Raw genomic sequence first — 144179 nt, 5'->3', positions numbered from 1 at the left:
ACATTTCTCCAGTTTTGATGTCACTACACTGGTTACCTGTGTCATTCAGAATTGACTTTAAAATTCTGCTTATGGTTTATAAAGCCTTAAATAATCTCGCCCCATCTTATATATCGGAATGTCTGACGTCTTATATTCCAAATCGTAACCTCAGATCCTCAAATGAGTGTCTCCTTAGAATTCCAAGAGCAAAACTTAAAAGAAGTGGTGAGGCGGCCTTCTGCTGTTATGCACCTAAAATCTGGAATAGCCTGCCAATAGGAATTCGCCAGGCTAATACAGTGGAGCACTTTAAAAAACTGCTGAAAACACATTATTTTAACATGGCCTTCTCATAACTTCACTGTAATTTAAATCCTGATACTCTGTATATCCAATTCATTATAATAACTATTCATGGTGGCTCTAAAATCTGTACTAACCCCTACTCTCTCTTCTGTTTCCTTTTCCGGTGTCCTTTTGGTGGTGGCTTGTGCCACCACCATCTACTCAAAGCACCATGATATTCCAACAATGATGGATGGATTAAAAGCCAGAAGTCTGTATGACCATCAGCATCAAGTGACTCCGTGAGCACCCTAACTACAAAGAGGACTATTTCATTTATGTTAGGTAGAATGCCCAGAGGGGACTGGGTGGTCTCGTGGTCTGGAACCCCTACAGATTTTATTTTTTTCTCCAGCCTCTGGAGTTTTTTTTTTGTTTTTTCTGTCCACCCTGGCCATCGGACCTTACTCTTTTTCTATGTTAACTAATGTTGTCTTATTTTAATTTCTTATTTTGTCTTTTATTTTTCTTTTCTTCATTATGTAAAGCACTTTGAGCTACTTTTTGTATGAAAATGTGCTATATAAATAAATGTTGTTGTTGTTGTTTAGCAGTGTGGTCATGATAAAAGGCCCTCAAAATGGAGTGAAATATAAATATGACAGGTAAAAAAAAAAAAAGATCCCTGTTCAATACTGAGGCATTACAAAATGCTTCTGCTTAGATTAACCTCATAAGAAAACACAAAATAAAAGAACTGAACTCTTCGCTACTTTTGAATGCCTTTATTGTCATTGCATGTAAACATACAATGAAATTTACTGTCTCTCTTAAAAAAAAACTATACATCATACACTCAACTTTTGCCCACATAAGCACACATTCAAAAAATAAGTTAGTTAAGTAATAAGGTGCTTATGCAGTTATTACACAACAACAACAACAACATTTATTTATATAGCACATTTTCATCATGGTGCTTTGGGTAGATGGTGGTGGCGCACGCCACCACCAACAGGACACCGGAAAAGGAAACAGAAGAGAGAGTAGGGGTTAGTACAGATTTTGAATGAATAGTTATTATAATGAATTGGATATACAGAGTATCAGGATTAAATTACAGTGAAGTTATGAAAAGGCCATGTTAAAATAATGTGTTTTCAGCAGTTTTTTTAAAGTGCTCCACTGTATTAGCCTGGCGAATTCCTACTGGCAGGCTATTCCAGATTTTAGGTGCATAACACAATAGTAACTTAATGATATTGATAAAGGATGTAAATTTAGTTCTTTTATGGCTGTTGGATAAAAACTATTCCATAATCTGGAAGTACGGTTCTTCAAGACTAATACCTCTGTGTGAAGCTGCTCTGTCTGCTGTTGCACAAATCCATACCAGGTTATTATATAGTATATCAGTATGCTTTCTACTGAGCAGTGATAGAAAGACTCCAGTAACTTTATAGAGAAGTTGTTCTTCCTTAAAATTCTGAGGAAGTAAAGTCTTCCTGACCAGAGCCGTATTTACAGTCCACTTAAGATCATCACTTATGTAAATGCCCAAAAACTTGAAGCTAGTGACCATCTTCACTTCCTCTCCCCTTATACTTACTCAATTTAGAGGATCAAAATGTGGTCTTATTTTTTTATTTTATTGACAAATCTATTTGTGTAACAGCCAATATTTCTCATTTTACAATACCGTCTGGAAACCAATATGGAAATATCTGCAGCAAACTCACATCTCTACTTGTATATAATTTCAAAAATCAACATCTATTTAAGGGCAAGGGCATAAAGAGACATTTACATATTGGATATCTTATCCATTTGTTTTCTATTGCATTTCCATTCCAATTCAGAGAAAAGCCAAGCAAAATGACACCTTTTATTGGCTAACTAGAAAGATTACAATATGCAAGCTTTCGAGGCAACTCAGACCCCTTCTTCAGGCAAGATGTAATCATCTTGATTACATCTTGCCTGAAGAAGGGGCCTGATTTGCCTCGAAAGCTTGCATATTGTAATCTTTCTAGTTAGCCAATAAAAGGTGTCATTTTGCTTGGCTTTTCTCTACATTCATAATGGCTAACACGGTACAACACCCTAGTACTACATTCCAATTCAGAATTTTCTGGACAGCCACATCTATTTAAACTTAATACATAAAGAGAAATTAAGATGATTATCAATATTAGATTGGTGTGATCTGCCTTATCTGTGTATCGTCTTTGTTGATGTGTTCCGTTGTCATTTGCCTATCGTGGTAAGTTAGTTATTTTGAATAATAAAGATAATACTGTAGAGGTTTTGAGGTAGCAGAGTAATACATTTCATGGTGGCGGAGAGTGTTGATATTTTGTATACTGATTAGACCATGCAAGAATTTCACTCTCCTCTATACATGTGACCTTATGGACCTGTAAACCAACATTCATGGTCACTTAAGTTGCATTCATGTGCTAGGAGATGCTGCTTGTGACATCACACATCCTTACTTTCTTATACTCTCATGCATTTTCTTTCTGCACCATAAGAAAAATAAGAGGTCTTTGTTCATTTGCTAATCAATCCACAGAAAAAGCAATTCAAGGTTATAGGTCTAATTTTTTCATGAAAATAAAAAGCAAAGGACATGTACTAAGGAGATATCACATTACTCCACATACAATGTAACTGCCAAATGAGATTTCTCACTGAGTTGAATGTTTTACTATTATTATATACTAGCCGTCCCCCGCAGTTTCACCCGCATAGAAGTGAAACAGGACAGCAAGGCGGACCCTGCCCTGCTCCCTACTCCTGACATCTAGCTTCCCCCTCCCATTCCGCAGCCTCTGTCTCAGATTAGTTTGAATATATCACTCCTGTAAGCAAACTGATTCTTACCACGATGACAGAAGTTGCAAAATCAACCGGAATGTTCATGCAAATTCTAGAAAAAAGCCTGATCTAAATCCATTAAGTAGTTTTCTGGTTCGCTAGCTAAGCAGATGTAAGATGTGTCCTGAGGTTGGCACGTGAGTGAAGAGGGCCACCCCCCTTTCCTCAGCCCACTGCGTCTCTCTCAGATTCACACAAATAAATCGGTACCGCATGTGAACTATGATACTTAGTGTGATTAGAGAGGTCACAAAATCAACAGGAACGTTCAAGCAAATTATAGGAGAAAAACCCAATCTAAATCTGTTAATTAGTTCTCTCGTAAAAAGCGGACAAACAGACAGACAGATGTTGGATTTTATATACAGGGTGAGTCAAAATTATATTAATATTTGAATGGCGGAAACAGTTTATTCACAAAACATACTTATGTGCAAGATGATTTACAGGAATGTCTCAACCTGTTCGCCATCATGTTCAATACATGTACCATATGTGGCACATTATTTGTCAACAAAAGTTGTATAGAAGTATATAAATAGCAGTACCATCAGTGTTAACATAATTTTGACTCACTCTGTATATAGAGATTATGAAATCAGGTAGTACTAGTGTTATGTCACAGCTCTGCAAATTTTGGAAAGATAAGTTATCTCCACATTCCACTGGGAGCTACCTAACTTGAAAGGCTGCACACATAAAATTCCCCACTGGAACATTTACATTGTCTATATTTCCCATAGCACGTTAGTGGTGGGGAATGAATAGGCAGCTTCGCAGTGCTTTGATGTGTACTGTGACATTTGCAAAAAAAAAGTTCAAATGGAAAAACATAATTTAAATGAGATTAAAATATGGGCTGTCTATATATGTCAGTATCCACTGCAATGGACTCCCCACAGTCAGCGTAGTGTAATGGTTAAAAGTGTAATGTATCTAATGATCTTGAAAGTCATCTCGGATAAAGAGATTAGACAAATACAACAATGCAATAGAGCCAGCGTAAGTAGACTCTGGATTAGATTTGTGAGTTATAAAGTGAGTGGATAGAGAAGCTGATTTACATTATTTACTTAATTAAACCTTTAATGAAAAACACATTTTGCAAATATACTGATTTTGAAAGTTAAATGGAAGCCAAGCTAACAAAAGAGAGAATTAACTTTGAAAAAATATGATATAATTAAAACATCTAAACTCTTACACAGCTATTAGAAGTACAGAAAGATAAAGAGCCAAAACAAGTTTGTTTATTGCACATAAATGACTTCCAGATGACATATAACCCTTTCTTAAACAAAAGTAAATGCAAGTATAGCAATTATCTCATTTCCAGATTGTATTTTATTACATGCAATTTTCAATTAGAACTTTCAATAAAATTCAATGATGCATGAAAGTTTCTTTAAAAATTTGGAACAGATGTAGAGCTGCAGTCTGGGTACTAGAAACCTAATTAACTCAAGCTTTAATCTTTAAAAATGGGCTATTTTGATGCTACTGATCACACAGATAGATGTTTTGGCAGTGACCCAGTCTAATAACAGAAGGAAGCCAGGAATCTGCCTGGTCATGGTCACCTTATGGAACATCCCAACTCAGAATAATATAGTAAATATAATAAACAGCCTGCTGCAGGTTTTATTTTTTTCTGACAGATGTCACAAATCGGCACTCTTTCCTTTTGACAGTAATGATTTTAAAAAAATATGTCAAAGATAAAAAGTATTATTTACTTATTTGGCTATGACATTTCAGAGATACAATTGATTAGATTTCTTTGGTTTTTCTAATTGGAGCACAGGCATGTAAAGTGACTTGCTCATGGTCACCACTATGCCACACTACCGGCCTAAAAACCAAACACTCATCCAGTCCAAGGTTGTAGAGGACTGATGCCTATCCCTGCAACACTGAAAGTAAAGCAGGAGGCAACCCTGTATTATCTGCTTGTTCACTGCACTGCCCATTTACACTCATTCATATTGGGACAATGTAGAGCTTCCAATTAACTTTACAGACACAAACATCTTTGAGACACAGAAAGAAAACTGGAGTGTGGCCAGTGAAAAAAAACAAGAAAAATGTGCCAACTCAGCATTAACAGTGCCCAGACCGGAATTCAACCCCAGGAGTCTGGATGCTGAAGAAGCAGACCAGACTTTGCTGCATATGATCACTTAACAATTATCTTATACACTCCTAAGCTTGCTAATTTTACATTTTTTTTTTTATTTACTTAATGAAGGTGGCACGGTGGCGCAATAGTAGTGCTGTTGCCTCGCAGTAAGGAGACCTGGGTTCGCTTCCCAGGTCCTTCTTGCGTGGAGTTTGCATGTTCTGCCCATGTCTGCGTGGGTGGATGTCCCTGGTGTGTGCTTGGTGTGTGGGGGTGTGTGTGTGTGCCCTGCGGTGGGCTGGCGCCCTGCCCGGAATTTGTTCATGCCTTGCGCCCTGTGTTGGCTCCAGCAGACCCCCATGACCCTGTGTTAGGATATAGTGGGTTGGAAAATGGATGGATGAATGGTTTTACTTAATGGATAGCCTTATCCAAACAAACTTACAAAGTACAAGTTACAAATTGCTACCACCCCCTCAGAATTAACAGCACTCAGGTACAGAGAGTCAACAGTTTTAGATAACTCAGAGTCCACATAACAGAGGATCTGACCTGGTCCAAGCACATGGGCACCTTGATGAAGGAGGCACGACAAAATTTTTAACATCTCAGTGGCCTCAGGGATTTCAGGCTGCCCTCCCAGCTACTAAAGAACTTCCACATATCCACCATTAAAAGTTCAGAGAAACACTATTGCTCTCTGAAAACCATTTCAGAGAAACTGAGGGGTGCTTTTTTCTAGAGTCCATGAGCCGCTTGAATAAGGAAAGTGTCTAGAACTACATTATGCCCTATCATTAACTCTCTTACATTAAGTTACTGAGTTTAGTTAATTATTTATTATATATTAAATAATTCGATTGATGATTGTTATTGATATTTATAAAGTCATGTATTATTGTTATTGCCCTTTCATATTCTTCTGATGCAGATGCACAGTCATTGGAGTTTAGCAATTAAGCATTTCACTACAAATTGTACCGTATGTATAATTTGTATGTAACAAATAAAATTCAATTTGTTTTGATTTGAATTATTAAGTGAATAACTCTAGGTCCTGCGGTGGGTTGACACCCTGCCCGGGATTGGTTCCTGCCTTGTGCCCTGTGTTGGCTGGGATTGGCTCCAGCAGACCCCCGTGACCCTGTGTTCGGATTCAGCGGGTTGGAAAATGGATGGATGGATGGATTCAACATCTCATGACTTTTTGCATGTAGAATACTCAATTCATACCAATTTGTTTGTGTAATATTTCATACTGAGCTGTGATGTGTGTTCAAAGGTATTGCCATAATACAATAACAAAAAGAGTTAAACTCTACATCATTTATGAAAACTTAAATTAGTTTAAATACAGTAAAACAGAACAAAATGATTAGCACAAACAAATCATGACAATGAAAGTCCATTAATATTATACAGTAATTGAGATATACACCATGCAATGCAAATTATTTAGTATTCCTGTTAATGAAGCACTGGCAGTTTAAATGACTGACTCTGAGACACACAGCCTGTAATGGAAACTGAAACTGCCACCTTTTATTTTAAATAGTGCTATTCTGCAGGAACATTGCAATACATGTAGATGGTACAGTAAAATTTCTACATTGTGGCTCTGAAGTCGAAGCACTAAGTGTGAGTCAATGACTGAAACTGAACCCGTGATTTTGTGCTTTATAGGCTGTGCCATATTGAAATGTGAAAGAGTAGCTTTTAAAAGCAGCCACCTGCATTTCAAGACCATTCATGCGGGAAACATATGGATGATCAGTATACAAAGAAGTTTTTGAGAAGTGGACAAATAACCAAAATACTAATTTGTACTGAATGCATGTGACATGCATACTGAACCTAAATTAACAATGCAGACATTATATTCTATTAATGAATGTGGATTGAGTAGCATTATAACAAGTATTACCTAATCTAAAATTTGTTTGTGTAATATACTCCGATTCAAAATTTCCAACTGACAGTCCACACTCCACAGCATTATTTTCTTTTAACCTGTGGCGTCACGTCACTGTGCTCATATTTGTATGTGTATTGTGTCACTGCTAGCAGCTGCAGGCACTTCCCAGTCTTATTGTCTTTCCCAAGCATGCTGAGATTGGTAACGGCTATCCAGTAGCACGGACAAGTAGGGTCTCTAAGATTTTAAAAATGAAATAGTATGGCAATTTAATCAAAATAATGCCTTAGCTGAATCAGACTGTACATAGTCTAGACAATTCAGGTACAAACCCAAATTAATTGCTATACTTGCCAAAGAAAAAAAAATTGCTTCCACTCCCCTAAGTTTGAGACCATTTAAATGGCAACATAGACAGTTACTGCAGATGTGACTAGGTTTACAAAATGTAAAACATAAAAAAGAAAGCTCTTACTGAGTTTGAAATCATCTGTTGTGTGCCCGATATTTTTTATTGAACGGACTGGATTAAGGAGCTTATCTTTTTTTTATAATACTCATTTTTTTTCTTTTTTATGACATCCTAAAATTCAGACAAAGAAGGTCATCTCTGTTAAAAGATTAAGCCATTTATCACTGGGGCCCTGAATACAGCTTTGAATTTAACTGATTGGATACATAAAAGTCACCTTGAAGTAGGAAGATCCCTCATTTGGAAAACCAATCAGTTGTGTTACTATAACTGATTACTATCTCGTACACAAAGAGGAATGAACAAAGGAAGAAACACAAAGTAAAAACAAACAAAACCAGCTCCTCTTGGCTTCCCCATATTAGTTTCAAGCCCTCTCTGCCAGGTGAGGTGGTTTGTCAACATGACTGCCATAAAATAATACATCCATCACTCCTTTTTCACCTCCCTTCTCTCTAATCCGGTGTATCCTTTTCCCATCAGTTGGGCCTTTGCCTCATATTCACTGTGTCACTGTCCTGAGGTGACTCTATGCTTCTTCTCAGGTTCATTTTAGGCCAAGACTGGAATTACTTCTGAAACCAGAGGTAGGTCTAGAAATATGCTGTATGGACAAAGTCTACACAATTGCTATATGTAATTAAAAATATGGAATATTTTGGTAGATACTAGCATAATGTACTTATTTTTTTAAATTATAAAAGTACGAGGTACATACATGTGTCAATTTGAAATGTGCATACAGGTGCCTCTTATTCATGAAAATGCATGTTAAAGCTCTGCTATTCAAACAGATTCAATATCAGATATTCACTTCTATTGAACTAATAAAACTACCATACCTTTCTCACTCTGTCAAGCCACCTCTGCCACTACCAAGCAAACACAGCTTTTTCTGGTCTTCTGTTCCTGTCTGCACCAACTCATCAAAGTGAATCACACATAACTTTGGGCAATATTCTTATTAAGGGGTAGTCTCACTTATTACACACAGTACACATACATATCCATACTCAAAAACGTTTTGTGATTGAACGTTTTACATTTAGATGTTTTTGTAGGTGTCCAATAATTTTTAGCACACTGTTAAAAGCAGTTCTTTTCAAAATCTATACCACAAGAAGAATTTAATTTAGAATACCAGGTCAACATGCACATCACAAACATGTCTGTAAAGTCTAGGGACAACAACAAAGCCATACTGCCTTCTGCAGACACCTGAGACCACTCACTGGAACTCATTCATCTTACGATAGTATAGTACTCAGATGGTGTCAATTTACCTATTGCTTTTGTGAAATGACCAGCTTTTTAACAGCCAGCATCAGCAGATAGAGATTATTTTGGGAACACTTGGCTCATTTGATTTCAGCTCATTTTAAATTTCATTAGCAGGCCAGAGTGACAATGATATACTAAACAAGAGACTGTCACATGCTTGCTTGGCATGAGCGGATATTAATAATACATGTGCACTCGGCACTGGTTCAGTAACATGCTCTTAGCAGTGCTTTCCACCATAACATCCATTCAGCTGATGGCAGTTGCTTATTGATGCTATAAATAGAATGGTCAGGTTTCACGTTTCTTCATTTCACTCAGTTACACATCAGAGAGGTCACCATATATCTTTTTTTCCCCCCAATAAAAAGATTTTACAATGCATATATTTTCACAAGTAAATGAATTGGTGGAATGAGAATACAGCTTTGGTCTGTTAAAACGTTAAATATTAATGCAGAGTAAAAGATCTGCACTCTTCTTTTTAAACAAATAAAGTAAGAAATAAAAAAACTCAATGTCAAGTAAATTATGCTGTTCAAAATAATACAATGAAATTAAATTATGACTATGAGCCTCATTTGTTGAATCAGTTATATAATATCCAGAAGCTTTGAAAAAGCACAATGGAAGATGAAAGCTGGAACAAATATTCAGGGAACTCAGTACGCATTTAAGATCTCCCACACATGCTGTGACAAGGATCCACATGTCACCGATAACAGAAGCACGAACTGCTCAGGGTGCAGTTGATCTTCTTTAGCTCAGCTGATTAGGTCAACTGGGTGTCCACTCCATAGTAATACTATGAATGTGACAACTGATATTTGATCCCTTTCAGGGTAAAAAACGTGGAAGGTACTAGGAGGAAACTGATTTTAGTTACAATAGAATTAGAAATGAGATACCCATACACCCCAAGAACTTAAGCAAAAAAAAAAACTAAATTATGAGCCTATTAAGGTGTTATGATCACACTTGTTCTCACAGACAACAAAATTTCCAACACCATTGTACAGTCGGACCTCACATTAGGTTGATCTTGTGTATGCTCCACACTGGGGTTTTGAAGGAATGGTGGTTGTAATATGGTCCCAGTGGGTGTACACACAAACTTGATTTAGTTTGCTGTAGTATCAAAAATTGGATATTATTTGTCAGCAAAAACATCTTTGATGTGAAAACCTGTTTCAGCACAGGGACATCACCTGCTAAACATATGGCAGTGACACCAATACTGAGTTAATGTGCTATGAAATGTTCAGAGTTACCATTTATTAAGTCGTATTTTCAGCACAGGGACATCACCTGCTATGTGAATTTCCCATTGGGATTAATAAAGTATCTATCTATCTATCTAAACATATAGCAGTGACACCAATACTGAGTTAACGTGCTATGAAATGTTCAGAGTTACCATTTATTAAGTCTTATTTTCCCACTTCAATGAGTTCATATGAATTTCCTCTTAAGGGAGAAGGGCTTCTCAGTCCACACAAAAGGCAATTTAGGATTTGCTCTAATTGTTCTGCATCACTCCAAATACAATGTGAGCACAAAAATTACATTCCTGACTGAATGTTTTTTTTTTTTTGTTCTTTATTTCATCTTTTTTGGCAATAACGGGGATTCAAACTGAAAACCTTCTGGATATCAGCGCAGATCCTTAGCCTCAGAGCCACCATGAATGAGGCAAGAGGTCAACGTTACTTCAAGTCAGCTAATTTGGGTAACATTGTGTTATCTGAATTGTCCTACTGTGAGCTTCAACGTTAGAGAACATTCATATGAAATTTCCCACTGAGACGCTTGCATTTCCCATCTGTGTTATAGCACACAAACACAGAATAACTGCCAGAGCTACAGCAGATCTCCTTTTGCTCACCTGCTGAGGTGACTTGTTAGGTCACTTACAATACATTAGTATTTTATGTGGATTTTGCATATTTTCCACACATCTGCAAGGGGTTATTTCTAGGTTCTCCAGTTCCCCCTTCACTTTGACTAAGCTGCACTTCTGTCCACAAAACAAATTTGCATCATTAGCAAAAACATTTGAGTTAATGGCACTGGAATCATTTAAACAGAAACAAACCAGAACACAGGCAAGGGTCGCTCTATTGTGCAATGTTACAACAGGGGCTTGACAAGAATCAAAGTCATGAGGGAAATGGATATAGAAAACTGAAATGCATAAGCTTTTACTCACTAATTCTTTGCTAGAACCAGATTTTTTATTTCAAATTGCATCTAATGCTGCCAGCACAGGCACCTGATTCACGTAACCCTGAAAGAGGATTAAGAAGGTTAGCTAAAATAGATGGACAAGTGATATTGGCGTGCCAAATACAGAAAATACAAGAAACAGAACTGCCATACAAGATGTCCTTAAACGTATACTGTATGAGGGATTGACATGGAAGCCTGTAACTGTGCAATGTTTCAATATTTCATGTACACTGGTGCATATTATTAATTCATTCATTTTCTTGAACCACATTCTCACTTCTCATGATTGCAGTAACACTAGAGTATATTTTGGTAGGAACTTCCTGGGATCACTGGACATAAACCAAAGCTGTTCAGAAATGGCAGTCAGTGGGACAACACGTGTTTAGTAGGCAGCATGGATCCATAGCGGTTTATGGAATGGACTGCAAATCACAAGGCATCACATTCAAACCCCACCACAGACTCTGCTTGACTGTGAAGAAATCACTTAACTTGCCGAAGTTTAAATTCTATAAATACTAAAATAATTATACTGAAACAATCATACTAAGCACCTTGACTTTTACTTTACTTTACTTTTTGAATAAAAACCTCCCCTGATTAACTAAGCCAATGTCAAATTACATGACCTTTTGCCATGGGGCAAGCCAGATTTGTAAACTGCAATCGCTGATCTCATCGTAGCACCATGTCATATTACATGACAGAAAATTGCATGTCTCAAGTCACATTTACTGACCAAACACCGAACTTCCAGCACAGTCATGCTCGGCCCTTTTACTGACAGCCAATAGTGTGCTACATGATGGAACACATGCTGTATGAAGTGTTAACAACTGCAGTGGGTTCAGCAGCAATCTCTACCCTAGTTTTTCTTATTTCAGTTCTCTTATGATATGTAAAATACAAGACATTAGACAGACAAGCTTCTCTTCTGTTTGTGAGGTTCATAGCCCCCATGATGCCTGACAGAGCTGATGGTGTACTGACGCTGTGTGAAGGTTTAATAGCTGTGGTGCATTCAGCCACAGTCTTGGCCCTCCATTTTTTTTTCCATTGTGTTTAGTACATAAAATATTAGACAGACAAGTTTCTCTTCTATGTACAAGGTTCAAGATATGCAGGTTTGTAATATCTCGTCGCTACATTCTAGGCATTGTACTGCTGACTAAACTCTCATTGGTTCTCAAGTATTGCTAAACAGCCCACCTCTCTGACTAAAGTGAAAAACAATCCTCTAGTCTAAGTAGTTAGGTATGTCACATTAGACGATTGATTTCACAGGAGCTTGCCGCCGCTGACTGCCACTGACTGGCTAAGATTATGTAAATAAAAGCTACAATTGAAAATTGGTGGAAAAGTCATCTAATATGACATGGGCTTAAAGATTCCATGAAACTGAAACATTGTGAATAACATGCAAGTCCCATCTGAAATCCCTGTCTGAAATCAAAGAAGATGAGGTGGCAACACGGCCTACACTAATCTGAAAACACCACTCAAAAAGGCACAACTCTCATCAGGTGTTGATCACTGTTTAATATGAAAGATGCAGCTCTCAAATGATGCAGTAATAAAAAAAACACACTAAATCCCATTCAAAATCAGTCCCCCAAGGACATGTATGTATTAATAGAAAACTAATTTGTTTTCAAATAGTGGCCAGCCTAAATGAGTAAGTTCAAATTTAATCTCTGCAATAAGCCACTGTTTTCAATTCAGCTCACTATAATACATTAAGCACGCTGCAAAGGTCCCAGCCCAGCTGCTGCCTTATGCAGCCAAACAAAAGGCAAACACACTAACATCAGAGCTAAGCTGTGCAGGATAACAATATTTTCTGCAGTGCTATTATAAACACTACAATTGCCACCCCAAATCCATTGTAGGAGCCTTAACAATGCTGGCTAACGTCTATCCCCACACCCAAACAAACCCTCCTTCTCCCCCCACTGCCACCATGACCATCTGTTCATCACAACGGCAAACAACTGCTAGAAATGACATTCAGCTTGACCCGAAATTGTAAAATCTCACTCCCCTTCTGTTCAGTTGATACCACCATATAACCAGAAATTGTCATGTGCCTTTTACAGTGACTTTGTGCTCCTGCTGATTGTGAGAAAAAAAATGAATAAGCCAGGCACTCAGAGAAATTAAAATTGGATTTTGTCAGTAAGTGGTGGGCTTTGTATGTAAAAGACACAAATTACTGTTTTTTATACTTTATTAAATATCTCCTTGATACTGAAAGACAAATGACACCATAATCAAAATATTTTTGAATCTCATTTATTACTTGCTTAATGTGTATTCACAGAGCACATTCACAGAGTCTGGCGTTTGAGATGCAGGACTGAATCTCATAAAATCACTTAGGTGCTAAGTGGATGTGAATGAGCTTTATAATTTGTCTGGGCTTCAATTTTAAATATAAAAATTTCGTAACAAGTTAACAATTGACAGGAATGTATATCTAATTTTTTCCCTTGATTTGGCTACCTGTATTATCATGAAAAGCCGAATTTACACTGACAAACCATGTGTATACAAATCAGGAACATATCAAGATATACCAAAGTCATATCATTTCAGACATAACACTTTGAGTGAGTTCACTATGAGTCAATACTGAACAAAATTAAAACACATTTTATTTATACAAAGGTGCCTTTCTAAGCACTCAAGGACAACGAATAAACAATACATAAAAAGCACATTATAAACAGAACTAAAACTATCAGAAAATACAGAACATATAAGAAGTTAAAACCAAACAAAGCCATTGTAATCATAGAGAAAAAAGCCATTTTGAACAGATGGGTTTTAAGTTTACATTTGAAAGCTGAGAATGATTCAGTATTTCTAAGCCCAGTAGGCAATGAGTTCCAGAGCTTGGGAGCAGAACGGCTGAATACTCTGCTCCCAATGATGGTTTAGATGAACGAGAGGGACGGTCAGATTGATGGAGGAAGAGGATCTAAGGTTACAGGAGGGAATGGCATCATGAAGAAGGTCAGGCAGGTATGGAGGGAGGTTATGAATGGCATTAAACGTTAACAGAAGAATTTTAAAATCACTTTGAAACTTAATCGGGAGCCAATGAAGCTGTTAAAAGACCAGAGTAATGTGGTGAATAGACGGGGATTGAGTAATGATGCGAGCAGCAGAATTCTGGCCTAGCTGAAGCTTATGGAGAAATTTATTAGAGACCAAGGAGGAGGGAATTGCAATAGTCTAGAAGAGAAGTGACAAGACTGTGAACGATTGCAGTGGTATGGGGAGTGAGGGAGGGGTGGATGCGATTAATATTATGTAGGTGGAAGTAGGAAGACTGGGTGATATTATTAATGGGAGATTGGAAAGACAGAATACTATCAAGAATGACACCCAGACTCTTGACCCGAGGTGAAGGGGAAACAAAGGAGCTATAAATAACAAGTGAAAGATTATTGGCTTTGGATAATGTTGATTTCGTACCAATGATGAGAACTTCAGTTTTGTCACTGTTTAATTTAAGAAAATTTGAAGAAAACTAGGATTTAATTTTAGCAATGCAGTCAATAAGCGAAGATGGTGGAAAAGAAGAGGTGGGTTTACTAGCAAGGTAGAGCTGTGTGTCCTCAGCATAACAGTGGAAATTAATGTTATATTTACGAAAGATATTGCCAAGGGGAAGAAAGTAAATAATAAAAAGAAGAAGTAACAGCGGTGGGCTGGGATGTGAAAGTTTTAAGCTGAATGAACTGAGTGCGGCCTGAGAGGTAGGATCTGAAACAATTTAGTGGATTGTGGGTAATACCAATCAAGGATAATCTATTAAGGAGAGCGGTTTGACAAATAGTATCAAAGGCCGCACTCAGGTCAAGGAGTGGAGGTCGCTGGGAGTTAGACCAGAAGAAGTTAATTCCTTTGAAGGTGTCCACTCGGAATCTCCGGCGGGAACCATGATGGATGTATCTCCGATGAGGGAGAAATATGATGCCCTGTTCGAAGTGTGGCACAGACTGGTGGAGACGCAGTCGAAGAAGCTCAGCAGCTGAGTATTGGAGCAGGCCCTTTGCAGGTTGGATAGCGAGCGACAGAAAAGACCAAACAAACATAAACCAGATGAAAATCCTACCAGACCACATTGTAGGTGGGGCCACAAAAAAAAAACAGGTAAGTTTCGAAATGGGGTTAGGCTAAAACTAGTCCACACACAGCCATACAAAGCCACACTGAGATATCAACAATATCACCAGCAAAATCACCAGTCTTAGCTAAAAATCATCAGTCTAGTTACCGGCAAGCAGCGGTAACCAGCCCCGCCAGCGTTCACTCAAACCGGAAGTCTCAAAAGGAGCTGGCAAAACACCAATAGCAGACCAAATCCAAAGGTCTGGTGTCTTGTCTTCATTAAAGACTGTCTCTAACTGCCTGCTGATGAATGAGGACAAGACTGATAGATTGATGGCGTTCAGTAGTTTTCCATCCCACATTTTGATACCCTGTTCATAGGCACTAACAGCAGCAGTGGAAAACTAAAACAGCCTTTTGTAGGAGGTGTTTCTGTCACACTACTTTAAGTTTCCTCAATAGAAGTTTACAATTGTTTTACCTTATATCTTTGCACAATACTTGACAGAACTTGTTTACAAATGCTATTGTTTTTTTTCCATTGCAGTATTTGACAAAACTTTGGATTTTTACACTATAGTACAGTATGTTAGGTTTTTGTTCTTGCTTGTATGCTGCACAATTTACCTTACAGCAGAGCAGTTTACGTTTATCCACACTATAATGTTCAAGCCCTGTATTTCAATTATGATTACTATTTTATTCCCTTTCAATTAATATCTTGTTTACATTAAAGTTAAGTATCTGTTTAAAATAATCATGGGATGACATAGGCGCTGCCGAGAGTGGCAGCCTTTTCAGCAGCTCCGTGTACGACTTTATTTTTCTACCTTTTTTTTCTCTTTTTTATTTTTTATTGATCACTCCTATCACTTTCTTTTATGTAGATTCATTCCCTGGACACTTTTACTTTTATAACGTGGACATGGATTTTTACATGCCGAGACTCGTCTTTTCAAGTAGTCAACTTCAAGAGCTGAGAACAAATGCCAGTGTCGGTGTGGTTCCCTATTTAAGAAGGCGGTATCGTGGCAGCAGAGCCGGCACTAAGCTAAAAATGAAGCAGCTTGCAAGAAAGTGGCGTTTTAAGCCTTCGGTGCCTTCTGTGATCCTGGGAAATGTGAAATCAATATCAAATAAGATCGACGAACTGGATGCGTTGGTGAAAAATGTCAGGACCTACAGAGAATGCAGTTTGTTGTGTTTTTGCGAAACGTGGCTAACTACCACCATCCCAGATGGTAACGTGGAGCTACCCGGGTTTAGCACAGTTAGAGCGGACAGAGACGCAAATACCTGCAGGAAGCACAAAGGAGGAGTTGTAGCTCTCTATGTCAATACAAGGTGGTGTAACTCTGGACATGTAAACATCAAAATCTCCACTTGCTGCAAGGACATCGAACTGTTGGCCGTAAGTCTGCGTCATTGTTGTTATTGTATACACCCCTCCTTGGGCAGACGTGGAGATAGCGAGTGACATCATCCATTCTACTGTTGCTAAGTTACAAACACAGCACCCTGAGGCGCTTGCGCTAATTGCTGGAGATTTTAACCATGTGACGCTGGACAAAACATTACCTACCTTCTCCCAGTATGTGGATTGTAACACTCGGGGAAATAAGACTATTGATTTACTGTATGCAAATGTTAAAGACGCATACAACGCCACCCCGCTGCCTGCGCCTGGGAAAGCAGATCATAACCTGGTTCTGCTTCAGCCTCACTACTAACCAAGAGTGAGGGAGCTACCTACAACCACACGCTCATTCAGGAAGTGGTCCCCTGAAGCAGAGCAGGCTCTGAGAGACTGCTTTGGAACTACGGACTGGGATATCCTGCAGGGGTCACAGAGTGAGAACATTGAGGAGGTTGTTGACTGCACTACTGACTACATCAACTTCTGTATGGACATTGTAGTTCCAGTAAGAACAGTACGCTGCTATGCTAACAACAAACCATGGATTACAAGTGACATCAACGGCCTTTTGAACCAGAAGAAAAGGGCCTTTAAAAGCGGTGATCAGCATGAGCTCAAGTGCATGCAGAAGGAACTCTGAGTCCAGCTCAGGGCGGCGAAGGAGCAGTACAGGAGAAAGCTGGAGCAGAAGTTGCAGAAAAACAGCATGAAGGAAGTGTGGGATAGGATGAAGATCATCACTGGCTGCAGCTCGAAGCGGGGTGCCACCATCGAGAGAGACGTGAAGAGAGCAAAGCAAATGAACAATTTCTTTAACAGGTTTGACCACCCTAACCCACTCTCACCTCGGAGTACTGCACCCTCCACCCATCCTTCTGCTGATACCAGCATAGGAGAGAGTTTACCCCAACCCACAATTACAGCAGCGCAGGTGAGCAGAGAGCTGAGGAAATTTCGTGCCAGCAAAGCAGCGGGTCCAGATGGAGTATCGCCACGACTGCTGAAGGCCTGTGCACTGGAGCTGGGGAGTCCTCTACAGCGCATCTTCAATCTGAGCCTGGAACGGGGGAGAGTCCCGAGGCTTTGGAAAATATCTTGTATCACCCCAGTCCCACAGGTATCACGTCCTAGTGAGCTGAACGACTTTCAGCCTGTCGCTCTGACGTCACATGTGATGAAGACCATGGAGCGGCTGCTGCTTCACCACCTGAGGCCACAGGTATGCCACACCCTCGACCCTCTGCAGTTCGCATACCAGGAGAAGGATGCCGTCATCTATATGCTACACTGATCCCTCTCCCACTTGGACAGAGGCAGTGGTGCTGCAAGAATTATGTTTCTGGACTTCTCTAGCGCCTTCAACACCATCCAACCTCTGCTCCTTAGGGACAAGCTGACAGAGATGGGACTAGATTCATACCTGGTGGCATGGATCGTGGACTATCTTACAAACAGACCTTAGTATGTGCGTCTCGGGAACTGCAGGTCTGACATTGTGGTCAGCAACACAGGAGCACCGCAGGGGACTGTACTTTCTCAGGTCCTGTTCAGCCTATATACATCGGACTTCCAATACAACTCGGAGTCCTGCCATGTGCAAAAGTTCGCTGACGACACTGCTATCGTGGGCTGCATCAGGAGTGGGCAGGAGGAGGAGTATAGGAACCTCATCAAGGACTTTGTTAAATGGTGCGTCTCAAACCACCTACACCTGAACACCAGCAAAACCAAGGAGCTGGTGGTGGATTTTAGGAGGCCCAGGCCCCTCCTGGACCCTGTGAACATCAGAGGTGACTGTGTGCAGAGGGTACAGACCTATAAATACCTGGGAGTGCAGCTGTATGATAAATTTCATAAACAGGTGTGTCCAATCATGAGAAAAGGTATTTAAGGTGGTCAATTGCAAGTTGTGCTTCCCTTTGACTCTCCTCTGAAGAGTGACAGCTTGGGATCCTCAAAGCAACTCTCAAAAGATCTGAAAACAAAGATTGTTCAGTGTCATGGTTTAGGGGAAGGCTACAAAAAGCTATCTCAGAGGTTTATTAAACTGTCAGTTTCAACTGTAAGGAATGTAATCAGGAAATGGAAGGCCACAGGCACAGTTGCTGTTAAACCCAGGTCTGGCAGGCCAAGAAAAATACAGGAGTGGCATATGCGCAGGATTGTGAGAATGGTTACAGACAACCCACAGATCACCTCCAAAGACCTAAAAGAACATCTTGCTGCAGATGGTGTATCTGTACATCATTCTACAATTCAGCACAATTTGCACAAAGAAAATCTGTATGGCAGGGTGATAAGAAAGAAGCCCTTTCTGCACTCGGGCCACAAACAGAGTCGCTTGTTGTATTCAAATGCTCATTTAGACAAGCCAGATTCATTTTGGAAGAAAGTGCTTTGGACTGATAGAACAATAATTGAGTTATTTGGTCATAACAAAAAGCACTTTGCATGGCGGAAGAAGAACACCGCATTCCAAGAAAAAACACCTGCTATCTACTGTCAAATTTGGTGGAGGGTCCATCATGACACTTGGAATAAGCTACCAAGTAATGTAGTAGACAGTAAGACGCTGGGGACTTTCAAAATTCGACTTGATGTTTTTTTGGAAGAAATGAGATAGGACTGGCAAGCTTTGTTGGTCTGAATGGCCTGTTCTCGTCTAGAGTGTTCTAATGCTGTGGGGCTCTGTGGCTAGTTCAGGGACTGGGGCCCTTGTTAAAGTTGAGGGCCGGATGAATTCAACCCAATATCAACAAATTCTTCAGGATAATGTTCAAGCATCAGTCACAAAGTTGAAGTTACGCAGGGGTTGGATATTCCAACAAGACAATGACCCAAAACACAGTTCGAAATCTACAAAGGCATTCATGCAGAGGGAGAAGTACAATGTTCTGGAATGGCTGTCACAGTCCCCTGACTTGAATATCATCGAAAATCTATGGGATGATTTGAAGCAAGCTGTCCATGCTCGGCAGCCATCAAATTGAACTGAATTCGAAAGATTTTGTATGGAAGAATGGTCAAAAATACCTCCATCCAGAATCCAGACACTCATCAAAGGCTATAGGAGGCGTCTAGAGGCTGTTATATTTGCAAAAGGAGGCTCAGCTAAGTATTGATGTAATATCTCTGTTGGGGTGTCCAAATTTATGCACCCATCTAATTTTGTTATGATGCATATTGCATATTTTCTGTTAATCCAATAAACTTAATGTCACTACTGAAATAGTACTGTTTCCATAAGGCATGTCATATATTAAAAGGAAGTTGCTACTTTGAAAGCTCAGCCAATGATAAACAAAAATCCAAAGAATTAAGAGGGGTTCCCAAACTTTTTCATATGACTGTATCTACTAAGATTGGCTGGATTATGAAGATATATCATTTTACACATCTAAAACCTGCACATACTCATAAAAAGAGCATCAAATCAGATCTGTTATTGCAATGAACATCAGCCACATCAGCCTACTAATAGCGCATCTACAGTCGAACAGTGGATTCAATTTATCATTCCAAGGACTTGAAATTGCTGCTACTGTGGTGCTGTGCTAAAAATAGCAACGAATGCTACTGCATGCTTCTGTGCTTGGCTTGATTTAGTAATTAAATCAGAGCACATACTCTGTCTGAGTGCAATGATAAACTCATGCCCAGAGGCATAGATTTCCACAGGAAATCTCCCTGCGTCAAAGCTGGATTGGTTTTAAAACCTACCATCATCCTAAAGGATGTAAATAACTGGAAAAGAGGTTTCCCCGTAAAGATCTCTGTCACATTAATGCGTAATCAGCTCCATAACGCAAAGACATTATCAGCAGCCTGACAGGCACTTAATGTCAATGATTCACTCGGCAGCCACCGGCTAAAGGTGGTGGCAACAACTGTTTATGTATCAATAGAAGTGCAGATTAAGAAATAGTGTGTGACAGGCAGATTGTCTGTAAATCTTTGCAATAAAAAAAAAACAAAACTTTCATTCTTTTTCCAGATGAATTACAGTATAACTTTGCATAGCGAGGAATATTAAATACACACAAACATACAGTACACACAAGTGTTTGTTCATTTACGATAGTGGATGTTCTGCACTGTTATTCTCAAAATGACCCTACACAGTAAAGCAAGATCTTCCCTGTGTCAGCTCTTTAAGGATGCTAGTTGTTGAAGTATTTTGTTTCTTCACTGGTGTTTATCTACATGCAGCTCCCACAGCATCTTCCTTCTAGTCCTCTACTAAGTACCTCTACTACTCTACTAAGTAAGGATTTGTATAGTATGGATGAAGGATAGTGTACCAGTGCTTTGTCTAGGTCTATTTGTACAGATTGTGTTAACTCTGCCGATAGATTTCAGTTCAAATGAAGCTGTTTTTATTCAAGTCATTAATGTCACTGTGTGTCAAGAAAGCTAAACTCTAATATAATCTCATATATACAGATTAAAAAATGACTAGTTTAAAAATCAATGAATCTACTATACAACCCACTTAATCTACTGTAGCTCACACTCAATAAAGCTTATGCCTACTCAAGCAACATAGGGCCACAAAGTGGTAATCATCTCTCTATGACTCACCAGTCCATTGTAAGGAACACTCACCCATACTAGGAATTTAAAGTGTTCTATTAAACTTATTTATGTTTTTGTGATATATGTAAAGAATGTGGAGTAAAAAAAACACCAATATATTGGGAGAATTTGAATACTTCACATACAGTAACAGGGCATGGAATTCAGGAAAAATTCAGGAAAAACCGGAAGGCACAGACGCAGGTACACGGCGATGGACCCAGGAGACATAGTGCGCAGGCGCCTACAGCCTGCGTCTCATAAACCGCAAGCGACGTGTGATCCACCGCGAACGAAGGAGTTACGGCTCAAAAACGAAAGAGCTCAACTAACGTAAATAAGACATGAAGCAACAACGCGCCCATAGCTAACGACTAATGACACAGCCACACAGAAAAGAGGATTGTGCACTGCACCCCAGAGTCAAACGTAAGACACTACGGGGTCCGCAAAGGTCCACAAAGATAGTACGGAAGGCGCGAGAAACTCCGAAAGGCGCATGCGCCTACAACGCGCTTCTGAACTAAACGTCCACACTACACAGCATGGTCCGGGTAATAAGAATAAACGAACTCTCCGTATTAAACGTACGGCATCCTCACACGTCCAAACCATATAGCATATGTGAATCACATTACAGTGATGCATTATTAACAGTACAACCACAGAAAACGCTCCGTATTAACAGTAAGTGCAATTATCCATATTACTAATGGTAGACAACGGATAACTAATGGAGTCACGGTCACGGCTCCAAAACAATCCAGCTCAACTAACGGAGCTACAAAAGCGAGCCCGCATGGATAAAAACAATAGACTAAGGCACCTACAACGCATGTCTGAAACCGCAGAAGCAAAACTGTCTCGGCTCCAAAACCAAACAGCTCGACTAACGGAGCTACAAAAACAAGCCCGCATGGACAAATACAATGTACATAGACGCCTACAACATGCGTCTGAAACTGCGGAAGCAAAGCAGGCACGGGTTCAAAACGAAAGATCACAACTGACGGAGATACAAAAACGAGCCCGCCTGGATAGAATCAATGAACGCAGGCGCCTACAACGCACGTCCGAAATGCCGCAAGCAAAGCAGGCATGGCTCCAAAAAGAAAGAGCTCGACTAATGGGGCTACAAAAACGAGCCCGCCAGGATAAAACAAATAAACGCAGGCGCCTACAACGCACTTCTCAAACAACGCAAAGCGAGCCCGCCTGAATACAATTAATGAACGTAGGCGCCTACAACGCGCCTCTCAAACAGAGGAGTCAATAGATAAACGGCAAAGAAAGGAACGACAGACGGCCGCTAAACAATTCCGCCAATTAGCTGACAACGCATTCTGTAATGAGTCCACTATTAGTGAACATTCATTAGGATTAATGAATATACGTCCTTTGTTCGTCATCTACTCCTTTACACTCCAATATATCTCATACATTCATCAATGTATTTCGGGTTACCCAACACCGGGGGAAGGTGAGCGAAGCGAGCAGGGGGTGGAGCCCCCTTGTAACCATCTAAAACCAGAAAATCCAATTCATACTTGATTCTGAGCTGTGTCTTTCATACTGTATATACCGTGTGAAGGAATAAAAAAAAAAGAGGATTCCTCTGTGCCGTCAAGTCACCTGTAGTCCAGTAACTGGCATCATCATCTTCCAGTTTAGACCCATCCTTTAAATTTCTGGCTATTTAAATGTTCACAATTCAGGCAAGAGGGCTCTAGGCCAGATTAAAAGGTTTAAAGTGAAAGGGGATCCCATAGTGTCAGAATGTATTATAGACTGGCTTAGTGAAAATACAAGATAGAAGGGCAGCATGATGGTGGACTGGTCAGCACTTTCTAGTATAGATCTAATAGTTTAACTAGGGCACCGTCTTTGGTCTATGTTGTATTTATTTTTGCTTGTTTATTGTATAATTTGTTGTTCAATCTTTTGTAATATTTTTCTATGCAAATGTTTTTGTTAAATTGTTTTATGTGATGGGGCGGCACGGTGGCGCAGTGGGTAGCGCTGCTGCCTTGCAGTTGGGAGACCTGGGGACCTGGGTTTGCTTCCCGGGTCCTCCCTGCGTGGAGTTTGCATGTTCTCCCCGTGTCTGTGTGGGTTTCCTCCCACAGTCCAAAGACATGCAGGTTAGGTGGATTGGCGATTCTAAATTGGCCCTAGTGTGTGCTTGGTGTGTGGGTGTGTTTGTGTGTGTCCTGCGATGGGTTGGCACCCTGCTCGGGATTGGTTCCTGCCCTGTGTTGGCTGGGATTGGCTCCAGCAGACCCCCGTGACCCTATGTTTGGATTCAGCGGGTTGGATAATGGATGGATGGATGGATGTTTTATGTGATACTAGCTGTATTAGCCAGGGAAATTTCCAAAGACAATGGGCAACAGTTTCAATGCTGCTGGTTAATTGGATGTATCAGAATTACAACTACTCACTAACTCAGGTACTTTTTTGTACATAATGTATGTAGCTTTTTTTTTTTTTAGTTTACCAGTGCTAATATTATTAGTTCACAGAAGCTCCTTACTCTTGAATATTTTACATACAAGTGCACATGACTAAAAATTTCTTGCTGTTTATTAATTTCTGCTTTTCCTAGCGGCCTTGACTTTTGTTGATGGTCACCGTAAAACAATTTTAGAGGAAGCTGTATTCTTTTGAATTGAAACTGGTAATCAGTAGGAATAATGTGAATTCTGGGAGTCTTTACTATATTTTTATTATTAATATACTTTTATTATTATAAATTTATGATTTTCATTTGATTATGTCCTTCACTCAAGCACTACTTTTCCTGTTTTTGTCATTTGTATGTTCAAGCTTATTTTTTTTATTTGCCTTAGCAATAGCCAAACAATAAAGTTATATTGAATCATGTTGTTCTTTAACCTATACTGCCAGCAATGTTGTTTAGGGGCTGCACATTTAGATGGTACAAGGAACTGAACATTTTAATTACAGGGCTGTTTTCTGTAAAGGCTGAAGTCGGTACTATGGTTTGTAGCAGCAGTGATCAAGATTTTATAAAAGAGTGGGCCTAAATTTGTCAGAAGGGGACCTAATATTATTTTTATTACTTTTAAATATACATGGCATTTTTTTTATGCATGTCTAGTTTGTATCATTTCGGCACATATATCCAAGTAATATCTGTTATAATTTTAACCAGTATAGAATTATATTACAGCAAGCAGTTCAATTACATTTTGCTATGCCTTGTAATTTGTCTACGAAAATCTGATACATGCGTTTCTAGTCTCTGAATACTTCAGTGAATCTGTCCTCAACTAGGTTATTGCAAAAATTCCAAAATTACATATCTCAATATCCCATATTCCACCCACACACTGTTGTTACCTGTTGTATCAATGAGCTACAAAGCTGTGTGCCTTACCAATTGTAACAGAAACTTTAATGCTGACTGAGTAGGTGGCTCGTGGATATCAAACAAATTCATAACCTGACCAGTCGTTTGGGATTTGGCAGATTTGTGGTTGTAGAATATCCAGCACGCTCAGCAATAGCATTAGTAGCTAAAGTGAAAACAGCCAGTGGCAAGGTTTCCACTTGGCATTGCAGCATCACTTAAATTTTCTACGCCAACATCAGACTGTTCATTTCTTTAACAACTAGTTGTCGAGACATTGTTCATGTTTCCTCCAACAATAGCAAAATATCCCAACAGCAACTAGTGATGGGCAACTCACTAATTATTTATTCTTTTTGAAGAATCATACAAATCGATTTAGAGGAGCTCAATGAGAGTGCTACGTAGTAACTTCAGTAAGTTGTTAGTTGATAGCCTCCTGTTAACATAACATGCATTAAGCAGTTGTGACTGGCAAAATTTAAAGTCAATCTTATTTACAAAATAAACCTTATTACGTAGATGTGCACTACATAATCACCATTGATGAAACAATGATGTATCCGCTTAAGTAACCTTTCTGCGTTGTTTAAGATGCGAGCCCACACAATCATTTGTTCCACTCTTCTGTAAGAACGTGGACGTCTGCAAGAACATGCACTCTTTATTACCCGCTTTGGGGATCATTATTCGGCCTTGCTGATGATTTTGCAGTGTACGCTTATAATCAACTGATATTTTAATCAAGATGTGTATTAAAATGCATGTATGCAGCATACTGTCATTTTCATTTGAAAAAAAAAAAAAAACAGTAAAAAAGCTAAGCTACAGGGTGGGCCAATAATGGACCTGCCCATGGTTTGTAGGCTTCTTAAATTATTGCTGAGGGGAGCAGTACCAGCCCAATACAAGCACTGGTTTTCTTCCCGTAAATGTATTGTAGCGACGTCTGAAAAGTAAACAATCAAGGGAATAACTTTTCAAGAAGCAGTGAGGTTTAAACAGGAGAGAAGAAATAATTGTACACACAGGTGTAAACCCCTCTGCCTTTTGGTCATGTGGAACATGTTAAATGAGCTGCACTAGTAATTTAAATTACGCAGTCTGCCTGTTGGATGAGAGGAAAGCACTACTCCTATATTTCTCCTTCCCTCTTCACTTTCACTTCATGGCTTACGCCACACATCATCCCATCCAATGGATGAAGTGAAATGATACAGGAGGTACTCTGTGTTGTAAACGTCTTGTTTCACTTCACAATGCCTTATAAATTTTACACAACTTTCTTAGTGTAGCCGTCCCATTTGGAGATTTTACCTCATTTATTTTAGTATATTATATCGAGGCAGATGGATGGTGATTTTGAGATCAGAGCATGCTGAAGTTAGTATATGAAATTGAAGAGCCCTTCAAGCCCTGATTCCCTCTTTTAATTCTGTGTAGAACACTTTGCCTTCTTCATCCCTTCCACTCTACTGCCAGTGTAACTGCCAGTGGTCTTCATTTGCAAACAACAGCAAACCCCCTGTGTACAGTAATCCCCCGCTCTATCGCGGTTCAGCTATCACACCCCCGCTATAGCGAGGAAAAATTCAATAAGTACATCCTACCTGTAGTTTACTTTGCAGCCAATTCATAACAAAGCATTCGGTTTTCAGCAGACAAAGAATTTCGCGTTACAGCACCCAGATGATTTCTTACAAAGCCCATTATTGGCTGAAAGAGGAGACTCAACCAATCAGAGCAGATTTTATTCTCTTGGGCTCTGATTAGCTGCTGCTAACATATTGTAATCTTGCAAGAACAGCGAGCGTGGGTCCCCGACGAATCGCATATCACATACCTTGCTTGTGGTCTGACTTTTCTGAGCAAACTTTTGTGAACTTTTCGTTTTGTTTTAAGCCCTACGATGGCTCCCAAGTCTTCTGGTAGCAGTGAGCCTAAGCGCCAGAGGAAGACCTTGACCATACAGGAGAAGGTAAAACTGATGATAATTATTATGTTATTCACATCTTTAGCCCGACATCCGTGTATCATATGTGTATCCAAAGTGTGTTTTAATAAATTTACATGTGTTTAAAGCGTGTGGGAAGGGTATTTTAAGGCTTAAACTAAAAAAAAAATGTGGTCTTTCTATATCGCGGAGTTTCACCTATCGTGGGTGCGTCTGGAACGTAACTTCTGCGATAGGCAGGGGATCACTGTACATTCATTTCTCAGTACTGTACCAAGCAAAGGATGTTGTGCATTAGAATAGCTCCCACTCTACAACATTATCATTGATAAATATCAAGAAATAAAATGAGTGCCAAGTAATTTTCTTTTTTCTATAACATCACCAAATTTCAATCAAATTCTTCAGAGTATTTTTGATATTCTAGGATATTTAGTTTTTCATTTTTTTAGTTGTTTGGGGAGGGGTCACCCCTAAATATTGCTTCTAAATGAGGCTTTTTTGTATTATTATGTAATTTTTAAGTATCTGAAGTTAGCTTGTTACTTGGCTTCTTATTTTCCTTTTTTTAATATATATTGAACCCAAGTGGGTTCCCCGTTCCACCCCGACGCTGCAGTTGTGACAGCCTGCAGCTTATTTTAGGGCTTTGGATGCCCCAAACCCATTTTGAGAGATTAGCTCCTGCTCAGGCTGTTTTTGAAAATTTACTCTTATTTTTAGCTTTGGTTATAGTTTTCTGATTTTGTATTAGGTTCACCTCTAAGTAGTTCGGATTGGCTTTTTGAACTTCTTCATTTTTTTATAAATATAACCCTAAATATCACAAAGCACTGGAGCTTTTCAAGCCTCACATCTTAGTCATGGTGGTAGTGGGGATTAGGATGATTGGGCTCTCTTTATCAACCCAGGATGGGGTCAAAAGTCAATCTCAAGATACCCTTCATTTTACCTTGGAAATTTGGCCCAATTAATTACATTCCTATATCCCCAGAAATGTACAGTATGATATGAATAAAAATCCACACAGACACATGATGAACATGCACACTGTACACAGACAGGACAGCTGCTCTACAACACTGGACTGATATGCCACCAGGGCTGCACTACAACATATCAATTAGTATTATTAACTCTTTATTCCTCAATTCATGCTTTTTGTCACTATCAGTTCTGGGGTCAAGAACCTGTAGTTGATATTCACTGTGGGCATGACAATGCTAGCACACACAACTAGCCTTTCCTCAGAGCTCATTGAAGTGACTAATAATGCTGAATTGAACAACAATGCTGGAGTAAATTAATAAACAGAAATCACTTAGTCAGACGTTCAATGCGTAAAGGAGTATTTTAGCTCTGCAGTCCACATCACAGGATGATGGTTACTGTTCAGTGAGCTAATAGATAGATTCCTTTTGTTTGTAGTTAAACAATGTGACCTCCTAGTTAAGATGGACTGTAAAGCGCAAGTGTCCCACTTACCCTACCAATACAAATAATTGTAATTCAGGTCAAAGACTGGTCATATCAGGGTCCAAAATTTTGCACTATACTACACCCCTTTGAAGCCTATATTTAATACCACTTGCATTTGAATTATGCAGCTCAGTGGTTAGTGCTGACACACATCAGCTCCAGGGACCAAGGTCTGACTCCTTGCCTAGTCCCTTCCTCTGAGAAGTTTGCAGTCCTCTCTGTGCTTAAGTGGATTTTTCCAGATGCACCAATATTCTCCCTTATGCTCAAGTCTTATACAGTAGGTTAACATAGATGGTGGCTGTAAATGGAATCTAGGTGAATGAATGAGCTAGTGAGAGAATAAAAACCTGGATTCCGGCTCAGAGTTGCTTTCCAGTTTGTGCCTAATGCTGCTGGGACAGGCTGTGGCTCCCTGGGGCCATGAAACAAAATCAGCAGATTATAGAAAAGCAACTGTACCCACCCCACCCAAAAACTGACCATTTTCCTAAAAGGTTAAATTTATCTTTTGACAGAAAATAAATCATTAAGTTAAAGAACATTCAAACCACTGAAATGATGAGGATCACTGAAGTCTGACATGTTGCTGAAAGGTCCTTGGGAAAATGACTGCTTACTGCTTGTGCCATAACAGAGTACCAAAAGCCACGTGCAACATCATCTGCAGTGGTATCCACCATAGTGGGAGTCTTGGCTCAAAATAAGGAGAGTGCGGTCACAGTTACAATCAGGATCTTCAGTGAGGATCCTGGCAACACCAATATGTCTGGCAGTTCTATGCACAGGACAGAAAATGTATTGCTGTGAAAACATTTAAGGAAGTTGTCAAATTGACCTAACAATTTTCTGAGCAGGACACTGAGAGACAGGAGCAAAATATGAGGGCTCAATAAATCAATATTGCAGACAGGATAGTGGACTGAGCAAGCCATTAAAGCAGGTTACTGAGCATCCCCAATCATGATTTTTATCTCCTGGTGCAAGTGAAGGTCCATCAGGACCACTGTGGTGGATTTAGAAAAAAACAGATGAAGGACGTCCATCAAGACGTGATTCTTAGACTGCAACACTTGCAGTAGATGAGACAAAACTTGACCTTCATAAACAATGAAAAGCCGAAACGTTCAGCATTACTGTTCAGGAATGGTACATAAGATGCATTCTATGATTAGAGTAGCTGCTGTTAAAACATTACACCAAATTAGGAATATCAGCTGACTAGCAGTTTATGGACCTGCCACTAAAATACAGAATCTTATGAATATGGTGAAAATTAATTACAATCTTTTAAAAAGACTGATTCTGTTTTTCATACATAAACATAACCTCATACACTATAAAGAGCAAAGACTATTGTATATGCATGCCGGCTTTCTACTCGTTTAATCCCAGTGCTTGAATGGGGAAATAATGTTTCTCTAGAGGCTTAAAGCTTTCAACATGAACAAAGCCTTTGTTAATTGTATACTGACAACAAAAGAGCTCACTACAAAACTTATCAAAATAGAATAAACAAAAGATATACTTTAAAATGTGGTATTCCTAAACTTAGGGTTACTTTCTCCTTTATTACAAATAGTAACTTTTCCTTCTTTATTCATTTGGCTTCTGAAAAACAGGCTTTCCAAAACATCACCCCGCATCCCTACTTAGATCTTCAGGCAGATTACCCACAAGCTGCAGCACCCCGTGGGGCTCTAATTTGAATAATGATGGCAATAATTCAAAGATTCCCTGCAGCTGAGCTAAAGGAAGCACCAGGTAAAGCAATTAGTGAACAACCCATGCTCATTATACAGTAAATCTGGCACAGAGCTATACAATATGGAAGCATTCATTCAGCGGATGCCTTAAAAAAGTAGATTTGAAATGAAGAAACTAAGATTAACTGGTAACAGTTCAAAGGCTCACCAAGAGGCAAGCTCGCAGTGCCACTCCAAAAGCTCTGATCTCTTTTTGGCTTGATTTTGATACTCGTTTGCTTCCGTTTGAAATAATGAAAGCCAAGGTTTCTTATGAAAGGCATCAACTTTAGAGAACTAAAATAATCTTTGCTACTTCACAGAGAGATTGTATTGTTTGTCTCATATAGATTTAGACACATCCTTATTGATAATAAAAGCAAATAAATCTATCACCAAGATAAATGTACAGTACATAAGTTTACTTTTTATATAGCACTTATCATGGCGTATAGTGCACAAAACACCATAAGGGACAAAATCTATCCACCCGTAAAAAAAATCCAAAACCACCCAAAGATGAACTTTATTCAACACTTCCGAAATGTAACAAACAAGTCTTATACTACAGCAAGGACTTTAACTGTGACGCACTGCATATGTCTATTAACTAGACTTTCACATTGAACATTTCCAAAGGATCGCAGGCCCCCAAACCTTTTTTTTTTTTCTTCCCTCTCCTAGCTTATCACTGTGGATTTTTTTTCCTTATATACAGTGCTACCTGGCTTTAGTGACAATAAGCATAGGATTTTAATACACATAGTTTTTTTTCTGTTGTAACAGATAGCCCAGCCACAGATAGACACGACACCAATGTCCACAACACACGGTGAATTTCACACTATTTACAACAGGTTCCAGCGACTCACACACGACTCCTCCAGTCCTTTGTCTCTCTCTACGGCCGCCTCCACTCCTCTCTCGCAAGCTCCGTCTTCCTCCTCCCGACTCCGGCTCCTCGAAGGGAGTGAGGCGGCCCCTTTTATCACACCCCGGATGTGCTCCAGGTGCTTGGTGATGGTCTTCCGGCAGCACTTCCTGATATGGCGGAAGTGCTGTCCTCCAGGGCTCAGGAACCATCCAGGCGCCCCCTGGGTTTGGCCACAGACCCCCACAGCTCCGTATCCGTGGTCCTTGGTGGAAATCAGGGGGGCTGCCCTCTTGCGCCCAGGGAAGACATTGCCCCTTTCCCGGTCCTGCCCTGATCCAGGTGTCCCGGTGGGGCAAGGTCCCTGGTCGTCTGCCACACTGTCCTTATTTAAAAGTTATGTATGTTTTCTGCTTGGCATCAAACCATCCATGCATTGTAATGTACCATTCTTCAATGGAGACAATACAAAATTAATATTGTGTAAAGCAAACCCCCCTACATGTGAACACACTGATCATGCCTACTACACTGTTAGGTATACCTGCTTGTGTCTTGCTAGTAGGCAGCACTCTGTCTTTATGCTCATTCAAATGGGAAATATGACAATTCTGCATGAGAACAAATTAAGCAGAAGCACATTCAACATGGACCCATGAATCATTTCTTTATGCAAAGGATAGGTATATATTGAATAAAAAACAAAGTCATGTCATTAAAGCAGAAAACAAGGCAGATTTTATAAACCAGCTTTAGAGATATTTGGACAACTAAGCTTAAAGCCAACCAAGTGAGAGGAGTGGACTAAATTATCACCTTTTTGATGTTCCACCCATAAACTAGCATACATTATTATAGTAAGAGGTGGAAAATTCCTTTAAAATTCAGAGAGGAACATCATAGTACACATTATTTTTCATAGGTTTTAATGTTAAAAATACTTGGGAATGATATGTACTTATTTTAGTTTTTCCCATTTGCTATTTACATGGCACAAATAATGTGACACGTGACCACAACTGTCACATCTATAACGTTTCTAGAACCTCTGGTATAAATATGGCTGTGGAGTGAGTTGAGATTGTCCTAAATAAAAAAATAACAACAATCTCTAGTGTTAGTTAGAGTCAGTTCAGGCCAAGTGCTTGGTTTGTTTAAGTTTCATTCTACTTTTTTTTTTTATTTGCCCAGGTGCTTTGATTGCTCCATATATTTTTGATCTCCTTGTTTTGACTTGCCTGGCACGGACTATGTTTCTGGAACATGTTATTATCTTATATTATGATCTTTTTGTCATTCACAATAAATCCAGAGACTCTGTCTCATTACAAACATCACCACAATGCATAAGACTTAACAGGGTTCTTGAAAGAAATTATTAATATATTGTACATTTAGGTGGCACCACTACAGATGATGATGTACAAGCTCAGGACAGTACAATTGTTTTAATATACACATGCACACATCATCACCAGCTTAATGGCCATTTTCCAGATTTACCAAGCTTAGCTGTTTGACCTCTATTCTTTTCTCCATTCTCCAAAGTGATGGGCATTCTTTGGGGTCAAACCCATTCTCTTCATATCATAAGACACATAAACTGCTATAAAACACTGACTGACTATACAGAATAAGAAAGCCCCAAAAACATCTGTGATGACTGCAACAATTAAAGTTTACTTGAATAGTTTTTACAGTATAAAGAGAAGAAATTGCAGTTTTTTTAAATATCTATTGTACATGTGTTCATATGTACACAATTTTTAGATTTGAGAAACCTCAAATGTGTATTTTAACACCATCTCAACCCAATAATATTAATACATCATTCGCCTGCCTCCTCGCTCACTCACTCACTCACTCACTCACGTCCGTCCGAAGCCGAATGCGCAGTCACCTTCTGCACAGCTGCCTGAAAAACCTCACGAGACCGACATCCAACCGAAAAACCTTACGAGACCGACATCCAACCCCAACATCGTGGCAGGCGGCGGATTTACGGCAGCAAAAATTCAAAGAGAAAGGCGACTTCAATTAAAGCTCTAGAGGCCTGAAAGGCGATTTCGACTACAGCTTGAGGCCTAATTACGCATTCTGATTCAATTACGCATTCATTCAATACACCTATATCAGGTTTGTGGTGCTTATACTTATTACTATTCCATATTGTACTGGAACATTCATCATTCAATATTATACTATAGGCCTGGAAAATTCATCAACTAACAGTACAAGCCTGTACAGTAATGAGTAAAGCGGACTACAATCATTACAAAACAACTTCTTCGTTACTTATCATTTGTTCTTCATACACTGCTGACACAAACTCGTGCCCGTTTCATCTTACGTTGTCGAAATGGGCTCTTTCTCTAGTATACCAATAAATTCCTATAACAGTATACGTCTGATTTGGACTTTTTGTACTTTCTGGTCTTACAAAACATGGTCATGTTTTTTAAACTACTGTGCAAACACAGTCGCATTTCAGTCAGTCATATCAAGGAGTCTCTTGCTAATTTATATAAAATGTAGGCACAGATGATGCAGTTCTATATAGGTAAGCTAACAGAATATAGAGTTAGCAAAATATATCATAATCCTGTAATTAAGGAAAGCATTTTTTCTCTATATATTCAGAACTTCAAGCTCACTGAAACAATGAACATTTAAACATATGCCAAGTATTACAATAAATCCATGATAAAATAAAGTTTTTTGAAGAGTATATTAATTAGCATATGAACAGATATATCCATGGCAACAATTTGGAATGGGATAGAAATAAAAGATTAAAAAAAGAAAGAATCTCAGATTTTTCAATCAGAAAAGTCAATGCAGTATGGGGGAGATTTTTGGCTTTGAAATGAAGTCTACAAACCTGATTGTGTCAGGTTTATGAAATTTAAATTTAGAACAGAAAAAGATGCATGCTTTAAATGAATTTAAAGAAATTAACAAAACAAGCTGTATCCCAAACATTTCTGTTTATTAAAGAATGAATGAAACTGCCAGGTGACCATATTATATGAACATAGCCTTTGTACTTTTACCTTTGTACAGACATACGTGGAGATCTGAACTTGAAAAACATAACTGTTTTGCAAGTCATTAAGACAGACACATGATGTCACTCAAACCTTTGGATATGTGACACTTAATCTTGCCAGCTGACACTCTTCCAAAAACTACTCTATAGACTTGTATTTTATACAACTACATGACAACAATCCATCATGAGGAAGTTAATTCTGAATATGGCAAATTGCAACTTGTGGAACATTGCTGGAGTCTGCACATTCTCCCTGTTTAAATGTGTTTTTTTCTGCAGAAACTCTAATTATCCCAGAGATGTGAACATTACACTACCATGTATCTCTAATAAATAGGCACTGTACGAGTTAACACAGTAAAAGTTCCTTCCATTGAACTGGCGGTCAATCAAAGATTGGCTTGTGCCTTGGACCTAATGCTGATGACACAGAATCCAGGATCCTGTTAACTCTACAGCAGAAAATGTGATTTCAGAACATTAGATGGAGGCAAGGAGATAAACATTACCATTAAAGAATTATGCACAATTGCTTGAATTAAATTACAGTAATGCAGACCAAGACCCACAATGTTTAAAACTGGCCTCAACATGTAATTTCAAATTTGAGAAGATGAGGAGATGAATAAGAAAATTGAATAGACTGTTGAGTCAAATCACCAGTTGTCACAAACATTGTTCTTAAAAGTAAAAAAGGCTATCCATGGAACACATTTTGGACCTTAGAAGAACATTTAATATATATTAGAATGACATCGTCGTGCAATGTATTGTAGTATTGCCATCTCACAGTACTTGAATCTTGATGCAATTCCCAGTACCACTGGATGGAGTACATTAGATAGATAGATAGATAGATAGATAGATAGATAGATAGATAGATAGATAGATAGATAGATAGATAGATAGATAGATAGATAGATAGATAGATAGATAGATAGATAGATAGATAGATAGATAGATAGATAGATAGATAGATAGATAGACAGACAGACAGACAGACAGACAGACAGACAGACAGACAGACAGACAGACAGACAGACAGACAGACAGACAGACAGACAGTGTCTATCGTTCTTTGTGTAATACTTCCTAATGTTTGTGTGAAACTTACCCTTAACAAGTTTCCAACTGTGTCCCCATGTTCTTGATGAACTCATTTTAAAATAACAGTCTCGATCCACTGTACTAATTCCCTTCATAATTTTAAACACTTCAATCATGTCGCCTCTTAATCTTTTGCTTAAACTGTAAAGGTTCAGCTCTTTTAATGTTTCCTCATAATTCAACCACTGTAGCTCTGAAATCAGCCTTGCTGCTCTTCTCTGGACCTTTTCTAGTGCTGCTATGTCCTTTTTGTAGCCTGGAGACCAAAACTGCACACAGTACTCCAGATGAGGAATCACCAGTACATTATAAAGGTTGAGCAGAACCTCCTTGGACTTGTACTCCACACATCGTGCTATATAACCTAACATTCTGTTTGCCTTCTTAATGGCTTCTGAACACTGTTGGGAAGTCGATAGGTTAGAGTCCAGTATGACTCCTAAATCCTTCTCATAAGATGTATACAGTGATCCCTCGCTATATCGCGCTTCGCCTTTCGCGGCTTCACTCTATCGCGGATTTTATATGTAAGCATATTTAAATATATATCGCGGGTTTTTTGCTGGTTCGCGGATTTCTGAGGACAATGGGTCTTTTAATTTCTGGTACATGCTTCCTCAGTTGGTTTGCCCAGTTGATTTCATACAAGGGACGCTATTGGCAGATGGCTGAGAAGCTACCCAACTTACTTTTCTCTCTTTCTCTTGCGCTGACTTTCTCTGATCCTGACATAGGGGGTGTGAGCAGGGGGGCTGTTCGCACACCTAGACGATACGGACACTTGTCTAAAAATGCTGAAAGATTATCTTCACGTTGCTACCTTCTGTGTGCAGCTGCTTCGTGAAGCGACATGCTACACAGTGCTTCGCATACTTAAAAGCTCAAAGGGCACGTATTGATTTTTCACTGTTTGTTTTTCTCTGTCTCTCTCTCTCTTTCTCTCTCCCTGCTCCTGACGGAGGGGGTGTGAGCTGCCGCCTTCAACAGCTTTGTACCGGCGGTGCTTCGCATACTTAAAAGCCAAACAGCCCTATTGATTTGTTTGCTTTCCTCTGTCTTTCTGACAGTCTGTGCTCCTGACGCGCACTCCTTTGAAGAGGAAGATATGTTTGCATTCTTTTAATTGTGAGAAAGAACTGTCATCTCTGTCTTGTCATGGAGCACAGTTTAAACTTTTGAAAAAGAGACGTTTGTTTGCAGTGTTTGAATAACGTTCCTGTCTCTCTACAACCTCCTGTGTTTCTATGCAAATCTGTGACCCAAGCATGACAATATAAAAATAACCATATAAACATATGGTTTCTACTTCGCGGATTTTCTTATTTCGCGGGTGGCTCTGGAACGCAACCCCCGCGATGGAGGAGGGATTACTGTACTTTATTTTCTGATCCCCCATTGTGTATTCAAACATAACATTTTTTACTTCGTATGTGAAATACTTTACAGTTACTGACATTAAATTTCATCTGCCACATATCTGCCTAAGCCTGTATGCTATCCAAGTCCTTCGGATTCCAAATTATCTGCTAATCCACCTATCTTGGTATCATCTGCAAACATAACCAGCTTGTTACTTATATTCCTATCTAAATCATTTATATATATTAAAAATAGCAGCGGCCCTAGCACTGACACCTGTGGAACACCACTCATAACATCAGCCAATTCTGATGAGGTTTCTCACACCATCACCCTCTGCTTCCTGTGTCTGAGCCAATTCTGTACCCATCTAAAAACATCACCCTGAACTCCCACTTCTTTTAATTTGATGCCCAACCTCTCATGTGGCACCTTATCAAATGTTTTCTGAAAGTCCAGATAAATAATATATGCTCCACTTTGATCGTATCCTTTTGTTGCCTCCTCATAGAATTCCAGCATGTTAGTAAAACACGACCTCCCTCTTCTGAACCCATGCTGACTGTTTCTAATAACTCCTGTCCTTGCCAGGTGTTGCTCAATCTTATCCTTAATAATTCCTTCTATTAATTTTCCTGTGATGATCCTTAATAATTCCTTCTATTAATTTTCCTGTGATGCATGTTAAGCTTACTGGCCTATAGTTGCTTTGATCTGCCCTGTCACCCTTTTTATATAATGGGATGATCCAGTGCGCAGTGACTTCCTAAAAATATGTGTCAAGGGTTTATATATGTACTCACAAGTCTTCTTAAGAACTAGAGGGTAAATATTATCTGGTCCTAGTGATTTGTTTGATGTCAGCCAATTTAATCTGAGCAGCACTTCTCCCTCTACAACTTCTGAACCCCTCAGTACCTCCTTAGTAGTCCCATTTACCTCTGGGAGGTTATCCACTTACTCAGTTGTGAATACCTCAGAAAACTAAGTTTAGGGCATCCGCTATTTCATTGTCTGTTTCTTTTAATTCCCCTTTACTATTTCTGATGCACCTCCTCCTTGACTGTTTTTATTTACTACTAAAATACTGAAAGAATCTTAGGGTCTTCTTTTGCCTTATCTGCTATATTCCTCTCCAACTTTCTTTTAGCCACTCTGATATCCTTCTTAATGGTTGCCATCATGTTCTCATACGCTCTACAATTCACTCTGCAGTCATTAGTCTTATATGCCTTTTAAAGCAGTTTTTTCCTTTGCAGCTTCTTTTTAAATCGGGAGGTTTTTTTTTTTAATTTCCTATTAATTTCAAAATTTAGGTATGTATCTGGCCTGCATAACATGTACAACATTTTAAACCTGTTCCATTGCTCCTTGACTGTCTCCTCACTTAAAAGCTTATCCCAGTCTATCCTACTTAGACTTTGCCGTATCTGGTCAAAGTTTGCCCTACCAAAGTTCAACTTAACAATTTTAGTCTTTGCATCTGCACTCTTACAAAACACTGAGAATTGTATTATATTATGGTCACTTGACCCTAGTGGTTCACTCACCCTTACATCCACAATTCTATCTTGATTATTACAAAATACTAAATCCAGACAAGCTTTACCCCATGTTGGTGCTTTAACATACTGCTTTAAACAACTGATACTGATAGTTACTGATTACTTCTAAAAACTCCTGCTCTTGTGCTCCTCCATCTGTACAGTTATCCAAGTTAATAGCTGGATAATTAAAGTCCCCCATGACATATCTCCCTGTAAACTTGCCTTTTGGATATTATACAACTACAAGACAACAACGATATAGCACCATCGATATAGAGACTGCACCCTCAGGGTTATTTCTGCTTCCTTTAAGAATCAAACGCTGAACTGTTAGGCTGACTGACAATTCTACATTAGCTGCATTTCCATCCTGGACTAGTTCCTACCTTGTTCTCTTTACTCCCTATTATTCAGTACTTGAAATGGCAGGCTCAGAAATTGAAAAATGGACAATGGAAAAGCAATTCACATAAACAAATTCAAGAATCGATGAAAAAGCAAGTCGGAGAAATGACTGAATCTTCATTTAATACATCATGTTTAAGAAGTGAACATCACACAAAGATGCAATCAATACTCAATTACACTGCCATTATTTAATAACATATAAAATGTTAATAATAACTTAACAATTTAAGTACAGGTAATGGCAACCTCACAATGGGCTCACAGTTTAAAGTTCTGCTCCTTATTCTCTAGGTCTCATTGCTAGTCTGGAAATCCTAAAAAGCTGATGTACATGTGTCCACACAAAGGCAGGTAGGCCACAAAGCAAACAATAAAGCACACAGTTTGGTGGTATGTGCTTTGGTAGAAAATGTTATTGTGCAAGATGCGTTTCATGCCAAGGGATTACAACCTAATGCTGATGGAATAATCTGTAGACTGATAACTTAAACAATAGATGAAAGGAACACTTAAGAGTAATGCATGGCACTTCTTTTCACATGTACATGCTAATGTACAACAAAGAACACTGATCCCCCAACCTCCAAAAAAGTTACAGCATTAAAGCAAAAAAACAAGCATTGTTATTTTATTATTTTGAAAATGCATCTTTTTATTAAATATTTTAGAACTGCTTAGTTTCTCTCCTACAGGGTAGCTGCTGCTGAAATGACAAAGAGTTTAGGATACTGACTTTTGTAGTATTTGAGATTCACGTATAATTATGTAATTCTAATTCCCTTGTTCTCAGTTTTATCTTATTCTTTATTATTTTTGATGTTTGCAAATTCAGTCTTGTATGTGTTTAACTTGCTTTGTAACCTTGAATAAAGGCATCTGTCATGATAATTTATTGTTAATTTTATTAATTATTTCAAGTGTTAACATCATGTTAGAGAAGATGAAAGTCTTCACACCAATTACAACAAAGGAACAAAGAGGTAAAGGCAGACTTTTGAGTCTAAAGAAAGACATTTAAAAGAAAACCTTTGGTGAACTTAAGCCAAACACAGATATCCTTGATACAAAAATTTCTTTACAACATCTAAAATATCTAAACCCTAACTATAATTATGTCGGCACTAAATTACAAGGTATTGGGTGCATTTTTTTATCTTACAATATAATTAATTTTTCAATCTATCAATTATTATTTTATATAGCACTGCTAACAGCATCGACCATCATGAAATGCTGCTATGAGCTAGAGCTGCGGTCCTGGAGGGCTACAGTGGCTGCAGGTTTTCATTCAAATAAGTTTTGTACAGTTGATGTTACATTACGCGACTTTTTGTCATGGGCATGTCAAATTACACAACCGAAAATTGTAGCCCATGTGACATTTACCATCTAAGCGCCAATCTTGTAGCACAGTGGTAGTCGCCCCTTTTCTGACAGCCAAGAGCGGGTTGCCTCACAGAGTAAGAAGGATTAACAGTTGCAGTTAATTTATTTTCTTCATTTCTTTTTTCCATTCTGTTAAGGTATGTAAAATACAGGACATCAGATAACTATATTCCCAAAAGTATTGGGACACCCCTCCAAATCATTGAATTCAGGTGTTCCAGTCACTTCCATGGCCACAGGTGTAAAATCAAGCACCTAGGCATGCAGACTGCTTCTACAAACATTTGTGAAAGAATGGGTCACCCTCAGGAGCTCAGTGAATTCAAGCGTGGTACCGTGATAGGATGCCATCTGTGCAATAAGTCCATTCATGAAATTTCCTCGCTACTAAATATTCCACGGTCAGCTGTTAGTTGTATTATTACAAAGTTGAAGCAATTGGCAACAACAGCAACTCAGCCACGAAGTGGCAGGCCATGTAAAATCACAGAGCGGACAGCACATGCTGGGGCGCAAAGTGTGTAGAAGTTGCCAACTTTCTGCACAGTCAATAGCTACAGACCTCCCAAAGCTCAAGAACAGTGCATAGAGAGCTTCATGGAATGGGTTTCCATGGCCGAGCAGTGGCAGCCAACCCTGACATCACCAAGCGCAATGCAAAGCATTGGATGCAGTGGTGTAAAGCAGGGGTCCCCAACCCCCGGTCCGCGGCCCACTACCAGTCCGCAGCCGTCTGACAGCCGGGCCGCAAGAGAACTGCCAGCAACGGCGACTCACTCAGACTTTTCAGAGCGCTTGGCGAGCGGGGCTTTGCAGCGGCGCAGAGAGAGCAGAGAGACCGAGGTGAGAGACTATTACAACAAAGTATTTTTATGGTCCCGTCAGTTTCCCCATATGACACGAGTCTATAGAAATCACGTTACTACGAAGTACATTCAACAGATGCTTTCATTACAACGAAGTGACCTTGAAATGCTTGAACGAATCATCCACAGAGCAGTTAGATCTGTGGTCGCAGCTCAGATGTGCACGTTTGCACAATGATCCTTAAACAGAAACAATGTAAAAAAATCTCTTTCTTCGAACTTTCCTCGTACTGTTTTTTTTTTTTTGCTGTCTTTGTTGTCTGTGGTTTTCAGTGATTCCTTTTGCTTATTGCTTGTCAACATTTGAAAAACATCCATTGGAATTTAACTCATTGTCACCCTCCTATAGAAACGGCAGACACGAAAAAAACGATAACAGTGTTAATGTCTGTGATGTGCAATCTGTTGGAATGGTAAATGTAAAGCATATGTCTTTGTTATATGCAAAAAAAGAAGAAAAATCTCAGATTGCAAACATATGCGAACTGCTTAATAACTTAATAATAATAGAAATGTTATGTAAATTGTGTGTAAAACTGCCCCCCCCCAACCAACCCCCCCGACCGGTCCGTGGAAAAATTTGCATCTAATAAAGTGGTCCTTGCTGTCAAAAAGGTTGGGGACCACTGGTGTAAAGCACACTGCCACTGAACTCTAGAGTAGTGGAGACGTGTCCTATGGAGTGACGAATCACGCTTCTCTGTCTGGAAATCTGATGGACAATGCTGGGTTTGGTGGTTGCCAAGAGAGCAGTACTTGCCTGACTGCATTGTGCCAAGTGTAAAGGTTGGTGGATGGGGGATTATGGTGTGGGGTGGTTTTTCAGGAATTGGGCTTGGGCCCTTAGTTCCAGTGAAAGGAACTCTTAATGCTTCAGCATACAAAGCCATTTTGGATAATTTCATACTCCCAACTTTGTGGAAACAGTTTGAGGATGGCAACATGACTGCGCAACAGTGCACAAAGCAAGGTCTATAAAGAAATGGATGAGTGAGTTTGGTGTGGAGGAGCTTGACTGGCCAGCACAAGACCCTGACCTCAACCCGACAGAATACCTTTGGGATGAATTAGAGCAGAGACTGCAAGCCAGGCCTTCTCGTCCAACATCAGTGCCTGACCTTACAAATACTCTTCTGGAAGAATGGTCAAAAAATTCCACTTCTAAACCTTGTGGAAAGCCTTCCTAGAAGAGTTGAAGCTGTTCTAGCTGCAAAGGGTGGGTCAACTCCATATTAAAGCTTATGTTTTAAGAATGGGATGTCATTAACGTTCATGTGTGTGTAAAGGCAGGTGTCCCAATGCTTTTGGCAATATAGTGTAGATTAGCTTCTCTTATATTATGAGGTTCACAATGCCCATGCTGCTTGATGGAACTAGGTGAAGGGTTTATAGCTGTGGAGCATTCAGCTGCAGTCTTGGCTCCTTCTTTTTTCATTTTGTTTAGTACATAAAATACAAGGAATCAGGCAGGTGGGCTTTTCTTCCCTTTATGAGGTTCAAAACACATGCGTTCCTTATTCCTTGTTGCTACATTCTATGCATTGTACTTCCAGCTGAACACTCATTGGTTGTCAACTCTCCTGAATACAGAGCATGCCCCTCCACCTAACTAGAAAAATCAAACAGGTTTGAGTTTATCGAAGTTAGACTCGTTTTTGTCATTTGTTGGGTGTTGGGTATGTCACATTAGGCAATTATCTTCATGGAAGGGCGCAGCCGACTGCCTCCGACTGGCTAGTTTATATAAATGAAAGTTACGAATGAAAATTAGTGGAACAAAATCATCTAATGTGACATAGGCTTATTTAGAAGCTAAGCCTAAAAGATGATAAAGCTTGAAATTTAATTGTATGGCTTGTTAGAGCTTCGATTCTTCCAAGGTAAATCTTTATCACATTGTGGATTTTTTTTTTCCCCAAGAACATTATTCTTATATTTTTGTGCTCTAAAACAGATTTGTACCTCTTGTTCCTTCCCCTCTCTTTCATTTCTGTCAAAACATTGTATTAACTCGGGTGCATGATAATTCACATACACAAGTGTAAATGGAATCACTTTAGCTGCAGAGCTACAGAGCTGGTGGTCCCTTTGGCATTTGTACCTCATGATTAACTGATGGCTGGTTAAGAAACAGGCAATAACTAAAACCTAAAATGCAGCAATTAAAAACTAAATTTGGCAATAAAGGGTTCCAAATCGTATCAAACGAGGTAAATAAAAACAAGCCCAAAAAACATATTGCTTTAATAATAAATGAGTTCTAATTAAAAATTTGATTAAAGCAAATACCTGCAGCCACTGTGGACCTTCAAGACCAGAGTTGACTCCTCCTGAGCTAAAGAGTCCTGAAACTCAGAAATCAAAATAAGTGCTCAAAATGCCCACTAGATGGGTAAACTATCTACACTGGCCAGTCACAAAATAAGACAATGAAGAAGATTTATAAAATGACTTATTTTACAGAAATACTCTAACACAAAACAAACTCCAAGGACCACAATGCAAACAGCACTGGAGGAAATGCCTTGAAAATAGGCAATCCAAATAGCAATCTCGGTCCCAATGCGAAATCCAACAGATGAAGTCAAAAAACACAGCAAAAGATTGAAAAATCCAGAAGTCACAAAAGAACAAGAATAATCACAAGTGAAATTCACTGCACCATGAGCGAATTCACAATGAACCGCAAGGGACTGTGGGTTACCCCAGCCTTTATATGGCCGAGGGCAGTCCCTTGATGGTGATGGGCAGGTTGTTGGGTCTCTTGGGGGACCACCCACATAATAAAAAATGCTTAAACATAAAGCAATTAAATAATCAACAGTGTTAACATAAACAATGAACAAAATAGATATATAAATGTAATTTTATAAAATGCACTACATAACAATACAAGGAAACATCCCAAGGAAATAAATGACTGCCTTAAAAGGATAAAATAAGTAAAGAATATTTCTTCACTGAAAAAGAAAAACAAAGAAGGCCTGAGACACAACTTTAAAGCAATTGAACGTTCTTCACTGGAGTCTCTTATTACCTAAAATACATAAAACTTGGCTGTGACAACCAGTTACAGAGCATCAGAAACAAGTATGAAAGGACACAAGAAAACATACTCATATTCAAATATAAATACAAGTACTGTACAATATATGAATACTCACACTTTGAAATATACATTGGAGAAAAAAAAAAACATCTGAAAGAAAGGCAAAGGGCTTACTAACTTAAAAGCTTGGAGAACACACCATTTCAGGAAAAAATCCAAATTCTAACAGCCCCATAAACAAATGTAAATAATATAAATGCTAGGTTTGCTGTCATTGACTGTACATCTTCGAGAATTACTGTATAAAAACCGGCAGTACTGTGCTAATCTATAAACGACATCTGGCTCGCTACATTTTACGTATACGACGTCTGTACACCTCAGATATGCACATTATTTAAATAAATAAATAGTTGACGTTTTGCGATAACATTTTTTTGAGAATCCATCAGGTACCATAGAATAACACATATTGCACATCACTTCACAAAAACCTTCATGCATTTCATCACCTCACTGAATATATTACATCGAAATCCTATCAAGAATGACACATAATTACGATCTTACAGAATCATCAATACAGATGTATATGAGTATAGTTGAACACTGATATTTTTAACTTAATTTGCGCAGCGTGATACAAAATGGAATGTTTTGCACCTGTACTCAAAGTTTGGGACTGAGTACGCCGGATTTTGTGGTGCCAAAGTCTGTAGAAGAAACTGCACCCGAGCGCTGTCCCACTTCATTCAAGCCCGCGATCACCAAGCTCAAGGTCCACTCGTCAGCCGATTCCAAGCGCTCGACACCAGCCCCTCCGCGGTTTTGAAGCCGTGTTCCCTACTAGCAGGTTTACAGATCCCGATAAACTCTTAAAATTAATTATTCAAGCAGCACGCGTATTTCTTGCATCCGCAGAGTCAAGTGATTCTGAAACCGCAGCATAAACAAAAAAACAGGACAAAAAACAGCAAAAGCTGCCAAGAACCAATCGCACACAAATCACGACTAAGTAGGAATATCAGCTTCAGGTCAGCTTGTTGTCTTGTTTTTGAACGTTGCATTCTTATGAACAGCAAACAATAAATAAAAAAATATATATATATATACAATATATGAAACGGTCTCAAAAGGGAGCCCCACACGGCTAACCTGACCCAATTGAACTCGGCGTTTACCTGCTAGCTCGTCCGGCTCCAGTCCAGTCTCAGTGTCTATGCCGCAGATCACGAAGTAGTGTGCGAAGCGGCAGGGCACCGAGCCCGAGCCCGGTACATTCGCGCTCATTCTGCCTCAGAACTGCAGCCCTGCTAATCCGATCGTGAAATCTCCATAACCGAAGGCCCGATGAATGAGAAACAGAAGGAGACTGACTGAAATCTTCGGTGGACCCTCGAACACTGGGTAAAACGCGAACTCTGCCTACCCGCTGTCCTTTAGAGCGCGACTCACGCTCTCCGCTGAGAGGCTCAGCTCAACTAGACCCTGTCAACGTGAGCGAGCACGCGCGTTCCCGAGGCAGCATTTAGGAGGCGGGGCTCGTGCCGGCTGGCCGTTTGAAAGACACGGGTTCGGCGCGCTAGTAGACAAGAGAGGAGCAAAGAACACCAACTCGGTTTGTTTAGCAGAGTTTCAGAAATATTACGAGACCTCGATTTTTCTCAAACTGTAAAATAAACTGTGTTTTATGACTCACAAGACATTGAATGTGTGAAAATTTTAATATTTTGTGAGGTGTATGGGGGGTATACTTGTGAACATTTCAACCTTAGGACTGCAACGACTTCCTCTGTGTAAAGTCAGCTTGTTCTCCTGTTGAGATATTCTTCACATCCAAAAGATTGACATCATAGGTAAGTGGGTGATTCAGTCATGTGTCTGTGTTTTTTGACAGACTAACGTTTTATACTGGATTGGGCTTACAGCAACTACTGCTAGTATAGACTATCACAACCCAATAACTGAAAAAGTGGGTTCAGAAAATGGATAGATGGATGAATGTATGGTACACATTATTTAACATGCCGGGGCACACCAAATCAAAGTAAGAATTAAAACTAATATTTCATCTCACCCTATTTTACACTTAATTCATCTGGGGCAAAACCATCAGGTATAATGAAGAGACCAACCCCTGTCCATCTCAAAGCATCCTCATGCACACTCCTTCACTTACTCATATGTGTTGTATATGTTGTAGGTTTAATTTTAAATGGATACATTTGACAATCAATCTACATGTATTAACCCATAATGACAAAGTAAAAACGTTTTCTGAAAGGTCTGCAAATTTATTAAAACCCAAAAACTTAAATCTCTCATAAAAGTATTCAGATCCTTTGCTGTGTCACTCCAAAATGTGCTCAGGTGCATTCTGTTGGTTTTTAGTTACCATTGATTGGAGTCCACTCATGACAAATTTAACTTATTGGACATTGTTTAGTAAGGCACTCACCTGTGTATTGATGGTCCCACAATTCACACTGTATGTCAGAACAAAAAATAAGTCATAAAGTCCAAGGATCTCTCTGTAGACCCTCACAATACAATTGTGGTGAAACATAGATCAGGGCAAGGGTATCAAACCATTTCTAAAGTTCTGAGTGTTCCCAGGAGCACAGTGACCTCAATAATTGAGAAATGGAAGAAGTTTGGTACCACCAGGACTTTTCTTAGAGTTGGCCATCTCACCAAAATGAGTAACTGGTCAAGAAAGGCCCTGGTCAGTAAAGTGACCAAGAACCCAATGGTCACTCTCACAGACCTTCAAAAGTGAGGTCCTTGAAGAAAACCTCCTCCAGAGTGCACATAACCTTTGACTGGGGCGACGGTTCACTGTTCAGCATGGCAATGACTTGATACATACAGCCAAGACAACAGTTGAGTGCCTTTGGGACAAGTCTCTGACTGTCCTTGAGTGGCCCAGCCAAAGCCCAGACTTAAACCTCATAAAACATTTGAAGAGAGGCCTGAAGTTAGCAGTTTATAAATGCCTCTCATCCAATTTAGTGGGACTTGAATTAGATTTTATAATACTTTGTCTGTTCATAAGGGGAAATTAAAACTTTACAGAAGCGCAAGAATATTATAAATATTTTTATAAACAACAACCCACTTGAACACATGTTGGGTCTTCTGGCTTAGATAACAGAGAACTGTTGCTGTCTTTAACAAGCTTGTAGGTTGTAGTAAGATGAGGCCAGACTTGCCCAGTTGTGCCACAGGTTTATATTAAAATACATTTGAATAGTGCAGGTCCAGCAAAGGCGGACTTAGGGGTGTGCAGGGCCAAGGGCTGACCAATCCCACATGGGGCTGGTTACGTCAAACCCTGTTACTGGTATATGTGTGGATTGTATAAACTTGCATGCGAATTTAATAAAAATAATGTTAACATACACCAGATTTTCTCATTACAATATTCAACGAAATTTTTGCAAGATAACATGCAGACATTATCAAAATATAATGATATAATCTATTAAAAAAGTGCAACTTATAATTCATGACAATACCCATACCGAAATGCGATGCGGTGTCATGCGGAAATTAGCAGGGCCTCTTCTAGAAAAGTACCCAAATTGCAAGTATACTCTGAGTCTCAATATGCTGGATGTCATAGTCATAACTCACGTTGATGTCATGTCAGCCGGTTATCATTAGCAATGCATGTTTTTGTGCATTAATATTCGAATTATGGAATGTTTTCAAAGATGTACATGTACAGAATTTGACCTTGAAGAGGAATTTTAAAAGGGTTTGTCTTAGAAGCATCTCAAATATATATATACTGGAGAAAATAACTTGACAAATCCGCTCGAACGAAACATGCAGACCCCAAAAGCAGGGCCTCCTTGGGCACAGGACATGTGGCGGTCTCCCCACTTGCCACCCCTAAACGCTGCTCTTGAGGTCTAGTTTGTTGCATCCACAAGTGGAACATGCTGATTGAAGTTTTTTATACACAATTTACATAACATTTCTTTTATTATTAAGTTATTAAGCAGTTCGCATACGTTTGCAACCTGAGATTTTTCTTCTTTTTTTGCATATAACAAAGACTTATGCTTTGCATTTACCATTCAAACAGATTGCACATCACAAACATTAACACTGTTATCGTTTTTTTCGTGTCTGCCGTTTCTATAGGAGGGTGACAATGAGTTAAATTCCAATGGACGTTTTTCAAATGTTGACAAGCAATAAGCAAAAGGTATCACTGAAAACCACAGAAAACAAAAACAGCAAAAAAAAAAAAAACAGTACGAGGAAAGTTCGAAGAAAGAAATTTTTTTTACAATGTTTCTGTTTGGGGATCGTTGTGCAAACGTGCACATCTGAGCTGCGACCACAGATCTAACTGCTCTGTGGATGATTCATTCAGGCATTTCAAGGTCACTTCGTTGTAATGAAAGCATCTGCTGAATGTACTTCGTAGTAACGCAATTTCTATAGACTCGTGTCATATGGGGAAACTGTCGGGACCGTAACAATACTTTGTTGTAATACTCTCTCACCTTGGTCTCTCTCCTCTCTCTGCACCGCTGCAAAGCCCCGCCCGCCAAGCGTTCTGAAAAGTCTGAGTGAGTCTCCGTTGCCGGCAGTTCTCTCGCGGCCCGGCTGTCAGACGGCTGCGGCCCGGTAGTGGGTCGCGGACCGGTGGTTGGGGACCCCTGTCCTAGAGCATTGAGAAGTGGGGATAATATGGTGAACTAGGGCATGCTATGATTTAAGTTTTTTTTCCTTTTAAAATGTCTTTGGGTCCTTTGGATAACTTAGACGATGAAAAAGAGAAATAATGGGTTGCTGGGTTGTTATTGGTGGCATGGATCGTGGAGTATCTTACAGACAGACTTCAGTATGTGCGTCTCGGGAACTGCAGGTCTGACATTGTGGTCAGCAACACAGGAGCACCGCAGGGGACTATACTTTCTCTGGTCCTGTTCAGCCTATATACAGTACATCGGACTTCCAATACAACTCGGAGTCCTGCCACGTGCAAAAGTTCGCTGACGACACTGCTATCAGGGGCTGCATTAGGAGTGGGCAGGAGGAGGAGTATAGGGACCTAATCAAAGACTTTGTTAAATGGTGCGACTCAAACCACCTACAACTGAACACCAGCAAAACCAAGGAGCTGGTGGTGGATTTTAAGAGGCCCAGGCCCCCAATGGACCTATAAATAACTGGGAGTGCAGCTGGATGATAAACTGGACTGGACTGCCAATACTGATGCTCTGTGCAAGAGAGGACAGAGCTGACTATACTTCCTTAGAAGGCTGGCATCCTTCAACATCTGCAATAAGATGCTGCAGATGGTCTAGCAGACGGTTGTGGCGAGCGTCCTCTTCTACGCGGTGGTGTGCTGGGGAGGCAGCATAAAGAAAAGTGATGCCTCACGCCTGGACAAACTGGTGAGGAAGGCTGGCTATATTGTAGGCACGGAGCTGGACAGTTTGACATCCGTGGCAGAGCGACGGGCACTGAGCAGGCTCCTGTCAATCATGGAGAATCCACTGCATCCATTGAGAAGTATCATCTCCAGACAGAGGAGCAACTTCAGCGACAGACTGCTGTCACTGTCCTGCTCCACTGACAGACTGAGGAGATCATTCCTCCCCCACACTATGTGACTCTTCAATTCCACCAGGGGGTAAACGTTAACATTATTCAAAGTTATTGTCTGTTATACCTGCATTGTTATCACTCTTTAATTTAATTTAATATTGTTTTTTATCAATATGCTGCTGCTGGAGTATGTGAATTTCCCCTTGGGATTAATAAATCTATCTATCTATCTATCTATCTATCTATCTATCTATCTATCTATCTATCTATCTATCTATCTATCTATCTATCTATCTATCTATCTATCTATCTATCGTTTTTACAGACTCCAAAAGTCTTTGATGGTCCATTCAGCTTTTGTAAAGAACTTTTGCTATCATCTAGTTATAATTAAAAAGCTTTATCTTTGTAACACCTTGTCTGTGTCTCTCTCACTCACCTTACTGTAGTTTATCCTCGGTATGACTACTCAATGCCCCACAGCTGAACTGTAGCAGGGCATGTGGTGGGTATGGGTAAGCAGACAGCATACTACAGTCAGAATGATTCATCATTCTGCAACAGAGTGAATCATTTATGTTGCTAAGTTGATCAGGATGATGTAACTTATCTTTCTGGGCAGTAACATGGACAAATTCAGTCAGCATTCCAATGTCTAGATCACACATTCAGTTTTAATTGTAATGCGCTTACTCTTTTGCCATTGGTTATTCACTTAAATCTCCAGTCCTCTCCTGCTTTTTCCACTTGTGATCACTTCACATGAAACCCATCCAGTATTAAAGAGGAGCCTGGAATAAAAAGTTTAAGTTGGTTCTCTGCAATTCTAAAAATAGAGACTGGTAGAAACTTACCCAAGAAGACTCAGAGCTGTAATTGCCACCAAAGGGGCTTCTACAAAATAAAGAATTAACGGTCTGAATATTTAATTGAATGAGAGATTTCAGGCTTTGATTTCTAATACATTTGCAAACCTTTCTGAAAACATGTTTTCAGTTTGTCATTATGAGTTATGAGCATAGACTTATGGTCAAAAATAGAAAATGTATCAATTTAAAATTTCGATACATTGTGCAGAAACTGAAGGGGTCTGAATACTCTTTGAAATCACAGTAGGATGTGGAAGGAAATCCAGAGTAGCCTGAGCAAAGACACAGAGGTGGAGAAGACATGTAAATTCTACAGCTGTAAGGTAGTAGTGGTAACCACTATGTTACAGTGCTGCCCAGAAACTGATATTAGCCCAGAAGTAAGCCTTCCCAATTGACCAGGCACTAATTTTTAGTACACAGCAGTGGTCTTTGCTATGGAGCTGCATTCATAGTTGACTGTAACTAATTTAAAAATTCTGAACCCAGGTTTTTCAGTCAGGTGGGCATCATTGAAAACCACATTCATTTATGAATATGAGTTTCTCCAGCTGTCAAGTTACTGTGGGCCTTTTCTGCGATTTAAACCAGGACAATTACGGCTTCAAACCAGATAGTAGCCTGAGACGTCAGTGTTTGACTGAATATTGTATTAGAGCTTAGACTGCATAGGTTTCCTCTGGGTACAGTACACTGGTTCAAAGACATGCAGGTTACGTGGACTTGCAATACTAAATTGGCCTTAGTGTACTGTGTGTATGTAATTAAGTTCATGTCTGCACATTCACCCTGCGATGGCCTAACACCCTATGCTTGCTGGTATAAACTCCAGCTTCCCTGTGACCCTACTCAGGATATAGCAGGTTAGGGAAATGAATGAATGAATTTCACAGCATATGTATTTTAAGAACAGATCTCTAATGAGCAGCTGACATCATTCATTATAAAAAAAAATGTAACTAGCTACTGCTATGGGATATGCAACTTCACAGCAGCTGATGTTTGATCTGCAGATCTGCACGATAGTAATTTAAAAATATCTTAGTCAGAACATGGCAGGCTGTGTGGTGGGGCGGCTAACATGTCGGATTTTAAGATCCTGAGTTAATCTGGGGATTAAGGTGAAGAAAAACAGAAAAACGTTTACATACCTGTTAAATTCCCTGAGATGAAGTACATGATGGAAATGTGTTAGCATCAAAAACAATAAAGTATAAAGGAAAGCACATTAACAATTAAAATGAAAATGGGTATTTATTAGTTATGGTATATTCTCAATATCAGTTTCCAGGGCACTGGAGATTTGCCACTTAAAGAATATAAAGCAGCTAACTGCTGCTTTCCTTCAGTACAGACAGGTGCTGGGGAAGCTCAACAACTCTGCCAATGAAAATTTGAACGAGATTCTCAGGTATCCAAAACAGCTTATTAATTCAGCCATTTCCATTATATCTGTCCTGCAGTTAATTAGAAATTCTGTCTCATGATTTGGTATTTGAACTAAGAAGTCTTTTTCTTTATTCTCTACATTAGTGTCCAGTTTTTCATAATTATATAGAATTGTACAACATATTTTATTTACTAGCTCACTCCTAAATGAAAAATCAATCTCTTCATCAAAATGTATTTTCTATAGCATGTAAGAGGAGAATGGGCATCCTGGATGAGATGAGGAAGAAGCTGTTACTGAGATGGAAGGCATGTTCTCCTTCTACAAGCACCATTCATCAAATATACCATCACAATGTACTTTATTTTTATAACAGAAAATCATAGTGAATTTCAAAATGAACAGTAATTACAAGAGCTTTCAATATATTTACCATGTTAGGCATAAATGTGTACATAGATAGATAGATGGAAAAGGAACAATGCAGGATGTTTTCCACAGTAGCATCACTTTCTGGAGCTTTAGGGACAGACTGAACAGGTGACAGTGGATACCTCAAAGCTGGTGAGCACAAGCTTTAAAAAACTCGAGGACTGACTCCATCTGGTCTTGTGTCTTTTCCTGTTTTTAGCTTCTTCAGTAATCTCCTCACTTGGTCTTCAGTTATGAACAACTCTTACTGATGGTCAGAGGAGGACTCATCATTGGAAATTCCAGATCAAGTGTTACTAGTTGTTGATGTAGTAGGGATGATGTGGGGGGACTGGTCATATTATTCTGAGTGAGTTTGTTTTCTATTTTGGCTTTGTAAGCTTTCTTTCCACCACTCGCTGGGCATCCTTCAGAGCCTCTTTGTCACCAGATTTGAATGCTCTCTTTTTCTCATTCAGGAGACTTTTTAGCTTTTAGTAATTCAGGGCTCATTGTTTGACAAGCATCATACTGTCTTTATGGGTACCACAGTGTCAACACAAAGGTTAATATAGTCTGTGATGCAGTGGTTGAGACTATCAATATTATCCCGTGTCAAATGCACATCATTTCCCAGTCTGTCATTTGAAATCAGTCATTCAGAGCCACTTCAGTCTACAGGCTCCACTTCATCACTGGCCTGGTGCTAACAGGATACTGTTTAATAGCAGGCTTGTAACTGGGAATAGGATGAATCAGGTTATGGTCAGATCTGCCCAAATGAACCAGTAGTTTGCGCATAAAGGCACCTTTAACATTTTCATAGATGTCATTTCCTTGAGTGGAACAAAACACAAACTGATGGAAGTTTGTCATTGTTCCTTCCAAACTCACATGGTTTTATGTCCCCACATATTATAACTGCAGGGTCAGAATAAGCCATCATTAAAGTGGTAGTGACAGAGTAAATCATTTCTATTCCTGAGTCCCCATTTGCAGAGGGGGGAATATAAACATACTGTATATAATGATAATGTAACTTATCTCCCTGGAAAATACCATAGATGAATTCCGAAAGCCAGAATTTCAATGTCTGAATTACAAACTGTAGTTTTAACTATGATATGCTAATTTTTACACCATTCCTCATTTATGTACTGTAGATGACCAGTCTTCCTCCTGTCATTTTTCCACACCACACTGGGTCTCTGTCTGTTCGAATAAAATTAAATCTATTCAACATTAAAACATGTCAGGTATATTTGGATTAAACCAGCTCTGAATAAAACATAAAATGCCACTGTACCCATATGCAGCATGACCTTGTATAAGAGCATACAGTTCATCCATTTTAAGAGTGATCAGACATTATAATGGTACATAGATAAGTTCTAAAACCTTTTCACCTTGTTTTTATTCTCATGCCACTTCTTTGCACTTTCCATTTTCACGCAAATAGTCTTGCAGTGCAGTGAAACTAAGCTGCTTAGGCTCTCACAATCCGGGCACAAATAGGTGATTACAGGAGTATTTCATACACCCCATTTTATTTTCTCAGTCTCTCTAATGTTCCCAGGTGATTCAGACATAAGCTAGCATCCTGATCCTCTTCATGACCTCTCCCAAATTCATGGCCTGTTTGAAGGCCAGTCGAGATGAAATGGCAACTGGGTTTTCATTGAATGCAGATCATCAGTGAGATTAAAATCCATTTAAAATTAATTTATCCGATTTCTAGTGGCTACTATCAGTGAGAAGCCAGAATTCAGATAAAATCTAATCTTAATCAAGGCTAGCAACTAGTAAAACAAGTCCAGCAACAATATGGATAAATATATACAGTATATAAATAAATAACCAGAAATGACAGATGGCAAGATTAGGATTAGTAAAGTTATTAGAACAATGATATAAAAATCAAGTCATAGTTTAGTAGATTTAAATGCAAGGGAGAAAGGGTGAGTCTTTTAAGTGAGATTTGAATGAGACTACTAATGAAGCTTCATAAATGGACCAAGAGATTTACAGAATAGAATCCATATACCTGAATGAACACCAACAAGATCTAAAAACATGTCCTTGGAGTTGAGAGAAGGCTGTCATCTGAGGTTCTCAGTTGTCTAATGGGTAGATAAATTTAAAGATGACAGGTAGTCTGGGAAATTAACAGACATTAGGTCAAAATGATCATCCTAACCTTAATACAGTACCATACAGGCAGACATTTTATCTGTCATTCTTACCAGGCTAGATGTGCTCATTACATCAGGTCCTTGCCAAAACACTGCCAGTAAAATTTAGAAGTTGCTGCAGTCAGTTGATTCATTGAGGTGAGAGGTTGGAAGTATACGCTGATAGAGCATTGCTACACCAACCACATGACGAACCACCTGGATTGGGACCCGAGTGCAGTGGAATTGAGTCACTTCCGACATTTACAGGATTCGAACTGGCAACCTTCCGATTGCTGGTGCAAATCCGCAGCCTCAGAGCCACCACTCCACCTATTCATTGAAGAGAAAGGCTATTAAAATCAAAATTGTATTTATCTTGTCAAGGAGTGATTAAGGCATGATGGCATTTTTGGTTTACAGGAAGAGAGGACAGTTTGAGCTGTAGAACTTTTCCATATGTGACAATAAAAGCTGCCCTGACAATACCAGAAATGTGGTATTCAAAACACAAAGCTCTTTGAAGAACAGCCCAAGACTGGAGGCAGTGAATGAAGATAACAGTTTGAAGTAACTGAGGTAGAGATACAAGAAATCAAAGTCATTTAATTGATCCTCACATCCTACAAGAAGCAGTTTTATTTTTATTTTCTTGCATTCAGGTGTGGGAGGTTATTACGTATTCATATAGAGATGTCACTTTGGCAAGTTTGTTGTTTGACTACGGCAGATCTTCATGCAGAGCTGGGTATCATACTACATAAGTAAGTATGAAACATGAAACCATGCTGATGAAAAAGGTAGCATGGAGGCAGCATGTAGATATTAAGCACTAACTCTTTAGGGTCACTGCAGGGGAGAGGCAGTAGTAAGCTAGCTTCATTACCAGACACTATCTTCTGTACATACTTCGACAGGTAGGAGCTGTAATGAATCTGAGCTTTGGAGTCCTCAAATTCAGTTTGTTACATTTTTGGACTTTGCAAACTTATTTTCCTTCTTGTTTAATATTTTTAATCATATTCTGACATTGTCTTTTTTATGGTTGCTACCATTTTATGTTGATCTTTGCAGGGCCATGATAATATCGTTTACAGGTGCTATGCCAGTTGCTATTCATATGATACAGAAGTCATATGGTGTATTGTGTTATCTTGTCCCACTTGTCTAAAATGGTGGGGCACAGCTTCTGCCATCCAAACATTTGGGTTTGTACTGTTAACAAACATCTTTATTACTGTTAGTTAGGAGCAATTAAAACAAGCTAATGTAAGGACTTTTGCTATGATATTTTGAGTTTGATTTTGGTTTAGTGCTTCTGGCTGTGCATGTAGATTCCACATGGCTGTTTTGATCCCAACATGCTATCTGTTGTGGGGAAACAGCCTGGACACAGACAGGCAGACATTATTTCATCACCCAACACACGTTTATTTACAAGTCTATTTACAAAGTACATTGCTCCACAACCCACAGACTCCCCAAAGTCCAGGCCAAACCACTATGCCTCACCCTTCAGGCCGCCTCCGTGTCTCCTCCTGAGACCTTGTCCAACTTCTCTCCCGACTCCAGGGCCCCTTTTATTAGCACCCGGATGTGCTCTAGGTGTGTTCCGGCAATCTCCCATGAACACGCCCCAGTGTGGTGGAAGTGCTGGCTGCGTACCCGGAAGCACTCCGGGTGTCCCCACTCGTCTTCCCCCCCAACACTTCTGGGTGTGGCGGAAGTACTGGGATCCAGGAACCTTCAGGTATGGGGGCGCCCCCTAGCGGAGACCACGAGTCCCTGCAGGGCTGAGGTTCCAAGCTCTGTACCCGTGGCTCCCAAAATAACCAGGGCGGTAACCCCCTCGTGGTCTGGAGGAGGCGCAAGCCCTCCTCTGCTCTTCCTGGGCGTCCCGGCTGGGCTTGGTCCCCAGCCGCATGCCACACTGTCTACAATTTTGCCTGCTCCTTCTAACTCCTGTTCATTTAATTTTTCTTCCCATCCACCGAACACCTTCCTCTTTGCAAGGAGTAAATAATAGTGCAGCTGAATAGCTTCACTGACAGTAGATCATACAGAGGGGAGTGGAAAGGCTCCAAATGAATGTTTTGGTTAGAATTCACTACTGGTGATGGCAGTATTAAAAAGGGAGAAATATGATGGCAGAGAAAACTCAGCAGATTTCAAAAAGTAGTCAGATATTGTGAGATCAGAAGATTTAATGAAACTGGAAATAAGTATGTAATAATAAGGATGGATAGGATTAGAAATGAGTACATTAGAGGGTCCGCTCAAGTTGGATGGTTGGGAGACAAAGTCAGAGAGGCGAGATTGCGTTGGTTTGGACATGTGCAGAGGAGAGTTGCTGAGTATATTGGGAGAAGGATGCTAAGGATAGAGCTGCCAGGTAAGAGGAAAAGAGGAAGGCCTAAGCGAAGGTTTATGGATGTGGTGAGAGAGGACATGCAGGTCATGGGTGTAACAGAGCAAGATGCAGAGGACAGAAAGATATGGAAGAAGATGATCCGCTGTGGCGACCCCTAACGGGAGCAGCTGAAAGAAGAAGAAGAAGAATAAGGAGACCATGACTGTGTGTCCAGCACAATGAGTAGAAGTGCAAACTCTCCGAATGCATCCACAGGAATGAGGACTAAAAATTCCAAAGTCAGAGAAACAGAAGTTTGTTGAAGTTAATAATCAAAAGGATGTTATCAGTGTTGGTTCACTATGCAGAGAGAAAATTAGAAAATTTGTAGTGAGGAGTATGATAAATTAAAACATTGGAGAAAAAGCAAGAAATTGAGTATCAACATTCTAAAAAGAACTATAAGGTGGTAGTAAGAGACAGAGAGAAACAGCTGATGGAAATAAATTAAAGCCAGCAACAGCAAAAACTCCACACGAATATGATCATCTGCTCAGCCCACAGTCACATGTTGACTGTTTAGTAATAGAAAATGGCTGACTAATGCATTTTATTTCAGCATTGCTCAGATATTGAACTCCCATGGCTGAAATTTACGGTGGCCGTAAAGTGCAATTCACAAAACAACTTAAATCATACAAAAACAAATCAGAAAAGAGAAAAATAAATTGGAAACACAAACACAAATCAGAAAATACAAAAACAAATCAGAAAAAACAAAAACAAATTTAATGTGCAAATATTACAAATTTATTTTACTACAAATGAATCTATAGGGTTTCCTCCGGGTACTCCAGTTTCCTCCCACAGTCCAAAGACATGCAAGTTAAGTGCATTGGAGATTCTAAATTGTCCCTAGTGTGTGCTTGGTGTGTGTGTGTGTATGGGTGTGTGTGTGCACTGCAGTGGGCTGGCGCCCTGCCCGGGGTTTGTTTCTTGCCATGCGCCCTGTGTTGGCTGGGATTGGCTCCAGCAGACCCCTGTGACCCTGTAGTTAGGATATAGCGGGTTGGATAATGGATGGATGGATGAATCTCAGATCTGACTGTACTGTAATTATTAAGTGCCCGTGAAGTGCTTAAACCACCCATTGACCTAGGTCAGCCAGAATTTCATGTTGCATATTCTAAAGAGTTATTGATTTCCCACAGCTTTATTCCATCCATCCATTTTCCAACCCGCTGAATCTGAACACAGGGTCACGGGGGTCTGCTGGAGCCAATCCCAACCAATACAGGGCACAGGGCAGGAACCAATCCTGGGCAGGGTGCCAACCCACCGCAGACAGCTTTATTTTTAAATTGATAAACTGAATTTAATTTCCTCTCTTGTGTGTCTTAAATTGTTAAATATTGCTTTGTTTACAAAAATTATGTTTATGGATGAAAGGCAAAATATATAGATCTTTTATAAGTCTATTACTGCACATTGAAATACACGTGTGTGCTTCCATGTGTCTAAATATCGCACAGGTTTCTATTTTTCCTGTCTTATACAATCACTGTTGAGATGTGGCTAACATTTTTAATGCAATGCTTCAGCTCACAGAGGAAAAAAAAATAACTTAAATTATGCAGAGGTGGAGGATTGGAAAGTGATACTTTGCATCAGATATTTAGTGTTATAATTAGGATAACATAAGAGGTGAAGACTTAAAATGAGATACACTTCAAGTCACACATTGCACAAGCAGTTTCTAGCCCACTAGAGATGCACAATGAATCACCTTTTTAATCTAATAAATTAGACACTCAGCAACCACTCTATCAAGTATCCTCCTTTTATATAAAGTTTCTGGAGTAATAACTATTAAATACAAGCTTTACTGTAATAGATGGGTATTATTGTAAGGTTTTTTCCTTGTTTCTTAGGATGTGCAGCACATTGGCACATTACTCCAGGAATTAATTCTCAAACTAACCATAATGTGGTGTTTTCTTGCATATTTCAAGGATGTAAATCTTCTTCTTTCGGCTGTTCCCGTTAGGGGTTGCCACAGCAGATCATCTTCTTCCATATCTTTCTGTCCTCTGCATCTTGTTCTGTTACACCCATCACTTGCATGTCCTCTCTCACCACATCCATAAACCTTCACTTAAGCCTTCCTCTTTTCCTCTTCCCTGGCAGCTCTATCCTTAGCATCCTTCTCCCAATATACCCAGCATCTCTCCTCTGCACATGTCCAAACCAACGCAATCTCGCCTCTCTGACTTTGTCTCCCAACCACCCAACTTGAGCTGACCCTCTAATGTACTCATTTCTAATCCTATCCATCCTCGTCACACCCAATGCAAATCTTAGCATCTGTAACTCTGCTACCTCCAGCTCGGTCTCCTGCTTTCTGGTCAGTGCCACCGTCTCCAACCCATATAACATAGCTGGTCTCACTACCGTCCTGTAGACCTTCCCTTTCACTCTTGCTGATACCCGTCTGTCACAAATTACTCCTGACACTCTTCACCACCCATTCCACCCTGCCTGCACTCTCTTTTTCACCTCTCTTCCACAATCCCTATTACTCTGTACTGTTGATCCCAAATATTTAAACTCATCCACCTTCACCAGCTCTACTCCCTGCATCCTCACCATTCCACTGACCTCCCTCTCATTTACACACATGTATTCCATCTTGTTCCTACTGACCTTCATTCCTCTCCTCTCTAGAGCATATCTCCACCTCTCCAGGGTCTCCTCAACCTGCTCCCTACTTATTGCTACAGATCACAATGTCATCAGCAAACATCATAGTCCACAGGGACTCCTGTCTAATCTTGTCTGTCAACCTGTCCATCACCATTGCACATAAGAAAGGGCTCAGAGCCGATCCCTGATGTAATCCCACCTCCACATTGAATGCATCCATCCCTCCTACTGCAGACCTCACCACAGTCACACTTCCCTCATACATATCCTGTACAACTCTTACATACTTCTCTGCCACCTCTGACTTCCTCATACAATACCACAACTCCTCTTGAGGGCACCCTGTCATATGCTTTCTCCAGGTCCACAAAGACGCAATGCAACTCCTTCTGGCCTTCTCTAAACTTCTCCATCAACATCCTCATCGCATCTGTGGTGCTCTTTCTTGGCATGAAACCATACTGCTGCTCACTAATCATCACCTCACTTCTTAACCTATCTTCCACTACTCTTTCACATAACTTCATGCTGTGGCTCATCAATTTTATTACCCTGTAGTTAATGCAGTCCTGCACATCCCCCTTATTCTTAAATATCAGCACCAGTACACTTCTTCTCCACTCCTCAGGCATCCTCTCTCTTTCCAAGATTCCATTAAACAATCTGGTTAAAAACTCCACTGCCATCTCTCCTAAACACTTCCATGCTTCCACAGGTATGTCATCTGGACCAATGGTCTTTCTATTTTTCATCCTCTTCATAGTTGTCCTTACTTCCTCCTTGCTAATCTGTTGATCTTCCTGATTCACTATCTCCACATCATCCAACCTCTTCTCTCTCTCTCTCATTCTCTTCATTCATCAGCCTCTCAAAGTACTCTTTCCATCTTCTCAACACACTCTCCTCGCTTGTGAGTATGTTTCCATCTTTATCCTTTATCACCCTAACCTGCTGCACATCTTTCCCAGCTTGGTCCCTCTGTCTAGCCTATAGGTACAGGTCCTTTTCCCTCCTTAGTGTCCAGCCTCTCATACAACTCATCATACGCCTTTTCTTTAGCCATCGCCACCTCTCTCTTCACCTTGCACCTTATCTCCTTGTACTCTTGTCTACTTTCTGCATCTCTCTGACTATCCCACTTCTTCTTTGCCATTCTCTTCCTCTGTATACTCTCCTGTATTTCCTCATTCCACCACCAGGTTTCCTTTTCCTCCTTCCTCTTTCCAGATGTCACGCCAAGCACCCTTTCTGCTGTCACCCTTACTACATCTGCTGTAGTTTCCCAGCTATCTGGCTACTCTTCACTGCCACCCAGTGCCTGTGTCACCTCCTCTCTAAACTCAGCCTTGCAGTCTTCCTTTTTCAACTTCCACCATTTGATCCTTGGCTCTGGTCTCATTCTCTTCCTCTTCTTGATCTGCAACGTCATCATACAGACCACCATCCTATGCTGCTTAACTACACTTTTCCCTGCCACCACTTTTCAGTCTTCAATCTCCTTCAGATTGACTCTTCTGCATAGGATGTAATCTACCTGTGTGCATCTTATCCAACTTTTTCGAAACCCTATGTTCCTATGGGACTGGCACGAAGAAACACACTGGTTTGTGCACCTCTTGTGGCTGGGTTTTTCATTGATGTAAATGCTGTTTATAAATTAAACAGTGTTTGTTTCTGCCTTATAATAAGCACTGTCAGAAAGTCTCCCTCCCTTTGTACTAGTACTTGGCAGGATAGGCTCCAGCTCCTCTTCAAAAAGAGTTGTATATAAAATGGATGAATGAAGACTTCTCAAGTTTAAGTTGGCAGAATAAGTATGCTTTTTAAACAAGAAAGTTATTCTCTCTCTTGTGACTGTACAAGACTTTATGACAAAATAACCAATGATGCTGTATAACAGTTGAATAAGGTCTGAGAATGTTAAAAAGACCTACAATACTGTATAAAAGAGTACTAGAAGGAAATTCCCAAACTGGTGACATAAATTTATTTTACTATCAAAGACCAGATACAGCAGTTCTTTTAAATTAATCTCTTCTTTGGCAGTTTAAATACTTACAGGAACAAGAGATAGTTTGTTCCAATCAAATAAAGCATTAGAATTTGTGCTTTCAACAGTATTGCACCATTGCTACTAAACCTTTTAGCATTAGGATCAAAGGGGAAGACTGAAGCTTTCAAGTCTGAACTGGTGCCAGTGTTGTCTGTGGTCAAAGTCCTTCACATATGGAAACATCAGTCCACATACCGATGTTGACTGCCACATAACTCTATACACAAAGGACCACAAATCAGAAGGTATTAAGAAAGGATGTTACAGCTTAAAACAAAGACCGTTTTATTGATTTCATGTGATATAAATATAGATCTACTCTCAAAGGAATCCTTTCTTCTTAATGTATGTTATCCCTCTGTGATTCCCACAGCACATATAAAATAAATCTCCACTGTTAGACCAATGAAACTCATCCCCATCATATGTGTGCTTTTGTACCTCACCAAATACTCAGGAGACAGTTTTTATCATCATCAGAGATATAACATTCGCTTCAAACAAGAGATGGAAAAATGTCAAAGATAATAATAATAAGGACTATGTTTTAATTGCTTACCAATCTTTTTTCCCAATATATCCATTGGATATTAAATATATTTTTAGAGAAGGGTGGTTTGGTGGCACAGTTTTTAGTGTTTCCAGCATATGGTGCATGGAGGCATTGGCCATCTTTTCTAGTTTCAAAAGGGTTTTCCTCCAACTGTACAAAAATTTCTTTGAAGGTAATAATCAACTCAGTGTGAGAAGAATGAGCCATATCATAGACCTGCATCACATCCGGGATTAGTTGCTACCTTGTTAGCATTGCTGCCAGGATAGGCACCAACTCATTGCAAATCTGTATGAATAGGATGGTTGAAAAATAAAACACAGATGAACAGAGTCATCAGTTTATTTTAAATCTGAGTATTTCAATCAGCATATGAAAATACATCACTTAAAGATTGCATAAGTTCAGCAGTCTCTTACTCTAACCCGAAGAGCAACACCAGAATTCTAACAAAAACAGTGAATGTGGAGTGACGTAGCGAAGGGGTAGAATTTGAGTTTCAAAAATATCTAAGCTTTCTTCCTCACTTGCATAAAGATTAATACAGTCTCTTCCAAATATTACAAGAATATCACCCACAACTCCAATTATATTTTACATTTCAGCTGTTCTAAAACCAATATATTCATCCATTCTAACCTGCCCATCCTGACAGCTTTGGGTGCAAGGAGTAAATCATCTCTGTGTTCTAATGTCTTTTCTCTTCCTTCCTCTGCAGACCACATGATTGATAGCTGTAACACCTCTGACATCACTTCCAGGATTCATTCCACCTGGATCCATCTCTTCCTGCTAGCAGAACATACGACAAGAAGTTTGGCCATTTTAAAGTTAATTCACTGTGGACCTCTTGTCTGAAAAGATGTTCTATTTTGCAATTACTGCTTGTTTTTTTTATCTACTGATTTTCAATTATATGGGATCACTGTGTGGTTCCCCAACTCTTTATTGTGGTCTGTCTTATCTCTTACAGTGGCGTAGTAGGCAGGATTTGTTGTGAAAATGTCAGAGCAACAGGATGTGGTGACCGTCATCCAGGCCATGGCAGCAGAACTCCAGGCAATCAAGGTTCAGGTTGGGGAACAACGGACATAGCTTGCTGAGGAGGAGGTACGTAACCAAGCACGTGTGTCACTATCCAATGGGATCGACCGATAGGACCGTCCCAGGTATTGTTGCCACAACATTCTGATGGCAATATTGAGACTTATTTTTTAGTATTTAAATTAACTGCTACCCATCATCACTGGAAGCATACGGACTGGGCGCATATACTGGCACCGTTCTAGTAAGGACTGGCTCAGCGGGCTTATTACGACCTTGATGAGCACCCTGCTACAACTATCACAAAGCCGAGGTGTGGCTGATATATAGTGTCTGTCTGGATCAGCAGGCTAGGGCCTGTTGGGAGTGGAAATTTGACCCAGGTATATGACCCAGGTATTTGAATTATTGGGCAGAGTCAGGTATCGGCTAAGACCAGGGGCCAATAAAAAAAAGGATGGTTGAACTGGTGACCTTTGACATCCTAATGAACACCCTCCCGAATTTTCTTGCCCAGTTGATCCAGCGATAAGAATATCAGTCTATGGATGTCCTCATAGCTGCCCTCAAGCGCTGTTGGGCAGCCTCGCAAGTTGAGCATTTGGAATGGTCTGCTGGTCGCCACAAGTTTCTGACAGAACGTGTTGATTCTGGTGAGTCCACCTGTCACAAAACAGAAATATTGGTCAACTTGAAAGAGAAGTACACACTCCTTCCCTGCTGTTGCAAGTGTGGGGAAGTGGGCCATACCAACCCAAAATGTCCCAGCTTAAGTGAGCTGACAGAATGTAGATGGGCGTGAGGAGAAATATATTGTTTCACTGCCAGTCTCTTGCTCCTCCTTTACACCAGGGTGAATGTAGTCAATGGGTACAAAATAACCACACTTATAGATACTGGCAGCAGCACCTCCATTGTCGCATACCATTACTTGCTTCTGCCAGTCTAACCTTAAGCCATGGGAAATCTCAATGGTACAGGTCTGCTTCTTGTATAGTCATTTATCAATAGTACCCTGTAAGATCCAGGTGGCTGTCATGCACATTCCACCCTATCCAGAAATACTGGGGTGAGACTGGTCACAAACTAAATGTGGAAAAGTACAGACCACCATATGTAAAACACTGGGCCTTGCAATAGATGGTCATACCCCGTCTTCACTTTAGAACACGGTTTCATGTGGCAAACTAATATGTATACTCTGATTGTGAAGAAATAAGACGTAAGAGAGTTGCAGTCAGGGCCAGAGATGGAACTGTCCTTATGTATGACACTGCAGTTGTGACTTGCTGGGCTGGCTACTATGAGCAGCTGTTTAAAGCTGATCCTCCGGCTACAACTTTGGATATCTTTGGATTGACGGTTCTTGAGGCTGATCCTCAAATTAGTTGTGAACTCTCCAATTTCACTGAGATTATACAGGCGGTAAACCAGCTGAGGGTAGGGAAGGCTGCAGGGATCTGTGGTATCTGGGGTGAACTTCTCCATGTTGGTGGTAGAGCTGTCCTCCTGGCATTGGAAACAATATTTGCTTCCATTTGGGAGACGGCCATCATCCCAACTGACTGGAAAATGGGACTTGTCATCCGTATCTGGAAATGGAAGGGTTATCGCCTGGATTGAGGCAGCTACAGGGGGATAACACTGTTCTCGGTGCCAGGTAAGGTCCTTGCTCACCTACCAGTGACCAGAGCAGTCTGGTTTTATGCCTAAGAAGTCTACCATTGACCGCATCCTTCACTGAGGGTTCTCATGGAGTGCAAATGCAAATACGTGAATATCGGCAGAGTTTCTTTGCAGCCTTTGTCGATTTTTGTAAAGCTTTCAACTCAGTTGATTGAACTGCCCTGTGGGACATCCTGAGACTTTGTGGGATCCACCCAAAGTTTTTGGATGTCATGGCTGGCCTGTATTCTAGTACTGTGAGTGCTGTGCAGAGTGGAGGCAGAACCTTTGTGTTTTCCCCAGCTGATTTTGGGGTTTGTCAGGAGTGTGTTCTTGCTCCTACTCTGTTCAATGCTTGCATGGACTGGGTGTCGGGCAGGGTCGTGGGGTCCAGCAGCTGTGGGGCATCTGTTGGTGAAAAAAGATTCACTAATTTTGACTTTGCCGGCAATGCTGTGATATTCACGGAGTCAATGGAGGCTCTGGTCGGGGTTCTCAAAAGACTGAGTGAGGAGCTTGAGTGTTTGGGTTTGCGAGTGTCCTGGATAATAACCAAGATTCCAGCCTTCAATGACCTCTTGGGCACAGCCGTGTTGAGAGGTTTAGTACTTACCTCAACTGAAACATTCATGCCTAGGGTGATTCTTTCTATGAAGTCAGTAGACAGATTGGGAGAACATGGGGGATCATGTGGTCTCTGGAAAGGGATGTGTGGCATTCCCAAAATCTTTGCAAAAAGATGAAGGTCAAAGTCTTTAGAGTCCTGGTGCTTACTGTTTTGCTATATGGTTGCAAGACTTGGATACTACCAAGTGACCTGAGACGAAGACTGGACTCCTTTGGTACTGTGCCTCCTTAGAGAATCCTTGGACACCACTGGTTTGACTTTGTGTTGAACAAGCGGTTGCTCACAGAGTCCCAAATGAAGCACATTAGAAGCATTGTGAGGAAGCGTCACTTACTGCACTACAGCCCTGTTGTGCGATTCCCTGACGGTGATCCGGCTCGCAGGATCCTCATTGTTGAAGACCCGAGTGGCTGGACTGGGCCAAGGGAATGCCCATGTAATACCAGATAGATGGTCATTTCCAGAGGGTGGGACTGGACTGCGTTTCTGCCCTGTACCAATGAATGCTCCCCAACCAGACCTGACCTGAAAAATATCAAACTTATCCTTTAAGGCAATGGACTGCAGTGCACAAGGCTAGTGGTTCAGTCCCCAACCGTCCTCAATTCTGTGTGACCCTGAGTGGGTCTCTTGGCTCACCAGTGCTTCTGTTGTACAAACGTGGTAACTGCTTTTATAGAACCATAACTATAAAGTGGCAATGTGGCTTAGTGGAAAAAGACTGCATTCTAAACCACAAAGCTGCCGGTTCAATTTCTTCTTCTGACTCACTGTGAGACTATGAGCAAACTAACCTACCTGTGCTCTAACTGCAAAAATAGATGAAAAAATTATAGTATTTACTGTATGTGTATTTCTGCAATACGAAGGCACTTTCTTTAAGAGGGCACTATACTGTATAAAATAAAGATGTTTATTTATGTTCCTGCATCATAAAACCGATGGTAGTTATGTTTACTGTAAAATTAAAAACATCCAGGATACCTGGGATCTCAGAAGTGTATGAAGTGGGCCAATCCAATCTGCTGTTCGTAGTCCAGATGTTGCACAAATGAAAGCATACACCAAATTCAACAGGAATAAAAACAAAATAATACTTATTTGAACCTGCGATGTAGCCTTTTGCGTAGTTGTACTCTGCATTTATTTTATTAACTCAAAGAGATCAGCTTTCCAGTTTTGACATAACAGTACTCTTTTTGTCTTATTTTTAATCTTTTAAACATTAGGTTGTTTCCAAGGAGCAGGCACCGGAGTTAAGATTAAAGTATTAGATATGATCAAATATTAAAAAAGCTGTATTGAATCAATTTACTGTCATAATCTAACGTATGATCGTCAAATAGGCTGAACCAAATTACCTCTAAGAGTAGCGGCAATCCACGATAAATTGGCTATTCATAACATTCAAACTAAGGTAGACTCTCTGAAGTCGTTTAATCGTATACTCGTATAGTATAATCTTTATTGCAGTTTCAGTTTTGGTATTATTTTGCACACTGATTAAAACGGGGCTTCAAAAAGTCCTAACATCACAGACATTGCAATTATACGGAGTGTATTTGCAATTGGCGGGTTGGTCCTGCGGCTGCGCAACGGTAGTAATGTAGTCATCGTAGAAAGCACGAGAGCGCCCTCTGCTGTTCCATCACAACTTTACAATTTTTGGTTCGCTTGACACAGTGGCAGTCGTGTAAAAAATAATTATAATTAGTACTGTTAAGTAATAAAGTGGCCGAAGAAGGAAGGAAAAAAACACAACTTTTATTTTTTTTACCCGTTTGTTGTTTTTGATAACGCCTTTATAATGAAATCACTGCCCGGAAAAGAAGTTCACGTGTCTTTGTGGCATGGAGGAACAAAAACATAGGGGGACCCGGCATGGAGCGTAATGGATGTACTGTACACACGTGGGGTGCCGAAGTTGGCATCATTTAAACTGCTTAGACTGATCAAGCCTGTGTATTTATTATGTTAACTCGAACGACATTATTATTAATGACTACATTACAAATTACGCGTGTAGTAAATGAAAGCGTTTATTGTAACGAAGAAATGCATTGATTTCCCAACAGTTTCGCTTGTTTAATATTGTTTTACATTTTTTCCGTGAGACACATCAGTTGATTCACTATGTAACGATACTAGCGGAGATACACGATGTTAACTTTAACACAAGGATTTCTTCGTTTCAAACCAACACTCCCGGGTGCCATGCCGATCAGATTTGCACAGCATGCACGCTTTTTGGTTGTAGCAAAATATCACACCGTAGAATGCTTCTCATCAGAAAATGACATTAGAAAGTTTATTGTCGAAAATACAGAAGTCGTACAAGGAAATCATCTTACTCCGGAGATCAAGATGAGACTGTTCACCCCGAAGTGCCGCTTCTGGAGAGCCCGGCCGGAGCTCTGGCCCTTCAGCGACCCGTACTGGGCAATCTACTGGCCCGGAGGACAGGCGCTGACCAGGTACTGTTAATAATATTAATGTTATTTTAAAACGCTATTGGGCACTGCGTGTGTGTATTTAAGGAACATTTCAAAACTGCGTTCTATAAGTTCATCATCGGTGATTTAAAAATTGTTCATAAATTTGTTTTCTCGCTCTTTGATTATTGTAATCCGTCGTTTACTGGTTTGGACAAATCATCCCCTTCGTGTAGTCAAGATGCAGCGGCCAGGTTACTACGCGATCTAGAAAGAGAGAGCGTATCACACCTCTTTTATATTCTCTGCATTGGCATTTTGGTGGATTTTAGGATTCGGTTTAAAATTCTGGTACTTGCTTATAGAGCATTCAACGGACACGCTGCAGTTTGTTTACTCAGACTTCACAATCTGTTAGGTGTTCCGTGTGCGAGATTAAAACCAAGTGGGGGACAGAGCCATTTTATCGTGCAACAGCCTCCCCTTTCATCTTCGTATGGCTGACTCTGTGGTCTCTTTTTAAAAACAGTTAAAAACTTTCTTGTTTAGCCAGGCTTTTGCTTAGAACCTTATTGTTATTATTTTTATTTATTGTATTTTAATTTGCTTAATGTATTTGTTAGCTGTTACTATACTGTGTATCATCTTGTGTCTATGTACGGCGCTTTGTGTCTTCTTGTCTATGCAAAGTGCTTTATAAATAAACTTTACTTACTACTTACTTTTTGCATATCAAATTGTTGGTGTATTTAAACTGCAGCCTTGATCGCTTTTGATAAGATCACAGGATGCAAAAAAATTTGAAGAGATAATTAACTTTGAGTACATATGTGAACACTGTTTAAAAACGTGTGACACACCCTTTGCTTTGATTCCAGCAGCAAGTCTGTCTGGATTGGTCTCAGTCAGTTTAGCACACCTGGATCTTGCATTTTAACTTGGGCTTTGAGAAATAGTTCAAGTCCAGTCAAACTGCTGGGGTCCACCTGTGCTCAGCCCACCGTGGGTTTGTGCACAGATCTTCTGTAGTATTAAGGGTCCCAACTTTCTTTCTTTCTTTTTCTTTCTTTCTTTCTTTCTTTCTTTCTTTCTTTCTTTCTTTCTTTCTTTCTTTCTTTCTTTCTTTCTTCCCTCCCTCCCGTGGGGCACATACACTGGAAATTTGATAGACCAACATTGATCAAAAGATCTGGTGATTTGCACTGGCGTGTGCTACATGGCATCATCTCTGTTAATCTGTTTGTCTCACTGCTTGATCCTTCAGTCACGAACAAATATCCTTTCTGTTAAGAGAGAGAGAGACCGAGACCGTTTTTTCACTGTTTTCTCTTCTGTTCTAGGCTTTGGCCTCTTTTAAATGTCTTCACAGGTGGCGCAGTGGTAGTGCTGCTGCTTTGCAGTAAGGAGACTGGAAGATTGTGGGTTCGCTTCCTGGTTCCTCCCTGTGTGGATAGCGATTTGAGTACTGAGAAAAGCACTATATAAATGTAATGAATTATTATTATTATTATTAAATGTTCTTACCTCAGTTTTTAGCATTCTTAACTTGCCTTTTAATGGTTGTGTATTTATTTATGGTATTAATGGAAATAAGAGTAATCAAGATGAATGTCAGATTGGTAATTTCCTCGTTGGACAAACCAGGCTGGGCATGTATAAATCCAGAAAAGAGAATGTGAAGTCAGATAAACAATGTGACATAATAAGATTATTTCATGGACTTGAGTATATGTAGATTCATTTATTAGTTCAGTGACCTTATGGTCTGGTGGAAGAAATTGTCCCAGAATCGGGTGTTGCACGTGGTAAGGCTCCAGTAGCGTTGGCAGGAGTGAAAATGGGATTAGCTAGACGGCTAGCATTAGTAATGATGGATTGAGTTGAATTAATAATGGTTACAAACTTAATCTACAAGTGTTTGCCTTTTTCGGGCTGTTTGTTCAATTGTATCCTAATTCACCCAGGCTAATAAATGACAAAAAGCATCTAATAAATCATAAAAGAATGATCTAAAAGATACAAGGTTCAAGTCAGTAAACATACAGAAAATCAATCTCTAGCAGTCATTTAAAAAGATACACAGTAGTGTGTTTACAGTTTAAGGAGACATTGTCTAAAGAAAGTCAGAAGGTCCAGGTTTTCAAATTGCTGGCAGTTTACTCAGGTGTCCGTATTGCTGCCATGTTAAGTAGCGTTGGTTTCATGATATTCCCTAAAGGCTACAGATTCAGTTTTGAATTGTAAACTGCTTAGTTCATTCTTGCAAGCCCATCCATCCATCCATCCATTAACCCAACCCGCTATATCCTAACATAGTGTCTGCTGGAGCCAATCCCATCCAGCACAGGGCGCAAGGCAGGAACAAACCCCGAGGCGTTACAGGGCGCGCGCACACACACACACACACACACTAGGGACAATTTAGGACTGCCAATTCACCTAACCTAACACGGGGAGAACATGCAAACTCCACTCAGGGAGGACCCGGGAAGCAAACCCAGGTCTCCTTACTGTGAGGCAGCAGCGCTACCACTGCGCCACCGTGCCACCCTTTCTTGCGAGTCTGAACATTAAAATCTTCATATGGCTTATTTCTTTATGCCATATACAATATGGTTGGCAGTGTTGGACAAATGTTGCAAGATCAAATAATATGACTTGATGGATTGCAGTCTTACTGTAAAAGATTCCCTCGGGGTTGATGTGGATGACAGTACATACAATTAGCACTGATGGCTGCCTCACTGGACTTACCTCTCTAATGCTGAAACAAACACATTCTTTTTACTGCCGTTCTGTCATTTGCTTTCTAAAGCACTTTGCAGAGGCCGGCTTCTAAACTGTGAAAGATTGATTGGAAGGTTAAAAGGTTTTCCTTACATTTTTTTTTGTCAAACTAACACAAATTGGAAATGGAATCGACTTCTAAGTGCTCAAAATGCTATTTGAGATATTTGATATGGCTTTCCATGGCAACGTTCTTCTCCCTGTAAACATTAGAATGGTATTGACAAGGACAGACCATTCAGCCCAAAAAGCTTGCTTACCGTCAAGTCGAGCTTTGAAGATTTATTTTAAAGTAACAGCGGGAATCTACTAATTTCCTTCATAATTTTAAAGACTTCAATCATCCATCCATCCATCTTCCTAACCAGCACCTCCAAGACTGGGTTGTGGAGCAGCAATGCAGGAGTCATATTTGGACAGGATGCCAGTCCATCATCAGGTGAACACTCACACTCCCGCACACACACACACACACAATTTAGCAGCTGCAATTCAGCACAGCTTTGTCTTTGGACTGTGAGAGGAAACCCATACAGACATGGGGGGACATTGCAGAATTCACACAGGGAACACCTAAGACACGGACCCTGCTTTCCAGCACCACTTCAGGCTTGTCACTTTTTAATTTCAGTTTGCTTAAATTGAAAAGTTTCAATTCCTTTCATGCTTCCTCAGAGCTCTTACTTTGCAGTCCTGGAATCCCTCTAATCGCTCTTCTGTGTGTTTCTCCTTGTGCAGCCACTTCATCTTTGTAATATGGAGTATAAAACTGGCTCACTAGTGTATTATATAGCTTAAGCATACAGTAAATGTCTTTTGACTCTACACTATATAAACTAACGTGCTATTAGCCTTCTTGATGGCGTTTGTGCACTGCCTGGATGTAGATAATGACAAGTCCAGTGTGACTTCTGTTTATTCAAATTTAACATTTGTACTTTCTAGTTATAATAAATTACATTGATCTACATTGCATTTCATCTGCCAACAATCTGGCCAAACCTGTATTCTGTCAACGTCTCTTTGTAGTAATTTCACATATTTACATTATCTGCCCTTCACAACTCAATTGTTTCAATTTGTATATAACTGTATACTTTGCATCTTGTAATTATTTTAATTTTAATTCTCATTTCAATATATAATTAACCACAAACAATTCTGTATATCCACCTAGGTGTGGTATCATCTGTAAATTTAGCAAGCTTGTTATTTATAATCTTACCTTGATCATTTACACAGTTGTATGGCTAGAGACTTTGTCACATCAGCGAACCATGAAAGTAAAAAAAAATGTCCCACAACTTATGTAGAAATTAAGAGAACAGGAGTGGGGCTTCCTAAGTGTGGCTCAGTGACACTTTATGCATACGGTGAGTAAACGTCTTCACTATTTACATTACTTTAAAAACGGCCTCACGGCTGCATTATCTTCATGTTCTAATGATTCAAGATTACAGTCCCTCCCTTTCAAAGATCCAAGAGGACATTGGGAAAAGGATCTCTCGCTCAACATCTCAGAAAAGGAGTAGAAAGAAGCAATGCAGATAATTCACTCGAGCTCCATATGTGCGAAACATAGAATTATTCAACTCAAAATTACATATTGAGCACTTCTGTCTCGTTTAAAATTGTCCAAAATGTTTCCAGGGCAAAATCCAACCTGCGAACGCTGCAATCAAGTTCCAGCCTCACTGGGTCACATGTTCTGGGCCTGCACCAAATTATCATCATTCCGGACCCTAACCTTTAAATGCCTTTCAGACAGCCCTGGTGTCACAATCCTCCTAACCCACTAACAGCTGTGTTTAGTGTACTTCCAGATGAGCTTAAAGTGGAGAAGGACAAACAAACTGTAATTGTCTTTACTACACTATTGGCACGTAGACTTATCTTGCTCAACTGGAAGAATCCTAACTCACCTATTCTAAGTCAGTGGGTAACTGATGTTATATAATTTTAGAAACTGGAAAAAATGAAATTACCACTTAGAGGATCTGTGCAAAACTTTTTCCAAACCTGGCAGGATCTAATCAATAGCATTTTAGAATAAGCTTTTAAAGCACTGAGGAAGCAGGTTCTCTCCCCTCTTTCACTCCATTTATCATTTTATCTATTCAGTTGTCTTTACTAGCATAATGTTTTACACTGCTGGCCTAGCACTCTTACTCAGGAGTGGGGGTTGATTTGTTTTGAACCTTTTTTGTTTATTTTTTGGAAAACTTGAGTTATTTGTATTGGAATGTTATTTGATTTTAAAAAAAAAATCAAAATTAAAAAAAAAAAAAAAAATACGGCCCCATGGCTGCTTTATCTTCACTTTCTAATGCTGACATCAATAACTACATTAAGCCAACAAAGATAACTTCAACAAATGTTGCTTCTTTCAAATATTTTATAAGTTTGAAGTACACTTAGACGCAGACCTTCGACACTCCACGACCAGCAGCTAACAACAGCACATCCTGTCAGCGCCATTTTTGTATCCTTTGAATTGCAATTTCCTGTCTGTGAAAGCTGTTGAGTCACCACAGGCATATTTGAACTCATTTTTTAACTACATGATACTGCAGAATGTTAAAAACACACAACTGACCTATTTAATTACATTGCATCACTGCTGTTATTTTTGAAAATCACTTGCTGTCACAAAAATATTATATTTCTCTGGATTATTAAGCAATAAATACAATTTAAAATGCTCCAGCTTTCAAAACTGTTAACAAAGTCTCCAAACTCACTCAATGTTACATTATACATACTTTTTCAAACTTGTTTATTACTTCAAAAGCATAATGACAACAGAAATGGCAAAACTGGAATGTTGTATATAATGTTAACTTGAATTTTTTTTTGTCATCAAAGTCCACACTCGCTCGAGTAACAACACTTTGTTTTTCAGTTACCACCATGGAAGAAATGAGCTTCACTCTTAGTTTAGGTGAGAGAACGTTAAGCCTTTTCATTAACAGTAATAAAAGGAACGGTGAGGGGATTCACAGACTATAAATGCGTAACTGGCATTTTGCAGATGTAACAGGATGCTTTTTATGACTCGGCCCAGGCTTTTCCACAACATGTCCTGCACGTAGATCTTTCAGGCATTACACTTTGCTCAGCTGAATTCCTAGGCATGTCCCATATCAGTAAAAGGTGAGTTGGTTTTCAAGCACACAGGATGTGTCTTTGAGGCGGACAGTTAAATAACCTGATCGATTAAAGCTGATAACGTCAAAGCTTCAAATGTAAATTACACATGTAAATGGTTTTTACCCTGCGCAAACACAGTCTACTCAAAGCTCAATGAAGTACAACACATTTTTTCACCTTACTGTTGTGATAGACCCAGGAGCATCAGCTAGCCCCCAAACATGATCACATAGAGAGTCCTGGGTTCAAATGAATATCCTTTATCTCTCTCTACATTTCACCTCTCCTTTCACCAGCGCGCTGCCCTCCTCCAGCTGAGTGTTGCTCCACAGCTTCCCAGCTCTGACTCACCTGGATAAGTGAGTGTGTTCCTTTTTATTGAGGACCTGGGAGTACTTCCGATGCCAGGGCCACCGCCTGATGGAAGTACTTCCGGGTCATGCGGAAGTCCCATAAATTGGGGAGCACATCTCCTGACAGCCGCCCCTAGCAGTACCCATGGTCCAGCAGGACTACTGTGTTGCTGGACTACATCTCCCAGCATTCCCTGCTGGTTCCAAAATGGGTGCCAATATGGAGGGCTGCTGCCATCTCGCGTTCTGGGGGAATAAAGAGTCCCCAAGAACTTCTGGTGGGCTTTCCATCCATCCCCTCCTGCCATCACTTCCAGGTCCTACTCCTTCCTTTCTCCTTGTTGGGATGCCCATCTGTCTGCTCGGAGCCTCCTGTCCGGGTAAGTAACCATCCCCTTCTCTGGTCGGGATGCCCGTCCAACCCCTTGTGGCATTTACAATGTTTACTAAAAACAAGAACTACTAGACAAGGTTTTTTTTTTTTTCCTACTGCAGTCACTTTGGTTAAGCAGTCTCTAATTCATGTCTGTTTTTCCTGATCTCTAAATCATTATTACTGTATAAAGGCTTATATGACATATTATTGGAAATAAGTGCAATTCTGAATCCTCAAAATTGTTTTAAAAGTGTGTTTCAGTACAATATATTGTTATTCTATTTGAGCGTTTATAATATTGGGCTATATTGAGCTACTGCGGTGGGTTGGCACCCTGCCCAGGATTGGTTCCTGCCTTGTGCCCTGTGTTGGCTGGGATTGGCTCCAGCAGACCCCCGTGACCCTGTGTTCGGATTCAGCGGGTTGGAAAATGGATGGATATATTGAGCTATATATACTTTGTTATGTACATGAATGTAACAACTAGAGAAATTCCTGTTAATGAACTTAATTTTGAAAAATGTCACCCCCCTTTTGTTCTTACCAGGTTTCTGTTTGATAATCCAGGCACTAGCAGGGGTAAGAAGGTCTTAGATCTTGGAAGTGGATGTGGTGCCTCGGCAATGGCTGCCAGCCTCAGAGGCGCCTCGCACGTTCTGGCTAATGACATAGATCCAGGTATGAAATGCATCACTAAAATCATACACTGGGAGGAACATTTTCATAGAAAAAGAAAAATCCAAAATGTACTAAAGTATTGGTATACCCTCTAATGCTATATACGTAGTGTTACAAAGTAGGACTATTCAGCCTACAGGTTACTTAAAATAAATGCAGTAACATTATCTAGAGACTGACAACAGTTCTTATACTGCAAAATATTTATACTCCTTTAATGCACATATAATTTAATTTCTGGTGCATTGTTATACTTAACTTGTGATACATTTAAAAATGAGCACCAGACCTGATCAGTCAGAGTACCAATCAAGGGGCTCTTTAACTTGCTTCAGTGGCTCAAGGTTTTTATTTTTCCACCCATACATTATCCAACCCGCTATATCCTAACTACAGGGTCACGGGGGTCTGCTGGAGCCAATCCCAGCCAACACAGGGCGCAAGGCAGGAAACTAACCCTGGGCAGGGCGTCAGACCACCGCAGGAGAGAGAACTTGTAACCTCATATTTCAATCACTCTAACGCAGGGCTATTCAGTTAGTTTTGAGTAGGAGCCACAATTTGAAAATTATACCAGTTGGGGGGGATCATTTTTAGTTTTAAGACAATTTTTAGAATAAAAATAAAATCATAATTTATCCTTTCAGTATTTTTTTAGTTACTTTTGTAATTACAAAACTTAAAATTACTAGAAATATCAGAAGGAGATTTGGATTGCAAGATTATTTTGTACTTGTACTCTGTCAGTGTCTAATTTTCTCACATTCATTTCACAAACAAAATCTATGCAAACGATTCCCCCATTCCTTTATATTTGCAAAGTGCACATCAGAGTGCATATTACTGTATAGACACACGAGTGTATAGTAATGTATCAGTAGACTTGCTGTGTCAAGACACAAGTCACCTCCATTTTCAAATGCACCCCATACCCTCACACACATTTCACTTTTTCACCCGAACGCATCTTGTTTACATCTTCTACATTTGTCACCCAATGAGGAAAATGACATTTTGTCAATCTAACAATAGCAGTTAGATCAGACATGTCCATTGTAAGAAAATGCGCAAGTACTGGCTGGTGGGCGCTGCTGGATGACTTGTCGTAATGGTACGCTGAGCTGAACATAGTGCATGAAATAAAATAAATGCTGCAGGCCTCCTTGAAAGTCTCAGTTGGTGTTAAAGTTATGGAGTGGGTTGTCTGTAATATACCCCCATGTAAAGTTGTCTTTCCTTCATCACTGATAAAGACACAGCTCGACTCAAACTGAAACAAACACGTATCTCTCTGTTCTCATCTTGAGGATGTTGTCTCTTTTTCGACAATTAGTTAAAACTGACTGTTAGTTATTCTTACTTGTCCCACCCTATCAGTGCTAACACATTTTATATATCAGAATGAAAATGTTTACTTTGTAGTTTAGCTGAAAGAGTGGTATAAATACAGTAGCCAAACTATTCTGGTTTTCAGTTCTCAGCTAAGATGAATGGCCTTCCAGCACACTCTCAACATCAAAGTCTAATTCAGCAGCAGAGCCATCAGTACACACAAACTGCACGTCCCCCAGACTCAAGTGGGTGGCTCAGCCTGGTCTGCTGCTCCCTCTTGTGTGCAGTCACACATTTATTAGCTGAAGTCACCTTGTCTAGCGAGTGTCCAAGAAAAAAATAATGTGATGTTGGACATTCACTCTGAAATATAATTCAGGAATTGAAAATATTTTGTCCATTCATTACTCTTAAAGCTACAAACGCTTTACATTTTGCATGGCTACTTTTACTATTAGGAGTTTATAACGTCAGTGAGCCACCAAACTTTCACACACTGTAGGTAGTTTTTTACATGTCATTGTCTCAGTAAAAAGAAAAAAAACATGTTATTAATACATCTTAATTTGCTTTTGTTTTAGTGGCAACTACAGCTATCAAGATGAATTGTGAACTGAATAACCTGAAACCTTTACCTGTGTCAGTAGAAAACTTGATTGGGACCAAAGCAGAGGACTGGGATCTTATCCTTTTGGGAGACATGTTTTATGACACCGAGCTTTCAGATGGTTTGCATTCTTGGCTGAAGCAATGTGTCAGCACTCACAGAACACAAGTCCTCATTGGAGACCCAGGAAGGGCTAACTTTGAAAATCATAAAATTCAGAAATGGCTGCGTGAACTAGCACACTATGAGCTGCCCCTTTGTGTCACGGAAGAGAATTATGGACTGACATCTAGCAAAGTCTGGGAGTTCTTGCCTTGAAAGCTCTATGGCATTAGGCAGTATACACTTGTAATAATAATTAAAAAAAATCACATTTATACAGTATTTCGTTTATAAAGCACTTTACATAAACAGTGGGGACCCACTTCAGCCATCGCCAGTGTGACTGTAAGGCACAAGGAATGACGGCTTTTATTTATAGCCAGCATGACTGGGTGAGATTCAGAACTCTTAATTGTCTCTCTTGTATTGTTTTAATTGCCTTTTTTATTTTATTTTAGTTTTGTTTACTAACTTAGAGCTAAGAATTTAATGCAAACACTAAAGACACCAACAGCTGACTTTGTCCCATTTGCACCTCTGCTTCTTTAATAAAGCATTTCCTTTAGTAACGTTTATAAAGAGATATTCAGTAACATCTTTGTTTTTTTTTGTATTTATTTATACACATTAAATTCAAACACAATAAAGACACAATCATACTCTTCACGTCAGAAATGCACATATTAATTATTTGGCACACAAGTATGTTGTTGTAATTCATACAATAAATACACATATCATAAAAATGTGGAGAACCAGGAATGAGTATCCTTTAATTCTTTGTTAAAGACAACTCTGTGACTTACATAAAAATACAAAACACAAACTAGTGCTTTTTGGTCACAAAAATATTTTTGAAAATGTATGTAATAAAAACATACCACAAACGTACCTAAACACAATGCATGCGTCTTACTTTTAGCATGCACTTGTATGTCACTTTGTATTAAAATGCCATTTGTGTCACCCGTGTCTCACATCAGCACCTCTGGCTTTCAAAATGGTGGGACTGTCATTCCATCTCCACAAAGAAGGAGAATTTAAAGGAATGCAGCTGAGGTGCGTGAACAGAATGAGATGCTGCCATCATCTTACGTTTCTGATTTCTCCAGATTATGTGACCTGCTTATCCAAGACCATGGTGTGTTTCCTAGACTGCCTCACATTATGGTGGATTAGCAGTGGCTGTCCTGCTGTATGTGTGATGTAGCAAACCAAACGGAGCTAAAATTCTATTTAGAAACACTAAAAAATGTGTGCTGTAAAATATCTAATGATGGGTGCTTATCTAAGGAGTATTAATATTTGTTCTACTAAAATCCTTCCAATACAATGAAATGCAGTTAATGTCTAGATTTGACCACACGGGGTCACCCTTGCGCTATGTGATGTAAAGCAAGTTGGACAGGGGACACCCCTCTCTGGTCAAATGGCCAGAAGGCACACGGAGTTGTAGTCCAGTGGTCCAGCATTGTGGAAACGCTCTGGAGTTGAACTGGCTTTAAGGTTAGGTGTGTTTAATAGAGGGTTCTAAAACAATTCTGCCTGTAGAGCATAAAAAGCTGCCTCATTTTTTGAAAAACAATGATTCACCTGCATATCTCTGTTCATGAACTCTGTGTTTTGCTACATTTGGAAAGTGGGTTCCTTCCAGCCATCAAGGTTCTACTGTACTCAACAGGAGCATTGAAGCTTCAGTAGACCTTTTGTTTTTCGATCATGGTGGTACACTGCTGCCCTTTTTTCAAAATTAATGCTAAACATATTAGTTCTATTCAGTAGATAGTCCAGGTCACTTGCTCAATTTCTTTCAGTCCCTCTAGCTGTTCCAGGGCATCTCTTGAAAGATCTGTAATCAACAAGCACACATATTAATCTGCATACATTTACGATACTAATGTTCAACTTGTAGCACCTTATATTCTCATCACAAGACCCACTTAATCCAGTTCAGGGTTATGACAGGCCAGAGCCTACCTACCCCAGCACATCCTGGAAGAAAGCAGGCGTCAGGCCAGGAAGGTGTGCCAGTCAATCACAGGGCCCACGCCTGCTCACTCTCATAAAGACGGGAAATGAAAATGCAGATTGCACTCAAACCAAGAACCCAGGGGGCCACTGAGCACTCCTGCTGGGAGCCATTTGTACAGAATAAACCACAGTAGGAGTTACTCCAGAACCATAAGTGTATGGGAGGGAGAGCAAGGGATGCCTTTTATTGCTCTTTTTACGGACACTTCCAGTTTTTTAGCTTGTTGTTATTGAATATTAGGCTAGCATAATGGAATTAATTTACATTTTATAAATGACTTGTTATTCAATGTATAACAATAAAAAGTGAAAACCTCTCAAGAAGCACTGTATCTACACATATAAAGTGGTGGCTGCAGCCTCACAGCTCTAGGGACTGGGGTTCACGTCTGGGTTTTGTTGCTGACAGCATAGGGTTGGAAGTAAAAAATTAAATACGGATAACTAATAATGAACTTGTCTCTGTGAGCCTGACTAATTTTAAAGCAAATAGGTCTGATTTACACATAAACAGTATACACTGTATATACATACTGTATATACCTTGTTTTGTGTGTGTGTATATAGTGACTGCAGGGGGGACACCCCAAAGCTCCAGACACAAGCTCAAATAACGACTATTTTAAGGTACTGAAAGTACTTTTTACAGGCTCTTTCTCTAAAAGCACAATCACAGAGCCAATTACAATCACAAATCTCTTCCTCCACGCTCCTCCAGGCTAGCCTTGTCCACCACCTCTCGACTTAAACTCCCCGAATGAGGCAGACAGGCTTCTTTTATGCCAGACTCAGGAGTACTTCCAAATGCAACACCACTGCAAAGTGGAATCACTTCCAGGCCAAGTGGAAGCTCCACAAAACAGGAGGGTCTTCCTCACCCCGGCAGCACCAAAGGACCACAACGGGGCGGCTCTTTGAAGTCCACTGCAACCCTGTGGGTACCCAAACTGGGACCATGTCAGAGGAGCACTGCCACCTATCGTACTGGGGGATGATCTGTCTCTGATATACAGTCTCCCCCATCCATCCATTATTCTGCCTCCCTGACTGGGATGAGAACTGGGAACCATCCCAGCCAGCCCATCAATGCAGTTCATCCATTATAACCTTCCAGCTGGGTAAGGTGCTGCACTCCATCAGATAAAAGGGTTAGTAACATGAAGCAATGGTCAGCAGAAAAGTGTACTCGTTAAGATTAATGGAAAAAAGTCTAATGTCTATAAAGGTCAGCAGATAAAATGTGTATCAATGATCAGAAGAAAGTGTCTTATTATTACATTGACCAGCGGACGTCTCAATGCTGTAGGCTTGAAGGATGCAGTGTCCAATAAAGATGAGCAATGAGCAAACCATGTGGAGTCTGCTGTGTCTTCAGTTTTTGTCAAAATCAAGAAAATATTTGGGAACTTTGCTGAATTCCGTAAAATGCTCTGTAATCAATGGGGAAGATGGATTTGAACTACAGTGGCAAGCAAACGTTTGGCCACCCTAAGATATTTGAGGTCTCAGATAATTTTTACTGAGGTCTCAGACCTTCATTAGCCCATTAGGACTATGGCTTGTTCACATTCATCTTTAGGAAACCCCAGGTGATGCAAATTGCAAAGCTGTATAAATTCTCAGACTCCTCAAACCTTGTCCAAACAATCAGAAGCCATGGGCTCCCCTAAACAGTTGCCTAGCACGCTGAAAAATAAAAGAATTGATGCTCAGAAAGCAGGACACGGCTACAAGAAGAGAGCAAAGCATTGTCAGGTAGCTGTTTTCTCAGTCTTTAGTCAGAAAGTTATTAAGAAATGGCAGTTAACAGGAACAGTGGAGGTCAACTTGAGGTCTGGAAGACAAAGAAAACTTTCTGCTCATTGGATTAATAGAAAGGCACATGAAACCCCCTGTCTGACTGCAGAAGACATTCAGGAAGATTTCACAGACTCTGGAGTGGGGGTGCACTGTTCTACTGTACAGGGTCACCTAAACAAATATGACCTTCATGGTAGACTCAGCAGAAGAAAACCTTTCCTGCATCCTAGTCATAAAATTCAGCATCTGAAGTTTGCAAATGAACATCTAAACAAGCCTGATGCATTTTTTGGAAACAAGTCCTGTGGACTGATGAAGTCAAAATAGAACTTTATGGCTGCAATGTGACAATACTGCCCACTCTGTTCCCATACCTTGCCAAGTGTGACCAACTGTTCCCCAAACTGAATGGCTACCCGAGTAGGTCACGTTATATCATAAAATGTTAACTCAGGTACAGAAGTGGGTTTACAGAAATTAGATAAAACATTTTATTTGACAAAGAAAGGCTTTCCAAACATTTTAACAAGTGTATTAGTGTTCACATGGATTAAGTTATAAAATAAGACTTGTTATTGCTGTAAACATCAGGCTTGTTGTGAGTGCATAGTCTGAATTATGCAATGATGTTTTTAAATAGGCAAAAATTCAGTAACAATGGCAGTTAACACTAGCACAAGATTCAACAGCGATTCACATAAGTGTAAAATTTTATACTTAAGAAGTCCAACAAGAAATCAGAAATGCATTTTCTAGGGTGGAAAAAGTGATTACACTCTTCCTTGTCTTAATCTTCCATCAACAGATGCAATCATAGGCAAGCTACTCCAGAATTATGTGGAAGGTCCAAGCTTAACATTCGTTTGAGAATTCTGGTCTTTTATCTTAATGATAATACTATACTGATAATTGCTAACATATTACATCAAGAGCAATCAAGTTCCTAGGAGCCCTAAGAATAGTGCAGTAGGCAAGTTAAAAACAATTACATAAGAATTAAAGGCCAATCCACTGCACAATGATCTAAGAGCAAATGGAAAACATGGCAGATCACTAACAGCAGATCACCACACCAAATGCATCTTACCAAAAGCGGGTCAAAGAAGGTCTCTCCAAAAACCAAAGGCTAACACACTGAAAGCAGTGTTGTTTTTGGCATGAAAAGTGTGGTGGAGCCACACCGACATGGGACAGAGATGCTACTAGAATTTGTAAAACCATCCTGAGAAGGAATTCAGAGGGTGTGAATGTGTGTTTATGTGTGTTTGAGGGAGAGAGATAATCAAACACAGCCTGCTCTTCTGCTTAAATCCGAATCAGAGTATCTTTATTGTCATTGTAACAAATACAATGAAATTAGGTGTAGTCCTTGCGGTGTCAAAATATAAATAAAATATAATTAAAAAAAAGGATAACAAAGGATAAGAAGAAATAAGGTAGAACACAAACATTCATGGTGGCACGGTGGTGCAGTGCGTAGCGCTGCTGCCTCACAGTTGGGAGACCTGGGGACCTGGGTTCGCTTCCCGGGTCCTCCCTGCGTGTAGTTTGCATGTTCTCCCCGTGTCTGCGTGGGTTTCCTCCGGGTGCTCTGGTTTCCTCCCACAGTCCAAAGACATGCTGGTTAGGTGGACTGGCGATTCTAAATTGGCCCTAGTGTGTGCTTGGTGTGTGGGTGTGTTTGTGTGTGTCCTGCGGTGGGTTGGCACCCTGCCCAGGATTGTTTCCTGCCTTGTGCCCTGTGTTGGCTGGGATTGGCTCCAGCAAACCCCTGTGACCCTGTGTTCGGATTCAGCGGGTTGATGGATGGACAAACATTCATCATAAGACCTTAATTGCACATGAACACTATTGCACAAGATGTCATCTATTGCACTGCTGCATTGGAGGTGATTTGGTGGCATTCAATGCCCTAATAGCAACAGGTTAGAAACAGTTATTCAGTCTATTAGTCTTGTTTTCATGCTCCTATATCTTTTGCATGATGGCAACAGTCGGATCATGTTATGAGCGGGGTGTAAGGAGTCTTTTAAGATATTTTCTGCTTTCCTTATGCAGCGAGAGCTGTGAGGTTCATCCAGAGAGGGTAAAAAACATCCGATGATCTGCTGGGAAGTCTTTACGATCCGCTGAAGTGTTATCCTCTGCGCTTTTGTGCAGCTGGAAAACCACACGCAGAGGCAGTAGCACAGGATACTCTGAATAGAGCAGCGATAGAAGGACACCAACAGATTTTGGGGGATGTTATTTTTCCTGAGGACTCTCAGGAAATAAAGTCTCTGCTGAGCCTTCTTCGCTAGCTCAGCTGTGTTCACACCCCAGGACAGGTCTTCCATGATGTGGACTCCCAGGAAGCGGAAGTCTGACACCCTCTCCACACAGTCCCCTCCGATGTAGAGTGGTTTGATGTTCATTTTCTTTTTCCTGAAGTCCACAACGAGCTCCTTGGTCTTACTTGTGTTCAGGAGCAGGTTGTTGTCAGTGCACTATGCTGTCAGCCACTCCACTTCGTCCCTGTAGGCGGATTCATCCTCCCCAGAGATGAGACCCACCACAGTGGCATCGTCGGCAAATTTGATGATGGTGTTGCTGTGGTGGGTCGGGGGCACAATCGTGTGTACAGTGTGAAGAGCAGGGGGCTCAGCACACACCCCTAAGGAGAGCCAGTGCTGATGCTGAAGGCCAAGGAGATGTGAGGGCCCACCCTAACTCTCTGTGTGCGGTCTGTCAGGAAGTCTTTAATCCATATACAGGTGGAATACGGGAGTCCCAGGGCTAGCAGCTTGCACACTAATCTGTGAGGGAAGATGGTGTTAAAAGCAGAGCTAACATCAATAAAGAGGAGACGTGCATAGCTCTCCTGGTGCTCCAGATGGGACAGGGTAGCATGGAGAGCAGTAGCAACAGTGTCCTCAGTAGACCTGTTAGCCCTGTAAGCAAATTGGTGTGCATTAATGGTGGGAGGGATGAAGGACACGATATGACTCTGGACCAGTCTCTCAAAACACTTCATCAACACCGGGGTGAGTGCTACTGGCTGATAGTCATTCAGGCAGGTTATGGGTGATTTTTTGTTGGTAAAGGAAGTAAGATGGAGGATTTCAGACATTGGTTTGGAGATGAACTTGGGAAGGATCCTGCCTTTGTTTGGCGCACAGAATTGACAAATGTGAGTGTAGATGGTGTTGCCCCTGAACACTAGTGAGTGGTGTGAGGTAGAGTCAGCATTATGGATGTGCCACATGGAAGGAGCCATGGAAGATGAGAACAGTGTCAGTGGTGTAGGAGGGGGGGCAGAGGAGGAAACAGGAATCTGGTAAATCTCACATGAGGGTGTGAGGAAGGGATAGGCATGCAGTGTGGTATAGTGGTTAAGGCTTCAAACTCTGAGGTTGTGGGTTCAAATCCCACTACTGACACTGCATGACCCTGAGCAATTCACTTGACCTGGCTGTGCTCCAATTGGAAAACCAAAAGAAACGTAACCAGTTGTTTCATAAATATTGTAAGTCGCCTTGGATAAAGGCATCAGCCAAATAAGTAAATGTAAATGGATATTGTGCTTCATAATGTATTAGGCTACCAGCATCACTTACAGTAGAATGTCAGGCAAATAATGGCAAAAAGGAAAGAAAACACACACACACACACACACACACATGCACAAATTGAAGATCTATCAACATCATAAAGTAAAACCATCTATCAACATCAAATAAAAACAGAATGGCAAATGAATATTCATTAATTTCTAATTTTTGTTCTACAGCAAAAGCCCTAAATCATATTACAGTGGTGTGAAAAACTATTTGCCCCCTTCCTGATTTCTTATTCTTTTGCATGTTTGTCACACAAAATGTTTCTGATCATCAAACACATTTAACCATTAGTCAAATATAACACAAGTAAACACAAAATGCAGTTTGTAAATGGTGGTTTTTATTATTTAGGGAGAAAAAAAAATCCAAACCTACATGGCCCTGTGTGAAAAAGTAATTGCCCCCTGAACCTAATAACTGGTTGGGCCACCCTTAGCAGCAATAACTGCAATCAAGCGTTTGCGATAACTTGCAATGAGTCTTTTACAGCGCTCTGGAGGAATTTTGGCCCACTCATCTATGCAAAATTGTTGTAATTCAGCTTTATTTGAGGGTTTTCTAGCATGAACCGCCTTTTTAAGGTCATGCCATAGCATCTCAATTGGATTCAGGTCAGGACTTTGACTAGGCCACTCCAAAGTCTTCATTTTGTTTTTCTTCAGCCATTCAGAGGTGGATTTGCTGGTGTGTTTTGGGTCATTGTCCTGTTGCAGCACCCAAGATCGCTTCAGCTTGAGTTGACGAACAGATGGCCGGACATTCTCCTTCAGGATTTTTTGGTAGACAGTAGAATTCATGGTTCCATCTATCACAGCAAGCCTTCCAGGTCCTGAAGCAGCAAAACAACCCCAGACCATCACACTACCACCACCATATTTTACTGTTGGTATGATGTTCTTTTTCTGAAATGCTGTGTTCCTTTTACGCCAGATGTAACGGGACATTTGCCTTCCAAAAAGTTCAACTTTTGACTCATCAGTCCACAAGGTATTTTCCCAAAAGTCTTGGCAATCATTGAGATGTTTCTTAGCAAAATTGAGACGAGCCCTAATGTTCTTTTTGCTTAACAGTGGTTTGCGTCTTGGAAATCTGCCATGCAGGCCGTTTTTGCCCAGTCTCTTTCTTATGGTGGAGTCGTGAACACTGACCTTAATTGAGGCAAGTGAGGCCTGCAGTTCTTTAGACGTTGTCCTGGGGTCTTTTGTGACCTCTCGGATGAGTCGTCTCTGCGCTCTTGGGGTAATTTTGGTCGGCCGGCCACTCCTGGGAAGGTTCACCACTGTTCCATGTTTTTGCCATTTGTGGATAATGGCTCTCACTGTGGTTCGCTGGAGTCCCAAAGCTTTAGAAATGGCTTTATAACCTTTACCAGACTGATAGATCTCAATTACTTCTGTTCTCATTTGTTCCTGAATTTCTTTGGATCTTGGCATGATGTCTAGCTTTTGAGGTGCTTTTGGTCTACTTCTCTGTGTCAGGCAGCTCCTATTTAAGTGATTTCTTGATTGAAACAGGTGTGGCAGTAATCAGGCCTGGGGGTGGCTACGGAAATTGAACTCAGGTGTGATACACCACAGTTAGGTTATTTTTTAACAAGGGGGCAATTACTTTTTCACACAGGGCCATGTAGGTTTGGATTTTTTTTCTCCCTAAATAATAAACACCATCATTTAAAAACTGCATTTTGTGTTTACTTGTGTTATATTTGACTAATGGTTAAATGTGTTTGATGATCAGAAACATTTTGTGTGACAAACATGCAAAAGAATAAGAAATCAGGAAGGGGGCAAATAGTTTTTCACACCACTGTATATACAAGTTATCAGTGTAAAGAGGACAACTACTCCATAACAGCAAGACTGAAAGGGTGCATGAACTTTCACATTAGAAAAAAATATCAAACAATGGATCGCTTAAAAGAGCTATAGTCTTCAAGCTCCATGGTGGAACTGAAACGTTTAGGCTGGACATGTGCACACTTGAGCAATGGTATGGTGAGAACACTGCGGACTTGAAGGGCCTGACCAAGCCAGACAGAAATAGGCAAGTGGTGCCAGGCACAAACAACATTTTTATATGATCCAAAAAGAAGTCCATCCATCCATCTTCCAACCCGCTGAATCCGAACACAGGGTCACGGGGGTCTGCTGGAGCCAATCCCAGCCAACACAGGGCACAAGGCAGGAACCAATCCCGGGAAGGGTGCCAACCCACCACAGGATACACACAAACACACCCACACACCAAGCACACACTAGGGCCAATTTAGAATCGCCAATCCACCTAACCTACATGTCTTTGGACTGTGGGAGGAAACCAGAGCGCCCGGAGGAAACCTATGCAGACACGGGGAGAACATGCAAACTCCATGCAGGGAGGACCCGGGAAGCGAACCCGGGTCTCCTAACTGCGAGGCAGCAGCGCTACCACTGCGCCACCGTGCCACCCCTCCAAAAAGAAAATTCAATTGAGCACATCACAGAAAGTAGAAAAATATGAATTTTATGACCAAGTTGAGTTTGTTAAAAACATTTTTAAAATATGTGAAATTACTAAGGTGAGTTTAATACATATTTAGTGCCATCTCCTGCGAGATCTGAGTCAGTGTCACACGTGCCCTTAATGCAGAGACCACATTGGTCAATGGATCTAAAGTTATCTCTTGGCACAATTATCCTCAAACTAAAAGAGTCAGTGGTCAGAAAAAAAACGTTTTTGCAAACTTTGTCTAAAATGGAGGTGAGGAAAGTAAACGCCTCTGCTCTGTAAAACATAAATGCACGGCTGACGTTTGCAGAGAATCATGCGACCATAGAACAACATCCTCTAGACAGACAGCTCATAGTTACTTTGCCACTATGCCAGACCTCACCAGAAATACCTTTGGAGAGAGGAGCCATATACCAGAATGGCAGTGGAAATATTTTATGTTATGTGCTGCTCCATGATGTGGGCTTCTTGCCATTATTAACACGAGATGTTTGAGAAAAGAGGGAAGATCATTCAGTCCATCAAGCTTGATTAGTGAGCCAATAGCTAAGTTCTTGCAATAGTTCACCAAGATAAATTTGAAAAGTTTTCAAGGTTTCTGTGTCAGCCTTATCAATTCACACTTTGTTCCAGATTTCCATATATCTTTCTCTTAAAAAAAGTGCTTCCTGACTCCTGTCTTAAAACAAAACTCTTTATGTTAGAAGATGATATCATGTGCCACAAACTCCTCAATTATACTCACTACAGAATGTCTCAAAGAAAACTCCAGGAATAGATGAATTGTACTGTAGCTCAGATCTAAATCCTACTGAAGTGCTATGGGTAAATTCAAATGTTAAGGGGTTCCATAAATGTACATCCAACTTTAAACAGTTGAAAACAAAATCACTGCAGATTTTGGACAAAAAATTTCTACATCTACTAGTGTAGTAAGTCAGAGAACAGAGAAAGGCTTACATGAAGGTATTTCCAACAAAGAAGGCAACACCACTATTTCCTCTGGAAGAAATTAAATTTTTGTTGATTTCTGTTCTGAAGTGCAAAACTTCAGAGTAGTTTGTCAGATTGGAATACCTGAATCTACTAAAATTGTTCAAAAGAATATTTTATATGTTCATACACAACAAAAGTATAAAAAAAAAAACAAAATCTCTCACAGCATTGCATCATGGAGCTTTTGAATATGTAGTAGTAATGAACTCTTTAATTATTCTCACTAACCTTTAACCAAGGGGCATCCATGGAAAAGTAAAATCTTAATCTGGGGACAGCAGGTAAGGACGGCCTCCACTGCCTCGGCTGTCACATTGGTACACCGACCCATGTGAATCTCCTAGGCATTAAGCAAATGAGGACATTACATTGGAATCTGTTCAGAATTCTCAAGATTTTCAGAAACACCAATATACATCAATCAACTGATTCATACTGTGGATTGCAACAAGAAAAATGAACTAAAAATTAGTGAATAACTATAACCAAATCAATAAAATGAGTGATTCAGGAATCCAAAGGACATTTATGTTTGGTATAATTTCTTGGATTATTCTGTCCCTGTGCCTTACATTATTAATCTTTGTCAAGATCAGGAAAACCATGTGTGAAATTGTTATTACTAGAAAATTAAGTCACTCTGAAAGTAAAATGGTTGTTTTCTTCTCGTTTTTGCTGACTACAGACCATGTCCTTCAGGATGTAACTAAGCAGCTGTAGAAATACAGAACCTCAAAGAACTTCAGTTTACCAGCTGTGCATCATGAACTAAACCAAGGTGAGTGCATATTGAAACTATGAAATGTTTTTAAAATAAAATAGTACATAACAACAGAATATAAAAGTGAGAACAGAAACTTTATTAATGAGATCACACCAGATACAGCTAATGTCACAAGTTTGCAGATACTTAGGGTGAATTCTTTAAAACTCACTTAATAAGCCCTCCACAGATTTTATACTAACAAACTATAAACTTGACATATCATTTAAGGCATCTACTTTGTCAGTCAGTCAGTCATTCTCCAACCCGCTATATCCTAACACAGGGTCACGGGGGTCTGCTGGAGCCAATCCCAGCCAACACAGGGCGCAAGGCAGGAACAAATCCCTGGGCAGGGCGCCATCTACTTCGTGCAGGGCAAAAGTAATTCTTTCCAACAATGTTCACAGGCAGATTATTTAACTTTTTATTGACTATATCACAATTCCAGTGGGTCACAAGTTTACATACACTTGGTTAACTGTGTCTTTAAACAGCTTGGAAAAATTCCAGAAAATGATGTCAAGTCTCTGAGCAATTAGACAATTCAATTCTGATAGCCTAATTGGAGTCAACATGTGGATGTATGGTTAAGGCCTATCATCAAACTCACTGCCTCTTTGTTTGATATAATGAGAAAATCAAAAGAAATCAGCCAAGACCTCCGAAAAAAAAAAACGAACCTCCACAAATCTAGTTCATCCTTGGGAACAATTTCCAAATGCCTGAAGATTTCACGTTCATCTGTACAAACAATAATATGCAAATATACACACCACGGGACAACATAGCTGTCATACCTCTCAGGATAGAGACACATTCTGTCTCCTAGAGAAGAACGTACTTTGGCATGGAAATTACAAATCAATTTCAGAACAACAGCAAAGGATCTTGTGAAGATACTAGAGGAAACAGGCAGACAAGTATCCATGTCCATAGTAAAATGAATCCTGTATCGGGATAACCTGAAAGGCCGCTCAGCAAGGAAAAAGCCACTGCTCCAAAGCCACCATAAAAAAGCCAGACTGCAGTCTGTAGTGGCACATGGGGACAAAGATCTTATCTTCTGGAGAAATGACCTCTGATGTGATGAATCCAACACTGAACTCTTTGGCCATAATGACCATCGTTATATTTGGAAGAAAAAGGGTGAGGCTTGCAAGCCAAAGAACAACATACCCACCATCAACACTGGAGGTGGAAACATTATGGATGACACCAAGATTCCTTGCATTAGAAGAAGTTCTAATGAGATCACCGTCATGAATGACTGAGAAGGAGCTCATTTTCTTAAGTTGCGCTTTAGTGCCAATTTGCAGGAGTTCAGTTCTGTTGCAATTTAATTTTAAAGAGTTCTGCTCCATCCAGGTTTAAATTTCACTGAAATTTGCATAAAAAAGATAACCCAGTCCATAGCTACGAATTAATATCGCCAAGGGTAAGCATATTATATACACATATACAGAAGAGCAGAGGGCCGAGGACAGAGCTCTGAGGAACCCCTTGTGTGACCAGCACTGATCTGGACCTGCTGTTGCCAAGACTAACAAACTCTTGCCTGTCAGTGAGACTGGACTTAAACCACTGGAGGGCAGTGACAGAGTTACCCAGCATGTTCTCCATTCTGGACAGTAGAATGTCATGTCTGTGCGAAGATCTAACAAAATTAATATGCTGGTTTGTCCAGAGTCTGCTGCCAAAGGCAAATCATTAGTTAACCAAAGTAGAGCAGTTTCACAGCTGTGCTGTGCACTGAAACCAGACTAAAAGGAATCCAATAAATGTATTAAAAGTTAAGTAATTGTTGAGTTAGGAGGCTACAACACACACTAGAACTTTTGACAGAGAAGGTAAGTGAGAGAGAGGCCAAAAATTGTTGAGATTGTCAGCATCAAGACCAGACTTTTTTAACACTGGAGTTACAGAAGCAATTTTAAAAGTGGCTGGTACAAAGCCAGTGTCAAGGGATGACTTTATTATTGTTGTAACAGTCGGGATTATGGCTTGAAGGCAGGATTTAAGAAGTGTTGTGGGGATGGGGTCCAGTACACAAGTAGTAGGCCTCATCTTACAAAGCAGGTCATTAACAAATGCAGATGTGACTGATGAAAATTTAGAAAAGAAGCTGGATGGTGTGGGAAGACAAGGGAAGATATAAACAGATGATGGATTTATGTTGAATTATTTAGATCTTTGATTTTATTACGGAAAAAGTGGAGGAATTTTTCACAGTCATCAGCGATGTACATAATTGGGCCAGATGCAGGTTGAAGTAGTTTATTAACTACGGTGAACAAAAGCCTCAGGTTATCATGGCCACTTTCTATTATTTTGTCATAATGCGTGTTTTTGGCAGCAGTTAGTGCATCCCTGTAAGCCTTTGGTGTAAGAGAAAGCCTGGATATGCACAGTGGGGTCAGTCTTACGTGACATTCCCTCAAGGTGCAGGCCAGCTGCTTTCATAGACTGTAATTCTGAATTGTACCATATAGGAGATGAATGCCTAAAAGAAACCTCCTTATCTTTTAAAGGAGCTGTTTTATCTAATGCTGAATGAAAGGCTGAGTTATAACAGTCAACAAGACTATCTGGTGTTGATGAAATACAGGAAAACAGAAAGAGATCAGAAATGGATCCAACATAAAAACAGGCACATAACAAAGTTGTGGCAAAATGGCTTAAGAACAATAAGGTCAAGATATTGGAGTGGCCAGCGCAAAGCCCTGACCTCAATCTGATTGAAAATTTGAGGGCAGAACTTAAAACGTGCCCAGTTACCCCAGTTCTGTCTGGAGGAATGGTCCAGAATTCCAGCAACTTATTGTAAGAAGCTTGTGGAAGGCTACCCAAAACATTTGGCTCAAGTGAAACAATTTAAAGGCAGTGTTACAAAATACTAACAAAGTGTATGTAAACTTGAGAGCCACTGGAATTGTGATAGGTCAATAAAAAGTGAAGTCTCTGTGGACATTGTTGACAAATTTTATAGTTTGTTAGTATAAAACCTGTGCTGGGTTTACAAAGAGAATTTTAAAGAATTCAGCCTAAGAATATGTAAACTTCCGACTTCAACTGTAAGTGAAAGGTGAAGTCCTTGTTATCTCCTGGGCCAGAAAAGTCTATTCTATGGCATCAACTTAGTATGGTGCAGCTTCTTAGTTTAAAACTAATCAATTTATTAAACTACTCTTTAAAATAACTCTGTTTTTTCATTTTACCTCCCGGTATGAATATACAATTGATTCAAGCCAGTTTTGAAACTTCCACATCTTTAGTTCTCACACATTCCAATCTATTGTATATTAAGTTAAATTCTTATTTCTACACATTGTTTTGCAGAACAAACTCGCAATGTATGTCAATTTTTCCTGTACTGAAATATCTGCAATATAATGAAGAAAATGTCTTCTTTGCGTGTAACAAAAATGTTATTATCCAGTGACTTATTTGTAATTTGTTCCTGGATTTACTAAAAGGACAGCTGAGAGTTTATCAATTCTAATAAAAGAAATGATTACACTGCAAGCAATAAAAAAAAAACTGAAGTAATGAAAAAAACTGTTGAGAAAGGGAAAAACTGTGATTGGACAAGCCCAATTACTGTTTTAAGAACTGGATCATTACAGCAGCTTCAATTTGGACTGTTTAAATATTTCAAGAAAACATGCATTTTCTCTTTTACCTTACATCTCCAGCAAAGTAACAATTTAGTAGTTTCCCCAGTCCAGGGCTTTTACAAAGGTGGTGTGGTTTTCAAAAGGCACTAATGGTTGGAGGCAAGAATGGGTTCTTCTAGTAGGTCTTACCTTTTTGTTATTATGTGTAGTTTGTTATTAAGTTTATCACTATTATTTTCAGCATGCAGTCTTAAAAAATAGGTTTATGTTACTGCCATGTTTGTTTGAATGTTAGTCTGCCTGTCTGTACACAAAATATCTATAGAAACAATTAACCAATTATGATATTGTTTAAAGATGAAAAGGGTAAACTGTCAAGATACATTTAATTTTTTTTAACTTTATCAAGAACTCCATAAACTTGACTCCAAGATAATTTCCACAATCCAGCACATCTCCCTTATTTTTAGATAAAGGGACCAGTGTACTCTTTCGCCAGTCAAACTGGGATCTTTCCCTCACCCTGTATAATTCTCATTAATTCCAGCAATAGTTCCTCTCTCTCTCTGTTTACCAAGAGTTTTCTACATTTCATCTCATACACCTCAGTGTGCAGATGGTTAATTGAAGTAGGCTGTATTATCCCAGGGGGAAACTTGTTTGGAGCAAGACAGTACAAAAAAATTAAAAGCAGTGTTATACATATGTAAGAAAATAAGTCAAGACACACCATCTGACAAACCTGTGTTATCATCAATACAACCACACATGGGGTTCTAAAAATAAGACTAATTACCTTTAACAGTACATAATGAAAATAATTGAGAATTAAGCAGGATACCTACAACTAAAACGTTAAAATCTCTTGGAATAAAACAGTTCTTAAATGTGTTGCTCTTTACCCCGGGAACCTGAATTTGTAGCTTGATGGCAACAACTGATATTTACGAAAATGAGCATGGCTACTGTGTGATAGGAACAAGTTGGCCTTCTTCCTAATTTGTTTAATAAGTGACAGATGTCTGCTGCAAGTAAGTAATTTTATTGCTAATTGTAGTTTAGTTTATATCCTTAATGCCAAGGTTACCAAACTAACATATAAAAGCAAATGTGACAAGAGATTCAATAAAGGAAATATCATTATTGTTATGTCAACTTTACAACAACTGGGCTTCTTAAAGAGTAGCCAATTTCTACTCCTTCATACAAATTTGTTCTATGTTGAGATCAAAGTTTAACCTGTTAATCAATGATTATCCCCATATATTTGTAGTATATTTGTAGTTCTCCACTATATCCACACTATGTCTCCTTTTATTATTGTTGAGAGAGTGAGAGGAGGAGAACACCTAAAATATACAGTCATATCCTTGGTCTTAGATATTGAGCAGTAAAAAGGTGGAATTGCAACACTGAACAAACTCACCAACAATAGGTCCATGGCTGTCCTCCATATTTTGTAATATGTGCAAATTTCAAGATGCATCTATCTTTATGAGAACTCCTAAAAATTATTTGTGTGTAAAATATAAAGAAGAAGAAACCAGCAACAGGTGAATGAGTTAACTCTATCAGAATCAGCCATTAGTGCTCACTTTTTGTGTTCTGTTAGTTTAAAAATACCAGAATTCATCTCACCCAGTTAGGGTCTAAACAGAATTTATCAGTTGATTTGGCAACTAAATTGTGCGGACAAACTGCATTAGCAGATGGAAAAAATCAATAAAACCCAATCTTGTGTGTTTCTTTGGTCCTTCCAAGTGCTCATACTCTGGCAACTTCCACTCCCCTATGTGCTCTGTACGCATATTGGTAAGGGTCAAGGTAGGCCTGGGTTTTGTTTGGCTATCCACTCTCATTCATTTTCTCAAAGAATTTCATGATAGGACAAGTTAAAGCCATCAGTCTTAAGTAATTTAATGCTTTTGTGGGTAAAAATTTTTTGCTATTGGAATAACATCTTACATATGGAGTGGAATATTGGAGAGAGTTATTTAACACAGGAGTAAAGCAGGCATCCACTTATACTGTGTGGGTCAGAGCATTTGTTTTGTTTTTTTTTTTTAATTTATTTTAGTTTCTTGAATGATCTTTCCTATATCACTTTGGTCAATAAAGGGCCAACTGGTGGCTTCAGTCTTTTGGTGAATAATTTCTGAATATTAAACATTAAATGAAATTTATTGAATTTTTCAGCCAATTGATAGGCACTTTTAACCCTTGTCTATTCCACACAATTACTGCTTTTACTGTAAATGTCAGCCATAAAGTTCCTGCTGTTCCACAATAAATCCAGGTTGTTACTGCATTCATTCTAATTTCTGCCCTTATAATTCGGCTTTACCTGCTTAAATGTATGCTTCACTTTCTTCTGTAGTTCTTTCTTTTCAGTTAATGTTACATGTTGAAATGCCCAGTTTCTTCTATAGTATTTTTTTAATATAAATCTCTGGTGGTCCATGGCTTGTTATTAGGATAATATTAAGTAATTTAACAGGGATTATGGTATCCTTGCAGAATTTTAAATAACTTCTCATTAAGTCTGTCAATTTGTCAATGTCAACATAGGATTCCTTAAACACGGTCCAGTATAGCAAGCCAAATTAACATCTAGAGATATCTTAAAATGTAATTTACTTTTTAAGATATCTGAAACTCGCTTTGAGATATCTTAAAATAATTTCTTTCACATTTTAAGATATCTGCAATACATTTTGAGATATCGCAAATGCATTTAAAGATATCTCAAATACATTTTCAGATATCTCAAAATAATTATGTCTGCATTTCAAGATATTTCAAATGAATTTTTAGATATCTTAAATTGACCTTTCGTGCATTTTAAGATATCTTAAATGCATTTCAAGATATCTCAAAATCATTTCCTGTAAAACTGCCTATTATTTCAATGGAACTTCTTCTATAAGATATCTTAAAATATATTTGAGATATCTTGAAATGAGCAAGAACTGATGTTGAGATATCTGAAAATGCTATTGAGATATCTTGAAATAATTGAGTGTCCTTTTAAAGATATCTTAAAATGCATTTTGGATATCTTGAAATACAATTTGAGATATATTGAAATACATTGTTAGATATCTGAAATGGAGCAGAGACCCATTTTAAGATATCATGAAATAAATTTTAGATATCTAAATATGTATTTTAGATATCTCAAACAACAATTAATTTTAAGTTATCTTAAATGCTTTTTGAGATATCTTAATTATATTTCGAGATGTCCTAAATAACTTCCCATTCATTTTAAGATATTTCAAATTCATTTTGAGATATCTGAAATGCATTTTCAGATATCTCAGCATAACTTCCTGTACATTTTAAGATATCTCAAATAGATTTTCAGATATCTTAAAATAACTTCCTGTGCATTTCAAGATATCTCAAATACATTTTGAGATATCTTAAAATAGACAGGAAGTCCCATTGAAAAAATAGGAAATTTTATAGGAAGTGATTTCGCGATATCTCAAAATGTATTTGAGATATCTTGAAATGCACATATCTTAGAATGCACAGGAGCCTATTTCGGGATATCTCGAATTGCATTTAAGATATCTTAAAATGCATTTCAGATATTTCAAAATGTAAAGCACATCATTTCAAGATATCTTAAAAATATATGAGATATCATAAAATGCTTTTTAGATATCTTAAAATAGATGAATTTTTAGATATCTATAATTCAAATTAAGATATCTACAATGTATTTCCAGATATCTTAAAATTCATTTTGAGATATCTCTAAATGTTAATTCGGCTTGCCATAGTCCAGTCAGTACATTCAAAGAGCCACACAGGCACTCAACAGATTCCTTGTCTCAAACTTTTAAGCATTTCATTTCCAACTATTAGGGATAAGGTGGACACACTTATGATAAGACAAACCCACTAGGGGTTTGGCTCTCGATTTGTAAGTGCTGTTGATGTTTCCATATCACTGATAAAGCACTCTGTTGTGATGCAATGGTAAAATGTACTGGCATATTGGTAAAAATTATAGTGTTTTATTTAGTAACCACTAGTTAAAATCGCCTCAAATAAAACTCAGAAATTGACTGTCACACCATTTCGTCCAGTCTGTGATCCCCAATATTATAGCATATAATCATTGCGCATCCCCCAAGCACTCACTTCCCATCTTGTATCCTGCACAAATCTTTTTCTCGCCTATCTAACACATCCAGGTTCTCTTCCTGTGTCTAAAACAGATCCTGTGTTCCAAGTACCAATCCTAATACTCAACTCTTTCATTCACTTCTTAAGTCACACTTGTGTTCTCTGTAATAGCCCTGTTTCCACTTCTCACACTAGTAAGGGGATCCTTGCATCGGTGGTTGCCAACAGGGAATTCCCTGGCATTTCTAATATTCCCATACTCATTTGGCATGGTTTACAATTATGGCTGCGTACGTTTGCTGACAACTCTCAAAATTTTCAGCAGTGAGTTTAAGATTTCACAAAATGATCTAACTACAAGGTGTTAGATTTTCATTGTCTTCACTGGTGGGCCAAGTCCAAATTATATGGCAGCAGCTTCCTTTTTGGTTGCCTTCACTAAGTATTATATGGACAGTGCTGGCTTTCTGATTCATTGTTGTGATAGTAAACTGATTTTTGTTGCTGTAAGGGAAAATAATAATCAATATTAAAGTAAATAAAATACAAATAGTTATAATAATAAAGCAAAACAGTAAATAAATATGAAGCACTATTAAATTAAAATTTTTCATCACTTGTCCAATACAGTCCCCACAGTGAAGCATGGCGGTAGCAGCATCATGCTGTGGGGGTGTTTTTCAGCTGCAGGGACAGGACGACTGGTTGTAATCGAGGGAAAGATGAATGCGGCCAAGTACAGGGATATCCTGGACAAAAACCTTCTCCAGAGTGCTAAGGACCTCAGACTGGGCCGAAGGTTTACCTTCCAACAAGACAATGACCCTAAGCACACAGCTAAAATAACGAAGGAGTGGCTTCACAACAACTCTGTGACTGTTCTTGAATGGCCCAGCCAGAGCCCTTGCTTAAACCCAATTGAGCATCTCTGGAGAGACCTAAAAATGGCTGTCCACCAACGTTTACCATCCAACCTGACAGAACTGGAGAGGATCTGCAAGGAGGAATGGCAGAGGATCCCCAAATCCAGGTGTGAAAAACTTGTTGCATCTTTCCCAAGAAGACTCATGGCTGTATTAGCTCAAAAGGGTGCTTCTACTAAATACTGAGCAAAGGGTCTGAATACTTAGGACCATGTGATATTTCAGTTTTTCTTTTTTAATAAAACTGCAACAATTTCAAAAATTCTTTTTTTTGTCTGTCAATATGGGGTGCTGTGTGTACATTAATGAGGGAAAAAATTAATTTAAATGATTTTAGCAAATGGCTGCAATATGACAAAGAGTGAAAAATTGAAGTGGGTCTGAATACTTTCCGTACCCACTGTATTTGCGATAACTTGCATTTATAGGGGCACAAAACAGGGAATATAAAGACATACTGCAGGATTTTACTTCTATTGCGGACCAAGCCTGTGTATGTTCATCTATTTGTGTCCAGGTTTTTATAGCTAGTATGTTTGCTGTCTGTGGTTTTTTTGTGGGTGGTTTTTAATTGGTATGCGAGCGAAGTTCAGTTCACACGGCATGGCAGCAGCAGCAGCAAGCCAGCAGCTGATTGAGCAAGGAGTAGTTAAAAAAATGTACAGTGGAACCTCGGTTCACGACCATAATTTGTTCCAAACCTCTGGTCGTAAACCGAGTTGGTTCGTGAACCGAAGCAATTTCCCCCATAGTATTGTATGTAAATACAATTAATCTGTTCCAGACCGTACGAACTGTAAGTAAATATATTTTTTTAAGCACAAATATATAGTTAATTACACCATAGAATGCACAGTGTAATAGTAAACTAATGTAAAAACATTGAATAACACTGACACAAACACCCAGGCTCCCTGCTCAGCTGTATCCGCAGGCTCTCTCTCTCTCAGCAGCACGCGACACCCCCCCCCCCACCTCTCTCTCTCTGTAACATTGCAGCAGTTCGCGCTATAGCCTTGCAATCCGATTGCATATATGAAGAAGTGCTAAAACACTTTATAATGAGTTTTAAGCACAGGGGGGGGAAAAAAAACAACATTTGAACAAATCCGAAGTTTATTTAAAAGCCAACCAAGAAAGTAACATTACAGGAGTTCAAGCTAATAGCATTACTACCCAATCGCTGTAAACACACTTTTTAAATGAGTTTTAAGCACAGGGGCAAAAAAAGGAACATTTGAACAAATCCCAACTTTATTTAAAAGCCAACCAAGTTCACGTGAATAGCATTACAACCCGATCGCTGTAAACACACTTTTTAAATGAGTTTTAAGCACAGGGGGAAAAAAAGGAACATTTGAACTAATCTGAACTTTATTTAAAAGCCAACCAAGACAGTAACATTGCAGGAGTTCACGCTAATAGCATTACAACCCGATCGCTGTAAACACTCTTTTTAAATGAGTTTTAAGCACAGGGAAAAAATGAACATTTGAAAAAAGAGAAAAGTAACATTGCAACACTTCTCATAATTAAGTCTCAATAATTCTCACCACTCTTCACTTGCTTAGAAGCCATGGTTAACTGCAAAAGCACACGAAATACTGTAGAGCACAAAGAATTCACAGGTAAAGCACACACGTCTGACTGAGAACAATAAACAGGGAGAGGCTGAACACGTGCTTAAATACAGTAATCGGCACGTACGAACTGGAAGGGAAATGAAATAGAGCACAAAGACTTCACAGCGAAAGCACGCATGCACGGAGAACAATGCAACACATGCGGAAATCATCGGCGCGCACAAACCGAAAGGGAAACTGGCTTGTTCATATACCGAGTGTGTGGTCGTGAACCGAGGCAAAAGTTTGGCGAAACCAAACCGAAAGGGAAACTGGCTTGTTTGTATACTGAGACGTTCATGAACTGAGGTTCCACTGTATTTGTTTCCCATTGTATCACCGTTTAAGAGGGGTTTTGGAGGAGCGGCCGCGTCTCATGGGAGTGCGTTCAGCCCCCCTCTTCACAATGGCGTGTAGCACAAATAGAAGCTCCAAATGACCGCTAGTGATTTAGAACAGTATGACAGTGGAAAGCAGAACATTATGGAGATTGGTGATACCATTGTACTGTGAGTGTTCACTTTACAGTGATCCCTCGCTATATCGCGCTTCGCCTTTCGCGGCTTCACTCTATCGCGGATTTTATATGTAAGCATATTTAAATATATATCCCGGATTTTTTGCTGGTTCGCGGATTTCTGAGGACAATGAGTCTTTTAATTTCTGGTACATGCTTCCTCAGTTGGTTTGCCCAGTTGATTTCATACAAGGGACGCTATTGGCAGATGGCTGAGAAGCTACCCAACTTACTTTTCTCTTTCTCTCTCTTGCGCTTTCTCTGATCCTGACGTAGGGGGTGTGAGCAGGGGGGCTGTTCGCACACCTAGACGATACGGACGCTCGTCTAAAAATGCTGAAAGATTATCTTCACGTTGCTACCTTCTGTGCAGCTGCTTAGTGAAGCGACATGCTGCACGGTGCTTCGCATACTTAAAAGCTCGAAGGGCACGTATTGATTTTTGCATGTTTGTTTTTCTCTGTCTCTCTCTATCTCTCTCTCTCTCTCTCTCCCTCCCTGCTCCTGACGGAGGGGGTATGAGCTGCCGCCTTCAACAGCTTTGTGCCGCGGTGCTTCGCATACTTAAAAGCCAAACAGGCTGTTTGAAACAGCCCTATTGATTTGTTTGCTTTCTCTGTCTTTATGACAGTCTCTGCTCCTGACGCACACTCCTTTGAAGAGGAAGATATGTTTGCATTCTTTTAATTGTGAGAAAGAACTGATATCTCTGTCTTGTCATGGAGCACAGTTTAAACTTTTGAAAAAGAGACAAATGTTTGTTTGCAGTGTTTGAATAACGTTCCTGTCTCTCTACAACCTCCTGTGTTTCTGCGCAAATCTGTGACCCAAGCATGACAATATAAAAATAACCATATAAACATATGGTTTCTACTTCGCGGATTTTCTTATTTCGCGGGTGGCTCTGGAACGCAACCCCCGCGATGGAGGAGGGATTACTGTATACAGGAACACTGTTTTATCCTGGAATTAGCATGCTTCTGCCTTCTGCGCTCATAACTAACTGGAGGTGCAGTGCTGGTCTGTGGAAAGGTTGCAAATTGGTTCACAAGGTACAATACTTTAATTCCCATGATGAAATAAACATTTTAACATTGCACACACACTGTCTATATGCAGAAGTGTAATGAAAAGTGTCTGGTCTACATAACTTTGGTCAGAAGTTCAAGATTGCATGGATTTTGTTTGCAGATAGCGGATCCGTATATGATGCAATTCACCTAGTTAGGACACACATACAGTACCTTACCTTATGGTGTTTTTCACAGCTAATTTATTGCATTAATAATGGATTAATATTTCATTGATCAGTCAATAGTGGAGCACTAAGATTATCACAACGTATTTTACATACTGACTACCATTAATGACCACTAGCTCATCTTTTACCAGCTGCCTTCAGTCTATTTTTGTTTAATGAAGTCAGTTTAAAATGATAATTTATTCTATTAAACGTAGAAATGCACTTGCCAATAGCTTCTTTAAAATATTTAAAGGGCAGTTCACAAACAATCATCACATCTAAATGCACAATTGTTAGTTAGCCTAAGAAGCTCTCTAATACTTTACCTGTATTTATGACAATTACCAGTCCAACCCTCTGCAGTCACTAAATAGACTATCAAAATTCTCCTGATGTCAGAGCATTTGCAGCATTTTTGACTTCTTTTTTTAGTGGTTAAAGGCTGAATGTTATTTCTATGTGCAATGTTAATTTTAACCACAAAAAACTATTTTTGGTTGATGCCACAAGGAAGTTCATTACTTTTTACAGCTTTTCCCCCCTTTTAGAAGTTTCTTGAAAACCACACAGGAGTAGCTTTGAGAATGTTAGTATGAGTGTCTGAAGGGACATTTACTTACTTTGCTGCAAATGCAATACATGGCAACACAGGCTGACAGTAAGTCATGTAATTCATCAGAATTTTCATTGCTCAAATTACAGAAGTAATATATATCCATTAGAAAGAAAAAATATAGCAGAAAATACACCAAGAGAATACTACATTAGTCAGTTACATCATGTTAAAGTTGGTGAGTGTACACACCAGGCACCGTGGCAGAGAGTACATTCTATGAGGGGAAGGGCGTTAAATAAAATATAATGCAGGTAGCATTTGTGCAAGAAGATAAAAGAGAGAGGAAATCTCTTTCTTGGGATCAGGAGAGACAGGCCAATTGGAAAGTGAACAGAAGAAAGGAAGGGAAGCAGGAGAGGACCTACATACATTTGAAAGTTACTCCACAGCAAGTGTGCGAGTAATAGTGAAGTCCAAATTATTTAAAAATATTAACAACAGCTGATACAGGTGATTAGAGAGTGTCAATAGAGATCAAACAGCAAGTCAATTTAAACTTCTATATAAACTATTTCACCCAAACAACTTACTAAAATATGGCCAATAAGATGTCAGTCTTGTTTTAACATCTTGGACATCTTGAATGCTAGTCTCCAGGAGGCTTACATGTGCAAGATTTGCCAGCTAACCCAGCACTTGAGTAGGGTTGCTGCCCCAGGACCAGTTTCAGAAACAACATGACCAGAAGCCCATTGTCAATCATGACATGGGCTCTTGAGGAGAATGCTACCTGCAAGAAGCAACACACTAAGACGAGCTTAACTGGACCATCAGTCCTGTATTTTTGCTCTGTTTATCACCCAAGTGAGGCCAAATTCTGTAGTCTAACAAAGCACCCCAAACTACTAATGTTGTCTCTTGATTGTTCTCTACACAACATGCACCCTACAGTGGTGCAACACTAAAGTTAAGTCTAGAGAATTTGGGCAGGTAGGTAATGGTTGGACAAAAGATCAGGGTTAAAAGAGCACACTTTGTGGGGCCTAAACAGTGCTCAGACGCTTCTGGAGTGATGGCTGGGTTAAGCTCCAGCTGGTCAAAAGTAAACCAGCCCAATACTAAAAGGAAGTACTGATAGTAGGAAAATCAGTTAGCATGAAATTGACACTTGGGAATAAGCAGTGTAATATTGTGTGTTTTACTTATTGGTGCACTGAGGGGAGACCATTGGAACTAGTGATATACTGTAGATAAGGGTAGACTGCTAGTTCTGCATAACAAATTTAAAGAGCTAGGTGCTAAGCTGAGGGGAAGAACTGACAAGATGAAATTTGATGGGGATCACTACAATAGTTCAAAGCCTTAACTTTTCATTAGCAGCAACATTTTTTCTATTAAGCAAGTTCATTTTAGGCATATCAACCAGCTCAAAAACCATAAACCCAAAAAATAATGAATGACAACACTACATTACTGCCAACATGTTCTTCTTTTGTAGCAAAGTCATGAACAGTTGTTAAATATCAATAAAAGGAAGAAAAAAAAATCTAGTTTTTGGTTGTGTTTCTTTAGTATTTGTCTTTCTAAAAGGTGTATGCCTCAAAAATCAACAGCTAGATCAGGACCTTCACTGGTTATCCTCAGAAACAGGTCTCACCCCAGGCAGCCAGACCCCAAAACTCAAGATGCAGGTTTTCAGGCCTGTCCAGCCCCAAAATGGGGTACTGGCATTGAAAGTGCAAAATACTTTAAAATATCCCAAATACACAAATACATGCTCATCATAGTTTTGTTTGTATCTTTCAATCTAGATGGTTTCTGTTTTTTTCTATGTTCTTTTAATTCATAGAGTGTAATAAATAAACAAAGGAAGAACTAAAAATGCCAAAACAAGGCAAAATGGCCAAAATGAGGCAAAAGGATATGCTTAAAAAGGAAGTCTAAATCTAAAAATCACAAGCAATGCATCCACAATAACTTGTGAATTTAATACACTACTCACAGCTAAGAGCTTTCCTCCACAGACTTTAATGACAAATTACTGGGGCCAACCTCAATATAAAAGATTAACTTTGCCTGAAATTAGTGACTCATGATGACTGTGCCTCTTGGGGTTTCTCACACAAAAAGTAAAAAAATAAATTTAAACTTTAGTCCACAATACTTAAAATACTAAACATAAAATGTTTTTAACAAAATTAACATAAAAACAAAAACACATGGGAAAAAAAAATTCAAAAACAACAATAAAACATAAAATAAACATAAGCCAGGGTACAAATCTTGGCTGTAACATAACAGTGGTAAGCTGGCCTACCTAGTCTCATTCTGCACAAAAACAAAGAGAGCTGGGTGTATTCTGTGTTCTTTCCTCCACTTAAATTGATATATCCATAGCTTCATGTGCCTAAATAGTAATAAAACGTATCAAACGCTCAATGATGGCCCCAATGTGCCATACTGTGAGCAACAAAACACAAAGAAGGGATGTTATCATAAAAATATCAAAGTATATGGGACATAAAGACATGTATTATATCTAATCACCCACTAATTGTGACAACATGCCTTAAGAATACCTTCCAGGTTTTCCTCATATTCTCCTGTGTACATTCTAAAACTTAAATCAAAGGGGTCAATTTCGAACTTTATGTTTGCTAACTTTCACTTGAGGTAGTCTACATAATTAATAATTGCAGACACATGAGTACAGTGACAGTATTATTGTTTTCATCAGTAGTAATAGCACACCAGCAGCAAAATCAGCAGCAAAAATAAAGGTCACTAATTAGGAAAAAGTTTAGAATGAAAATCTGCATTCACTGGGGCACCCCAGGACAGGAGTTGACGACCCCTGGTATAGAGTGTGGCCGCAGAAGGCTGTCAAAGCCATGCTGGTTAAGCGTGCTTCAATTACAAATAGATCACTGACAGTGTCACCAGAACTGTCTCTCTCTATATAAAAGGAAATCCTGGAATGGAAAGCAAATGCAAGGCTACAATACGTGATAATCTCGAAAGACATTTAAAAGACCCGCGAGACTAAGGAGACTTGCCACGGTGCGTCTCACGGGGACCGTAAACATGAGACTTGGTGCCAAGAGATTGTCCCAGGGCCGTAGCAAAAAGGACAGCGGCTGTACAGGTTTTAAAGAGATCGAAGGGCAGCGCGACAGCAGCTATAACACCCCCCCCCCCCCCCCTCCAAACGCGAGCAGCGTTATACATCCTGCAAGAAAGAATTCAAACACGCCCGGGGCCAGTAATAAAAGACAGGTATTGCTTTTACAACGTCACACGAGACCAGGCAGTGAGCCATCATTTAAAACAAGTCAACAGACCTCTAAGCTAGCAGTTGTTGGATTGCTTTTGGCAGGTAAGCATCATGTGCTCTGAGCTCTTAAAACAACGACATGTGACAGGCAGAAGAGGCAGCTAGCAAGCAGCAAAAAGACAGCAAATGATCCAAAGGCATATCCTTAGCGTACGTTCAGCCGCAACACCCTTCACAACACGAGCAGTATTATACGTCTGGGAAGAAAGAGATGTAACCAGGCACGTGGCCGAAAATAAAGAACAAGTATTGTTTTTACAAAAGTTTTTAAAGTAAAAGTGAAAATAATGCATATGTAACAATTCACAAGAAAATAATCTCTTTAAATTCTAGATTGCCTGCCTAAGGTAAAGTCATCCCTGATGAATGGGGACGTGGGAATGAGGGGTCCTTTCATCGGATTAGCGCTATTTCAGATGTGGAATGGCAAAATGGGGGAGGCAGCTTGATGAATGAGGTCTCCAGGACTTAAAACAAATCCAAATCATATTATGTGATATCATCTAATGTGAAATTCTACTCCGTACTTCTAGAATTTTTATTTTTATATTGTATTGAGGATTTATTCTGTTCTATGTATTGTACTGTACGGCTCAGAATTAAAAGACAATGAGTAAAATGACAAAGTAGAACTTGATAAAGACGTTTGCAAATGTTGACGCTAAACACATGCTGAGCAGGTTACAGACTATGAAACCAGTGAAATTAGAAAGGCTCAAAAAAAAAAAAAAACAAAAAACGGCACTATACACATGTGGAGAAAGTTAAAGGATATGAAAGTAGGAAAATTAGAAAATTTTTAGATTAGAAAAAAAGAAAGTAAAGATTGCAGTAGCGCAAACAAACTAACTGCCTCATTTAACTATGCACCAGTCTAACTTTGGTTTTGCACAATAATTACTACACTATTGCACCTTAACACTTAATTCTACTTTATTCACATAATTTTACTTATTTATTATGTTCTACTATACTGTTATCTTTCAATCTATGACTTTTTGTTAATCTAACTGATATTCTTCTAACTTTGCACAGTTTTTGATAAGCAGTTCTGGATGCATTTCACTGCTTGTTGTCCTGTATAACTATACATGTGACAAATAAAGAATCTTAAGAATTTCAAAAACGGAGTTTACCGCACATGCATTTATTGGTTACGTTGTTAGTGTATATATATTTATCTGTCTGCTTATTTAAAAAGCTAAATTTACCCCAGGAGTCAAAAATGTTCTGTCTAGCCCTTGTACAAAAACCTAGACATAAAGCTGGGGTATCACCTTGGTAACCCCATGTACTTTTGGAACTGTGAGAGGAAAATAGCACGACTTTACAGACAGGAGTCCAATGCAGAACTCTACTTACTTTTTACTTTGTTAAAAAAAAATTATTAACTGCTGATGATATAGATCATTTTGTCTGTGCTGAAATTCCAAACAGAGAAACCTGTCCTGGCCTCATTAAAAAGATTCAGCATATTGGGACTTGCAAGATTACAAATATTGTTTTTACAGAAGTTCTGAAATAAAAGTGAAACTAATGAAATAGCAACAATTCAAAGAAAAAAAAATCTTAAAAGTGTGTATCCGGAAAACCACGGGCACGGGGGTTGGCGAGCGAAGTGAGCAGGGGGCAAAGCCCCCAAAGTATTATATATATATATATTATATATATATATATATATTATATATTATATATATATATATATATATATATAACCACATTATTGCTACAACATAATTAACTGGATCAAATGCAGTAACAACTTTTAAAGAGGCACTAATAGTAACTATAATGATATCATGATTGTAGATCAGCATCTTCAGAACTTTAAGGGGCATTTAAAAAAATATTTTTAGAAATTAATCAGATTACGTACAGATAAACAATGTAGTCCAAAGACATGCAGGTTAGGTGCATTGGCGATTCTAAATTGTCCCTAGTGTGTGCTTGGTGTGTGTGTGTGTGTGCGCACGCCCTGCCTGGGGTTTGTTTCCTGCCTTGTGCCCTGTGTTGGCTGCGATTTGCTCCAGCAGACCCCCGTGACCCTGTAGTTAGGATATAGTGGGTTGGATAATGGATGGATGGATGGATAAACAATGTAAAACTAGGAACATATCATGACCATGTTCACTCTTGCTAAATGCAGATGTATTAAATACTGTACGATTATCCTTCCTGCTCTCAGGGAACAAGATGTTCAAAAGACAAAAACTGAGCAGCAATGGAATTCAAGGGTCAATAGCACTGCTGCTTGTGTAAATGTGGCCATGTCGATGAACCTGTAGATTTTTTAGGAGAACACTGTCTGGACAGAGGAGTCTAATCTGATCTGTTTGACCACAACAAAAGACACCATGTCTGACACAAAACAGATAAAAATGTGCTGTAAGAAAGGATTATTAAATTAGACATGATTAGACATGATACTTTATTAATCCTCAAGGGGAAATTAAAATTTATATGCAGAAATATATTTTTTCCCATAGAATTGCTTTTTAATATTATTATACTTTTGATTTTTTTATATATATGTCATTTTTGTGGCTTTTTTCATTGCCTCTTTTGTAATTCGTTGTATGTCTTAAGATTGTTTAATTTGATTAAAGTGCACATAACTTTTTTCATCATATCATTGGTTTTTGATATTTTATGCTAATGTATTTTCATTCTGAAAATTAAAACATACACTTTTTGTTTTTTCCCCTTCTTTTATAAAGCATCACTTTCATTTTTTTCTATGTTATATTAAAAACAGCTGGTTCTGCTTATTGCTTCCTTTTATTTAATTTTTGTTATACATCGTTGCCAAATGTCTGTCTAATATTAATCTAGTTTTTAATTTTAAACTACTGCATTCTGTCAGTAAGGAGTTTTGAATTTATCCTCATGCAAATTTTATAAAGCCTTTAATGCATTAACATAAAAGAACACCCACACACACACATGCACACAAATACGGCAAATAATATTGCTTACTCCAGGTGGTCTACTTTTAAAGTACCCATTCCATAAATGTGTATTTAATTTGTAGAGGATGATCACCAAATGTTTATAAGGAAAGCTCTACATATCCACAACAGAAAAGGACCACATGCCTTAAATCATACAATATGGGGTGCTATTGTAACAGTTGTGATGGACGTGCTGTGTATGTTCCGGGGGAGCAGCCATGGACAGCTCAATACGGGGCACTTGGTGGCAGCCTCCCTGGCCGACGCTGATTCCCCAACCTCCCGCAGGGCTCCATGGGAGATGGAGTCCTCCACAGCTTGGTTGGGGCCCAGGGTGGCCGCTAGGGGGGGCTGTCTCCTTACAACAGCCCGGCTGGACGATTCTACAGCCCCACCCGGAAGTACAATTAGGACCAGGTGGTCAAGCACCTGGAACACTTCCGGGTGGGTTATAAAAAGGGCCAGCCACCACTCGAGAGCGAGAGTCGGGAGGAGGAGGACTGAGCCTGAGGAGGAGTGGTGGTGGTAAAGGAAGAGAAGAGTGTTGTGGATTTATTGTGAGTATTTTGGGAATGTGTTGAGCCTGTGGGACACGGGGAAGGCGTGCCCCACGGCTGAAGAAAAATAAAAGTCCATTGATTTATTACGTGCCTCTGTGTTCTTCTGTGCTGGGTCAGGCGCTTATATAGTGCCTTTGTTACACAGTCAACATGAAAACACAAACTTCCTAATGCTACATCTTGTAATCTTCTGATTGATACTGCAATAACAATAAATTATCAGATTGCAAATTTTCAAAAAAGTTAACTGTTAGAATAATTTATTCACATGTAAACTCCTTTCACATAAGAATTAACATATAAACAGTAATTAATATTTTTAAGCAATTCCATTTACCTTTATGTTTTGAGAACATACTCCAGTAACAAGTCCAATAACTCCATCATCAGTAACCTTAAAGGAAAGAAAATATAACTGATTTTACACTGGCACAGGTAACCTAAAGCGTTTTTAAAAGCTGTGTAAAAAACTTAAAATAACACAAAGTTAAATTGCATGTTCCTCTTTTTGCATATACATGCATGCCCATCTCTGCTAAAAGCAAAGCATCAGGTAAAGGATTGGGAATACCTGTTTTTCTTATTTATGGAATTCTACTTCATGTATATCCAGCGTATGGCAGAAAGCTGTACAGGATGATCCTTCTAACATATCCAAAGATAATAAAGAAACAAACTGATCTCAAATACTTATGTTGGCATTAATACTTTTGCTGACCACAGTTCAGTTCATCTTTTTTCTACAATGCTGATTTACAATCTTAAAGCACTGTACACATTTATAGATATAGCAGTTATTTAATGTAGAAACAAAAAAATTACAGCATATCATGAAATACAATACAGAGCACCATTCAATTTAACTGATCTATTTAAGCTAATTCTGGGTTGAGGGGAATTTTCCATATTTGCATAGAAATTTTTCACATATATTAACAACTACATATACTCTGTTTAAAAAGTAGAAATGTGTACCTAAAAGTTCCCATCAGTATTAATAAATAAAATGGGGCTGGGGGGACTTCAGTTTTCTCCAGGTCCATGGAAAAGTAATTCTTTGTCACCTTTAGTCACTAAGAAAAATCTCATCTACTCAAAACTAACCCACACCTCCATGACTTCATCAATAACTCATTTACAAAATAAATCAATTTTTAATAAAACAAACAATGATACTATAAGATCCTGTAAAACCAGGCTCTCTCATGCAGCAAAACTCTATTTGGATCGTTAATAGGATTGCGACCAAAAGGACACCTGGTTTGTCCTGAAGGACTTTGCAACCCAACACACAGCCACAAACAGAGCAGTGTATAAGTCAGCTGAAGGTTTGAGAGAGTCAAAGTCTATCAAAAGTTGCGCTAGGACACAAAGTCAGAGTTCCATCAGTTTCTAGAATCCCAGGTTAACAATGGCTAAAACTTTTAAAATACACTAAACCACATTCTGGTTAATTTTTCTGCTGATACTCAGGAAGAAATCTCTTTTTAGAGAGGGAAACAGAACACCCCCTTTGGTCAAGAATCACTGCAAGCCTGATCTGTGGCAAAAACTGCACTTTTCAATTTCCCTACTTTAGATATGTTAGGTGATAATTGGCTTACAAATAGGGGCCCATCTGAAGTCTTCAAGTACTCCAAACCCTAGTTTACCACTGAAATGCCTAAATCAGTCTCAGAAAAGAGCCTCACAAAAGTGATATTTACCTGGCAAATAAATACCTGCCTATTTTAAACAATTGACTTCAGTTTTGCCTCCACCTGTTTCAGTACAAATTACATTTACATTCATCCTATATCTGATCCAACATCCCCCCAAAAAAATGATATGATACAGTGTCCAAAAATAATAAAACTGTCAGCTTAGCTCTCACACACCGATTCACTGAGCGAACCACAAATTTACTTAAGCTGCCTGTGCTTAAACTGTAGAAACGTGGGAGCAACCTTGCAGCGGTGTTTACTCTGGAAAAGTGCCCTGCAAGAAAACTAATTCAGTTAGCCCATAGTAACACAATGAGCTAATGAGTAGGAATTGGCCACCTACTGCCCTCAGAAAAAAATTTCTAAAGTGCCTAAATAAAACGCTAGTTGATCTTTGATGTGAAAAGAACTTCACAGTGCTTTTTAAAGCCAGGCCTATTCTGTATTTTTCATTGTATGAGATTACATTCAAAATCGTTTTAAGTATCAATTTGAATAAAAAGCTCTTTGAAAGTTTTATGAGAGGGTGTTCTCTCAGCCCTTTCACAACAGGCTAGCATGCTTCCTGAAATGTTCTGAACAGGGCTTGGAACATTTAAGAAATATTACAATCAAAATCAAACAGATTCCAAATGCAGCTGAATATTAATTTTGAGCCAAGGAAAATATTTATATACTGTATAAGTCTACATGGTTATTATTGTCACATGTACTGAAAAGATATTCTGAATCTAGTAAGAGAACCTCTCAAAATGTGTACATTCTAATAATGTAATTTTGTCACAAGTTGCACAGTTTCCTTTGAATACGTGATGTAAGTAGTAAGGTCCTTTTAATTAATATAAAATGACTTTTACACAGTAATATGTAAAAATATAGCTCTTGTTATTAAGCATATTGAAAAGGTGGCTTTAAAGCTAAAGATGCTTTTGCATGCAAAGGCCTGGTCTACTTTTTCACTTGCTTGCTCAATCATTAATATGATGTAGTGAAGTTCTAGACAATGAGAACTGTGAAAAAACAAGCAGGCTGTTGTTTTAGAAATGCAGCTGCTTAAGATTTCAACCTTGAGAGATAAGCAATATCCATTCCTGACCTAAATTGTGTAATTGTTCAATGAATACATTTCAATGCAATTATGGAAGCACCAGCATAGGCTATGAAGTAATGATGGCTAGTTTCTTTTACCATCTTTAATTAGCAACACTTGTGAAAATTAAAGGTCAAATGAGGTCTCAAATTTAAAAATAAAAACTAAGTAAATTTATTTAAAAGCATTAGGCTGTAAGTTCATTATGCAATGTCATTACTTTAGTAATTAGAGATAATTATGTTTGCATCTGCTGTGCAGGCTCAATTTAATTTCAGCACTGTAAATTTGCAATTCCTGTTTTTTCAGTAGAGGACAATGTGTTTTTTTTCCTTACACTTGTAATTACCCCCAATTTTTTTTTTTGGGGGGTATTTTTTTGCCATTGTGTGTGGTCAAAGATAAACCAAAACAAATCGGTGATTAATGTGTCATAATCATCTGTGAGCCAATTTGGTCAGTTTATATATAGTACATATTAAAATTACATTTTAACAAATTAAATCACTAATTAGGTAAAGACATATTAATTGAAATGAGACCGAGAAAAATACTTATTTACAGTTTTGGTAAAAAAAAATGTATTGTAAAGGTTAATGAAGGTTTATGGAGAGTAGTATTCTTATTCACTGCTGTGTCCAGGAAAATGTATCCAGCTCTACTGAAGAAGGATATGCAATTGTCAAAGTCCTCACTCAAGCATCATAAGGCGACTGTATTGTCCTATGGTCTTCCTTCACCTTCCATCTTCCTGCTTGTATATGAGAGTGGAACATATTTAAAAGCAAGCTATATACTGTATTCCCTGTTTAGTACCATATTTCCTTAATTTTATATCTCAAGTGAGGTTACTCAGCTGGGATATACTAGTTTTAGCATTGCTGAAATTCTTAAAAGTACAAATTCCCTGGGAGTGTGTGCACTGTTCTGGATACACTATGAAAACATGACTGTCAAATCATGTCAATGAACTTAATATAGAGTTTCCGGTTAGCTGGCTGTTAGGGTTAATCCAATGCTAAAAGACTATGTTTTCAGTTGTCATTTGTTTTGCATTGTTGAGTGCTAGCTTCTTTATAAATGCTTCAAGTTTGTTTGGCACCATGCTTTTTTCATATGAGGACGTTTGTCTGTGCATAGAAATACTGCTAGAACTAGTCCTGATATTCCTGAAACTTTTAAGTATGGAAAACTGGACTATTGCATTTCACAGAATATTTCTTGTCCCCAATAAGGTGCATCAGCCAAACCAATGCCTGATTCAGATAACATCCTTGCCCTTCTCGCTTTTTACTTTGCTGTAAAATTATAGCTGGGAGACATAACAGAATTCTAATGCATGAAAACCTACTTAAAGCTCTACTTCTGAAGCTTCTGTATACTGAATCACAGGCATGTCAGATTTCCTTGTTTAGTCTCCAGGGCCCCAATGTTGAAAAAGTTTAATCAGGATCTAAATGTTCCTGATTTGAAAATCCCATGTTTTGCTATCCAGTATCAGGTAATCCTTCATACTCTTTTGCCAGTTTTTGAAGTAGCATTGGATTGGATCACCCTGATCCAGATACTCACGTTTTAAGATTATCAAATCCGGCTTACCAATATTTTAAATGGGACCAAATGTCACAATGTAGGCTACTGGCTGCGTAACAAACAACAAGCAGAATAGCCAGTGTGGGGTCACTTTAAGTGTTTTTATTTGAAGAGACAGAGAACAGTGTGATAAAACAACACAAACATCACCGTCTTTTTTCAATTTCTTTAAAACAATCAGACCCCTCATTTGACATGCAACAAATAAATAAAAACAAACCCAATATATATTACTCACAAATACATTGTGGATAGTTTGAACATGTGTTTTAAACCATAAAAAAACCTAAATGTGAAAAATTAAACAAAATAATGAACTTTCAGAATTCTTGTCATTTATGGAGAGATTCACTTTTTGTTGCTTTTAGATATGTGGATCTCAAGTCTGGCTTTGGTTTGCTATCGTTGGGTAATAGGGAATTGTTCCTCTTTTGGTATCTTGTTTAAGAAGTGAGTTATAGGCACATCATCTTTGTTGGGCAAAGAACACTTCAATCTTCTTTTCTGAGCTCCTATGCCAATAACTACTAGCTTTACCAGTGAGGATACAATGTCTTCCTCAATAATGGGCTGAGATCCAGAATAAACATATCCTCTGCATTAGGAGGAACTGGCTTGCTTTACTGTACAATCATGGGCTCATCATCCCCTAAAACACTTTAAATCCCATACAGAGCTTGTGAGATTACACCTGCAGTAATGTCAACCACTTTTGTGTAATCTTTTTTTCCTAAAGGTTGTGGCCACCCCCATGGTGTACCAGCACCTAAAGAGTTGTGGCCACCCCCCTGGTGTGCCAGTACCCCAAACCCGAATTAAGATAGACGTGGACAAAAGTTAAGCACAACACATACCTTTTATTGCAAGGGGGAAGTTGGATAATGGACAGATGGATGGAAATGCTTGTCTTTCATTCCCCTCACAGAAAGCACAGTTCAAAGCACAATAAGCAGCACAATACAAGCACTTTTCTTTTCTTCTTTCTCTCACTCCACCTCCACTCCTCCAATGGCAAGCTTTGTCCCTCTTCCTCCAGACTCTGGCAGGTCCTTTTACTTTAGTTGCCCCGGGAAATGCTCCCGATCTTCCGCACATGTGGTCTGTCTGTACTTTCAGGTGAGGCAGAAACCCCATGATACAGGGACTTCCCAATTCTACAGCTCCCTCTGGAGGTCCCCACGGGACCCAACAGGGCTATCCCTTGGGATTGCAATACCTGGCATGCAATGCGGGCACCCATTTGGGAAACTGAGTCTGGGCTCACTGCCATCTAGTGTCCTGGGGGAGATAAAGCCCTGTGTAAGCTGTCTCACCCTGCCCTTCCCTCTTAAGAATGTCCCGGCTAGATAAGTATACCGGCCATCCTTCACAAGGGCTTATTGTCTGTTTGCGTAATTCTTGCTTCAGCATGGTCCTTCGTTTCCCTGGCCTTCAGATTCTTCCATCTAAATTTCACTTGCACCAACAGTGCATGGGTTTCTTTCGTCCTCTTTGGTGTAGTGAACAATGTAGTGAGCTTAATGGACTTGGCCATGATCGATTTAATTGAACACAAGGCAAAGTACAGCAGTTAATTGATGTTTAATACAGAGAGCTCCAAATCAACTGAATGGGTGGCATGATATTAGGAGACAGTGCCAATCCACTCCTACAATGGCTGATGACCCCTTTTCTTACAGCAAACAAACCTCAGCAGGCATGCTTCAGGTTCAACACTGTTGCTGCAAAACAAGATATGGAGATTTGAAGAGGTGCTTTGCATGCCTTAACTACTTGCAAGTGGAATTACAGGGAGTGGGCAAAATAATCATTGTCTGTATTGTCCTGACATCTCTACCAGGCGTAATGTCCCTCACTGTGATGACGTTTATGATGTACCTGAGCCTGTTGAAACCCCAGACCAACCTCTGGTGTTCTCTAAGAATGAGGGACTAACTGGACATGCAATAAGGGATGTAACTGTTAGTAACTATTTTTGACTGGTTCATCTCTGATAATTGTGTCATGGTAATTAATATATAGTGATGTATGAAAGTTAAAATTAAATATATTATTTTTGTTTTACTGTGGTGGGTTGGCGCCCTGCCCGAGATTGGTTCCTGCCTTGTGCCCTGTGTTGGCTGGGCTTTGGCTCCAGCAGACCCCCGTGACCCTGTGTTTGGATTCAGCGGGTTGGAAAATGGATGGATGGATTTTTGTTTTATTTTGACAACTGGGGGGATTATTTTATGGGGATAAAATCCTTTTTTTTTTTTTTAAACTTTACTGCACTGAAAGGCTTAATAGGTAGGCTAATGTCTACTTTATCACAGTGACGCTTAAACAAATCAAGTGCAAAACATAACTACATGTATATATATTACATGATACTATTACATGAAATATTGCATTATATGATTTAACCCCCCCCCCCCCCCCCCCCGAATTCACTGTTCTGCTAGAATCTGGGTAATCCTAGTTGTTTGGATCAAAGAAATCCTAATCCTACAGAAAAGTTTTACACAACATATACTGAAGGTTTGATCTAGATCAAAACCAAAACTGGATTACATGATCTAATCCAGAATTCTTTTTTCTTTTGCACAATCTGTGTTCAAGAATTGATCTAATCCAATATCTGAAATCGAATCAGATTATTTCTGAACATCAGGGCCCAGGATCTAAAAATTGTATTGTTACCAAACGTTATAGTACTGCATTCTCAACTCCTACAAATATTACAAAAACAACTTGATTCTATAAAATTGATTCTTCTTGCCCAAAAGGCTCACGTGTCTTTTAATATGATAGGAATGTCATTTCTACATCACTGGCAACTGGCTCCACATTAAGATGTTGTTCAACTGAATCACTTCTAGATTTTTTGAAAGGAGCATGGAGACACAGCCAAAATAATAAACTGAATCATACTTACCCTTGTAGATGAAAAGTCAATGCTATGCAAAAAACGACAGTTCTGCCCCAAAGCTAAAAGAGAGGCATCTGTGATGGCCAAACAGCCACTCAAAGTTACTATCTGTAGATGTCTGCAATTGTGAGCCAAAGCTAGGATTCCTTCATCTGATACTTTACAACACCTCCATAAAGAAATCACACAGAGAAAAGGACATGCTAGGGCAATTGCTTTAATTCCTGCAAAGGAATGTATAAATAGAGAATCAGAAAGAAAATGTATGATGATATGTTTGTAAACAAAACCATTTAAGAAAATAAAGAAAATAAAAACCACATTGTCTTTATTTTTTAAAATTTGTAAACTTATTCCTAACATATACAAAAATAATAGAGATGTGAGGCAAGAAGAATAAACCATTCTATACAGCCAGCATTTAGGCAGGGATCCAAAATCTGACTCTGGAAAAGTGAGGTAAAAGTCCTATACACTTTGCCACTCTATTAGTTGCACCTTTGTATGAAGCTATTTACAGTGATAGGTAGAAATGACAATAGAGGGAAAAAAAGTAAAAAATTACCTTCTGAAGATATAGTGAAACAATTTTCTTTCCTCGAATTCAGGTGTATTTCTTTAAGAAACTTGCAGTTGCTAAGTTGCTTAAGAGCACTGTCGGATAACTTGCAGTTCTGAAGATGCAATTCCTGAATCCCAGAGTGTAAAACCTACAGAAAGATACCGTAAATGGTGTATACACTGAAACATGTTTTATGCTATTACATTGCAAACAGTGGTTACCAGCATGCTTTTCAGCATTACTTAACTATTAAAGAGTAATGAAATAAGACAGAACTTGGATCAAAATATATGATTGTTTGAGCTACATTATGAAAAAACAATAGATGAATTCATGTTGTAAAAAGACATATTAAAAAGTAAAGAGAAAATAACTGGACTATGGTTGCCACCAGTCTAGCCTACCAACACTGGGTGCAAAACTGGGGCACCAGTCCATTTCAGTGCATGTCCTCACTCACAAACATTCCAACAGAGACATTTTAGATTCTGCACATTTTAAGGATATGTATGTACGCTTTAATACTCTCAGCACAAACAAACTCCAATATAAAAGTGCCCAAGCACAGATCTGAACCCAAAACACTGGACTTGTCAGCATTCTGTAATCTGCTTTTCCTTTAATAGATTCTACATACAATTACAATGACATATATTCTCAGGACCCAGAGTGATATAAATTTTTTTTTAACATTTTATTGAACTTTTACATTTTGTCTACTTTTCCTAAGCTTTTTATATGCCTAAAAATCTAAAATCTAAAAATATTTAATAGACTTGTAATGATTTGATTAATTTGGAATTATTGATGGAATTCAATATTAAAATGTATTTTTTTTATTTTATAGTAGTGTACCACATTTTCAGTTTTTTATTATATCTATTACTTACTGTAAAGTAAGTGTGTCATAAAATTAAAACTAACCATAGGTGCCAATGACACCAACTTTCTTAGCTACTTATATAGATCTTGTGGTTATTAGAAAATCCTGTAGAGTTTCCCTTGTTCATAAAGCATATTATAGTGGTACTAACTAAACAAAATGGAAACAAAACACTTTTACTCACATGCTAACTTTTTAAGCCATGGATAACTTTATACTTTGAGTGCATAAATCACTATACTTAAAAAAAAATTAAACTGAAGGACAATACTGTTAAACAAGTGACTGACTTAAGAGGTTTATTGGGAACTTCTGTAACCAGATATCCGTGTTATCTTTTCCAAGTTGTAAATAACTCACCTATAAATCTAGAAGTCTAACCTTCCTCTATCAGAATAAATTACTTAGAAGTCTATTTATCCTTATGAGCTTTGATCTTGCCTGCTAACCAGAGAGTAGAATGGTACTTGTGCTCCAGTGCCAGCAAAGTAAGCAACACAATAAATAACTGGAATATAGCAATAAATACCATGTGGCTATCTCTCTACAAGAGTCTGATAAACAGAAAATTGGGGATTTCAACCATATCACATATTTAGAACAAGCAAAACCTGATGGTTCAAGATTGTACTGTAAGGAAGCCAATTTGGCAACAAGAAGGATGAAGAAAAGCCAATTATGGATGTGACTGATCAAAAGGGGGTGATGTGACATATAATGGGGAAGATGAGGAAAAGTAGACTGCGTTAGTTTGGTCAAGTGGAACTAATAAAACTTAAAATAAAACTTGCCTGACAAGGGGCCTAAGCTGCCCTGACAGCTTACACATTGCAATCTCTCCAGTTAGCAACTAAAAGGTGTCATTTTGCTTCTGGTCTCATTGCATCCATAATGGTTAACATGGTATATCACCCTACTACTATTATCACTTTATACAAATTGCTGCCTGCCTAGAAACAGATCCATTCCAAGGGCAGATGGCTCAGTTTATGTTATAAACACTTTGATAATAAAAGTACTCTATCACTACCAAAACATTTCAGTGTACATTTTTACTAGTAATATTTAACTATAGTCTTAATGTTTATGAGAGGGAATGGGTAATGTGTAAGAAAAAATACAAAGTTCACACTGTCTTCTCAAAGCAAAGAATGGAAGTATTCTGTACATTTGAACGCTATTCTCTTTGTCATGACAAATACTTTTTTTTTTTTACCTGACTTATATTTTTGTCATTGATGGTCCCTTTTGTGCTCATTATTTTTATCAGCTTGTCCTTGACATTAGCTGGTAGTGTCTTTATATCAAAATGGTACTTGGACATTAAACTTTCCATATAACACAGGCATCTGCAACAAATAAACAAAATAGCATATTACTTAATTAGCCCAATATGCATTAACATACAGAAAGTCTAAAAACACATATGTCTATCTGTTTTTCTTATTTGCCCATCCACATTTCCTGTTAAGGATTAAAGAAGATTGTTTAGTAAGTATGACATTCCTCCATGTGTCCTCTATTTTGCTTCTCCAGAAAACATGAATTACACTATATTTTTGCAGGAAAGACTGGCACATTTTTGCTTTACTCTAACATTCAAGTTTTCTACTTAAACTGCAAGGCCCTTTCTTTTAATAAACTTTAGTTAAAGTATAAGTTCCCCTTACTGGGCCTCTTGCTGGACTGCATTGTTTGGTTCTCATCTAATAAAGACTGTTCAAACACAAGCAAATGACATCCTGAGATGTCTTGGTGCGATAGTATTTTCTACATGTGGTCAGTGAACACAGAGGCATAGCTGAACCACTGGCAACACTGAGCAACCAAAAGGTTTGCGTTGTGTATACCCAAGAAACCAATGGCAGAATATCCACTCCTTTCTTATAAACTACTGCAAGCACAGAATTTTTTTTTTTTTAATTAAGTCTCTAAAATGACGGCCAGGGTAGACAGAAACACAAAAAAACTCCAGTTAAGCAAAAAGGCCACCCAGTCCTCACTTGGCGTTCTGCCTAACATAAATGTTTTTAAGTAGAGTCTTGCGACTGACTAACAGTATATAGTTAACAAAGATCTCATTGGTTCTTTTGAGTTTTCTCTCACATATGAAAGGTGTACACAATAGGGTTGATTGCTGACACTAAAGTGGCCTGTGTTGAGTAAGCATTTGCCCTGTAGACTGGTACCCCATCTAGAGATGCGTCTTGTACTGGCTCCTGGCTCTTCCTTACCTGTACTGCAATAAATAAGTGGGTAAGAAGACAGCAGTACCAAATACAAATACAGTAATCCCTCCTCTATCGCGGGGGTTGCGTTCCAGACCCCCCCGCGAAAGGTGAAAATCCGCGAAGTAGAAACCATATGTTTATATGGTTATTTTTATATTGTCATGCTTGGGTCACAGATTTGCACAGAAACACAGGAGGTTGTAGAGAGACAGGAACTTTATTCAAACACTGCAAACAAACATTTGTCTCTTTTTCAAAAGTTTAAACTGTGCTCCATGACAAGACAGAGATGACAGTTCCATCTCACAATTAAAAGAATGCAAACATATCTTCCTCTTCAAAGGAGTGTGTGTCAGGAGCAGATAATGTCAAAGAGATAGAGAGAAAAAAGCAAACAATCAGAAATCAATAGGGTTGTTTGGCTTTTAAGTATGCGAAGCACCGCCGGACAACGCAGCTGCTAGGAAGGGAGCAACGTAAAGGTAGCCTTTCAGCATTTTTTTAGAGGAGCGTCCATATCGTCTAGTGGTGTGAACAGCCCCCCCTGCTCACACCCCCTCTGTCAGGAGCACAGAATGTCAGAGAGAGAGAGACAGAGAAAAACAAACAATTAAAAATCAATACGTGCCGTTCGAGCTTTTAAGTATGCGAAGCATCATGCAGGAAGCATATCGCTTGACAAAACAGCCACATTTAAGCCCAGCAAGGAAGAGAGCAATGTGAAGGTAATCTTTCAGTGTTTTTTGAGGAGTGGCCGTATCTTCTAGGGGTGCAAACAGCCCCTGTGCTCACAATATATTTGAGGAGTTTTATTTAATACGTAATACATGCTCTGATTGGGTGGCTTCTCAGCCATCTGCCAATAGCGTCCCTTGTATGAAATCAACTGGGCAAACCAACTGAGGAAGCATGTACCAGAAATGAAAAGACCCATCGTCTGCAGAAATCCGCGAACCTGCAAAAAATCCGCGATATATATTTAAATATGCTTACATATAAAATCCGCGATACAGTGAAGCCGTGAACGTCGAAGCGCGATATAGCGAGGGATTACTGTATAGTGACAACCTCAAATATACAAAGCAAATAAAATTGTAGAGAAATGCATTCCTCAAAAACTGGCCTATCCATTTATTCATTGTGTAAACCTTACTAACACGACATTGTATACCCACCTTCAGTTCATTGTAACTCTACAGTCATATGAATGTAAGACACTATTTGCTTATTATTTGAAACTACACATTAAGCCTGTTACAATAACGGGCGCTAGAACAGTAGTGCATAAACATTATTAGGAACAGTCTATATTAAATGGCAAGGGACCTTGACCTCATTCTGTTTCTTGTCTGAAGAAGATATTTAGCAAAAATTTTCTATTTTTTTTACCTCATGAAAGTTTTACGTAAAATGCCTGTAATTTTCTCTGATAGTAATACTGGCTTTGATGTCCGTAATATGCGTTTAATTTTCTGTTACAACAGTGGGCAATCAGCAGATTCTCCTCAGCAACAGATGTAATGTGTGGCTGATTATTGTATGTGTGGCGTCTCCCCAGCAACGGATTTTATGTGCACTAAAATAAATCTACTTTTAAAAGTCATTGTATTGTAATATCATGAAAATTCGTATATTTAGGAAAACCCCTTCAATGACTGACACTTTACACTTTACCGGGCCAAGCTTCTTAATCACAAATCTGACATCCTCAGAGTGAACACTTGCACAACAACAAACACTAATCCCACCTCTTTGGGGAAGCTGGTCTCCGTGTCTCAGTACCGATTGGATTTTTCGTCTTTTATGTTTTAGGTCTTACCTCATTTACTGAAATCAGATTGGATCAGCCGCGCGATATATATATATTTTATAGGTCCCGCCCTCTCTGTCTTGTGTGACGCGTCAGGCGGCCTTTGAAGCATCTGCTTTGAAGCATCGCACCGTGCCCCATGCATGCGCACTTCACCAGAAGACACACACACACGGACACTGGATACACACAGGGGTTTTATTAAAGAGGATTATTTTTTGCATTAATTCAATAAGATTGGTATGCTTAACATTTAAAGATGCTTCCCTGAGCATGACGGTCTTTTGAAAGCAAGGTATAATTAATTAGCCTTTAGTGGTTATTCACTAACCAGGCACTTTATTAGGTACACGTAGTCAACAGTTTGTTAAAACAAATACCAAATAACTCAAATCACATGGCAGCAACTCAATGCATTTAGGCATGTAGACATTCTCAACAGAGCGTCACGGTGGCGCAGTGGTAGCACTGCTGCCTCACAGTAAGGAGACCTGGGTTCGCTTCCTGGGTCCTCCCTGCTTGGAGTTTGCATGTTCTCCCCGTGTCTGTGTGGGTTTCCTCCGGGTGCTCCGGTTTCCCCCAACAGTCCAAAGACATGCAGGTTAGGTGCATTAGCAATCCTAAATTGTCCCTAGTGTGTGTGCCTTGCGGTGGGCTGGCGCCCTGCCCAAGGATTTGTTCCTGCCTTGCGCCCTGTGCTGGCTGGGATTGGCTCCAGCAGACCCCCATGACCTTGTGTTAGGATATAGTGGGTTGGATAATGACTGACTGACATTCTCAAGATGACCTGCTTAAGTTCAAACAGCGCATCAGAATGGGGAAGAAAGGTGATTTAAGTGACTCTGAACGTGGCATGGTAACTGGTGCAAGACGGGCTGGTCTAAGTATTTAAGAAACTTAATGTACTGGGATTTTCACACACAACCATCTCTAGGGTTTACAAAGAATGGTCTGAAAAAGGAAAAAATATCAAGTGAGTGGCAGTTCTCTAGGTGAAAATGCCTTGCTGATGCCAGAGGTCAGATGAAAATGGCCAGACTAATTTAAGCTGATAGAAAGGCAACAGTAACTCAAAAAAACACTTGTTACAGTCAAGGTATACAGAAGCGCATCTTTGAACACACAACATGTCGAAATTTGAAGTAGATGGGCTACAGCAGCAGGAGACCACACCGGGTGCTACTCTTGATAGCTAAGAACAAGCAACTGAGGGTACAATTTGCACAGTTCACCAAAATTGGACAATAGAAGGTTTGAAAAACACTGGTCTGATAAGTCTCAATTTCTGTTGGGACATTTGGATGGTAGGGTCAGAATTTGGTATCAACAACATGAATGTATGGATCCATCCTGTCTTGTATCAATACTTCATGCTGGTGGTGGTAGTGTAATGGTGTGGGTGACATTTTCTTGGCACCCTTTGGGCCCCTTAGTACCAATTAAGCATCATTTAAATGCCAAAGCCTACCTGAGTGTTGTTGATGACCATGTCCATCCCTTTATGTCCGCAGTGTACCCATCTTCTGATGGCTACTTCCAGCAGAATAACATGCCACGTCACAAAGCTCAAATCACCATCTCGATCTGGTTTCTTGAAATGACAATGAGTTTCACTGTCCTCAAATGGCCACCACAGTCACCAGATCTCAATCCAATAGAGCACCTTTGGAACATCTTGGAACAGGAGATTTGCATCATGGATGTGCACCCGACAAATATGCAGCAACTATATGATGCTATCATGTCAAAATGGACATGAGCTTATATGAGCTTAGCTCTTTGCTACACAAATTAGCTTGATAGACTGAATGTTTTTATTTACATATGAAATGTGACAAACAAGAGGAGACCAATCTGCACTTGAGTCTACTATAGAGATTTTAATCACTAAACCTACTGTTCAAACATCCACTTTTTTGTTAAGTTTTAAGTTTGAAAACATACAATGTGATGTAGTGTTATTTCTTTAAAATCAAGGTGTTAAAATCACATTTAGTGTAATTTTTTGTAGTTACAGTATATTGTTGCCAATTTTCACTGGTCAATGCCAAGAGAGGTATAAAACATCTTTAGAATACGTAAATCATGTTAATTAATTTAAGCTTCACACTGGTGGATGTCTTCTGCTAAGGCATTACTAAATATTTGTACTAAACTGGGAGACAAAACAGCAGATCAAAGAACAAAATGTTCCTAAACAACATATGGTTGAAAAGCTTTGGCAGACATTGGAATTTAATAAAAAAAATTGATAAATGCTTTGTCTTAGAAAGTCAATATATAGGAGGATAATATATTCAGGGATAAATGGTCGCCAGGCAGGAAAACAAATCATGGGACAGGCCTTAGTATATACACAAGAAGGAGAATAAAACACACACTGGCAGTGGAGATGGCACTGCTACGGACCACTAAGTTCAGTAATTATGCTGGTTGTCCTGGAAGGGCAACAAGCAGGAGAGAGTACACTGTAATCTGGGATGAAACATCTACTGTTTCCTTAGGATGCCTCATGCAAGGACAACCAAAATGCCCGCTACTCCTTGTTGAGATAAGCAAGTTGGTAGAGGGCAGTACCTGGTTGCTGGAATTGAATCATGTTGTGTGTATGAAGATGGGGATCCAAAAGGACTGTCAGAAAAACAGTCTTTTATCTCTGGCCTTTCACGTGGGAACATTGTCCTGGAGCAGAAGGAGAGGCACTTTGTGGCTTTTTTGAGTAAGGTAGACAGGGTGATCCCAAATAGACTATCATTTATAGACTATAAACAAACTCAGGGTGCAGTGGCCTCAGTTGCTCAGAACATTGTAGTTTGTTGGTCCAAATAACATATAAGTCCATTCTTGACCTCTTAATTGAGTAATTAAGTACAGGAAGGTTACAAGGACCACACTGTGCCTCTAGAATGTCTACTAGCATGACACAAAAACTCCACAATTTATTCCATGCTTTATGCTAATGTTGGTGGCTGGTGCTTAAACATTGGCAGCATGCGTTCTTCTCTTTGGCATTACCAGCAGCTTTTAATACTCTTGACAACACGCTTTGCATGCTCCTTCTCTTTCTCTCTAGCTTGTTCTACTTTAACACAGACATGAAGTGAGTGATAAAGTAGCTTGATTCTGACTTCTTCTGTTTGTTTTTAGCCCTTTCACTTCTAAAGGCAGAAATGTGAATAAAGTAAAAGGACTTTTAACAGTGGATGGGGTGAACTTTACTCCGCTCAATAGGGCCTATTTACGCATGCTTTCTCGCTCCCACTGTGCTAGAACAAATAGTATGTCACTTTTTAGTTCACATGTGTAGCTCTTACTCCACATACGCCAAGCAAATGCTATGAACGGACCACCTTACAAATTTTTATCACTCCTTTGCAGAGGGATTCTACATACTCTAAAATGGAGGTAACTAAAACAGCACAAAAAGCCATGTTGACGTTCTTGTAGGAAAGGAGGAAAAAAAAAAAAAAACACATAATCTGCTTTTATGAAAATTAAAATGTTGAACAATATACCATTGCACAGAACCAGCTTACTGATGTGCCTAGTACCAGAATATACAAACCAGCTGTAAGTAACACTATCAGTGCTTAAAATGGTTAAAGCACCATATGCTCACTGACTTCAATACCTGCTATAAATGATGGTTAACATTGCTCATTTGCTCATAATATTCTGTCCTTTACCCGAGAAAGGTCTGACACTTTTTTCTCTTAGTCTGAAGCTTCATACTATACGGCAGCATCTCAGTCTCACAAAGTTACACATTTTCTCTACTTTCTATGCTCGCTGCTTGACAATAACCTCAATTATACTTCCTTGCCTGTGTCATAAAAGTGCAACCGCCAGTGGAGAAGAGCACTTACTGGATTAATATGTTCTAATCATGTGTGTCATAAGAGCATGCAAAACAGGTAGGGACTAGGGATACTCAGATTGATCGGCTGCCAATCTAATCGGCCGATTTACACTAAAAAAGACTTGATTGGTGATCTGTAAATTGGCTGATCACAAAAAAAAATCTTTTTAGTACCTGCTTTTCTAAGCTTTCTGTTAATTTAGTTGTAATGCTCCTTTATACAAGGTATTATGGTAGTACAGTAATCCCTCCTCCATCGCGGGGGTTGCGTTCCAGACCCCCCCGCGAAAGGTGAAAATCCGTGAAGTAGAAACCATATGTTTATATGGTTTTTATATTGTCATGCTTGGGTCACAGATTTGCACAGAAACACAGGAGGTTGTAGAGAGACAGGAACGTTATTCAAACACTGCAAACAAACATTTGTCTCTTTTTCAAAAGTTTAAACTGTGCTCCATGACAAGACAGAGATGACAGTTCCGTCTCACAATTAAAAGAATGCAAACATATCTTCCTCTTCAAAGGAGTGTGCGTCAGAGAGAGAGAGAGAGAGAGAGAGAGAAAAAAGCAAACAGTCAAAAATCAATAGGGCTGTTTGGCTTTTAAGTATGTGAAGCACCACCGGACAAAGTAGCTGCAAAGAAGGGAGCAAGCATTTTTCAGCATTTTTTAGAGGAGCGTCCGTATCCTCTAGGCCAGTGTGCGAACAGCCCCTCTGCTCACACCCCCTCCCGTCAGGAGCAGAGAATGTCAGAGCGAGCGAGAGAGAGAGGAAAGCAAACAATCAAAAATCAATATGTGCTGTTTGATCTTTTAAGTATGCGAAGCACCATGCGGGAAGCATATCGCTTGCAAAGCAGCCACATGTAAGCCCAGCAAAGAAGGGAGCAGTGTGAAGGTAATCTTTCAGCGTTTTTTGAGGTGCGGCCGTGTCCTCTAGGAGTGCGAACAGCCCCCGTGCTCACAATATATTTGAGGAGTTTTATTTAATACATAATACGCGCTGTGGTTGGGTAGCTTCTCAGCCATCTGCCAATAGCGTCCCTTGTATGAAATCAACTGGGCAAACCAACTGAGGAAGCATGTACCAGAAATTAAAAGACTCATTGTCCGCAGAAATCCGCGAACCAGCAAAAAATCTGCGATATATATTTAAATATGCTTACATATAAAATCTGCAATGGAGTGAAGCCGCGAAAGTCGAAGCGCGATATAGTGAGGGATTACTGTAGTGCACTTTTTTTTTTTGCAGCAAAATTCCTACAGCGTAAACAAAGAGCAGCAAGTCATGGCTTATTTTACAAGAGAGCTAAGCCTTTACATTTCAGAAAGTGCAGCAATAAACTGAGTAAACAGAATTGGCGGAGTTGTCCTGTGCAATAAAAAAAAAAACGGCAAAAAGCCTCTTAAATTAATTCAGACCTTTTCATTTTGTCCTTTAAATTAGAACAGACACCTTTGAATTTAGACAGCGAGCTTTTTTAAATGAGACAGCTTACATTTTTAATTGGAAAATGATAAAGACAAATTTGAAATTGCTGTTTAGTAAACAATAGGCTTATTAGCTTAAGAGCAAATGCATTTTTACTTATAAACATGATAAGCATGTTAGTCTTGTGTCTTCTTGATGAACAACTTATGAACGTTTGCATCATTTTTAAAGATTTATACTGTGTTTATTATTTGATAGTGTGTGTAACACAGCAAATATTTTGGTAAGAAACAAGTACTACATAATTAAAATGATAATCAGTATTTACAATTACACTTCAAGAATTACAAATGTCTAGCTGATACACTGAAGGGAAAAAAAACAACTGTATAAATATAGTAAATGTACATTTTAACTGCAAAAAGCTATAGTGCAATTAATGATTTGAAATTATTAAAACATATAAATGAATATTTACATTTAAGCAGCGTTTAATTGCCAATATCAATTAATTGTGTGAACCTTGTTTCAGACAGGTACATTACAGAAAAAATTAAACAACATGACAACTTGTAATTATGAGAAGTATTTTATTTTCTTTTATTCCACATGTATTATGGATACGTATTTTTGTACGTAATTATTACTTAATGTGTGTATTTTAAGAAAATTGTATTTAATTTTAGTATTTTTATGGTTACTGAACAAAAAGCCTACAGAATTTCATTTTGTTAATTAAAAATGAAGTTAACACTAGTCTATAGTCTATAGTTTAATTATAAAAATATACTTTGATATAAGACATAAGACTTCTTTGCGTCTGGTTATGCAGATGCTTAGTGTAAAAAGTTTTCTAAAGGGATATAAAAAAAAATTAGAATCGGCTGATCAAGAAACAAGAAATCGGTATCAGCCTTAAAAAAAAACCTGATCTGAGCATCCCTATTAGGGACCAGCCAGGAAGGCTTGCAACACCTATTTAACACTAGAATTACCACTTTAAATCGCTTCTTAAATCCGTTCGTACCTCTCCGCCAGCGTCTTTTGTCTTCCAAATGTGCAGATAAAGACAAGCTGCAAGCAGCCGGCTATTCCATCCCCCCACCGACTTAGAATGTGCACGAACTTCTCCCAGCTCATGCCTTGATTGATTATTTGGGAGTGAAGTTGAGTTTTAGAGTGGAAAAAATAGATCGTTATTTGGAACACACGCATTTCATGTGTGTTCCGTTTCTACAGTAATCTGTGTAAACGTATTTTTAAAACAGAAACGTTTTTCATATCCTAGTAAAAAATGACAAAATGTAGGCATAAACTATATAATGTATGAAGCCTGAAGTCCAAATATAAAAGAAACACTTTCACAAAAGGTACAAATAGAACAAGTGCGCTTTTATTCAAAAATATAACTGCAGAAAAAAAAGCCGCCTTAGTGTGCGACATTGACACACATTTACTATGACTGCCGCCGTGGCGCAACAGTATCAATTGCTGACTGGGAATCAAAAGGTCACGAGTTCGATCCTGCACGACTCCCTTTTGAGAAGTGAGCTGCTCTTATTCTTACTATTTTAGAATAAAAACATACATTTTATTTCAGTCTGTAACAGCCGGTGTAATTTATGACACTTGTAAAGCTTAGCTTTTTTTTTTTATTCACTTTTCATTCTCTCAGTCGCATTCAGGATCCTTCCCCCCCATTTGAAACTGCTGTTTTCACATAAAGACGCGCTATAGCTCTGCAGTGTATCACGATACATACTATCGCCCCCCCAACCAGGGATCTGACACACAAACGCTGGTGAATCTGCCTTCTTCGTATATCTCAACGTCACTTGATTTTCTTTTTATCAAGTTATGGTCCATGATGTCAAAAAAAAAAAAAAAAAAACCAGAGACATAGGTATGTATGAAATTTGGAATTATTCATTTTATGACCTGTATAGTGCATTTCGGAAAAGTTTGTGGCATGGATGCAACATTATTCATATCATTCATATTCATTTGCATAACATCTTGCGCTTTGTAATTAGTGAACGCGTGTTTTTTTCCCCTGATCTTGCCAGTTCCCACATGTTGCTGTATGCTGTTTCTTTTGTACTCTAGGACATGCAGAGGAAAGAATAGTACAGAACAGTAACTTCAGCGCTATATGCAATCATCAGACACTTCCCATCTGACACTGCTGTTTTCACATAAAGACGCGCTATAGATCTGCAGTGTACTTGTGACTGCATTCTCGTACCAATGCTTGCGAACTGAAGTGTCTGCGTGCACTTTTCGTGGCATTACATGTTTATTTTTTGTATCTAAATGGTGCCATCTTTTGCCTTTATGCCTGGTGCAGCTGTGCTGTTCTTATTTTGGACTGGATGTTTCTTGTGGGGAGGGCTTCTGTTCTCTTTCTCCGATATAGAATCCTCATCTGGGCTCTCTTCTGTGTCTGTCTCGTCATCTTCCTCGATATCAAAAATAAGTTCCTCGCCACCGTCTGAGTCGCAATCATCCATTTCTTGCAGCAGAGCCAAAGCCTCCGAAGGGGACAACCTCCTCTTTTGTGACAGAGCTGTGGCCATTGCGGTGTCTGTTTGCTCGAAATAATAATGAAGCACAACTGATTCACCTATGTTTGTGTGTCAGGTTTTATCTCGCCACATCAGAGAATTCCACATCAGAGAATTCCCTGTAATTTGCAGCTCTATTCATTATCTCAAAACACCACTCACATTCACAGTAATTCCCAGTTATGTCCACCACTCACGCCCATAATCATACAGAACTGATTCCACATCAGAGAATTTCCAGTTTCAGCATAAATTCACACCCGATCTGACGCTGTTCGTTTTCAAATAATATTGCATTAGTGCAAGGATGTTTTCACATATATTGTCTCTTTCTTTCAGGTGTGTAATGGAAACCTCAGCATAGACAGAAGTGTGTACATTGTAGCAGGTACACACGTTGTAAATGTTTGAAAGATGATCCTTGCATGTGTGTGAACTGTTAACTGTTAACATTTGAATCTGATGATTGCATATAGCACTGTCTTATTCACTGCGCTTATTCAGTGCGCCCAAGAACATGCAGGTGGCCAGTTGCTGTGTGCTACGACATACTGGTGGTGATCAACGCACATATTAAAAAAAGAAAGAAAAATATATGTTACGTTTTGAAGAAATCATTTTATGACGCGAATAGTACCAATCAGAAAACATCGTTGAAGTAATGCAATATTATTTGAAAACGAACAGCGTCAGATTGGGTGTGAATTTATACTGCCGCTGTTAGAGTCAGATCAGAAGCTGAATAAGCTCCTGTTCTGACTCTAAGTAAAAAGCATGAATTAATCAACAGAAATAACTGCGATCGACATTTTAAACTTAACGATTTACAGTGTATATCAATTTATAAATTTTATGTCCGTTTGAGGTTAAAAAGAAAAAAAAAATTACACTTTCTTCCCAGCGGGGAATCGAACTCAAGTCTCGGAGGCACAGCAGGGCTGCTGCACTCTGAGTCAGAAAATCTTAGCATTATGCCACAGAAGGTGTTGTACTGTTCTTGAACCTTTTGTGAAAGTGTTCAATTGATCTTTGGACTTCAGGCTTCACACATTACAGTATATAGTTTATGCCTATATTTTGTAACATTTATTACTAAAATATGAAAAAGTTTCTGTTTTAACAATATGTTTACACAGATTACTGTAGAAACGGAACACACATGAAATGCGTGTGTTCCAAATAACGATCTATTATTTCCACTCTAAAACTCCAGCAGTTCAGTCACTCCCAGATAATCAAACAAGGCATGAGCTGGGAAAACTTAGTGAACGTTCTGCGACAGTGGGGGATGGAATAGCCGGCTGCTTGCTGCTCGTCTTAATCGGCACATTTAGAAGACAAAAGAAGCTGGCGGAGAGGTGAGAATGGTTTTAAGGTGGGCCGGATCTACAAGTTTTTTCGTAGACTCTGGTAATTCTAGTGTTGTTAATCAAAGTCTGTCAGAAGTCTCTTTGTTGTTACACTTCATTTGATTCAGCTGAACACATCTGATTTATAGAATTGACCTACAATTTGACAAGGAGGCTATGTTGTAACTTTGTTTTCTTCATAAAGCGCATTGTAATTTGGGATGCAGGTAGGAAGGGGTGGAGCTTACATACAATTTTTTTTTCCCCACTAACAAGTTGCTCAAATGTTTAAGCATTTTTCTACTCATCTTTAGTATTCATTCTCATAAGTTAAATGATCAAAAATGCATATTTGCCACATGGCAAAATATAGTGGCATGCAAAGTTTGGGCACCCTTGCTTAAAAGGTCTATTACTGTGAATAGTTAAGTAAGCAGAAGATGAACAGTTCACCAAAAGGCACAACGTTAAAGATAAAACATTTCTTTATATTTTTAGCAAGATCACATTTTTATTTCTATCATTCACAGGTAAAAAATATCCAAAAAATGAAAAGGGCCTGAAGTAACAGTTTGGGCACCCACCATGGTCGTTACTTAGTAAGATTTCCACTGGCACATATCAGAGCTTGTAAATGCTTTTTGTAGCCAGCTAGGAGTCTTTCAGTTCTTACTTGGGGTATTTTTGCCCAATCATCCTAGCAAAAGGCTTCTAATTGAGTGAGATTCTTGGGCCATCTTCCATGCACTGCTCTTTTGAGGTCTACCTACAGATTTCCAATGATGTTTAGGTCAGGGGACTTTGAGGGCCATGGCAAAATCATCAACTTGCTCCTCTTGAGGTATTCCATTGTAGATTTTGAGGTGTGTTTTGGAACATTACTTTGTTGTAGGACCCATCCTCTTTTTAACTTCAACATTTTTACAGATAATGTGATGTTTGCTTCCAGAATTTGCTGGTGTTTATTTAAACCCATTCTTTCCTCTATCAATAATATGGTCCCTGTAACACTGGCTGCAACAGAAAGCCCAAAACCTGATCAATCTACTCCCATGCTTAATAGCTGAAGAGGTATCCTTTTCCTGGATTTCAGCACCTTTTTTCTTTCAAAAATACCTTTGCACATTGCAGCCATAAAGTTCTATTTTGACTTCATCAGTCCACAGGACTTGTTTCCAAAATGCATCAGGCGTGTTTAGATGTGCATTTGCAAACTTCAGGTGCTGAATTTTGTGGCTAGGACGCAGGAAAGGTTTTCTTCTGCTGACCCTACCATGAAGGTCATATTTGTTCAGGTGTCATTGCACAGTATAACAGTGCACCACCACTCCAGAGTCTGAAATCTTCCTGAAGGTCTTTTGCAGTCAAACAGGTTTTAAGTTTCCTTTCTAGCAATCCAATGAGTAGTTCTTTCAAAAATTTTTCTTGGCCTTCCTAGACCTCAATAGTTCCTGTTAACTACGGTTTCTTAATAACATTACGAACTGAGGAAAAAGCTACCTGAAAATGCTTTGCAATCTTGTTGAAGCCTTCTCCTGCTTTGTAAGCATCAATTCTTTTATTTTGCAGAGTGCTAGGCAGCTGCTTAGAGGAGCCCATGGCTGCTGATTGCTGGGACAAGGTTTGAGGAGTCCGAGAATTTATACAGCTTTGCAATTTGCATCACCTGGGGTTTCCTAATGAAGACTGAGAACAATATACTAATCTTGCATAAAATGCTGAAAAGAAATGTTCCATCTTTAACTTTATGCCTTTTGGTGATCAGTTCATCTTCTGTTAACTTAACTATTCACTTAGCTATTCACAGCAAGGTTATTATAGTTAACGGAAACTAAAATCAAAACTGAAACTATTATTAAAAAAACATTTTCGTAAACTGAAATAAAATAAATAACAAAACTGAAATGAAAAACTAAAACTAAACGAAACTATTAAAGTAGCTGGAAAGACTAATTGAAATAAAATAATAATTTACTAAACATAATTTTAGTTTTTGAATTAATTTTCTTGCTGTTAGTTTTTAACTCTTATAACATTACACTCTATAACTAAAAGCCATCCACCACGTGCCGCCCGCACGTATTCATCCAGTGATCGGCAGCTGGTGACGGAGGGCGAATGTTCACAAAGCATTTGCAGTGACAGAGCAAGCTGAATACGGGCGCGGAAAGCGTGTGAAATAGAAAGTGCCGCCTTTTTTTGCACTTGTTGTATATCAAGATGTAATTCAAACGCCTGAAATCAGAATGTGCTGCTCAACAAAACCTTTACCGTATGGACAGAAAAATCACAAATGAGTAACATTTCAGTTTATTTCTCAGGTGCTTGTTTTTTGTTGCCATTAATTTACCTGCCACTTCACTCGAAGTATACAAAGTATAGAGAAAGTATAGTAATCATTAAAAAAATTCAACCTTGACATTTTGATGAATCTGGATATTTTAGAACACCCCGAGTCCGAAAATACCGTTTTTTGGAATGATGTATGTGTGTGTGTATAAACAGGATATCTCAAAAAACGTAACTAGATAGATGATGAAATTTGGCATGTGGTTGTTACACCAAAACTGTAGATCTGTATTAACATTTTATGGCCAAATCTATTAACCGGAAGTGGTACTTTATCCGAACACATAGTCGATTTTTTTTTTTATTCATGCAGATGCAGAGTCCGATTTATTCAACTTTACTTTTATAATAATTGTTCAATATATTATTAATTTGACGTTGATGGTTCTTTAATGTACATAATATAATCATTGTCTTGCGGTTTACTCCTTAAATATCCATCCCCATATCTGAGTACACGAGAAAGTCTAGGGGACACCACTCCCAATTTTTGAAAATAAAACGGCACTGATCAAGAGACTGACTAGGTCATCATACAAGATCGGCTGACCAATCACTTTTCCTTTTAAAACGTCATTTAACAACGAAGCGATACAAACCTTGTAAAATTTCTGAATTGGCAATGTCTCTACTGAACTACAGGTAGGTGGTGGAAGAGAGTCTGCCAAGTGGTGAAAAGCTAAACATACTAATTTGTTTTTGTATTTATGCTATATTTATTAATTTATCTTTTTTAGTTCATATTCACAGCTCACAATACCTGATACTGTGCAAATAATCCAGTAGCAGAATTATGCTTTAAAATATCTGTTTTTTCAATGTTTCTCTCTGTCTCAAATCAGATAGTTGAAATATCATATTCTTTTTGTTCTTTTTGTAAGGCCCTTCTCCCCCGATCGCTCAGTTTAGATGGCCGGCCAGCTCTAGGAAGTGTCCTGGCGGTTTTGAACTTCTTCCACTTACGGATGATGGAGGCCACTGTGCTCATTGGGACCTTCAAAGCAGCAGACATTTTTCTGTAACCTTCTCCAGATTTGTGCCTCGAGACAATCCTGTCTCAGAGGTCTACAGACAATTCCTTTGACTTCATGCTTGGTTTGTGCTCTGACATGAACTGCCAACTGTGGGACCTTATATAGACAGGTGTGTGCTTTTCCAAATCATGTCCAATCAACTGAATTTACCACAGGTGGACTCCAATTAAGCTGCAGAAACATCTCAAGGATGATCAGGGGAAACAGGATGCACCTGAGCTCAATTTTGAGCTTCATGGCAAAGGCTGTGAATACTTATGTACATGTGCTTTCTCAATTTTTTTATTTTTAATAAATTTTCAAAAACCTCAAGTAAACGTTTTTTACGTTGTCATTATGGGGTGTTGTGTGTAGAATTCTGAGGAAAAAAATAAATTTAATCCATTTTGGAATAAGGCTGTAACATAACAAAATGTGGAAAAAGTGATGCACTGTGAATACTTTCCGGATGCACTGTGTATCACCTTGGTCTGTAGGCACTGTCTGCATGTTCAAATATTTAGAAAATTCAACAAGTTCCACTGGGCGTACTCACTTTTTCACATGACTGTATAGCTGCCTTTGGCCACTGGTATTTTCAGTTTAGGGTTGGGAAGTAATATGGGGTGATGGTTGAACTGGCAGGACAAGGACATAACAGCATAGAGAATATGTGAGAAAGAGAATGGGATCTTTAAAGCTACAAGTTATCAAAAAGTGACATTATCAAGGACACTGACCAATGCATCACTTCAGACGCTTTGGATGTTAGATCCCACTATGTGAACTCACATTGTTTAGGCTGTGCCTTTGATCCACCTTCCAGCCTTCTTCATGGATGCTCATGGGACTAAATTTTGCTTCCTGCTGTCTTTTCAGGGTTTATCATCAGTATCACCAAAATCAAAATCATCCAGTCTTGCTACAGGACCACTATTACTTTAAACTATTGACATATTGTGTTGTTCTGAAGAACTTGGTGTTCTTTCCAAGAGATGTAATTCTGCACCCTTATCTTTCACAACTCTAATTGTTTGACTAGTGGCAGGCAGTGTATCCTTCCATTCATGCCCCTGGGCAGCATTTGGGAGATGGTCTACTTGGCAACCCATTTGACAGTTCGGGCCAAATGATATTTAGTTTTTACTAGACTCACTTTAATTTTCCTTGTTCATCTTTACTCTTTTACTTGCAACTCCAGTAAGTGTTAACGGCATGTAGCATCTCTCTTTGACCATTTTCCTCCAACCCTATGTACTCACTGTTTCATTCCATTTCACCCGAGAAGAAGCCTGTGTTGAAAAAAAACAAGCTCAAATATGTCTCACAGAAATAAGGATTAATTTGTAATTCTTCATGCAAAACTGAGACACTTGGACAGAACTTGATTTATGCCTAGTGCCTGATTCTTAACCATAACTGCAAGAGTTTTATAGTTTTTTTCTGACCAGGCCCACAATCACGAGTTCACACCATACTGTAACAATGACATGATTCTATCAAAGTTCAGCTACAATCCTTTTAGTGAAAAATTAAGCAAAATCAATCCATGCTGAGTTGTCCTACCTAGCATTAAACTTTACAGCTGTTGGTCCCAGAGAGCTATAGCTTCTTATTTATTGTGAACTTTCATTTTAAAGCTCAAGGCTTCTTCTGCTGCCCGTAATTCAGAGAATCAGCTTAGTTTAATAGCAAAAATCATTTTAACATAAAAATACAGAGACATGAAAATTAACACTTTAAGATTTAAAGTGAAATTAAAATCATATTATTCAACATTTCCCCCTTTCATCCATTTTGGATGAATTATAGTTTCTTATTTGGAAAAAATGAAAGGTCAGAGTCTGTGCAAACATAACTAAGCAAGAGTACTATGAGAATAACAATAATGCCTATAATGAACACAAAGTTTCTGTATCTACCTCCCTCTTCTCTGTTTTTTTTTTAAACCATTCAACAAGTCTAAGTATAGTCACTGAGTCTAATTTCATTCAGGGTCTAACAATCTCTCCGCACTGGTTTCCCCCATCTTCAGAAACAATATTTTCATGATACATTTGTTACAGAAAACTGTGTGTTACATTTGTTACAGAAAACAGCTCCACCTTTTGTTTGACCTCAACATAAAATTTTTTATAGGTTGTCTCAACTGCATTTTGTGAATATGAGATCTTTTCATGTTCAGCTATTTGTGTAGGTGCATAACATGCACAGCTCAGTGAGGAAGTGGCCCCAAACAAATGTACATACATCCGATACTCCACCAGATCTTCACAAAGATTTCTAGTTGTCCGCCAAAGAAAACGCAAAAGGTCTGAATCTTGTACTGGAACCCTCTATTGATAAAATGTTGACTCAATGTCAGCAACCATTTCTACAGACAGGTTCTTAATTCTGTGTTGAAACAACGAGTGCTAGACAATGAAGGACTGCAAACTATTTTGTGTGAGGTTGAAGCTATTCTTAACGATAGAGCAGTAACTATTATAGCAGATGATGCAAATGACCCTGAACCATTAACTCCAAACCACCTACTGTTAATGAAAAGGCAGGCATCTATTGCATCTAATGTTTTCAGCAAAGATCTGTACTCAAATAGACAAATTCAGTATATGGCAAATTTGTTGTGGCAAAAATGGACAAATGAATATTTGCCAGATTTCTAGGAACATCATAAATGGTATAGACTAAATAGGAACTTTATACCAAGTCATATTTTATTAGGGTTAGGGGATATTGTATTATTAGTTGATTCCACAGCTTTGAAACTCCTGTACGATGGGAAAGTATGCATTGTCTGTTGAGGGATCTGTGGTGATATCTGGAAGGTTGCTGGTTCAAATCTTGTTACTGTCAGAAGGGATCCTCCTCTGTTAGGCCCTTGAGCAATGCCCTTAACCTGAAAACTGCTCCAGGAGCTCTGTACGATGGCTGACATAAACTCTGACCTGCAGAGGTCATGTGAAAAGAACAACTTCCCTTTGGGGATTATTAAAGTATATCAAATGGAAAATCATAAATTAAAACAAAAAGTGGTACCTTGGCAAGGAGTACTACAAAACTGTTTTTATTTTTAGAAGCACCCTAATAGATCAATGCACTGATTTGTCAAAATAAACGGATTGGGTTATGATGTTCAGTATTTGTTGAAAGAATATGTGGCTGTAGGTTTTTGTTCCAACCAGATGCACGATCGGTGATAATAATTGAGAACAACTGATCTCATTTAATTAGCTGGTCTTTTTTACTCTTCTCTTATTCTGCATTCAAAAAAACACAACAGTATGGTTATTACATTTACAAGACATTTAGAAATACATCCAGTTTTTTCAAAAGCTATAAATGCTTAACTCTCTTTTGCTGTGTCCTTATTATTTTCCCCTTTTCCTGTGTAGTTTGCTCCCTCCATTTAACACTAATAGTGACAATTAACAACAACCAGAATAATGAAAGCTGCAACTACTTTAGAGTCAGGCCCACTAATTAGTAAATAATCAATTAAATAATCAGAACACCTGGAAAAGCAGAATGAAAATTCGGTTGAAAATACTAGACTTAAAAAAACCTACCTATTCCCCATATAACAGCTTATTATACTTTAATAAAAATCTACTAAACTTAGTTTTGTAAATTCTACATTGACTCCAAGAACTCACTTAATTAGGCTAAGAGTCCAATGAAAAATGGAAGTTGGTTGGAACAAAAACCTGCAACAACAGTTGGTCCTCAGGACCAAGTTTGGGAACCACTGGTATAGAACGTGGTTAAGTTTGGTAATTGATTAGGGACAGATACATAAGAGCAGTAATATAAATGAACATTTTCATTTCAATTAGTGTGGATTTAAATATTAGTAAACAAAGCATTTGTAACATTCTGATGTCTCAATGAGAATTTGTCCGACATGGGCAATATGCATTTGAAATGTGGACATGAAAAACATACATGAGCAATACCCATCAAAACTTGAAAGATCTCTTATAGAATAGAATGCCTTTTATTGTCACTATACACATGTACAATGAGATTAAAAGCAGCTTGTGGGTTAGTGTGGAAATACAGAGGTCCAAATTTGATCTACAGCACAAAATCATTTTTTCAGCAAGTTTTAAATGGGCAAATAACTAAATAACAATCTCTGTAAACTTTGTACAGCTAGCATTAACGGTTCAAAAGTTCTGGCTTCTGCAACATTCATTTCATAAGGAGCACTCTTTTTTGTAAAAAAACAAAATACAAAAACACCATCCCCTTGTTAAAGCCTCCTTATCTCACAAACTAATGAAGATACAAAGCTCAAATTGCGCACAGCAGTTTTTGGATACAACAACGCGATTTCCATACAGTGTGACGTAAATCAGAGCTGATCAGTCGGGAGGGAGGCCTCAATTGACTTCACGTGGACGGACCGTTCAAATGACACACCCCGTGCCAGCACACGAGCATTCGTGGCCTTAATCGCTCACCGCTCTAACAAAGGCTTCTCCAAAATAAACTGTTTTGAGACACACGTGACGATACAGCGTTAGGCACAGAATTTTCATCTAATAACCATGCTGGACATTGCCATTGAGATACAAAACGTCCAAAGAGGGTCGGCCTCCAAATACAGCCCACCTGACTCGACTCCGCAGCTCCCGGGTAAAAGGGAGATGCATTTCATTCAAGGGTCGTTTTTAAAAAAAATTAACCTAAAGAGAAAACCGCCCTGCAGCTATGAGTGTGTCTCCGAGGGGTTTATCATCGGTTGGCTGCCCTAACTGTCTACCTGCTCCCGTTGCCCCTAAACTACAGCTACGCTGCTTCCTTAATGAAGCCTGCTCGGCCTCGCCGTTTCCATTTTAGCCTCCTTCGAAAACATACACCTTTCTCGGAATAAAAAACGTATTTACCACCGTGTCACAAACGGGCTACAAATGCCACCGGAGGGAATGGGTGCACTTATACGCGAACGCAAGCACTTACAGCGTCAGGAGGCTCTTGGGCATCTTGCTTGTTTAGGCTTTAGGACTCCAAGGGACCGTCTTAAAAATTGACAGCTTTCAACACTTATCGCGTACTGTAAAATAAGATGTGAGACAATGAGAATTGCAGCCCTTACAGATAATAAAACAAAATACTGCGTCAATGTTTACCACTACTCTATTCACTTCGCTAAAACCACGAACATGTGTTTTACATTATACATCTTTGGGGACTTGTATGTCCATCTCTGACACGCATGCGCTTGACTTTCATAGCCAGGCCTCCGAACGTTTACATCATTTCTAGGCAACGAGCTCAGCTGATGACAGGATAGGGGCCGGTCTATCTTTACTCTAAAGTGCTACGTTTTAATCTCTGTCTGAAAGTCCGACTAGCCCAGCTCTGTGAATATTAAGCAACTTGACCACCAGAATAATTAGGTGGTTCGTGCCTGAAACGTAGTAATGCGAGTCTGTGGATGCTACATCTCTGCAATTATATCGGCAAACTAGTCACTTCGGAATTGGAAGATGTTACAGTGCATCCGGAAAGTATTCACAGCGCATCACTTTTTCCACATTTTGTTATGTTACAGCCTTATTCCAAAATTGATTAAATTCATTTTTTTCCTCAGAATTCGACACACAACACCCCATAATGACAACGTGAAAAAAGTTTACTTGAGATTTTTGCAAATTTATTAAAAATAAAAAAAAATTGAGAAAGCACATGTACATAAGTATTCACAGCCTTTGCCATGAAGCTCGAAACTGAGCTCAGGTGCATCCTGTTTCCCCTGATCATCCTTGAGATGTTTCTGCAGCTTAATTGGAGTCCACCTGTGGTAAATTCAGTTGATTGGACATGATTTGGAAAGGCACACACCTGTCTATATAAGGTCCCACAGTTGACAGTTCATGTCAGAGCACAAACCAAGCATGAAGTCAAAGGAACTGTATGTAGACCTCCGAGACAGTATTGTCTCGAGGCACAAATCTGGGGTAGGTTACAGAAAAATTTCTGCTGCTTTGAAGGTCCCAATGAGCACAGTTGCCTCCATCATCCATAAGTGTAAGAAGTTCGAAACCACCAGGAGTCTCTCCTAGAGCTGGCTGGCCATCTAAACTGAGAGATTGGGGGAGAAGGGCCTTAGTCATGGAGGTGACCAAGAACCCGATGGTCACTCTATCAGAGCTCCAGAGGTCCTCTGTGGAGAGAGGAGAATCTTCCAGAAGGACAACCATCTCGGGAATTGCAGATCTGACATTGTGGTCAGCAACACAGGAGCGCCGCAGGGGACTGTACTTTCTCCGGTCCTGTTCAGCCTATATACATTGGACTTCCAATATAACTCGGAGTCCTGCCACGTGCAAAAGTTTGCTGACGACACTGCTATCGTGGGCTGCATCAGGAGTGGGCAGGAGGAGGAGTATAGAAACCTCATCAAGGACTTTGTTAAATGGTGCGACTTAAACCACCTACAACTGAACACCAGCAAAAACCAAGGAACTGGTGGTGGATTTTAGGAGACCCAGGCCCCTCATGGACCCCGTGATCATCAGAGGTGACTGTGTGCAGAGGGTGCAGACCTATAAATACCTGGGAGTGCAGCTGGACGATAAATTGGACTGGACTGCCAATACTGATTCTCTGTGCAAGAAAGGACAGAGCCGCCTGTACTTCCTTAGAAGACTGGCATCCTTCAACATCTGCAGTAAGATGCTGCAGATGTTCTATCAGATGGTTGTGGCGAGTGCCCTCTTCTACGCAGTGGTGTGCTGGGGAGGCAGCATTAAGAAGAAGGACGCCTCACGTCTGGACAAACTGGTGAGGAAGGCAGGCTCTATTGTTGGCATGGAGCTGGACGGTTTGACATCCGTAGCAGAGCAACGGGCACTCAAGAGGCTCCTATCAATTATGGAGAATCCACTACATCCATTAAACAATGTCATCTCCAGCCAGAGGAGCAGTTTCAGCGACAGACTGCTGTCACTGTCCTGCTCCACTGACAGACTGAGAAGATCATTCCTCCCCCAAACTATGCGACTCTTCAGTTCCACCAGAGGGAGTAAACGTTGAACATTATTCAAGTTATTGTCTGTTTTTTACCTGCATTTTTTATTACTCTTTAATTTAATATTTTTGGCTGCTGGAGTATGTGAATTTCCCCCTGGGATTAATAAAGTATCTATCTATCTATCTATCTATCTATCTATCTATCTATCTATCTATCTATCTATCTATCTATCTATCTATCTATCTATCTATCTATCTATCTATCTATCTCTGCAGCAATCCACCAATCAGGCCTGTATGGTAGAGTGGCCAGACGGAAGCCACTCCTTAGTAAAAGGCACATGGCAACCCATCTGGAGTTTGTCAAAAGGCACCTGAAGGACTCTCAGACCATGAGAAAGAAAATTCTCTGGTCTGATGAGACAAAGATTGAACTCTTTGGTGTGAATGTCAGGCGTCACATTTGGGGGAAACCTGGCACCATCCCTACAGTGAAGCATGGTGGTGGCAGCATCATGCTGTGGGGATGTTTTTCAGCGGCAGGGACTGGGAGACTAGTCAGGATAAAGGGAAAGATGACTGCAGCAATGTACAGAGACATCCTGGATGAAAACCTGCTCCAGAGCGCTCTTAATCAATCAATCAATTCAATTTAATTTGTCATTCAGCAGAACATCCAAGATGTGCTGCAGAACGAAAATACGATGCACAAGACATTAATAAAAACACATAGTTAAAATCAATTACATTCAATTAAAAGTGCAGAAAGATTCTGATTAAAGATGCACAAAAATTCTGATTAGAGGTGCATAAAAATTTCTAATTAAAAGTGCATAAAAGTCTAAATTGAAAATACATAAAATTCTGAATTAAAAATGCCTACAATAAAATACTCCTCAGACTGGGGCGACGGTTCATCTTTCAGCAGGACAATGACCCTAAGCACACAGCCAAGATATCAAAGGAGTAGCTTCAGGACAACTCTGTGAATGTCCTTGAGTGGCCCAGCCAGAGCCCAGACTTGAATCCAACTGAACATCTCTGGAGAGATCTTAAAATGGCTGTGCACCGATGCTTCCCATCCAACCTGATGGAGCTTGATAGGTGTTGCAAAGAGGAATGGGCGAAACTGGCCAAGGATAGGTGTGCCAAGCTTGTGGCATCACATTTAAAAAGACTTGAGGCTGTAATTGCTGCCAAAGGTGCATCGACAAAGTATTGAGCAAAGTCTGTGAATACTTATGTACATGTGATTTCTCAGTTTTTTTATTTTTAATAAATTTGCAAAAACCTCAAGTAAACGTTTTTCATGTTGTCATTATGGGGTGTTGTGTGTAGAATTCTGAGGAAAAAAATGAATTTAATCCATTTCTGAATAAGGCTGTAACATAACAAAATGTGGAAAAAGTGATGCGCTGTGAATACTTTCCGGATGCACTGTATATTAACTGGTAATGTAATATTACTTCGATGTGAACACGAACATCGAATTCAGTTCAATTCACTTTATCCCTATAGTCATTATATGGGTCTAGCATGATGCACAGCCTTTAAAAATGTAAGAGGAATAATTCTTGGCCCCATTGTGACATGGCAGAACACTGATTCCATGAATGGTCACAATTTACAGTTATGTCCATTAATATTTGGACAGAGACAACTTTTTTCTAATTTTGGTTCTGTACATTACCACAATGAATTTCAAATGAAACAACTCAGATGCAGTTGAAGTGCAGACTTTCAGCTTTAATTCAGTGGGGTGAACAAAACGATTGCATAAAAATGTGAGGGAACTAAAGCATTTTTTGAACACAATCCCTTCATTTCAGGGGCTCAAAAGTAATTGGACAATTGACTCAAAGGCTATTTCATGGGTAGGTGTGGGCAAGTCCGTCGTTATGTCATTATCAATTAAGCAGATAAAAGGCTTGGAGTTGATTTGAGGTGTGGTGCTTGCATGTGGAAGATTTTGCTGTGAACAGACAACATGCGGTCAAAGGAGCTCTCCATGCAGGTGAAAGAAGCCATCCTTAAGCTGCGAAAACAGAAAAAACCCATCCGAGAAATTGCTACAATATTACAAGTGGCAAAATCTACAGTTTGGTACATCCTGAGAAAGAAAGCAAGCACTGGTGAAGTCGGCAACGCAAAAAGACCTGGACATCCACAGACGACAACAGTGGTGGATGATTGCAGAATCATTTCCATGGTGAAGAGAAACCCCTTCACAACAGCCAACCAAGTGAACAACACTTTCCATGGGGTAGGCGTATCGATATCCAAGTCTACCATAAAGAGAAGACTGCATGAAAGTAAATACAGAGGGTGCACTGCAAGGTGCAAGCCACTCATAAGCCTCAAGAATAGAAAGGCTAGATTGGACTTTGCTAAAGAACATCTAAAAAAGCTAGCACAGTTCTGGAAAAACATTCTTTAGACAGATGAAACCAAGATCAACTTCTACCAGAATGATGGCAAGAAAAAAGTATGGAGAAGACGTGGAACAGCTCATTATCCAAAGCATACCACATCATCTGTAAAACACGGTGGAGGCAGTGTGATGGCTTGGGCGTGCATGGCTGCCAGTGGCACTGGGACACTAGTGTTTATTGATGATGTGACACAGGACAGAAGCAGCCGAATGAATTCTGAGGTGTTCAGAGACATACTGTTTGCTCAAATCCAGCTAAATGCAGTCAAATTGATTGGGCGGCGTTTCATGATACAGATGGACAATGACCCAAAACATACAGCCAAAGCAACCCAGGAGTTTATTAAAGCAAAGAAGTGGAAAATTCTTGAATGGCCAAGTCAGTCACCTGATCTTAACCCAATTGAGCATGCATTTCACTTGTTGAAGACTAAACTTCAGACAGAAAGGCCCACAAACAAACAGCAACTGAAAGCCGCTGCAGTAAAGGCCTGGCAGAGCATTAAAAAGGAGGAAACCCAGCATCTGGTGATGTCCATGAGTTCAAGACTTTAGGCTGTCATTGCCAGCAAAGGGTTTTCAACCAAATATTAGAAATGAACATTTTATTTCCAGTTATTTAATTTGTCCAATTACTTTTGAGCCCCTGAAATGAAGGGATTGTGTTAAAAAATGCTTTAGTTGCCTCACATTTTTATGCAATTGTTTTGTTCACCCCACTGAATTAAAGCTGAAAGTCTGCACTTCAACTGCATCTGAGTTGTTTCATTTGAAATTCATTGTGGTAATGTACAGAACCAAAATTAGAAAAAAGTTGTCTCTGTCCAAATATTTATGGACCTAACTATATCTGATCCACTAGACACACTGACAGTCCATCAGCTCTATTGACCTAAGATTACGTGTCTTAGGTGTTAAGAGTGCACTAATGCATGTTGCCCCAGCACGTCCACCCTGTCCTGAGCCCTTACCGTGATCACAAGTTTCCTTTTTAGTCCCGCCAGTCTGTCAACAGGAAACTTAGCCTATTGACATCAAGAAGCAGCAAGCACACTTTAATTGATAAGGTTTGTCTTAACATTATTTTCTCTATACCTTGAAGCCTTGTTGTTTCTGCTATATTAGATAACAAAGTCACTTCACTGCCTTTCTCTTAATAGATGAAACCTTTATCATAATACCAAAATAACAGCTAAGCCTTTCAGCACAAGCTAGGTGCACACCGAATCAGGGTTTATAGAAGGATATACAGTAAATGTCTGCTACAAAGTTGTAGCTTTAAAATGAATGAAAAACAGAAATGACCCTGAAGATAACAGAAAAAAATAGCTTACTCTTTTAATTTATAAGAAACAAAGTATGTTGTATCAAAGCTTATAACTTTATCCATTGCTGCAGAAATGGCAAGTAACCACCATGAACCAAGATTTGAAAGTCAACTATTATCTATCTATCTATCTATAGAACCATACTGCAAATGCCTACAAAAGCAGGAATATCAAATACTGCATAGGAGATTCTGTTTATCAACACAGACAAATGCTTTCTTTTCAGAATTGCACTTTCTGGATTTCTTTGCAG

General features: G+C 39.2%; 3 protein-coding genes across 10 annotated transcripts in view; 1 reads left to right on the top strand and 2 right to left on the bottom strand.

Annotated features, from left to right (window-relative positions):
• dennd5b (DENN/MADD domain containing 5B) overlaps positions 1-44969 on the bottom strand; it is a 323422-nt gene extending 278453 nt beyond the window's left edge. For 4 of the 6 annotated variants that reach the window (XM_051928951.1, XM_028817827.2, XM_028817798.2 and 1 more), the window contains exon 1: positions 44655-44969. In XM_051928951.1, the coding sequence (XP_051784911.1) occupies positions 44655-44763 (109 nt within the window). In that variant the 5' untranslated portion in view covers positions 44764-44969. The remainder of the gene's footprint in view (positions 1-44654) is intronic. The other 2 variants (XM_028817805.2, XM_028817818.2) reach the window with 1 other exon arrangement.
• A 21769-nt stretch (positions 44970-66738) lies between these two features.
• On the top strand, positions 66739-77385 carry etfbkmt (electron transfer flavoprotein subunit beta lysine methyltransferase). The gene is made up of 3 exons (XM_028817774.2): positions 66739-67355; positions 74527-74657; positions 76571-77385. Exons 1-3 carry the CDS (start codon positions 67042-67044, stop codon positions 76912-76914), a joined length of 789 nt encoding a protein of 262 aa, XP_028673607.1. The 5' UTR covers positions 66739-67041; the 3' UTR covers positions 76915-77385.
• A 59-nt stretch (positions 77386-77444) lies between these two features.
• Positions 77445-138387, bottom strand: amn1 (antagonist of mitotic exit network 1 homolog (S. cerevisiae)). Of its 3 annotated transcripts, none has more exons than XM_028817786.2 (7): positions 138152-138387; positions 117796-117928; positions 115700-115844; positions 115141-115358; positions 108178-108234; positions 87843-87954; positions 77445-78547 (listed from the first exon to the last, which is right to left on the bottom strand). In XM_028817786.2, exons 1-7 carry the CDS (start codon positions 138172-138174, stop codon positions 78474-78476), a joined length of 762 nt encoding a protein of 253 aa, XP_028673619.1. In that variant the 5' UTR covers positions 138175-138387; the 3' UTR covers positions 77445-78473. The 3 variants fall into 3 exon arrangements, with proteins under 3 accessions (XP_028673619.1, XP_051785121.1, XP_051785124.1); XM_051929161.1 differs by lacking the exon at positions 138152-138387 and adding an exon at positions 137955-138008; XM_051929164.1 differs by lacking the exon at positions 138152-138387 and adding an exon at positions 122089-122107.
• Positions 138388-144179: the final 5792 nt, after the last annotated feature.

This window comes from Erpetoichthys calabaricus, chromosome 1 (assembly GCF_900747795.2).
Source record: "Erpetoichthys calabaricus chromosome 1, fErpCal1.3, whole genome shotgun sequence".
Lineage (NCBI taxonomy): Eukaryota > Metazoa > Chordata > Cladistia > Polypteriformes > Polypteridae > Erpetoichthys > Erpetoichthys calabaricus.
This window is presented reverse-complemented; position numbering and strand designations above follow the sequence as displayed.

Coding starts and splice junctions, on each gene's coding strand:
- etfbkmt (XM_028817774.2), top strand. CDS start 67,042: ATGTTAACTTTAACACAAGGATTTCTTCGTTTCAAACCAACACTCCCG. Junction 67,356..74,526: donor GGAGGACAGGCGCTGACCAG/GTACTGTTAATA, acceptor TGTTCTTACCAG/GTTTCTGTTTGATAATCCAG. Junction 74,658..76,570: donor GGCTAATGACATAGATCCAG/GTATGAAATGCA, acceptor CTTTTGTTTTAG/TGGCAACTACAGCTATCAAG.
- amn1 (XM_028817786.2), bottom strand. CDS start 138,174: ATGCCCAAGAGCCTCCTGACGCT. Junction 117,929..138,151: donor CCCAAGAGCCTCCTGACGCT/GTAAGTGCTTGC, acceptor TATTTGTTGCAG/ATGCCTGTGTTATATGGAAA. Junction 78,548..87,842: donor TGGATGCCCCTTGGTTAAAG/GTTAGTGAGAAT, acceptor TGTTGATTACAG/ATCTTTCAAGAGATGCCCTG.